Source organism: Stegostoma tigrinum, chromosome 16 (assembly GCF_030684315.1).
Source record: "Stegostoma tigrinum isolate sSteTig4 chromosome 16, sSteTig4.hap1, whole genome shotgun sequence".
Lineage (NCBI taxonomy): Eukaryota > Metazoa > Chordata > Chondrichthyes > Orectolobiformes > Stegostomatidae > Stegostoma > Stegostoma tigrinum.
In genome coordinates, this window is record NC_081369.1 from 39,924,257 (window position 1) to 40,068,435 (window position 144,179).

The 144,179-nt window shown below is 42.4% G+C and overlaps 2 protein-coding genes across 6 annotated transcripts; one reads left to right on the top strand and one right to left on the bottom strand.

The window, feature by feature from the left end:
* The first annotated feature begins 7,262 nt into the window (after positions 1–7,262).
* On the top strand, positions 7,263–55,330 carry gas8 (growth arrest-specific 8). Of its 2 annotated transcripts, none has more exons than XM_048546843.2 (12): positions 7,263–7,386; positions 8,597–8,689; positions 9,001–9,198; positions 11,658–11,864; positions 12,587–12,641; positions 13,846–14,051; positions 15,868–16,035; positions 19,678–19,764; positions 25,263–25,472; positions 34,350–34,415; positions 40,840–40,989; positions 51,496–55,330. In XM_048546843.2, the coding sequence occupies exons 1-11, from the start codon at positions 7,384–7,386 to the stop codon at positions 40,987–40,989; spliced, it is 1,443 nt and encodes a 480-aa protein (XP_048402800.1). In that variant the 5' UTR covers positions 7,263–7,383; the 3' UTR covers positions 51,496–55,330. The 2 variants fall into 2 exon arrangements, with proteins under 2 accessions (XP_048402800.1, XP_048402799.1); XM_048546842.2 differs by lacking the exon at positions 51,496–55,330 and adding an exon at positions 41,621–44,774.
* uraha (urate (5-hydroxyiso-) hydrolase a) lies at positions 44,233–103,230 on the bottom strand. Of its 4 annotated transcripts, XM_048546846.2 has the most exons (6): positions 72,469–72,526; positions 68,292–68,356; positions 55,618–55,852; positions 49,906–50,045; positions 44,885–45,020; positions 44,233–44,414 (listed from the first exon to the last, which is right to left on the bottom strand). In XM_048546846.2, exons 3-6 carry the CDS (start codon positions 55,666–55,668, stop codon positions 44,325–44,327), a joined length of 417 nt encoding a protein of 138 aa, XP_048402803.1. In that variant the 5' UTR covers positions 55,669–55,852; positions 68,292–68,356; positions 72,469–72,526; the 3' UTR covers positions 44,233–44,324. The 4 variants fall into 4 exon arrangements, with proteins under 4 accessions (XP_048402803.1, XP_048402801.1, XP_048402804.1 ...); XM_048546844.2 differs by lacking the exons at positions 68,292–68,356; positions 72,469–72,526 and adding an exon at positions 56,573–56,677; XM_048546847.2 differs by lacking the exons at positions 68,292–68,356; positions 72,469–72,526 and adding an exon at positions 56,433–56,521.
* Between the last annotated feature and the right edge of the window lie 40,949 nt (positions 103,231–144,179).

Sequence of the window (144,179 nt, forward strand, 5' to 3'; positions counted from 1 at the left end):
ATTGGGGTGCAGGGTTCCCAAGCGGAATATGAGTTGCTGTTCCTGCAACCTTCGGGTGGCATCATTGTGGCACTGCAGGAGGCCCATGATGGACATGTCATCTAAAGAATGGGAGGAGGAGTGGAAATGGTTTGCGACTGGGAGGTGCAGTTGTTTATTGCGAACTGAGCGGAGGTGTTCTGCAAAGCAGTCCCCAAGTCTCCGCTTGGTTTCCCCAATGTAGAGGAAGCCACACTGGGTACAGTGGATGCAGTATACCACATTGGCAGATGTGCAGGTGAACCTCTGCTTAATATGGAAAGTCATCTTGGGGCCTGGGATAGGGGTGAGGGAGGAGGTGTGGGGGCAAGTGTAGCATTTCCTGTGGTTGCAGGGGAAGGTGCCGGGTGTGTTGGGGTTGGAGGGCAGTGTGGAGCGAACAAGGGAGTCACGGAGAGAGTGGTCTCCCCGGAAAGCAGACAAGGGTGGGGATGGAAAAATGTCTTGGGTGGTGGGGTCGGATTGTAGATGGCGGAAGTGTCGGAGGATGATGCGTTGTATCCGGAGGTTGGTGGGGTGGTGTGTGAGAACGAGGGGGATCCTCTTTGGGCGGTTGTGGCGGGGGCGGGGTGTGAGGGATGTGTTGCAGGAAATGCGGGAGACGCGGTCAAGGGCGTTCTCGACCACTGTGGGGGGAAAGTTGCGGTCCTTGAAGAACTTGGACAACTTGGACAAGTATGGTGGACATCCCACCATACACCAGCAAGGTAAATAATATGTTGGCTTGCATTGCAGGCAGAGTTCTGTACAGGAGCAAGGGTGTCTCACTGCAGCAATACAGGGCTTTGTGAGACCGCACAGTTGGCAGTTTTGATCCTCTTCACTTAAGAAAAGATAGATTTTACATAAATAAACTTTACCTAGATGGAGTGCAGTGAAGGTTTACCAGACTGATTTCTGGAAATGGCAGGATTGTCATATAGGGAAACATTTGGTCAAATGGCCAATGAGGTGTGTATTCACCAGAATGTAGAATAATTATGGGGTATCTCATTGAAATGTATAGCATTCTGACATGGCTGGACAGATTGGAAGCAGGGATTGATTTCCCTACCTGGACAAGGTGTTCCAGTCACATGGTCCAGGGACTGAGATGAGGAGGCTTCTTCACTCAGGCAGCGTTGAACCTGTGGAATTCTCAACCATGTAAGGCTTAAAAGTATCATATTAATTAGCAGATGAACCAAATGGTGCTTCTATTTTCTATGTTTCAGAGTTCAGCATATCATCAGAAGACAAAGTAACATGTGAGTCTAATTAATTTTTGAGAGAAAATCAGAGGGCAAGTCATGTTGGACAGTCATTGACAAGCACAGGACTGGACTATCTAGGTACCCAGTTAATAGGGAAGTAATGCATGGCTCAGGGGAACTTAAGTATGAGAAACATGATGAATCTAAAAGGTTAAAAGTTACCTTCTGCACCAACTGCCTTACAAGTCTAACAGCTACACTGATGCAGTTCTTATTTAACAGGTTTGAAGACAGTGTTTTCCGTAAAGTTTAATAACAGTAATGTGCAGTTTTATGTCTATAGGATTGATATTGCAATCTTGCCCAAGGATCTGCCTCTGTAATTGCTATAAATACATACATCAACACTAATAATACAGATATATCGTGTTAAATAATGGTGATGGGTGGGATAAGATATTTTATGACACTGCTTGAGTCTTCCTCCAAGGGCTGGTGATTTTTTTGATACATACCATCTCACTGAAAAAGGTTTCTTTTAAAATGAAATGATAATACAGGTGAAGGAACAATTAAGCCAGCAGTTAAGTGTCTGTGAAAGTATTTAGCCAAAAGAAGCTATCTGTGCTACAACTGATTTTGATGCAAAACCCAACTATTTATTGTTCTATTAATTTCTTTACCCAGCAAGTGGTTAGAATGTGAAACTTGCTAATAGTTGGCAGGACTAGAGTAGATATGTTTATGGGTAAGCTGGATAAATATGTGAGGGGAAAAGAAACAAAAGAATAAGCTGATAAACTGTTTGGCATAGAGAGTATTATCTGCCCGCTTAAAACATTGAGAAGATGCAATTCAAGTCTTCTATAGTAGAAAAAAAACCTGTGGTTATTGAGGGCCTTTGGCACAATACTACCTGCTTCACCATCCCCTCACCTAACTTCCAGGTCAACGAGAGTCTGGTGGAAATTGCAGATATTTTTGGTGCTTTTTAGGGCAAAAGGCTTTGGAACTTCATTTTTCATCTTCTTGGACTCATTGGGCAGAATTTCTCATTTTGAGGTTGTCGACAGGTAGGTTCATAATGCCTGGTCTGCTATGGCTCAGAGTAGCTTTCCTCATGCATTCTTCTGCTCCACCCGCCTCATCAATTGTACATCCTGTCTCTATGGTGCCCTTGTGTGGAATTTTGCAGCAGCAGAAGCTGTTGGGCTCATTGGGACCTATCCTGTAACCATTTGATCTGGGCAAAATGAGCACCAGAGCATTGCAGAGGAACATCTAGAGACAATCACTTTCCTGAAGTAGACTAGTTAACAGCACCAAAAGTGATAAACACATCCAATGTGATTTCAATTATCCAGATATTAGTGCAGGGTGAACAGGGCTGGGAGCTAAATACCCAAGACTATTCAATATTTAGGAAAGACAGGCAATAAGGAAAGGGCGATGAGGAAGTGTTGTAGATGAAGAATTATTCTGGATGAAGCCAAGAAGCAATAAGGGGTAGAAACATGAGTGGATGGTGCTGTCTGTTGATCTCCAAACACTGGAAGCAAGGCAGGATGGGAATGAGGGACCTTGACCTAACTCCAAGTGGCCATTCCCTTTGGAGACAGGCTGATGCCAGGAAACATCCACAGACAGAAGAAACCACAAACTGGACCCCTAGAAGCTTCCTCTCAGGACAGAGACAGGACCAGTCCCTTCACTTCACATGGTATGTGATACCATAGCCTGAATAAGTTCCAGCTGGGGATGGTGAGCCTGCATCCGGGCAAAACATTCTTAGTTAACTTGAGTCCTCTAGACCTAAATGTTGCTGGGGACAAATGCCTGAGTCGTTAGGCCAACAACTAAAAAGCAGCTCCCTCCACCCTAGCTGCAGACATTGGAACTGCACTTAGACATAGTGAGAAAGAGAGAGAAAGAAAAACCTATTGAGGTTACATGGGTGGCCTGGATGACACAGAACTGTAAATAATTTTGCACTTTTGCAAATGTATATTCACTTGCACTCTTAAACCACATGGCTCTATATCTTTGTAATTGTCAGACCTGATGAAGCCATTTGAGAGATGAGCAGTTTCTTCAGAAATCCTAAAGATGAAAGAATTTGTAATGACCAAGCATTGCTGATCTTTCACAAGTAACTGACTCTTGACTGCAAGTAGCATCAAACAGAAGGGATCTTTGAATGCTAAGGTGAAGCACAATGTGCAGGAATAGCCCCAGGGCCTTGATGGCATATTTCATTCCATTCTGCACCCACCTTGTGATTACAAGCATGGAATCCATGATGTCTGATATGTCTGTAGAGGGAAAAGCTCTTCTAAGTTTCAGGTTTTCAAGGGAGTGTATTTCAAGGGAAGGCTGTAAGCTGTACACTTCACTTGTTCATTCTCCCTCATTGGCCTACCAAGAAAAGTTTCATAAAGTACTGCCTTTTACACATTCAACACTGTCCTAAAGATGCTGAAACACTGCAGGGTAACCTAGTGGTTGTTGTGCATTCAGAAATGTTGAATGGTAACCGATGATGGAAGGCTGAAAGGTGAGGCCTCAGGATTCCTCTGAAGCTGCTGCCTATCATTGAGAGACTTCGCAGCACAACACTGGATATCGGACATTGACAGAAGCCTTAAGAGTTACTTAACTTGTAACACCATGATGTTCCTATAAAGTCTGATTGACTGATGCTTTCTGCTCTAAGACACAGTAGGATGTGTAATGTGTAGATACTTTATGCTCTTCCAGCAGATGACACAGTTCAGTGAGGCTGGCCAAAAGGTAGCAAGTGTTCCAAGATGGACAATGAATCATTTATTCAGCAACAATTATGGTCCAGGACTGTCACTGTAACAAAGTCCAACTGTCCTTTACATTAAGCAACCAACAAAACGTTAAACAGTTAAAGGAAGTCCAAGCTCAGCTTATTTATCCTGTGTAAATCTGAGGGTTTTGTAAAGGTGTTGAAAGAAGGTAGCCCTTATGTCCCTTCAAGCATCCACGTATGGCCCAAGGACTTAAGAAGGATGCAGGAACCTGTGAGTTCTCCAATATGTAATACTCATGGAAGTTTTTATGATTATTGTGTAGATCTCCAAAATCCACCATGGTTGGCCATCTATAATTTGAACATTGATGGAATGGAAGCCGTTTCTGTTAATTAAATTCTGCGGACTGGTGGTAGGATGCTCTCAAAGCAACATGGGTGCAGTCTGGGCAAAATCAGTAATGGTGGAAAATCCCACTAACTGGGCTGCCTAACACTTCTTTCCTGGTGAAAGAATATAAACAGTTGTGATCTTGAGAAAATGGCATCAGTGATCTCTAGATCCATGTGTGGGTTGAGGTTTGGGAAATGTCCCACAGGTCCCCAGTTGGTCCTCGAAATCAGCTGCTGCCATTAAAACTCAGAGGATCTGAAACCATGACAGCTACTGGAATGGGGTTTTCATTTATTCCTTTTGAACGCAAATCCTGTTTTAGCAGTTTTCGGATATACTCCCTGCGATCATGCTTCCGAGAGCTCCTGTCCCTGCCTATGCCTTGAGATCCAATCCCACACTATCTCAAAGTGCCCCTTTCACTGTAACCTTTCACTGCTACCCATCCCAACGAAGCCATGAGCGGACTTGTGCTTCCACTTTCCCCAGGACTCCAGGTATAAGGCCAGGGATATCTCCCTGATAACACCACTGATCATTTTGGAACAAACCTTCAGGACTGTCCAAGGTCCTTGCCTTCAACTACCCTGGTAGAACAGCCCCAACAGAGTACAGTCAACCACCTGGACTGATGCCTCTACAACACCCTGATTAAACATACCTGTAACGCCAGACTGGTTCCACTTGGCTGCAAGATTGACCGTGGACTGCAAAGAATCAGATTCCCTGACCCTGACTGACCCTCTGTATTGTAATTGGACAATCCCATTGACCTTTGTGGCATTACCCCTGACTGTAGACCCCTTTGACTTTCGGATATGACCATTTACTTGAAGCATTTGTACTGTTGCCCCACAAGCTGCTAGCATGTGTTGCAGGTCTGACATTGATGTAGCATGGTGCTGTACAGCAACATATCCATCCCCATGACTGTTCAGTGCTTTCATTCGTGACAAGCTGCCTACTACTTGTTCTATACCAAAAAGCAATACGAGAGGCTGGCAGTCTCCAAGTGAGCACTGAAGAACAAATGTGCTAAAACCAACACAAGTCACAGAGGCTGGTAGCCTCCAAGTATATAAGTACAAAGTAAGTAAGCACTAAGAAATGATATTAAGATCTGTAAGCTGAATTTTGTTTAGATTCCTTACATATGTGTGTGCCCTTGCACGGAAGGTGACCTGCAGAATCATGCAAGTTGTAACAGTACCTGTGCTCCAGAATCAAATCCTGGAGGGCTGTAGCATTGTAAGTTGGACTGAAATGAAGTATGGTGATAAGACGGTTGGTTTGCTGATGCTCACTTGTTTGGAAGAAGAGTGGATAGTGTCTGTGGAATGTGCAGGCATGTTGTGGTGAAAACAGAGATGGATGACAGTTGGATAAGCAATCAGCTGCCATCTTTTCCGGCCTTCATGTTGGGAATTCATGGCTGAATTCCCAACATGAAGGTATGTCAGAGAAGAAGTGGAAGTGACATAAAATTAGGTGAGTTTGGCTAATGAGATGTAAATGCATGGAGAAAAGGTAAGTCTCCACTCAGTAACGAGATTCTGAAGTCACCATTTAAAGCATAAGGGGAAAATTGGGAACTTTTTAAATGTCAAATTTACAATTTTTTTCATTCATGCGTACCTTCACAATTTTTTCTCATTGCCCATACTACTTTAGGGAGGTGCTGTACAATGTGTCTAGCGTAAAAGGCATGGAGAAAATTTCTCCCAAGGGACTAAAAGATACCTGCCTGGATTACCTTTCCCTACTTTTCTTCTGGCTCTCAGTGACTCTTCGTTTGACACCACCAAAATATTCTAATCAGCATGTGCTCTTTGTAGCTACAGACTATTAATCTACCCATCTCAGATACATAATGCTGTTGCTCCAACAGGCTGTGGACTATAGAATCCTAACTGTGGGAAACAGGCCCTTTGGTCCAACAAGTCTACACCAAATTTCAAGGCATCCCACCCAAAGCCATCCCCCTATAACCCACCTAATCTACACATCCCTGCATACGACAGACAATTTAGCACAGCCAATCCACCTAACTTGCACATCTTTGGACTATGGGAGGAAACCGGAACACCCAGAGGAAACCCACGCAGACATGGGGAGAATGTGCAAACTCCACACAGTCACCGGAGGGTGAAATCGAACCCTGGCCCCTGGTACTGCTTACCATTGTGTCACCCTTTACTATCACCTTCCTTCACTTTATTTATATGTCAGGACTTCACTTGACAAAAGAACAGCACTCCAAAAACTTGTCATTTCAAATATAACCTGGCGTCGTGTGACTCTTGACTTTGCCCATCCCAGTCCAACACTGGCACCTCCACATCATATTTTATTTATCAATATATGCTGGCCAATGATCACAAGAAACTATGTTTCATTTAAAATATCACCATAAAATAAAAAAGAACTGGAAGTATTACAAATCTGAGACACAATCTACCTTTAAACTTTAGAGCTCTATATCAGTAACTATTACAGGAACCCATATAATCCAATCAGTTATTAGTAGCATGATTATAAATTACTAATTCTGCAGTTATTCTTTTTGCAAATATCCCTACATGACATTTAATGCGATAAAAGTTCTGGATATTTGTTCTAGCCTTCAGGAGATTATTTTCCCGTAATAATGAAGGCTCCCAAACCTCTTCCCAAATTGAGATCCACAGTTTGCACTAGCCTTTTCCACTGGATTCCATCTCCCGAATTCGACTTCCAGACCCACCCACCCCGGGACCAGCCCCGCCTCCCCCAGGCCGAGCTCCGCCCCTCCCTCGGGACACGCCCCCCGCTAGCGTCATGCCCCGCCCATCTGGCCCATCGGCTCCCCCCCTCCCCCAAGACAACCGGTCCAGCCCCGCCGAGCGCACATCGAGTCTCGCGGCATTTGGTTGCCGTTTCCATGGTGCTGGTGGTAAATAGACGGTTCAGGAATAACTGCTCAGAGCAGCGGCATCGTCAAGATGGTGAGTGTCGTTATGGAGCAGAAACGTTCAAACAAGAACCACATAGGCTTATGCGGACAGATTCGCACCTTTCCCTCCCCCCAAACCCGCCTCATATCCCTCCCAAATGCCCCTCGTTTACTCCTCCTTTCCCTCCCAAATCCCCCTCGTCTACTCCTCCTGTCCCTCCCAAATCCCCCTCGTCTACTCCTCCTGTCCCTCTCAAATGCCCCTCGTCTACTCCTCCTGTCCCTCTCAAATGCCCCTCGTCTACTCCTCCTTTCCCTCCCAAATCCCCCTCGTCTACTCCTCCTTTCCCTCCCAAATCCCCCTCGTCTACTCCTCCTGTCCCTCCCAAATCCCCCTCGTCTACTCCTCCTGTCCCTCCCAAATCCCCCTCGTCTACTCCTCCTGTCCCTCCCAAATCCCCCTCGTCTACTCCTCCTTTCCCTCCCAAATCCCCCTCGTCTACTCCTTCTTTCCCTCCCAAATCGCCTTACCCTCCTGCCACCTCCCCACACTTTATCCACCTGCCTCCTACCTGCCTTTCTTTCCATTTCCCCTCTTATCACCTCCATCACCCTATGCCACTGGAGCCAGCACTCACCCAGACATAAAACGTCCATGTCCAACATGGCCCGTCAGACCCAAAACCCAGCGATCCAAGCCCACCACACCATTGCCTGTCCTGACCCATCTGGACTGCCCTACACACTCACCCATTTATGTGATATTCTAATCACATACTTAGCCTTTCACAATAGCCTTCTAAATGTCAGCTGGACATTTAAACTTCAGAATGGGTTTTGATGATCTTCTCTTGCTGCGCTTGAAGGATTCCTGGACAGGTTCATAGCAAGATACCCCTGCTCAGGAAGAACTATTTCCATTTAATCAAAAATGTACAGATTTTTGATTACACTGCAAAATTATCAGTGGCAGTATAAGACAAACCAATATCAGCGATAATAGGAACTGCAGATGCTGGAGAATCCGAGATAACAAAGTGTAGAGCTGGATGAACACAGCAGGCCAAGCAGCAAGTCAAACCAATCTTTTGTTAAAAGTATGAAAAGAAGCAAAAACTGCTCAGCCCCGTAACAGTATGGTCATGGCAAAGTGTATTCTTGGTTTTAGTGTTAACATTACCAACCTTACTAAGAGGCTTCATTACATTTCATTGTGTATTGCAAAAGGAATGTCATATTAACTAAGGTTTTCCATTAAACAGCCACCCAAAAAGAAGAAAGGGAAAGGAGGCAAGAAAGCAAAAACGCCAACGGTGATCGATGGCCTTTCTACAGAGGCAATGTCCAAGGAGCAGGCAAGTACATCTGTTTTGTGAAAGTGAAGACTATGTACAAATGATGTCTGTGGCAGATTGATCAATATGTTCCAAAAGTTGGTTGTTTGAGCTAGTCCAAGGATGTGACTGACCTTTGAATTTTATGTAATCAAGCAAAGAACCAGAGGAAAAATAGAATTGGAGGCGTGTGAGAAAACAGCAATAATTGAATAGCTCTTTTAGGACGAGCTAAGTAACTTGCTGTGTGATAGGATTCTGTATTTATAAAGTTTTCCATGTTTCAGGGGTTTCATTTGAAAAATTAATTATTCTTTATTGACCATACACAGTTGGAGGAACACATTGTTCGGCTGCGTGAAGAACTTGACAGAGAACGAGAAGAACGGAATTACTTTCAACTTGAACGAGACAAAATTCACACATTTTGGGAGATCACTAAGAGGCAACTGGAGGAGAGGAAGTCGGAGTTAAGAAACAAAGATCGAGAAATGGAGGATGCAGAGGAACGACACCAGGTCGAAATTAAAGTAAGGAGCCTAATTCAGTAATATAATTCCTGGTTCAATCTCCCAAACTTATTTCAGTACTCAGTTATATCATCATTGGTCTATATCTTAGGTCTATTTACCTGCCTTTGTTCCACTTCCAGTATGTTTTTCTGCATAGTAACTGTTTTTTCCATTTCCTGCTATTCCCCTTAGCCCTGCAATATTTTGAAAGGCTGTAAACTCTTGGGTTGTGCATTTCTTCTGCCAATCACCTTAAATTGGCATAATCTGATTTTCTTCCAATGGAACTGTTTCTCTGTATCTACTCTAAGTAAGCGCTTACGATTTTAAATGCCTCTACCAAATCCCTCTGTCTTTAAAATGATCAGTTCCAGCTTCTCCAAGCTGTCTAACTGAAGTTTGTCTTCCCTGAAATTATTCATGTCAATCCTTTCTACACCCACTCCAAAGCCTTCACATCCTTCCTAAAGTGTAATAACCAGACTTTGAAATAATGCTCCATTTGAAGCAGACTGAGTATTTTCAAAAAAATGTTCATTGTAATCTCCTTGTTCAATCTCAGTCTTAAATCTTGAAAATGCCAAGTTTACTACAATCTCTTCTTGAATAAGGAGTGGCATTTGTAATTTTCCATTTCAAAAGCACATTTTCTGAATCTAAGTATTATAGTAAAATGATGGCTAATACATGTGCAAGTTCCTCACTGCTACTTCTTATATGCTGGAGTGGACATTTACTTTATGTTTAGTCTAAGTTTCTCCATTACCATTTTGTTTACTTACATTCAATTGATGAAGTTTCTCCCCTTTATTTAGTTTATAGAAACCCTTACAATGTTAGTATTTTGTCCTCTTCCTTCCTTGTATCATTTTCACAAAGTACCGTACCCATTAAAAAAGACCTTTTCGTTATCGTCTGTTATAATCTTGCCAACATGTTTTCAGATGTTCAGATCCCCATTCTTTTTCTCTTGGTATAGTTTTATAGTTTCATATCAATAGACAATAGACAATAGGTGCTGGAGTAGGCCATTCGGCCCTTCAAGCCAGTACCACCATTCATTATGATCATGGCTGATCATCCACAATCAGTATCCTGTTCCTGCCTTATCCCCATAACCCTTGATTCCACTATCTTTAAGAGCTCTATCTATCTCTTTCTTGAAAGTATCCAGAGAGTTGGCCTCCACTGCCTTCTGGGGCAAAGCATTCCATATATCCACCACTCTCTGGGTGAAGAAGTTTTTCCTCAACTCTGTTCTAAATGGCATACCCCTTATTTTTAAACTGTGTCCTCTGGTTCTGGACTCACCCATCAGCGGAAACATGCTTCCTGCCTCCAGAGTGTCCAATCCCTTAATAATCTTATATGCCTCAATCAGATCCCCTCTCATCCTTCTAAACTCAAGTGCATACAAGCCCAGTCGCTCCAATCTTTCAACATATGATAGTCCCGCCATTCTGGGAATTTACCTCGTGAACCTACGATGCACTCCCTCAATAGCAAGAATGTCCTTCCTCAAATTTGGAGACCAAAATGGCGCACAATACTGTGGTCTCACCAGGGCCCTGTACAGCTGCAGAAGGACCTCTTTGCTCCTACACTCAATTCCTCTTGTTATGAAGGCCAGCATGCTATTAGCTTTCTTCACTGCCTGCTGTACCTGCATGCTTGCTTTCATTGACTGATGTACAAGAACACCTAGATCTCGTTGTATCCTTTGCAAGTTTCTTTTTCAAGTTATATTTTGAACCTCTTATTTTCTTCATACCTCTTTTCAGAGTTCTAAAGAGGAACTGGTCATTTGGTTTCCACTTTTCATAGCATTCAAAATTAATTAAAATTCATTTTTGCTACCATTATCAGCATATCTACACACCGGCAGGTGTAGCACTTCTTCCCCATCTACTCACTAATCAGTGTTATCAGGAGGACTGTAAACAGCTCATATCAGAATTTGATATTCCTTGCTGTTCTTTAACTCAGCTCTTGTTGATTTCACAGCCCAATCTCACTTACTAACATTCCTTTATTCAAACCACATTTTTAGTTATAAAAGGTGTAAAATACCATTTAGCCACCGTCCCTGCATTTTGCATAAGTTATCTTGGTTTGGTTGTTGAAAATCTTTTACAAGTCTACCAAATCAATATTCATGCCCACAGGCTCCAGATACAATGCTGAAAGATGATTTAATAGACTAAAATCAAATAGTTTGAGAAAAGTAAATGGTTTATTAGAAGTGTCAATTTTTCCTTTATTTTATATTCAGTCTCACACATTCCAAACACACAAGCAATGTTGGACACTGTCAGTATGCCCGAGGAGGTGCATCAGAAATGAACAAAATACACTTTGTTGAGAAATATTGCCAGTTCATGAGGAGCAAAATTTTTCTACTAAGTAGGATTTTTTTTTTAAATTACAAATTATTTACTTGTTCCCTTACTTTCATTTATATTTTCTTTGTCCCACAGGTCTATAAGCAAAAAGTCAAACATTTATTGTATGAACATCAGAACAACCTTGCTGAGTTGAAGGCAGAAAATACGGTAGCCATGAAACTGGACCAAAAAGAGCATCTTGACCAAGAAAGTGTTATGCAAACTGATATTAGAAACTTAAAGGTGCAGCTGAAGGAACAAGAGCTCTCCAATCAAAACATGGTGAAAACCTTGAAATTGGTATGCTTCAATTAGGTTTGAATTTATCTGACTTTGGAGTTTCTTAGGAGACAATACTGGGGGCTTAAATCTAATGACTTCAAAAGAAAATGAAATTTAAGAAACATTTGATGCTTTAGGAAATTGATAGAATTATAGATTACAGTACCAGTGGGGTGGCAGAATAGAATGCCACGGTAGATTTAAAAATTGACAATGAATTTCTGTTCGTAGTTGAGATTCAGATCTGTTAGTTCTAGAATCACCCAAAGAAAACTAATTGGAGATTGGACAAGTAGGCACAATGGAGCAATGATCTCCTTTCCAAAGCAGTACTCTTTAAGTTGGGAGAGGGGTAAGACATTTCTTCCTTATTTTCATTATTTTAGTGCTAAGTGCAGGGGCTGATATGTATTATTTATTTCAATAACACTCCAGAATGTTGTACTGCTGGTTATTGGACATGGGCAGATCATGTGAAGGAAGTTACACGGGAAAGCTTCTTCTAAATATTGTGACTTGTCAAGAGCAAGGCTTTGTAGGAGAAGGTGAAATATGCTTGCATTGTTCTAAGTCATAGATAAAATGAGAGATTGAAAATTCTGAACATTTGAATTAAAAGAATAAAATGCTGGAAAACTCCCACAAGCAGTTCATTAGTATTTGTAAATCCTTCATGTAAACAGGCCTTGCAAAACTCCAGTGATCTTTTAATTAAGATTTCTTTTCGTATTCACTCACAGAAAAATGATGAAGAGATTACAAGATTGTGGAATGATTTTGAGAAACAATCACAAGGTCAGTCTGGCTTTTGTCAGTTAGAAAATTTTAGAAATCCATTTCGTTATAATCAAAACTTTAATCCTGATTCCCATTGAATACAAAACCTTATTTAAGGAACTTGGGTTTGAGTTTTAAATTATGGATAGCAGCAAGAATTTTGTCAGCATAGTGAAAGTTGCCAAGTTTAAAAGCCAGAGGACACAAAAGGGATACTCAAAAATAGATCAATAGCATTTTAGAACGTCCCAACAGAAACCTTATAAATGCTGGTGTCTAACTGTTCAATTTCCACCAGTTGTGTTGTCAATGCCAGCTTCCTGAATGATAATTGCTAGACAACTGAAGCATTATCTGAGTCAGGTGGACACTGCTTTAGTATACAAATTAAGGTCTGAGGGCAAACACAAGACTCCCATTTCCTTAGAGCATAATTGGGTGACCAAACATAGTGCATGCTGTGCACAGTTTCGGCCGTTGGCTCAGTTGTAAAGTAGCCAGAATGTAAGCTTAAAATATATTTTTTTGTGAATTTGGTAGGAGTGAGAGTGATTCTTCAGGCTGCACAAAACTGTGTGGTATTGCCGGTCGATCATTCCCACCTCAGACCTGACTACCTTAAATCTAAGTTAATCCTATTGTCTCACTTTCTCAATAAAATCCATAGAAAGGATAAGAACATGAAAACTGATGTTAAATTTGTTCTTTCTAACATTTTTAAATTGATATTTGTAAAGCTTTTAGACACACTACTGTTGGAAACTTAGTAGAACAGAAATTTATTCTACCAACATGTCAGGCATTTAATCCTGTCCCCAAATTCCAAGCTTGATGTTGTCAAAATGTGTCTGAGATGTTGAAGGCATTTTCCCTAACGAACAGATGGAAAATTGAAATGACAGCTTTCCCACTAGAGGGAGGTTGGGATTTTCAATTTTTCATTTATCTCTTCAGCCCCTATTTGGTCTTTCCAACAGGAAAGAAGGAAACTAATCATCCTAATTCAGGCAGATTTGTAATCCTCTGAGGAATCCACCCAAATCCATGAAAAACAAGCAATTAGAAGCCACATAGCCAAATTTTTTTTCAACTGAATTTACATTTTCTAAAATGAAAAAACAAGGTATTATTTCCTTTCATTCTAGATAATGCGATGTATGTGTGATTGATTTCTGTTACTTTCTATAAGAAAATCTTCTAACTGGACCTTCACCACTCCCAGATATCGAGGCTAAGTATCAAAAGAAGATGGATGTTTTGCGAGATGAAATGGAATTGAAAAGAAAAACAGAAATTCATGAAATTGAAGAAAGAAAGAATGGTCAGATCAATGCCTTGATGAAAAACCATGAAAAAGCATTCAGTGATATCAAAAATTACTACAATGACATTACTCTTAACAACCTCGCGTTAATTAATTCATTGAAGGTTAGATGTTCCATTTTATTAGATAATTATATTTTCTATTTGTACACAAGTGCACGAAAAATCACACTTTGTTGCATGAATAATACCAAAGTTTTTATGAGGAGACATTTAATCATGGTGGAGTTTCACTGTGTCCTATCAGCTCTGTTATTTAATTTTAAATTAAACTCAGTTGTTTCTTCATCTTGATGGCTTTCAGCATCAATGAGAAACAAATGTAGAGATTCTGGCCTGGCGTGTAAGATTGTCATTTCTAGGCATAAAGCTGCTCATAATTGGTACCATCTTAGGTACAAAGGTGCCTAGGCACAAAGTAGAAAAATAACAAAATAAAGTTACAGTCCTTCTTAAGTACGTAACCATGCTGGGCTCACACTCCCCACAAGGCTTCAATTTCCCCATGCTCCATGGTGCTGCAGATGCCGGGACACCTCTATTGTCACCACCCTGGGCTCACTGTCTTGCTATCCCCCATGCTAGTTTGCTCTTCTCCATATTGGGCTTGCACACTGTCTCCCCTGCGCTTTCCCAATATCCCCCACACTGGCTTGATCTGTCCACAGAATGTAAGTAGGTTAAGTTAGGAAATAAAAAGCTGTGAAGGAAGGAAAAAAAGTAAAAGTGGATAATCTGCTTCGGGCAAGAGCCCATATTCGTGATGTTATTCTGCCTCTGGTCACGCTGCAGGTTGGCCTCTGAATTAGATTTTCTGGAGCACCTAGAATGTTACTGATTGTTTTCAAGTGTTTGAGGCACTTGTTGCAGAGACGGGGCCCCTGGTCAGCTTGCGTTGCGTGGGTATTGAATATGGGTTGCAGAAACATTCCCTGTATATTTCTTTGTCCTATACGGACCTGCAAGATAAACAGCTGAAGAAAATAAACTCAGGTTGGCAGAGAACAGCCTGAAGAGTGGGACTAAATAAGCTGCTCTTGTTGAGGGGCCGCCTGGACATGATGGACCGAATAACCTCATTTATTTCTATTACTGTAATATACTGGATTCACAAATCACTTCCTAGAGTATATCTTATACATTTATTGCATTGTCACCACAAAACTTCCTTTACTGTGCAATGATTGTCCATCTGCCAAACTGAAATATGATACAACAAGCTAGCAAAGCCTTTTAATAGCATGCGCTTTTCTCTAGCTGCATGGATTCCAGAAGTGAAAGTTGTGCAATAGCATGGCAGCTGATGTGCGTGTGGCGGGGAATATGAGCGGGCTGTGAGGTCAGCTGTCAAAGATCCTGCAATTAACCAGTTGTTAGTGATCTGCGTGTTACACTACTAGATGCATTGTGAATATTCCTTATGGGAGGTGAATTGGCTAATAGCTTCATATCTGAAGAAGTTGCTTCTGCAAATCTTTTTGTGTCAATCATGATCTTTGCGTTGGTATTAAGTAAAATGCTCAAGTGATGTCATTTACTGAACAACAGTTTTAGTACATTGGTAGAGACAGGAAAACTGCAGATACTGGAATCCAAGGTGGACAAGCAGGAGACAGGAAGAACACAGCAGGCCAGGCAGCATCTGGAGGAAAGGAACAGTCAACAGTTGAATGTCTTGGAGAAGACTGATATCCAAAACGTTGACTCTGCCTTTCCTCCAGATGCTGCCTGACTTGCTGTATTCTTCCAGCCTCCTGCTTGTCACCTTAGTACATTGGTACTTTGTCACATTGTAGACATTATTAACCATCTTTATATACTCATTAAAGTTTTTATTTCTTGTGGTTACTTACTCTTGATTTTGTAAGCATGGTTTTTTAATGGCTAGCTGTGATCTTCAGATTTTGCTGTAATTCCTTAGGAACAAGTGGAAGATATGAAGTTAAAAGAAGAACGACTAGAAAAGGAAATGTCGGAGGTTCAATTTCAGAATAAGCGACTGACAGAGCCACTGCGGAACGCAAAAGACGAGGTGACAAGACTTACTAAATTATTGGCCAACTACGAACAAGATAAAGGTTTTCTTTCTGTAAGTATCATAATTGCAAGGTGATCTGTATAGCAGTTTACATTTATGTGACCGTTATTGGTTTCCCCACTCTTATGCTGCCAATAATATGTATAGCTTCATATTGATTGTAACTTGCATTTGGTATAAATGCTCACAGTAACATAAATTTATTCAGCTGTTTTGCTAAACTGGAGAATATTTTGTAAAATGCTCACAGGAAGTTCATGTCTGCCAAAACAAAAATATATCATTCTTTTATTTTATGATAATTCTGAGGATGTAGATGATGCCAATGTCAGCAAAGTTGACAGTTATCGTACATTCTTTGTTGGCCAAAGGTATAGTAGCACAATTGAAATGTGGACCTTGTTCAAGGAACAGCTACTGTGTGTCCTTGACAAGTATGTACCTGTCAGGCAGGGAGGAAGTGATCAAGCAAGGGAACCGTGGCTTACTAAAGAAGTTGAATGTATGTTCTATGTTCTATGGACTATCACCTTGAAACATTGCTGACCGCGTGGTGAAGATATTCCCACGAAGGAATTTTGACCACACAACAATGACCGAATTGTAATACATCTCCAATATTAAGTGCGGAGATCATGGATGTTTTTCCATCTGTTCACCCGCTTCAGCCACATCCTTCACTTTCCCTTTGCCAGCAAACCAAGGTAATTCTTAAATACCATCCTGGTTTAACTATAAAGCCCATGTCTGGAATTTTACTATTTTCAATCTATCGTGTCCATCAATCTCACTTTTTGTTTGCTTGATCCACCTAAATTGATCTCTATTTAATGTTACTTCCTGATACTTACTAACTGAATTCTAAATGTTTTCCTTTCTTGGGAACTGTCCATCTAACTTTCAGATCTTCTGTTAATTCCCATTTCCTTTGACCCCTATTCTCTAAACTACTATTTAACTCCAAACTTCCTTTAGACCATATAGTCATTAAATGTGTTGATGCCTGCTATTTTGGTGATCATTGTTCCTATAACTCCATCATTAAATATCTCAAATCAGAGTTCTTCCCAGCTACAGCGCTGAAATGATACTCAATTAGTCTTAAATGACAGTCTGTGACTATGAGTGATAATGGGAATTGCAGGTGCTGGAGAATCCAAGATAACAAAGTGTGGAGCTGGATGAACACAGCAGGCCAAGCAGCATCTCAGGAGCACAAAAGCTGACATTTCGGGCCTAGACCCTTCATCATAGTCTGTGACTATGAGCCTGGTTCACTGTCCTTCATTCTTCTCAATCCGCCTGCAAGTTTTAACATGAATAATTACACCATCTTCCACCAACACCAATCCTCAGTTGTGCAACTAATCTTACCGAGTCTCACTCTTATCTACTTAGTCATGGCCTCCATTCTAGGCCTGCTCTTTTTCCTGTGCTTATTCTTGATCTCCTCAATGTTGTATCTACATGCTGCCACTTAACAGCATTGTCTGAAGTCATACTTCCCCTGTACACTACAGATGAATTGTACATCATTACCACTTCTCCCTACTCCTACTGTTGTGTCCATTTTGAGCTGAACCAAACTGTTCACAACCTGATGAGTTTCTTCGGTACTTTTTTGCAGTTGTTTCAGACTTTCAGCATTCACAGTATTTTTATTTAAGTTTATTCAAACCTTTGATATTTGACCCAAATGTTTTCAGTATGTTAGTTGATAGTCAGAAGATAGTGGATTCAAGTCCTACTCCAGTATTTAGGCCTAAAAGTCAAGGTCACCTTCTGTTGATTGATGCATTCTTGAAGGTGCTGGTTTTCAGTTGAGGTGTTAAACTGCAGCCCCATCTGCTTACTTGGGTGAACAAAAAGATTCCATGTCATTATTCTGAAGAAAAGCAGGAGTAATCCCCTATGTCGTAGCTAATATTTATTATCCCCCAATCAATATCACAAAAACAGACTATCTGGTCATTGTTAGTATCTGAGAAGGTTGCTTTGCATAAGTTAGCTGATGAATTCCTATATTACAATGATGATTGTACTTCATTGGCTAATAAGTACTTTGGGAAACCATTCAGCCATATAAGTCACCGTATAAATGCAAGTCTTTTTCAACTTTTCCTGTTGACCTTTATCTCAAACCGTGTATCATCAACAGCACAAAGATCTTCATCTCACATGAGCTGCTATAGCTATCTTGCTAAAACCATCATTCACGTTATCACCATGTTTTAACTGGCCTAATGCTTTACTCATTGATCTTCCCATCTTCTGTATTCTGCTATCTTGAAATAATTCAAAATTCTACTCCCTATATTCAGACATGCACTGAACTCCCATCACCCACTGCCATTGTGCATGCGGATCTATGTTGGTTCTCAACCCACTAATTTTAAAATTGTTAATCTTGTTTGCAAATTCCTCCATGATTTTCAACCCTTTGTATCTCTAAATCCCTTAAAGTGAACAATTCTTCAACTCTTGTCTCTTGTGCATCTTGGCTGCCTTTGCTGAGAACATGCCATCAGCCACATAGGCCAAGGTCTTGGAACTTTTTCCCTATCCTATCATTTCTTTCATCCTTCAAAAATACTTCTTAAAACCAATCACTGCATTCTGTGGCCATGTGGCTACCTTGGCAAAAAATCCTTCTCCCTGCTTTCCCTGGCCTGCCAACCTGCCTGCCTCCCATATGACTGAAATTTTCCAGGAAATTTGGGAATTTGCCACTCACACACCCACTGCACCCTTCCTCCATCCAGTAGAGACTGGGCATGTGAGCCAAGACATGGGGTGGGCAATTTGGATGCAATTGTATTCTTGTATACTTAATGACTTGGTCCTCCTTGGTACTGGATGTTATTAGATTTGGAGGTTCTGTGGTATGTTTAAAATTGTTGTATGATTAGCTCATTTGGCTGGATGGCTGTTTGCAAGGTAGAGTGACACCAACAGTCTGGATTCAGTTCCCACACCATCTGACACTATCATGAAGGGATGTCCTTCTCAATTGCTCCCTTGCCTAAGGTGTGTGACCCTCAGGTTAAACGTCCATCAGGTGTCTCCCTCTCTCTAATGAGAGAGCAGGCCTATGGTATGGTGGCTTTACCTTTACCTTCAGTGCTGGATGATATTAATTTTACACGACCATTCAATCAAGCATAAAAACCAAAAAGAATAGTGGATGCTGTAAATCAGGAACAAAAACAAAGTTGCTGGAAAAGCTGAGCAGGTCTGGCAACATCTTTGAAGGAGAAAACAGAGTTAACGTTTTTGGCCCGGTGACCCTTCCTCAGAACTCCTATAAATCAAGTATGATGCCAAATCTTTAGTGTTGTTGTTGCTGCAGACAGACAAATGGAGCATATTTGATCACGCTACTAATTGTATTTCTACCAGGCTAGCCGCTTTCCTTTTAAATACTTGACTACTGGAACTATAAGATTATGGTTGGATTGGTAGTTTCAGGCCTAATGGCCTTCATGAAACAACACAGCTCCATCTTGTGGAGGAAAAAGCGGATATGTTGTACAGTTCTGTCAGTGAATCATGAAGATTATGAGAAGTATCTAGTTAATAAAATGCCTGTGGCTTAGGTGGCCCATTCTTTTTGTTAATGGTAACAATAGCCTTTTGAAAATAATTCAAAGGTTACCATTATGGTGACATACCATGTGATTTTTCTTTTCACAGAGAGCTAGAGCAAAGCTTAAACTTATGGACAAAGAAATGAAGCAGTTCAGGTGGGAGCATGAAGTGTTAGAACAGCGTTTTTGCAAGGTAGGTTACAATAACAATATTCACTAAATGGCTGCTTTTCAAATATGCAGGAGTCATCCTGGTTCTAATGCTGTGCTGGGAATTGGAAAGACTGTGGTTGTGTGACAAGTTGTGAACTGAAATAGACCACAGGAACAGAAGTAGCCACCTGTTTGAGAGAGATAATGGGAACTGCAGATGCTGGAGAATCCAAGATAATAAAGTGTGAAGCTGGACGAACACAGCAGGCCAAGCAGCATCTCAGGAGCACAAAAGCTGACGTTTCGGGCCCAGACCCTTCATCAGAGAGGGGGATGGGGTGAGGGTTCTGGAATAAATAGGGAGAGAGGGCGAGGCGGACCGAAGATGGAGAGAAAAGAAGATAGGTGGAGAGGAGAGTATAGGTGGGGAGGTAGGGAGGGGATAGGTCAGTCCAGGGAAGTCGGACAGGTCAAGGAGGTGGGATGAGGTTAGTAGGTAGGAAATGGAGGTGCGGCTTGAGGTGGGAGGAAGGGATGGGTGAGAGGAAGAACAGGTTAGGGAGGCAGAGACAGGCTGGGCTGGTTTTGGGATGCAATGGGGGGAGGGGATGTGCTAAACTGGTTGTGTGATGCAGTGGGGGGAGGGGACGAACTGGGCTGGTTGTGGGATGCGTTGGGGGAAGGGGAGATTTTGAAGATGGTGAAGTCCACATTGATACCATTGGGCTGCAGGGTTTCCAAGCGGAATATGAGTTGCTGTTCCTGCAACCTTCGGGTGGCATCATTGTGGCACTGCAGGAGGCCCATGATGGACATGTCATCTGAAGAATGGGATGGGGAGCACATCCCTCACATCCCGCCCCCACCACAACCGCCCAAAGAAGATCCCCTTCGTTCTCATCACCACCCCACTAACCTCCGGATACAACGCATCATCCTCCAACACTTCCGCCATCTACAATCTGACCCCACCACCCAAGACATTTTTCCATCCCCACCCTTGTCTGGAGAGACCACTCTCTCTGTGACTCCCTTGTTCGCTCCACACTGCCCTCCAACCCCAACACACCCGGCACCTTCCCCTGCAACCGCAGGAAGTGCTACACTTGCCCCCACACCTCCTCCCTCACCCCTATCCCAGGCCTCAAGATGACTTTCCATATTAAGCAGAGGTTCACCTGCACATCTGCCAATGTGGTATACTGCATCCACTGTACCCGGTGTGGCTACCTCTACATTGGGGAAACTAAGCGGAGGCTTAGGGACCGCTTTGCAGAACACCTCCGCTCGGTTCGCAATAAACAACTGCACCTCCCAGTCGCAAACCATTTCCACTCCTCCTCCCATTCTTTAGATAACATGTCCATCATGGGCCTCCTGCACTGCCACAATGATGCCACCCGAAGGTTGCAGGAACAGCAACTCATATTCCGCTTGGAAACCCTGCAGCCCAATGGTATCAATGTGGACTTCACCAGCTTCAAAATCTCCCCTTCCCCCACCGCATCCCAAAACCAGCCCAGTTCGTCCCCTCCACCCACTGCACCACACAACCAGCCCAGCTCTTCCCCTCCACCCATTGCATCCCAAAACCAGTCCAACCTGTCTCTGCCTCCCTAACCTGTTCTTCCTCTCACCCATCCCTTCCTCCCACCTCAAGCTGCACCTCCATTTCCTACCTACTAACCTCATCCCACCTCCTTGACCTGTCCGTCTTCCCTGGACTGACCTATCCCCTCCCTACCTCCCCACCTATACTGTCCTCTCCACCTATCTTCTTTTCTCTCCATCTTCGGTCCGCCTCCCCCTCTCTCCCTATTTATTCCAGAACCCTCACCCCATCCCCCCCTCTGATGAAGGGTCTAGGCCCGAAACATCAGCTTTTGTGCTCCTGAGATGCTGCTTGGCTTGCTGTGTTCATCCAGCTTCACACATTATTATCTCAGCCACCTGTTTGCTCTATTTTGGATGATCTGTACCTCAACTCACATTAGCTGCTTTAACTCAATTCTCTGTGACATGCTTACCTGACGAAATAAAAAAATTCATCTCAGTCTTGAAAGATTAGTTGTTTTTTTCCCAGAATTCATAGCCTTTTGGGAAACTCCTCTAGATTTATTCATAAGTCAGGCAATTTCTGACACTTGCAGAAACATATCGAATCTTAAAGTTAGAGAGGTTAGTATTAATAACATTGAGCAAGAATTTTAATAGTGGAATATACCATAACAGAGATGATGCCATCAATACGTTACAAGGACTTGGACTGTAGATCTGAAGATCTACCTGAAGATCTGGAGTTCAAATCCAATTGTGGCAGTTGTGGAATTTAAATTCAATCAATTCAATAAAAAATGTTAGCAAGTTAATATCAATAATGGTGACCAAGTGGCTACAGAATTGTCATCTGATTCTTTAGTTTGTAGTTTTGTCCTTGTCTGGTCTACCTGGATTTCCATACCCAGAGCAATATGATTATCTGTTAACTGCCCTCTGAAATAGACTAGCAAGCCATTCATTTGTATCAATTCATTGGCATTACACTAATAATAATAATATCGATCCAATATTGTCCTTAGTATTTGATTTGACGACAACAAGGCAAAGGCATACCCAGCCTAGATGAATGTATCAAGTTTGCCTGATGAACATATCAAAATTGGGAGAGCTGTCCAAACACTAGTAAGCAACAGCCTGTCCTTACCATGCTCTGCGTCATGCCTTTCGGAAAATATCTTGAACTCCAATACCATCCCTGTCTCACTGGTGATTTAATAGCATAATGTCAGAAAGGAGTTATCGTGGGAGTCCTTAACATTGATTCCAAGCAGATTATGGCATCAGCTAAATTTGGACAAGCTAACCTCCTACTGATTGTGTTCACTGACTTCCCTCAGCTGATGAGTCAGTATATTCTGGCTGGAGCACTCAAATGTTAGTTTCAAAGATTATTTTGGTTGGGCGACAATTTATACAGTTGGCTGAGTCCTGAATGACGTAGCTATTAAACCTGAGGTTGGAGAGAGAATTGACATGAAGGAGTAACCTATTTGGCCTTGTTCTCCTTACGCTACCTGCCACAGATACCTGTGTCCATGAAAATACATTGGGAGTGATAATCACAGTCTTTGTGGAGATGAAATCCCACTTTTATGTCACATGGGGTAGATTAAGAACAGATCTAGCTGGTCAAAATTGGATATTCATGAGGAGCTGTAGCCCATTAGCAACAACAGAATTAACTGCAGTCTGTAAACTGATGGCCTCCCATATCTCTTACTCTACCATTGCATCAAGTTATGCAACCAAAACTCTTCAAATGAGGAATTTAGAAGAACATACTAGGAATAGCAACAGGATTACCTAAGAATAAATTGCCAACCTGGTAAAATGTGCATGCTAAGAACAGGAAGGACAGTGCTAACATCCGAGTCAGTATTTGCACAACCAATAGATCAAGTCCAACCTCCAGTCTTGCCACATTCAGGCATAGATGATGATGGACAATTAAGCAACTAATGGGAGGAGTTGGATCAGTGAACATGTCCAAGCCCGATAATGGTGGGGCACAAAACAACTGTAGAAGTCCAATCTTAGGAACAGGTGCATTGAGTATAGGAGTTGGGAGAACATGTTGTGGTTATATAGGACATTGGTTAGGCCATTTTTGGAATACTGCATGCAAATCTGGTCTGTCTGGTTTAGGAAAGATGTTACGAAACTTGAAAGGGTTCAGAAAGGATTTACAGGGATGTTGCAGGGGTTGGAGGGGTTTGAGTTACAGGGAGAGGCTGAATAGAGTGCGGCTATTTTCCCTGGAGTGTCAGAGGCTGGGGTGGGATGTAATAGAGGCTTATAAAATCATGAGGGCATGGATAGAGTAAATAGACAAGGTCTTTTCCCCAGGGTGGGGAGCCCAAAAAAGAGGGCATAGGTTTAAGGTGAGACAGGAAAGATTTAAACAGGGCCTAAGGGGCAACATTTTCACACAAAGGCCAGTGTGTGAAGAGGAAGCTGTCAGAGGAAGTGGTACACGTTGGTACAATTAGAACATTTAAAAGGTATCTGGATGGGTGTATGAATAGGAAGGGTTTAGAGGGTTATGGGCCAAATGCTGGCAAGTGGGATTAGATTTATGTAGGACTTCCATGCTGTACATCTCTGTGACTCTAAATGCCACATGGATAATCCGTCCAGACATCGAAGTGAGGTCCCAGTCAAAACAGAACCCTTACTTCAGCGAAATGAATTAGAGCCCCATGATATCTAGAAATGGCTTGTGTGCACTGGATACGGCATAGGCTTGTGCCACAACATGAACAAAAAAAAAGTCATCTTGAAGAGAAACCTCATAGCTAGCTGCATTTTCAGCTAGATAACATGCTAGGTAACCTTAGAAAGTGAAATTTTTTTAAGGTGTATCTTGTCCATGAAAAGGTAAGTCCAATTCAATCAATAACCACACATTATCCTACTCAGGATCGTGAGCAAAGTGTTGGAAGTGTCAGCTTTGTTGCTATCAAGTGATGCAATAATCAATAACCCATTCACTAATTCTTAGTTTGGGTTTTACCAGAACAACTGTCCTATACTTTATTACAGTTTTAGGCCAAAAGTGGACAAAAGAGCTTCACCTCAGAGGTAGGAATGAATGCTTTTCCTTGATATCAAGACAGCATTTGATTGAGCGTGGTTTTGGGTATAGTAAAATTGGAGTCAGCGGGAATGACAGGAAAGATCTCCACCTGCTGGAATTATTTTATTTATGGGATGTGCTAAATCAGTTAACCCCCTGCTGTCCAGTTCTGAGCCATCTTATCCCACCTCACTCACTGCTTGAAAGAAAACGTCTAAGCACAACTTACAATAAGTTCCGATAATATATATTTAAGAAGTGCAGCAATTCCTTATCCAGCCCTTTTCACTTTTAGTTTGCAATTAAAAATGAGGAAAAATTAAAAATATGCAGTCTTCACCTTGCCAGCACCACCTACAAAAAGCTGTACCTGATTTTGTAAAGCAAATCAACAAGCAGCATTTTCATAATGATGGTAATGGGAAATCAAAATAAACTAAGGAGTGAAAGAAATAGCAAGATGATTGCAAATTATAAATTTTAATATCATGCATGGGGTTAAGATAGATGAAGTATGTGTAATAATAATTACAGAGACTAAAAACAATTCGAAGAATGACTGCTGCCAGTTGTATGTAATTTTTAAAAATTTAGTTCTTCTGAAACTATGACCAGCCGCACAGCCATCTTTGGCTAGTAAATATGCCAGTTCCCATGAATTTTACAAAATGTATAGATAACAGGTGAGTTGGTATTTGTATACACAATATGATAATTTTACAAAAAGAATTATATTCAGAATTGTGAGAAAAGTAAGATTTTGTTGGCATAATTTGAAATAATGCCTTCCAATATCCACAAACTTATCAACATATGAATGAGTCTTAATATAATCGACATGGTTTATTTGTTTTTGCCTAACTTTACATATATCTAATAAAATAGGTTTTCTTGTTATTGAGGTTCAAGAAGAACGGGATGATCTATATAACAAGTTTGACAAAGCCATTCAAGAGGTTCAGCAGAAAACTGGTTTGAAGAATGTTATCCTTGAGCAGAAACTTAGTGTCCTGTCTGAGTGCCTGGAGAAGAAAGAAGCACAGCTAAATGAGGTCCTTGCTGCTTCTAACCTTGACCCCACTGCACTCAGTATGATCAGTCGCAAACTGGAGGTATTGCTAGAACGCTCTGTCTTTCTATTTCCCTCTCCTTATCATAGTGCATTGACTTCTTGTTGTTTGAAGGTTGGGCTACAATTGGGAAACTTCAAAATGAGGTTACAGAGATGGTTTGGTGGTTTTGTTTTGGGCAGGATGCTCTTAGAGGGTTGGTGCAGACCCAGTGGGCTGAATAGCCTCTTTCTGCATTGTCAGGATTCTATGATTCATTCTTTAAGGAGCTATAAATACAACACTTTTCAAAAGGATGAACAAAATATTTTGAGACGACAGCAAATAAAATAATGTCATAGCGAGTTTTGAGAAGATTTGTAGCTCAGGTTGATGTTCTGGATGCGAGTTTGCTCGCTGAGCTGGAAGGTTAGTTTTCAGACGTTTCGTCACTTTTTTTTATTTGAAAAAATATACGTTATTCATAGAATGTACAAAAAATAAAACATTTATACACCTACCCAGTCATGCAAGCCACTCCGGGTTACCCGGGGGTACGTACACCAACTAAAGGAAAAAAAACAAAACAGAGAAAAAAAAACAAGGTAAAGAAACCGCCCCGGCAGTCGTCACCCCGCACAGTCCCAGTTGGCCCCCTGACCAGTTGGGGAAGGCGCCAGCTGGGCCCAGTTACCAGATAGGATTCTTTTCCCTTTTCTGGACGAGGGGGCTCATACGGTGGTCTTTCCCCACCGCGCCTTGGCGGCGGCTGCCCCAAGCTTTAGCGCGTCCCTCAGCACGTAGCCGTGGACCTTGGAGTGCGCCAGTCTGCAACACTCGGTCGGGGTCAGTTCTTTCAGCTGGCAGACCATCAAGTTGCGGGCAGACCAAAGAGCGTCTTTCACCGCATTGATGGTCCTCCAGGCGCAGTTGATGTTGGTCTCGGTGTGCGTCCCCGGAAACAGCCCGTAGAGCACGGAGTCCCGCGTCACGGAGCTGCTCAGGACGAACCTCGACAAATACCACTGCATCCCCCTCCAGACCTCCTGCGCATAGGCACACTCCAGAAGGAGGTGATCAACAGTCTCGTCCCCCCCGCAGCCACCTCGAGGGCAGCGTGCAGTGGTGCAGAGATTCCGGGCATGCATAAAGGATCTCACTGGCAGAGCCCCTCTCACCGCCAGCCAAGCAATGCCCTTGTGCTTGTTTGAAAGTTCTGGCGATGAGGCATTCTGCCAAACGACTTTGGCAGTCTGTGTGGGGAACCACACGACGGGATCCACCCTCTCCTTTTCCCGAAGGGTCCTGAGGATACTACGTGCTGACCACTGCCTGACGGCCTTGTGGTCAAAGGTGTTTCCTTTCAAAAATTTCTCCACGAAGGACAGGTGGTACGGAACCTTCCAACTACTCAGAGCGTTCCGCGGCAACGAGGCCAGGCCCATCCTTCGCAACACCGGGGACAGGTAGAACCTCAGTAAGTAGTGACACTTGGTGTTTGCATACTGAGGATCTACGCACAGCTTGATGCAGCCACACACAAAGGTAGCCGTCAGGGCGAGGGTGGCGTTCGGTACGCCCTTTCCCCCATTTCCCAGGTCTTTGTACATGGTGTCTCTGCGGACCCGGTCCATCGTCGACCCCCAAATGAAGTGGAAGATGGCCCGGGTGACCGCAGCGGCGCAGGTCCAGGTAATAGACCAGGCCTGCGCCACATACAACAGTACCGAAAGCCCCTCGCACCTGACAACCAGGTTCTTACCCGCAATGGAGAGGGACCGGAGCGTCCACCTGCCCAGCTTCTGCTTAAATTTGGCGATACGCTCCTGCCAAATAGTGCATGCCCCAGCTCCACCAAACCAAACACCCAGCACCTTCAGGTAGTCTGTCCTGACGGTGAAGGGGATGAAGGAGCGGTCGTCCCAGTTCCCGAAGAACATGACCTTGCTCTTACCCCTATTGACTTTGGCACCCGAGGCCAGTTCAAACTGGCCGCAGATGTCCAACAGCCTACTCACCGACCGACGATCGGTGCAGAAGACGGCGACATTGTCCATGTACAGGGAGGTCTTGACCTGAAGGCCTCCGCTGCCTGGGATAGTCACGCCCTTCAGGCTCACGTCCTTCCTGATGGAGGCGGCGAAGGGCTCCACACAGCACACGAACAAGGCAGGAGAGAGCAGGCAGCCCTGTCTGATTCCCACCCGTTGATCGAGACTGCGCTAACGATGTTAGCGTAGAGCAGCCGGATCCAATTGCGGATGCCCTCCCCGAACCCCAATTTGGAGAGGACGTCCCTCATGTAAGCATGAGAGACCCTGTCGAAGGCCTTTTCCTGGTCCAGGCTGACGAGGCAGATGTCCACCCGCCTGTCCTGTACGTAGGCGATCGTATCCCTGATGAGCGCGAGGCTCTCAGCGATCTTCCTGCCCGGCACAGCACAGGTTTGGTCAGGGTGAATCACTGACTCCAGGACAGACCTGACCCGGTTGGCAATGACCTTGGCCAGGATTTTGTAGTCCACGTTCAAAAGTGAAATGGGACGCCAATTCTTAATTTCTTCCCTCTCCCCCTTCCTCTTGTAAATGAGGGTGATGATGCCTTTCCTCATGGACTTGCACATTTCCCCTGCCCGAAGCGCACTATCGTACACCTCCAGCAGGTCCTGGCTGACCAGGCCCCACAGAGCGGAATACAGCTCGACTGGTAAGCCGTCGCTTCCAGGAGTCCTATTCCTCTGCAAGGACTTGAGGGCTCTGGCCAGCTCGTCCAGGGATATCGGCCGGTCCAGCCACTCCCTCGTGTCGTCGTCTAAGACCTCTGTGATAGACGACAGGAACGACTCGGGGGCCGTGCTGTCCGTGGGCTTCGTGTCGTACAGTCCGGCATAGAAGGATCTGCTGATCCTCAAAACGTCGGGCCGAGACGACGTCACCGAGCCGTCTTCCTCCTTCAGCCGGCTAAGCACAGAGCTCTCTTTGTGCACCTTCTGAAAGAAGAAACGCGAGCACGTCTCGTCCTGCTCCACGGAGCGGACCCTGGACCGGAAGATTATCCTGGAGGCCTCCGCGGCGAAGAGCGAGGCTTGCTGGCCCCTCACCTCGCGGAGGTCCTCCGTGACATCGACCCCCATCAACTGCAGAAGGAGCAGGTTCTGCACCCTTTTCTGGAGTCGCGACAGCTTTCCCCGCCTCTCTCTTGCCTTCTGAACACCCTTGAGGACAAAGAACCTCTTGATGTTCTCCTTCACCATCTCCCACCAGTCGCCTGGAGACTCAAAGAGGGGTTTCACGGTTCTCCAACTGACGTACTCCCTCTTAAGCTCCTCGACGTTCTCTGGGGTCAACAGAGTCGTGTTGAGCTTCCACGTCCCCTTGCCGGCCGGCTGGTCGTCCTGTAAGTGACAGTCGGCCAACAGGAGGCAGTTGTCAGAGAAGAACACCGGCTCGACACCGGTGGACCTGACCGAGAACGTCCGTGACACAAACAGGAAGTCTATCCTTGAGCGGATAGACCCGTCTGGCCGCGACCAGGTGTACCTCTGCTGCGCTCCGTCTGCAGGGGTGCTGAAGACGTCAAGCAGCTTGGCGTCCTTCACCGTGCCCATCAGGAATCTGGACGTGACGTCCAGTTGAATCCCCCCACCCGCTGTCCCCACGCTGGATCTTCCATCTGCATCGATGATGCAGTTGAAGTCTCCGCCTAGGATGACCGGCCTGGACGTAGCCAGCAGGGGTGGAAGCCGCTGCAGGACGGCCAACCGCTCACTCCGTACCGCTGGGGCGTACACGTTGATCAGCCTCAGGGGAGCATTCCTGTCGGGGATGTCAGCCACTAGGAGGCGCCCCCCCACCACCTCCTGAACTTGAGAGATGGTGAAGTTGCGCCCCCGCAGCAGAATAGCCAGGCCCAAGGAGCGACAGTCGTTACCCCCCGACCAGATCGAAGGCCCACAGGTCCAGGCGCCGGACCATTTCCCGTACCTGCCGAGGTGCAGTATCCCGCACTCCTGCAGAAACAGGAGGTCCGCCTTGATGGTGGTCAGGTAGGCCAACGTGGACACACATCTCGCGGTTGACTTGACGCTGCGCACATTAATGCTCGCAATTCGTACCCCCATTGTGGGCAGTGACCGCAGTACCCTCCCCAAGTCCAAGGTCCAGCCCCTCCATCTGTCCCTTCATGCCCATTGCCCGGGCTAACTGCTGGACGCTCTCCGGGCTCAGGAAACCGTCCGTGCTGCCTTCCGGGTGGCATCCCCCCGTCAGGGGTGCGGAGGCAGGAGGGTCCGGCTCCGGGTCAGGCTGGGGACGCGCTGTTTCCTCCTTCCCGCCTGGAAGTTCCGGGGGGCCCTCCAGTGCTCCAGCGGCACTTGACTGGGTGTCGGAGTGAGCCTCAGGACGCCTCCCATCACCTGGAAGCGGGGTGCTGCTTTCCTTCCCCCTCGAGACCTTTAACTTCTGCTTCGGGTGGGCCCTCTCCGAATCCTCCTCGTCAGAGGAGCTCTTATAGCCCCCCTGTAGCTGCCTCTTCCCGCCTGATTGTTGAGGTTTCTGGGCCCATCGACGCACCTTCCTCCTCGCTTTCCGGACTGTTGTCCACTCCCCTGGGTCGCCTGTCGCCGCCTCCATTGTCTCCGGGTTGTCGGGGGGGATCGGAGCCTGCAGGGGTGCTTTGCTGGCCTCGGGCCCATCCTGCACGGCCTGGCCCTCCTGCACATTAGTGGGGTCCTTGCTGGGCCCTGGTGCCTTCCTCTCCTCCGGGGGGGCTGGTCCCGCATTTCCCCTGCCGGCGACCTGGGCGTAGGTGGCACCCCGCTGCGGGCATGCCCTATAGAAGTGGCCCGCTTCCCCGCAAAGGTTGCAGCTTCTCTCTCGTGGGCAATCCTTTGCAAGGTGTCCCTCCTCCCTGCAGTTCCTGCAGATGGTGGCTTTGCAGTCGGCTGCCATGTGACCTGACCTACCACAGGCATGGCAGACTTTAGGTTGCCCTGCATAGGTCAGGTAGCCCCTGCTCCCGCCGATCGCGAAGCTGGACGGTGGGTGTGCGACATTCCCATCTGCGCCCATCCTCAGCGTCACCTTGACCTGCCTCTTACTCGTCCAGATGCCAAAGGGGTCCACGATGTCAGTTAGGTCCCCTTCCACCTTCACATACCTTCCGAGAAAGGTCAGGACATCAACTGCTGGCACATGCGGGCTGTACATGTGTACAGTCACCATACGGCTCCTCTGTGCTGGCATCACAAACAGTGGGATAACGGTCAATACAGAGAGGGGGCCCTCACCTCCTTTCTCCTTGAAAACCTCCAGGAAGCGCTCGCAAAGCTTGGCACTCCGGAAGGTCACGTCGTAAAAACCTCCTCCGGGGAAATCCTGCAGGCAGTAAATGTCCGCAGCAGCGAACCCACAACAGTCCAACAGGACCCTCTTCACGAAGAAGGTGCGGTCCACAGGTGCACCTTCATCCACCTTCTTTACAGAAACACGGATGGTGTTCCGGACCCCCTGACCTGGGGCACGAGCACTTGCCGCAGCCATCGTTGCAGGTTGGCTGCTCCCCTGAACCAGCGTTAGGCTGAAGCCAGCATTAAGATCCACTGGTCGCAAGGGTGCACAGCCAACCCAACGTCCTCCTTTCACCTCCTAGATAGCACTCTCGTCCTCTCGGTCCACAAGAGAGAGGGTCTTTATTGTGTTCGAGATGTAAGCTAGTTCACTGAGCTTGCCGGTTTGTTCCCAGACGTTTCGTCACCATTCTAGGTAACATCATAAGTGAGCCTCCGATGAAGTGCTGGCGTTATGTCCCGCCTTCTATTTATTGGTTTAGGTTTCCTTGGGTTGGTGATGTCATTTCCTGCATTGGTGATGTCATTTCCTGTTCTTTTTCTCAGAGGATGGTAGATTGGCTCCAAATCAATGTGTTTGTTGATGGAATTCCGGTTGGAATGCCATGCTTCTAGGAATTCTCGTGCATGTCTCTGTTTGGCTTGTCCTAGGATGGATGTGTTGTCCCAATCGAAGTGGTGTCCTTCCTCATCTGTATGTAAGGATACGAGTGATAGTGGGTCATGTCGTTTTGTGGCTAGTTGATGTTCATGTATCCTGGTGGCTAGCTTTCTGCCAGTTTGTCCAATGTAGTGTTTGTCACAGTTCTTGCAAGGTATTTTGTAGATGACGTTTGTTTTGCTTGTTGTCTGTGTAGGGTCTTTTAAGTTCATTAGTTGCTGTTTTTGTGTGTTGGTAGGTTTGTGGGCTACCCTGATGCCAAGAGGTCCGAGTAGTCTGGCAGTCATTTTGATGTAGAGGAGAGTGGTTATGGTTTCTGGGCCCGTTTTGTCAGTTTGTTTGGGTTTATTGCTGAGGGATCTGCGGACTGTGTTCATAGGGTACCCGTTCTTTTTGAATACGCTGTATAAGTGATTTTCTTCTGCTCTTCGTAGTTCCTCTGTGCTGCAGTGTGTGGTGGCTCGTTGGAATAATATTCTAATGCAGCTTTGTTTGTGGGTGTTGGGATGGTTGCTCCTGTAGTTCAAACAAACTAGAGGAAACCTTCAAGACCATCAATACTACCCTTTACTGGCATAACATTCACAAAAGAGGAGGAAAACAACAACAAACTGCCATTCCCAAATGTCACAGTAGAGCGAACAGCCAATGGGGAACTTCAAACCAGCATCTACAGGAAAACAACACATACGGACCAAATACTGAACTACAGGAGCAACCATCCCAACACCCACAAACGAAGCTGCATTAGAACATTATTCCAACGAGCCACCACACACTGCAGCACAGAGGAACTACGAAGAGCAGAAGAAAATCACCTATACAGCATATTCAAAAAGAACGGGTACCCAATGAACACAGTCCGCAGATCCCTCAGCAATAAACCCAAACAAACAGACAAAACGGGCCCAGAAACCATAACCACTCTCCTCTACATCAAAGACATTTCCAAAATGACTGCCAGACTACTCGGACCTCTTGGCATCAGGGTAGCCCACAAACCTACCAACACACTAAAACAGCAACTAATGAACTTAAAAGACCCTACACAGACAATAAGCAAAACGAATGTCATCTACAAAATACCTTGCAAGAACTGTGACAAATACTACATTGGACAAACAGGCAGAAAGCTAGCCACCAGGATACATGAACATCAACTAGCCCCAAAACGACGTGACCCACTTCGATTGGGACAACACATCCATCCTAGGACAAGCCAAACAGAGACATGCACGAGAATTCCTAGAAGCATGGCATTCCAACCGGAACTCCATCAACAAACACATTGATTTGGAGCCAATCTACCATCCTCTGAGAAAAAGAACAGGAAATGACATCACCAATGCAGGAAATGACATCACCAACCCAAGGAAACCTAAACCAATAAATAGAAAGCGGGACATAACACCAGCGCTTTATCGGAGGCTCACTGATGATATTACCTAGAATGGTGACGAAACGTCTGAAAACTAGCCTTCCAGCTCAGTGAGCAAACTCACATTCAAAATAATGTCACATTGGTGTACATTTATCATTCTCATACAAAATTTCAAAAAAGGTGAGATTTATCATTTTAATCCTCAAACATTATTCTGGTTGGCTGGAATATTGGTGACATGGTTAGTAAAAATTGGCATCTATCCATGGCAGAACAATTTGATTTTCCCCCAAACAAGCACCAAGTAGACAGATCAGCTGCAGTGCCTGCCAATTTTACCAATGAGGTCAACAATTTCAGGTTCAGTCCTCATCAGTACTGCCAGAGAGTTCTGGTACCAAATATGCATGATATCAACCTGGTTCTGAAAGGTTAGGATGTCACATTTCTTATCTGTGAAACAGGATGATAGGTCAGTTGGAAGGGAAGGTGATCCCTGGTATAAAATGGGTGTCTTTAGGCATTATAGATGAATGAGAGCCACATGTAATCCTCCTGAGCACGGAAATAAAATCTTGAAATTTCTTGGACTGTTCTTTGAGCAAATTGTCAATGGCCCTTTAAGGCTTCTCAACATCTAACACAACTGGTTTGAATGTGTTGCTGACACTTGTAGCAAATCGTATCAGAATATCTGTGACCATGGGGTGTCACAGGCATCCACCTTCTCCGCTCTCAGACATTCAGTGTAACTCTTCTGCAACCACTGTGCGGTGTCTTTCATCCAACTCCACCCACATTGATTCCTTTTTCTGGAGCGTGCAATACACTTTTTATCGCATGTCATGAAGGCATGGGAAATGTATATGCAAGTTCCACTTACCGAACAAGATGTATGTTGAACAAAGAAATTGTAACTGCCTAAAATATATGGATGATCTTTCCTTCAAGATGAAGTGAAACTGCTTTGAGTATGGTAACTTGGAGGTAATGTTACCGGATTTATGATCCAGAGGCTCTGACAAATGTTCTACTGACATGAGTTCAAATTTGACCATAACTACTAGAGGAACTTAAATTTAATTATTTAAAGCAGGGATGAAATTCCAGTCTCAGTAACGATGACTGTGAAACTGCCAGGTTATCCTAAAAACTCAACTGGTTTACTCATAATACAGTGACAGAAATCAACAATTCTTTCCTGAACTGGCCAACATTTACTGCAGATGCACTGCGATGTGGTTGACTTTTAACAGCCATCTGAAATGGTATTGCAAGCTGTATAGTTGTGTCAAACCACTAGAGAGAAAAAAAACCACTAGATGTAGCTACACGTGAACTATAGAAAGTTGCTCCAGAAACAGCTCACCATCAGCTTCTCAAGGGTAATAATAGTTGAACAAATGCTCGTCTTACTGGCATAATTACATCTCAAGAATGAATTTAAAGAAATTGCTTCTGAAGTTTTAAACTATAAATACAAATTATGTAAAGCTCTGATTACAATATACTGCATGTAGCAGTTGTCTTACGTGTTTGGTTGTTTTTCAGGATGTCCTGGACTCCAAGAACAATGTTATAAAGGACTTGCAGTATGAACTAGCTCGGGTTTGTAAGGTATGAGTGAAATGTGTAATTGTGTTCTACTACTGTATTGTAGTAATATTCCAGTGTCTTTGCATTTTCTCCAGAACTAGTGTGTTTCACTCATTGTGTTGCATAAAAATAACTTTTCCTCACATATTGAATATCTGCTAAGCACCTGAAATTTTTGTGCTCTAGGTATCAACCCTTCAATTATTGGAAGCCATTTCTCTTTATTTACTCTATCTAAACCCTGCATGATTTAAACAACCTCTACTAAGTACAGTATACTCTTAACCTTTCTGCCTGCTATAACAAGAACAACCATGGGCTCTCCAGCAGAGAACAATTTTCTCTAGTCTTTTGGAGGGTTATTTTGATGATGCAGAAATTGTCCAAATATTTCAGAAATTATTCAACTTACTGGGATTCCTGGAGAATAATATTCTTTTCATGTTACTAAAGAACTTTTAGCCTCCTGAGGTAAAAAAAATCATCTTTGTCATTAGGTTGTAAAACCATGTGACATTGTATCATTTCCTGTGCAACAGTCTAATTAACATATCACAGAGTAAAGCTTAATCCCTTTGCTGTCTCCCCTCAGATCTGTGACTTTTTATGGGATGCCTAATGTGGTAGCTTGGCTAGACTGTCTGAACATGTTCTCAACTCCTTTGGAGGAGACTGGAAATTCAAGCTGTAGTGATTGTAATGAGGTTCCTGACTGGGCTGTTAACCTGGTCCAATCAGGGTGCCCTGGCTGACAGATGTATACAAGAGTGTCAGAGGTTCTGTTCACTCTGAGAGTTGGCTCTTGGGAAGCTGGACCATGTCAAGTACCCTGCATGTGTAAATAAAGGGTAATGTGGTGATGGGACACTGGCCCCTGTGGACAGACAGAGAATTGCCTGATGACTCTGGTTCAGCAATTGAATTGTCATTTGGATATCTTGATGAACATATCATCTCTACTCTGTTTGATTGCGTTGATGACTGCTTCAACTATAGAGGAAAGTAGTGCATGTTTATTCTGTGGCAGTGTACCATTTTCGGTTGTATGAGCTAGTACTGTGGATCCTTGAGTTCTACCCCATGTGGCCCATTTAGTTTTATATGCAATTGTAGAAAACGTTTATATTCTCTAACCATGGTCAGTATTGGAAGGATTAAACACTGCTGTCATCCAACATTTGTCCAAGGGAAAGCATCACAATATCATCAATATCCTCTATTTCATAGATCTTGTTGCCTGTTGAAGACTTCTCCTTTTATTCATTCTATACAAACTTGTTGGTGTGATGCACAACCTGAAAGTAACAGCTTTTGCAAAAAATTTACTTTTGTGCTCTTTGGCACAGCAATTTTTATGGCTGTCTTTTCTGCCACATTGATGTCTGTTGGTAGGGGCAGTTGATAAATGCTCTTCCTGTCATCTCTGCTTTTGCACAACCACGTATGTGCTTTTGAATTTTGGCATATCCCATAAATTGGCTTAGTGGAGTATGGCTCTGTCCTTCTCCCAAATCATCAATTTGTTTTGCTTCCTGACTTCAGCTTGTCTGTTCAGTTAAATTGCCTTCGGGGAACATGGATCAAATAAAACTTCATCCAAGATTCTGACAGTAATCTGGTTTCCTTTTACCTGCTATTTTCACAGTTCTGTACAATCCTGTACAGATCATTGCTAGAAGTATCAATGCATTCCCCTTTTCCCTGGGTGTACTTCTTAAAGTAGGCCCACTCAGCAAAAGGTATGTTTCTGTAGATTGAAGTGAATATCAAATGTTAACGTTACTTTTTCATACATAGCTTTTTTTGGTCAATGCCTTTCCTGAGCATGGTGGCTCAGTGGTTAGTACTGCTGCTTCACAGTGCTGAGGATCTGTGTTCGATTTCACCCTCGGATGACTGTCTGTGTGCAGTTTGCACATTCTCCCCGTGTCTCTGTGGGTTTCCACACGGTGCTCTTTTTTTTTCTCTCCCACGGTCCAAAGATGTGCAGATTAGGTGGATTGGCCATGCTAAATTGCCCTTAGTGTTGAGGGATATGTAGATTGAGAAAGTGGGATGGGTCTGGGTGGGATGTTGTTCAGAGAGTCAGTGCGGACTTGATGGGCTGAATGGCCTCTGGAGCTTCTAAAAATATCATTTGCTTGGCCCTCGATTGCATACAATAGTATGCTGATCTATTCATTTCAGCTTCAGAGCAAGAGCAGAATCAGTTCACTAGCTGGTAAATCTTCAACACCAATTTAGCCGCACTTTTGGATTGGGACCTGGGTGAAGCTTCCCAGTAAAGATGGAGGCTTCTCCGTATTATTCTTTCACTCACCGTCGCATATATTTGTGCTCCAGTTGTGCTATGAAAGAACATGTATAGTTTCTGCTGAAGTTAGGGAGACATAACTTAAAAAACACAGCATCTTCTTGCCAGAGATAGTAGGAACTACAGATGCCGGAGAATACAAGATAACAAGGTGTAGAGCTGGGTGAACACAGCAGACCAAGCAGCATCTGAGGAGCAGGAAAGCTGACATTTCGGGCCAAGACCCTTCTTCAGAAACAGGGGTGGAGGGGAAGGGGATTCTGAAATAAATAGGGAGAGAGGGGGAGGCGGATAGAAGATGGATAAAGGAGAAGATGGGTGGAGATGATACAGACAGGCCAAAGAAGCAGGGGTGGAGCCAGTAAAGGTGAGTGTAGGTTGGGAGTTAGGGAGGGGATAGGTCAGTCCAGGGAGGATGGACAGGTTAAGGGGGTGGGATGAGGCTAGTAGGTAGGAGGTGGGAGTGGGGCTTGAGGTGGGAGGAGGGGATAGGTGGGAGGAAGGACAGGTTAAGGAGGCGGGGACGAGCTGGGCTGGTTTTGGGATGCAGTAGGGGAAGGGGAGATTTTGAAGCTTGTGAAGTCCACATTGTTACCATTGGGCTGCAGGGTTCCCAAGTGAAATGTGAGGTGCTGTTCCTGCAACCTTTGGGTGGCATCGTTGTGGCACTGCAGGAGGCCCAGGCTGGACATGTCGTCTACGGAATGGGAGGGGGAGTTGAAATGGTTTGCGGTACAGTTGTTTGTTATGAACCGAGCATAGGTGTTCCGCAGAGCGGTCCCCAAGCCTCCGCTTGGTTTCCCCAATGTAGAAGAGGCCACAGCTGGAACAGCAGATACAGTTTACTACATTATCAGATGTGCAGGTGAAGATCTGCTTGATATGGAAGGTCTTCATGGGGCCTGGGATGGGGGTGAGGGGGAAGGAGTAGGGGCAAGTGTAGTACTTCCTGCGGTTGCAGGGAAAAGTGCCGGGTGTGGTGGGGCTGGAGAGGAGTGTGGAGCTGACAAGGGAGCTACGGAGAGAGTGGTCCATCCGGAAGGCAAATAAGGATGGGGTGAGAAAAATGTCTTTGGTGGTGGGATCGAATTGCAGATGGTGGAAGTGTCAGAGGATGATGCATTGGATCCAGAGATTGGTGGGGTGATACGTGAGGACGAGGGGAATTCTGTTTTGGTTGTTATTGCAGGGAGGGGGTATGAGGGATGAGTTGCGGGAAATGTGGGAGACACAGTAGAGGGCATTCTTGACCACTGTGGGGGATGTTGCGGTCCTTGCCATGAAACTTCAAGGGAGACCAAGACCATATGATACTGCATAATGTGCTGTTATGATGTACACTGTCTGATGAGTATATCACCCAATCAAGCTTAAACCTTACATTGCAAAGACCCACACATACCTTTGGTGGTTGACCATTGTTCTGATTACTCCTCATTGTTTTGAAGTTTGTCCAATTGTCTTTGTGAAGGCGGAGATAATGGGAACTGCAGATGCTGGAGATTCCAAGATAATAAAATGTGAGGCTGGATGAACACAGCAGGCCAAGCAGCATCTCAGGAGCACAAAAGCTGACGTTTCGGGCCTAGACCCTTCATCAGAGGGTCTAGGCCCGAAACGTCAGCTTTTGTGCTCCTGAGATGCTGCTTGGCCTGCTGTGTTCATCCAGCCTCACATTTTATTGTCTTTGTGAAGGCTTCTGGTTAAATGCATACTTGTAGAAGTATTCTTTAAAGGAGGATAGCTGGAAGTGGGTGGAACTTGAAAAGAAATAGTTCCATATTGCAGGCTGAACTAAAATAAACATTGGACAATTCTAATTTAGTTAGGAAGAAACACACCAATGTCATGTCAACAGATTGTCTTTACAACAGATTCAGAATGAATGTTTTGACAAAAGCCATCCTAGCTGTTAATTCTTGAAAATTTATAATAATGGTTATTCTTTGCACAAAGTATAGTTCAAGAGGAAACCTGTCAACGTCCAATGACATCAGATAATGTTTGCCTCTAAGAGAGGTCGACCATTTTCAATATGTACAAAGACGCATTGTCCCAGATTTTTTGCAGGCGAGACAGTAGTTAGAGATAGAAGTTGTACATGTGAACCCTGCGGAATCTCCATTATTGCATAGAGAGGTATTTCCTGTACTCAGGGTCAATCTGAATACACAAGATCAATCTGTACACTCAGATATCTGCAACTAAACCTCCCCCAACCACTTAACCATCGTTCCTCCCCCTCCCCCAACTTTATCTCGACACCATCCTTGGATCTGACATCTCCCATGCTGCCACCTGACTCTACTGGGCCCAACTTGACTGAAACTCATGCCTCTACTGGACCCGACTTGACCTGATTTCCTCACCACTAGACCTGAACTTCTTTGACCCAACACCAGCCTTCACTGGACCCAATTTCTCCACCTATCCTGACCTACCCTATATACTGCACCATTTCCCTTGCCACCTGGCTTGACATCTTGCCCTGTTTCCCACTTGATATCCTACCCATTTGCCACCCTATATCTCCTTACCTGGCACCCTACTCCGTCCCTAACCAGCACTCTACTTTGGTGGCACCTGACCCTGTACCAATTTGGTATCCTACCCTGGCATCCTACTGCTCCCTAACTAGCACCCTGTGCAGATGGTATTCTGCTTACCTGACACTCTACCCAGCTGACATCCTACTAACCTGACACTCTTCCCGCTAATCATCTAGCACCCTACCCTGCCATAGTTGACACTTCCCAGCTGCCATCCTTCTTACTTGATACCCTATTTACCTGGCATCCTATCCCCACCACCCTCCCGGCATCGTACCATCACACTTACCTTGTGTCCTTATGGCTTGACAGCGGCTGTCAGAGTGGCTACCAGGACTTTGACATTTCAGAATACAGCAGCTGAAAAGGAGACATAGTTTGTCTTCCTTTGACATTTCTGCATTTAGAAGAAACTGAGAGAATTCAGGCATGGCTCTGCATTTCCGAGGGAGTCCAGATCAAAATTGTCCCTAACAAATGTGGAGCTCCCTTCTTTTATAAAAAGAAATTATGTGGGATTGCCAGCCCTCAGAAAATCCAGCCCAGAAATTACTGCAAACTTATTGATGGACAATTTTTTTGAAAGAGCCAATGGAATACCTACCTTCTGTGCTGCACTGTGCTTCACTTTGTAACAAGTCTGGTATTGTGATTTCTTTCCTTTCTGTCCCGTTAACCCAGTAGCACCGTTAATTTGTGGCACTGACAACTACCAAACTGCAATGCACTTAAATTTTTAGATACTTGTTCAAAAATAAGTCTTGCTTTAAATAAGTTGTAGGACTTTTGAGTAGAAGTTAATTATTTCTCTAGCTAGTAGGAAACTATTTGCTTTGCATATGCTGCACCATTGTGATTCCTTAATTTCCAGCAAAAACTAATTCGCAATGATGACCCATATCTCAGTGGTTCCTGAATATTTGTTAACGGCCAAACCATAGGGAAAGAAATGTTAGCTTTTTGAAAAGAGATACAGGAATTACACAACTTCTGTCAGATCATATTTAAAAATAAATATCTCAGCTGGAAATAATTTCACCTTGGTGTACATGCCTTAATTCAAGGCCTGAGTATATAAATTCTAGGCCATTAAATGCCAGTAATTAATTACTGAATGTGGACTGTACTGGTGGCAGTGCCAGTTTTCAAATGATTGTAAAATCTATGACATATTCTGACGGTTCAGGTAATTTTTTAAAATTCCATGGTAGTATTTGAAAAACAAGAAGATCTGTGTTGTGTCCAAAATTCTTCTCTCAAAAAACATCATCCAAAATGAATGAATGAGCATTAATTTCACTCCTGTTCGTGAGAATCTGTTATTACATAAGCAATACGGCAGCTGTTTTAATAACAGTTGCTGCATTCAAATTAATTCATTGCATATAGCATGCTTTGAAACATTAATCAGAAATCTGAGGTGGCACCATTTAAATACAGTCTGTCTGTTTGACGCCTTTTCACACAAGTTCTTTGTAGATATATGGTTGCAATATGGAAAAGATAATTTTAATGTAAAAGGTTAAGCACATATTTTCTGTGGGATTATGAAGTAAAAGTTGACACTCTGATTTTTACACAGGCACACAACGATTTGCTGCGAACATATGAAGCAAAACTGACTGCATTTGGAATTCCAGTAGATGAGCTTGGATTCAAACCACTAGAGACTGCCTTTTGTGGACAGAAGATTGGTCAGGGCCCAGCTGGGCTGGTTGCTGCTTCAACATAGGTCTGGTGTATTATTTAGATATCCTAATAATATGTCCAACACTTGGTTACCAATAACTAAGATTGGTAGCGTTTCTAATTATGATGTAATACAAATTGCTCTGAGGAAATCTGTTAGGGGATTTTTTTTTAACACTAGAAATTAATGAAGTGAAGTTTGTAAATACTTCATGGCTTTGAAACTTGCCTTTTTTTTAAAGTAAGAATGAATATTTAAAGTATATTTCCCTCATCATAATAGGATCTGATTGGATTCCTGTACACCAGAATAAATATTCTATTAATTTGAACAACACAGAATACACGTATTTTGCTGGTAATGTCAGGATTTTGCTAATGACTTAACTCCAGTCACTAAATTGTGTCGAGAAATGTGACAATTTCTGGCTATCTTACCTACCTCAGCTTCATTCAATGCAGCTAACATGTTAAAACATTCGAATATTCTATGTCACTAATCATGTTTTTCAAGCATGGCTATAACATTCTACTTTGAGTTACAGATTCTTGAAAATTAAACTCTAGTTAATTTTTGAAATCTCAAGCATGAGTTCCAAACTAAAATCCTCTCACTTCAAACAACCACCTACCTATATTTTGTTAACTATCCTGTACCATTCATTTTTCCATAGGCTGTTCCGTCACTATGGCAACTGTCATCATGAATTGCAGACTCTGGTAATCTGGTGATGTTCTGGAGCAAGCGATTCCATTGTCAAGGTTTTGAAAATAATCATGTTCTACAATTAATCATGCACAGTGCCGTAGGCAATTTACCAATAATAATAAAATTCTTGAACTTCTTTCTATTTCCAATTGCCATGATTTTACTTTAGATAATTGAAAAATTTGGTAGTGCCCATTTCAATTACATTTAAAGTTTATCTCTCATGCTTGATGCCTTCACACCTCAAGGCTGTTTGGAAAGCTACTTGTTCACCTCAGCAATTTTAAATTTGCTAGTTCCAAAGTCAAATGAGTTTAAAAGAAAATATATTACAATAATAAAAAGGATCCCTTTGAATAGTGATCATTTCTGTTTCCTGCCTCCACCACCAAGCCTCAAGATCAGCTTCCATTCTTAGCTGTAATTTTTATTTACAACTTCTAGACTTTATGAGAAACTTCACTGACAACCAATATACTGTCAAACTTTGTCTCCTACATCAAATCTTGTTTTTGTATCTGCAGCATTACATTTTTAGATCCACATTGGACAAACCTAATGGTTGTCAAATCACTGTTTTTGTTTAAATTCCTGCCATCCTCAGGGATGCTTCTCTGCCACCCATCAAATTTACAAACCCTGCTCATTGCCCCAGTTTGATTCAATGTTAGGCCCTGTCCATGTAAACCTGACATTTAAAAATCCTTCAAAAAGTGTAATCTCCAAAATGGGAAATGTCATTTAACATCATATGATATTTGAAGGTATTGCTTTTGATCAGGTTGACCGAAGTTTCATCCGTATAAGTTTATACATGGTGTTAACTATGTCACTGGTGCAGATATTTATTGTGCCTCACTATTAACTTGGAATTAAATTTTAAATTGTGTTTAACATTCCATATTTGCAGTTGCAAATACTTTTGCAAATTCAGAGCTTTTGCTTAAAGCTTTTTTCATAAACCTTTCTGTTGCATTGACGATTTGCCTTAAAGAGAATATCAACAATATTCAACAAGTTTAGAAGGTTTGCAAGGTTCCTTATTTATTTGCCCTACTCTATTCAACCCTCACCTCATCACATTGTATGATTTCTCAACGCCCCCAGCACATCACGCAAGTTATTAATCTTTATGCAGGTCTAATTAGTTGCTTTTTCCCTTGATTTCAGCTACAGAGCTCATAACTCAACTAGACCTTCTTCACAATCCATCAGTTGAATGTTCTGCCCAGAAGCCCAAGCTTTTGTTCATTTAATAATTTGTGTTCACTTACAAACACATACATTAAAATGCAATTATCAGATGATACAGGAAAAATGTAAGAGTATTTTCAATGTTTTTTTCATTATTCAAGAATTTACTGATAAAAGCTGCAGTTTCAACTACATTTTGGCAAAGAATCTAAGCAGACTGAGGTTAGCATCAAAAAGGGATGGGCAGTCAGACATGATTCGTTGAACTCTGATTTCACAAACTGGAAAAGGAACAGATTGTCTTTATAGGTGAAGATTGAAAAAAGTGGTATTGTACAAATGTTTCATGTATAGTAAATAATGTTTGCAATGAATTAGCTAATGTAAAAAAATGCAATGAATTCAACAATGGGTGGTGCTATAAGCATCTGGAATCTACCTAAACGTTATGCCTGTCAATTATAGAAACAAATCAAAACAAACCCTAGAAATTATTTTAACTTTAGAAATACATGGGATTGGGTGGAGTGTTTGTGTTATATCCTGTCAAATATTATTCTCCATTGTCTCCAAATCAACATTGCACGCAGGGTCAGGTAGAAATTACCTCACGATCTGGATCGGTGGAGTTTAGTCATGCTACATTAATCTGAAAATATTAGACGCAGGAATAAACTGTGCAGCCTGAAATCTCTGTTGTCATTCAGTAAAATCATGGCTGACCTGCACTCCTTTTTATTCCACTTTTAGTCCGTATTTGTTAATATTCATTTTCCTCACTCTTGAAATCTTCATTTGTTCTAGCCTTTGTGGGTAAGACAGTTGTGTAAGCTCATGCATAAAAACATGAGCTCTTCTCAATTTTGAAATTTTTCCATTATTTTCATTCATTCTTAAAAAAAAGCTTATTCCCATCTGCCTTATTGAACATTTTTAAACATTTGATGTGCATTGTTCGCCCTTCGGAATACCAGTTAAGTTTATACAATCTGTCCTCAAAATTTAAGCTCAGTATCCCTAACGGTGATTCTGCACTGTATCCACTCTGCAGTCAGCATATTCTTTCCAAAATATGGTACTCAGAACTGAATGCAGATGGGATTTAGGTAAGGTTCCACAGAACTAAAGCAGAACTTATTCCTTTTATTTATTCCACCCACTTGAGGAAAAAGCCAACATTCAGTTAATCTTGGAGCAAATTACCATAGATGCTGGAATCTATACTGAAAACACAAAGTGCTGAAAATCATAGCAGGTCAGGCAGCATTTAGGGAGAGACAGCAAGCTAATGTTTTAAGTCCAGGTGACTCTTCATCAGAGTTGAATCTGTCAATAATTTCTATCTAAAGTTATTATAAACATTAACAAAATAAAACACACTCCTCATTTTCTGAACTTTATTCAAATCTCAACACTGGCATGGTGATGCTTCCATATGGAGTATCTAAGACTTAATATGTAGTTCATGTTAGTGCTTAGGATCCTCTATAGGTACTGTATGAGAAAGGACTCAGGAGAAGAGCAATGTGGTACTTCTGACATGCATCAGAGATGTTGAAGACAACCTGAAAGAACATAATGAGGGAGGTTCAGCTGTAGACTCCAGTCAGACGAATTCCTTGCATTTGGGTAATTTTGACCTGGCACGATAATATAAAATGGAGATATAAATAATCAGGAAAGTTGTAAATGGGCTGTTGATTCACTACCCAATGATTTTATTTTATCAGACAAAGTCAAAATTACCCCTATAAAATTGTCTAAAGCTACATTTGCCTTGAGTAGATGGATGTAGTGCGAGTGAAATACTTGTGTCCTCATTATGCCACACTCATGGTGGTTCTATCAGTCATACAATAGAATCTTATCAAGTTAATTTCATTTATGAACCTTATTTCTAGAAACATTTTTCAATTGTCTTCTAATGTTATTGTTAAATATTAGAAGTAAACATTTTTTATTCCTGTATTGCGTGAGTTCTATTGATATTCTTGGAACATTTCAGCTTGGTTGCAGCATTTTCTGTAGTTGTTACCTCTATGTATGGATAGAAACTGGCCATCTTTAATGATTGCCAATACTCATCTACCGCAAACTTCATCTTGTATATCCCAGGGACAAAGTTTTCTGACGTAAGCAGACCTGGGCACCTGCCATCGGAGTTTGTTACCCTGCAGACACACAAGTGCATAGTGAAATCACAATATTTGCTGTGTCTGAATTACTTATTTCACTGAAGCGACCACTACTTAATAGTATTACATAATGTACATTATTGTGACTTTTTTAAATGACTAAAATGTGGAGAAAACAGTGCACAACAAGCTACAATTTATTTCCTCATTTTTGCCTGGACAAAAGTTGCAATAATACAAATATGATCTTTTATGTTTCCTTTATAAAGCAAACATTTTTTACAAAACTGCGCTAAATTGCCAGGCAATGGCCATGTCCAGTAAGAGATGAGTACAACTTTTTTTGCTGGTAATGCCCCTTGACATTAAATGGTCTTATTGTCACTGAATACTCAATAATCAATATCCTGGGTGGTGGTGGTAGGGTGGGGGGGGCGGAGGGGTTTGGGTATTGGTGAGATATCACTAACTAAGAAATCGACTGGACTCAACACATAACACAATGGCTGCAAGAACAGGTCAGAGGCGAGGAACAGTAACTTACCTCTGGACTCTGCACAGCCTGTCCACCATCTACAATGCACAAGTCAGGAGTTTGATGGAATACTCCCCACTTGCCTGAAGTGTGCAGTTTCAACCACACTGAAGAACCTTGACCAAGGACAAGCCAGAACAAAGCAGCACACATAATTGGCACCAAATCCACAAGCATCCACTCCCTCCACCACCAATGTTCAGTAGTAGCAGTGTGGACAATCTACCAGATACATGCATAAATTTGTGAATGATCCTTAGCATGACCGCTTCAATCTAGAAGGACAAGGGCAGCAGATACATGGGAACATCATTTGCAAGTTCCCCTCCAAGCCACTCACAATCTTGATGTGGAATTATATCATTGTTTCTTCAATGTTGCTGGGTCAAAATCCTGGAAACCCCTCCCTAACGGCATTGTGGGTCAACCTATAGCTCAAGGATTGCAGTGATTCAAGAAGGCAGTTCACCATCACCTTCTCAAGGTCAGCTAGGGATGGGCAATAAATGCCAACCAGCCAGTGATGTCCACATCTCACGAGCGAATAAAAACTAGCTTCCGCTTTAACAAAGGAAAAGATGTTGCACAAAGGTGCAAATTAGAAAAAGAATGCCAACCCAAAAGAAAAATTAGATGACTAAAGGTTAGAACAGAGTTGGGTGATAATGAAGGTCTTAAAAGCTGCATTGTACTACTCTGTGAATCAGGGTTAGTTTACACAGTTGTCTGGATGGCTGTTTTGTGATGTGCTGTGATGCCAACAGCACAGATTCAATTGCCATAACAATTGAGGTTACCATGAAGATCCAACCTTCTTAACTTTGCCTTTTGCTTGAAGTGTGTTGATCCTCAGATTAACCCAGTTGCCTCTGTCTAATGAGAGAGTGATCTTTTAGGGACTATGATGACTTCACCTTTGCTCTGTGATTCTGCAGTCTGAGGGCAACAATTGCAGAATATGGAGCCACCAATAATTGGTTAATGGAGAGCGTGGAGGAGGACTTTGTGATGAATGGTTGTTGAGCTAGAGGAGGTTATGCAGACAAGGAGGCACAAGGCAATTAGTGGGTGTAAGTGTAATGAGAATGTAAGCCATTGGGGACCCAAAAACAAAATAGTTCAATGAGATTAGGGTGAAAGACTTTAGTGCAGGATAAGTTACAGGTAGTCAAGTTTAAATGAGTTGAGATTTATGGAGGTCAGAGACTGTCCTTGAATTTGGAATTAATTAGTTTGGAAGTAACAAAGGCATAATTGAAAGGTAGATGATGAGCTATTAGGCCTAGAAGGAAACAATGCTAGAAGTGGAAGTAATCAGTCTTTGTGACACAAGTGTTTGGAAGCTCTGTCAAATATGATAATAAAATGTGAGGCTGGATGAACACAGCAGGCCGAGCAGCATCTCAGAAGCACAAAAGCTGACGTTCCGGGCCTAGACCCTTCATCAGAGAGGGGGATGGGGTGAGGGTTCTGGAATAAATAGGGAGAGAGGGGGAGGCGGACCGAAGATGGAGAGAAAAGAAGATAGGTGGGGAGGTAGGGAGGGGATAGGTCAGTCCAGGGAAGACGGACAGGTCAAGGAGGAGGGAGGGATGAGGTTAGTAGGTAGATGGGGGTGCGGCTTGGGGTGGGAGGAAGGGATGGGTGAGAGGAAGAACAGATTAGGGAGGCAGAGACAGGTTGGACTGGTTTTGGGATGCAGTGGGGGGAGGGGACGAACTGGGCTGGTTTAGGGATGTGCTCCTGAAATGCTGCTCGGCCTGCTGTGTTCATCCAGCCTCACATTTTATTATCTTGGATTCTCCAGCATCTGCAGTTCCCATTATCTCTGTCAAATATGATGTTGCAATTGCAAGCTAGATCAAGACTGTGGCTCAAAAGGTACATAGATTTGGTGGAATTGGAAGAACTCACAATGGGTGCTGCAGACATGGGTTTTAGATATTTTCTAATCAACCTGTTCAGAGATAGTATTACACATTTTTGACGCAGGAGGAATTTGAGCCCAGGCCTCCTGGCTCAGAGGTAGGGTGCCATAAGAGCCCCAGCGGGATAGTTTTAGACTTCCAATGTTTAATTAGAGTAAATTGAAGCAGATTCTGATAGACATGGAGTTTGCCAAGGCTGTGCAAAGACAGAATTGGGTGTCATTGAGCAAGTGTGACAATGAAATTATTTTCTGGAGTTACTTGGCTACTATTAAATAATTGAGTGTGGAGGCCAGCAGTTACACAGAGTTCAACAATGGAGGAGAGGTGTTGGAGGTGAACAGTTTGGTTCATTGTGCCAAAAGCTGTATCAGTCAAATACTCAGTTTTAAGTGTTCATGGATACAGACTTTGTGTTCAGAAATTGTTTGCTGCAATTCACAATGTGTAAAGTTTAAAGGGCTTCCCAAATTAGCAGCGATGGAAGGAAATTGTTTTCAATTATCTGAATTTGTTTGGTGCTTTTCTTTAAGGAAAAGATAGTAGACCAGTGTCACTACTGTTACTGCCTCTTTCTCAATGAGCTGTTCAAAGTACTGTCTCCTTTTCCTTTGTATTTGGTGGGCTACTTAGGCTCAGTGCTTCTGATTATGGATCCAGTACAAACAGTATTATCCCCAGAGTAAACCTGCGAGATATGATAAGGCTGGCTGAGAAATTTCAGTCTTAACCGAGTCTAGCATGTTCAGACCTCTACATTGGGAGGATGCAGTCTTAGCATCCCAATGAACACAATATATGAAGAAGTTTTCATGTGCCATTCTGGGACACCGGCTTCCCTGATGTTAAGTCTCGAGTTCCAATTAGTTGATCTCTTGATGGCTGTATAATTTTACTTTAAGAATTTGATTTAGTTATTTAAATGCAATGTACAGATACCGATGTATCTGAATAAAATCAAAACAGTCCTGTCATAAATCTTTCTACTTTATCCTTCATCTGGTGTGAGTGCAATATTTCCATGAAGCTGTAAAGCTTTGCTAAGAATGAGATGTCCTCAGCTCACACAACCATCTCATAGAAACATAGAAGATGGGAGTAGGAGGAGGCCATTTGGCCCTTTGAGCCTGCTCCTCCATTCATCATGATCATAGCCTAATCCTGCTTTCTCCCCATAACCTTTGATCCCATTCACTCCAAGTGCTATATCAAGCCACCTCTTGAATACATTCTATGTTTTGTCATCAACTACTTCCTGTAGTAATGAATTCCACAGGCCTCTTTGTGTGAAGAGATGTCTCCTCATCTCCGTCCTAAAGCATCTACCCCGAATCCTCATACTGTGACCCTTGGCTCTGGACACACCCACCTTCAGGAACATCCTCCTTGCATTAATCCTGAATAGCCCTGATAGAGTTTTCAAAGTCTCTATGAGATCCCTGTCATTCATTTGCACTCTAGTGAAAACAATCCTAACCTAGTCAATCTAACCTAGTCAATCTCTCTTCATATGTCAGACCCACTATTCCCAGAATCAGCCTGGTAAGCCTTCACTGCACTCCATCGACAGCAAGAGCATCCTTCCTCAGCAAAGGAGACCAAAACTGCACACAATATTCTAGGTGTGGCCTCACCAAGGCCCTGTATAACTGCAACGACATATTCTTGCTTCTGTACTCGAAACATCTCGCAATGAAGGCCAACATACCATTTGCCTTCTTTACTGCCTGCTGGACCTGCATGCTTACCTTCAGCAAGTGGTGCACCAGGATGCCCAGGTCCTGCTGCACACTCCCCTCTCTCAATTTACAGCCATTTACAGCAATTTAGCATCCCAATAAACACAATTTTTAAAAAAGTGTTTATGTGGCATTCTGGGAGACTGGCTTCCCTGAAGTAAAGTCTTCTTGTTTTTGCTTCCGAAGTGAATAATCTCACCTTTATCCAAATTACCATTGATTTAACCATACACCTAACCTGTCGAGATCATGCTGAAGGATGTCTGCATCCTCGTCACAGTTCACCCTCCCACCCAACTTGGCATCATCTGCAAACTTGGAGATGCTACATTTTGTTTCCACATCCAAATCATTACGGAATTTTTGAATAGCTGGGTCCCAGCACTGAGCCCTGTGGCACAACACTAGTTACTGCCTGCCAATTTAAAAAGGACCCATTAATTCTTACTCTTTGTTTCCTCTCTGCCAACCTGTTTTTCTGTCCATTCTCCTCAGAGAACACATGTAAGCAACAAAGGAACATTTTCCCATTTAGAAAACGGAATTGTGACAGATAATCGTAAGTCTATTGTCATGCCGGTTCATCATTCCACCACGTGAGGGCAAAAGTGGGAGGATCAAATAGCCTAATAAAATCACTTCAATACCAATTGCTTTTACACTTGACTTCCCAACGACTAATGACCTTTTTAAACTATTAATGGTTAGATTTGACTTACCCTGTTGCAATGTCTCTCCATCCCTTGTCCTCCAGTCTGACAACACTGACTGCGACATGTGCAGCAGGGATGCCTTGTGCTGTGTTGAGTACATGGGTAGTTAGAGGACTCTGTGACATTTTGAGGTCTGAAGAATTACCCTGTTACAGAGGAGATGTTCAAAAGTTAATGTCAGACATCTCATAAAACAAATTATATACATTTAAATATACAATATATAAACTTATATATTTAAATCTATTTGTACTTTGTTAATTCTAAATATCTGCCCTGGTTTGACATTTGGAAGTTTTTCTGCAGTTATAAATATGGATATATATTAGCTACCAGCTCAGTTACTTTAACCATCTGTAGTGACCCAGGTACAGATTGTGCAAGTGCTCCAGTCACCCGCATGTGATAGATTAGCCATTGTGTTCCTCTCTATTACAAGAGACAGAATTATGTGATGCCCCTCTCTGATTTGTATAAATGGGGAGAAACTGCAAGTTTTGGAATCTGAGCTTTTCTTCTTCTCAACCAACAATGCATTCTGCCACATATTAAAAGAAGGTGAACATCGACATGTTGAAGAGAATATCTTTCTTGGGATTGGGCATAGCTAGCAAGGCTGATATTTATTGCCCATCCCTAGTAATCTAGAAGGTGTGTAAATCTTGGACATCTGCAGCCCATTAGGTGAAAATTTGTGGCACTTTCAATACGTAGTGAGATCCAGGATTTTGATCAAGCAATGCGGGATGATTGCTGTTATATGTTCAACTTAGGATGGTGTGTGACTTGCAGCAAGAATTTGAGTTTTCATATCCTTAGGTGCCTCCATTGCTCCTGTAGTTGTTGGAGGTGGCAGCATATGGCCCATGCATGCTACCACCACATCACAGAATATAATGCATTACTGTTGTCTCTTACTGTCCTGTAGCTCATCAAGTTGCTTCATCTTTTGACCAGAATCTGGTTTATTCCAGAATGGACAAAAACTTGTTATGTGCTCATAAAACATGACATTATATATAATTTATTAAGGCTGTATTAACGGTTATGTTGTTTTGAAGTAATCTGTATGATTGCTGTGACTTCTTCCTGGTTTCTTCCCAATTAAATCTTGTCAATCAAGCGTGTAACTTCTATCCCATCTGTCTGCCAATGCACACGTCAATGAAGTCATAGAATCACAAAGATATACAGAAAAGAAACAGGCCCTTTGCTCTAACTCATCCATGCCAACCAGATATCCCAAATTATCTAGTTCCATTTGCCAGCATTTGGCCCACATCCCTCTAAACCCTTCCTAATTGTATACCCATCCAGATGCCTTTTAAATGTTGTAATTGTACCAGCCTCCACCACTTCCTCTGGCAGTTCATTCCACGCATGCACCATCCTCTGTGGGAAAATATTGCCCTTTAAGTTCCTTTTAAACCTTTCCCCCTCACCTTAAACTATGCCCTTTAGTTTTGGATTCCCCTACCATGGGGAAAAGACTTTGACTATTTATGCTATCTGTGCCCTCATGACTTTATAAATTCTATGATATTACACCTCAGCCTCTGATGTTCCAGTGAATAACTTGCTTTCTGATTTCCCCAGATACCTCTCTGAGACAGTCAAATGAAGATGATACTTTACAAAACATGATTCAGAGGTGACAGATGTGGTGGATGAGGTAATTGCCGTGGATGTTGTTTAAATGGACTTTCAGATAGCTCTTGACTGTACCATATCAGAGGCTATAGGAGACAATTAAAGGTTGCTGATTAGGATAAAGAGTTAATTCAATGTATATCAATGATCTGGATATAAGGGAGGAGACAATTAAATCCAAATTTTAATATAGCAAAATGGTAAAAATAGTAAATAATTCTGAGAATCAAAAGAAACTGCACCTGATTACTAATAAGATAGTGGAATGGAATAAAAGTGGCAGATCAAATTAAGTGTCACTATGAGATAGTTCAGTTTTGTTTAACGGAATAATAATAAGAGATAACAAATATAAAACATAAATTAAATCGTAAGCTTGTACAAAGACAGTATTAGCTTCCACAATATATGACATTCAACTTTACTTCCTTCATTAATCTAGAAGCTGTCACTAATTTAAGTAAGCTGTATACATGACATTGACTTGAATGAAATAAAAGTCCCTCCCAATAGATTTAGTCATGGAATAAAAGAACAGAATAAAGGGACAGTGATAACTTAGATAAGTAACTGGCTAGAGTATAGGAAGCAGGATGTAACAGTTGCTTTTCCAGCTGGAGATGATGATATCATGGGGACATCCAGGTCAGTATTAGGACCATTATTTGTCTTGACTTAGACTTGAAATTAGAGAGTACAATTGCAAAGTTTCCAGATTATGTAACATTTGCAAATGCAGCAAATAATAAGTATGGTAATGACAAACTTTGGAAGGATGTAGGCAAGCTGATGTAATGGACAGATATAATTTCATGTGGATAAATGTGAAACAATGCACTTTGGGGGAAATAACGTAGAGAGGTAGGATAGCCCAAATGACTTCATTTTGATAGTGTGAAAGTCAGAGACCTGGAAATACAAAGTCAAACATTTTTGAAGATGATGGGCCAAGCTGATAAAATGCTTACGAAAGCATTTGGGATATTTGTATTTATAACTAAGAGAATAGAATACAAAATCAAGGATGTTTTGCTAAATCTCTGCTAACCACGAACTAACCCATTGTGATACTTCTGGGTAACATGGTTAAAGAAGGATATTGTGACCTTCTGAAACAATTAATTACCTCCTGTAGTGGAGGCCTAGTAGGGTGGTGAAATCAGAAATGTTTTCCTTCAAACAGAAAATGTTAAGCCCAGATTTAACAGAGATATTCAAAATTATGAGGGGTTTTGATAGAGCATTTAGAGAGAAATTATTTCCTCTACCAAATGGTTGGTAACCAAAGGTCATAAATTTTAAGAAGAATTAAGAAAAATTATTGAAACTCTTTTCACGCAAAGGATTGTTCAGTTCTGGAGCGCATGCTCTGAAAGGGTGGTGAAAACAAATTCCTTAAGAAATTGTTTGCTTGGTTTGGATATTACATACACCTATTTTTACTTTTCCCACAGTTTAGCAGGTTAATTATCAACTTGTTAATACAGGGACTTTTAAAAAGACATGTACTGGAAGAGAACAAATTTACAAGCACACATTAAAAAGGTAGGGTAAGGAATTAAATTACACAACTCTTTCAAAAGCTGGCACAGACATGATTGGCTGAATTACCTGATTCTAATATGATGTAATTAAAATCAAAACAAAGAAGTTCAGAATCTCAGTGAAATGTTTCGTCCTACCAGAATGTCTTCTCCCTTATTCATTCTGTAAACCAGAGTATTCTCTGTAACCTCTGAAAAATTGTTTCGCTTCAAGCATCCTCTGTATCATTGCAGTACAGTATCTTTTCCATTACCTTTATCACAGTAATGTGCATTTATATAGCACCTTTATTACAAAATATCTGAAGGTGCTTCACAGGAGTTCTATCAAACAAAATTTGACACTGAATCCCATCAAGCAATGTCAGGACAGGTGACTAATTACATACGTCTTAAGAAAATTCTTAAATGGAGAGGCATAACTGGTGAGACAGAGAGGTTTAAGGAACATATTCTAGAGTTTAGTCCATAACCAGTTGAAGATATGGCTGCCGAAAGTGAAATATGTAAAATTAGGAATATCGAAGAGTCCAGAAACGGGGAAGGGTCAAGGACTAGAAACTTAAAATTGAGATTTTGTGAACTGTGTGTCAATATACGCCAGCACAGGAAGAGGAATGAACAGAATTGGCGTAAATTAGGATGGCAATATTGGGATGTGATGTAGTTTATGGAGGTTTTTGAAAGGGAGATAGAAGTGAGAGCTTTGGCACAGTGAGGTCTAAAGGCAACAAAAGCAAAGGTGAGGGTTCTAGCAGCAGGTGAGCTGAGGCAGAGAAATAACAGATGATGGCATGGCAGTGGAAATAGACAACTTTCATGATGGTGCACCTTGAGGTTTAAATTCTTTATTGCTCTCCACCCTGCTCCTATGCTGCACAAAGTGTTTGTTGCAAACATGTCAACTCATGCCTTCACCCACACAAGATTGCACATGTAAATCATTTCCCACTTCTACTAATGGTATTCTTTGAGATTAACTTTGGTTTCCATCCTTATATTCAGATCCCTGCCGTACACAAGCCTTGGTATTTTCCTTTATCTTTTTACACAAGAACAATGTATGGAGCACTTCTACAGGCACTTCACAGAAACATTGTGAAACAAAATCTAACACCAAGCCACAAGAGGAGGAATGAGGTCAGATGACCAAAAGCTTCGTGGTCAAAGAGGCAGGTTTTATGGAAGGTTTTGAAATAGGAAGGTGAACTTGTGAGACTGGTGGATAGGGAAAGAATACAAGTGCCTGGGCCAAGGCAACTGAAGGCACAGTCACCATTGGGAAAGTGATTAAAATTGGGGATGTTCAAGAGGCTAGAATGAGGAGATATCTCAGAGGATTGAGGGATTGGAGGAGGTTACAAAAGCTAGGGAGTGGAGGTGATGCCATGAAGAGACAACAGCATCTTTCATTTATACAATTCATGAACTACAGGCAAGTATCTTGTGGTACTTCACAAAAGCTTACCAGACAAATCACTAAGGATTCTTTGAGAACACAATTCAAATTCACAACTTCCACCATCCAGAAGGGCAATGACAGCAAATACATGGGGGAACACCATCACCTGAAAATTCCCCTCCAAGTCACACACCATCCTGACTTAGAACAATATCACTGTTTCTGACTGCTGTGGAGTCAAAATCTTGTAACTTCCTTGCTAGTAGCACTGTAGATCTATCTACATCAAATGGATTGAAGCAGGTCAAGGAAGCAGCTCACCACCACCTGGGCCATAAAACCTGGCCTAGCTAATGATGCCCAGATCCCAAGAACCAATAAGAAAAGAAGTTGGACGGAGCTAAAGAAGAACTTGGAACCAAAAGCTTTGTAAAAGACTTGCGTTTTAGAGATTGTTTAAAGGACACAATGCATATTAGCAAAGGAAGTAAATACTATATACATTTTTTGTTTCTTTGACCTAATTTAACTTTGTAATCCTTCTTATTGACTTAAGTTTTATGAATACTGGAACGCAAATAAAAATATTTTCCTTGAATCTGTTAAATACAGGGCATTGTGTACAATATTTATCTGTGATAAATGTAAGTGATACGGGTCGAGGGTTTTCAGTAACAGAACCTTGCTCTGCAGCTTCACATGTTGGTTTCATATGGCTTCACATTTGGCAGTGAATGGTGCTTACAACTGCTGGCCCATGCAAAAAAAGAGGCGTTGGATTGTCTCGTGTCATATAATTTTGACTGAGGTGGAGAGTGAATGATACTGAATGTCTTTCATTATTGTGATAATCCTAAAAATAATGGCTGTATTTAATAACTAGAAAAGAACTTTAAAAAATAAAGTCTGGTTAATACCATTAATGCTATAAATACTTTTCAAACATTTAAGCAATGACTGTATTCTTACATTTAACCAGATAACTTACAGTGGAAGTGTTTTCTGTAAGTCTACCCCAAGTTTGTTCAAGAAAACTATATCATTTAAAAGTTTCCAAAGAATCAAATGCAAAATTTTAACTGTTACACACATCTGTTTTCTTGGTAGATCTGAACAACCCACCTTTTTAAATTTGAGATGATCCTGAATTTGCCAAAGGCGCTGTGCACTCATTTAATCTAATGTTCCTTTGAGATATGTGATGCACTCACATATGTGACAGCAGAAAATCTATGCGGTGAATTCCTGGTTTTCAGCTTTGTGGTTGCCTTGAGATTGTCATTCAAATCTGAAGTGTTTGCTTTTTTCGTAATGATGGCTCTGTCAATATCCATGCCCTGATCCAAACCTGCATAACCTGTGTTTTCAGTGAAAAGATAAATCTAGTTAATAATTATTGTTAACATAGTGGAGAGTGGAAAGATCAGTAGGTTTTGGGGGGAGGAGTACTAGATAAATGGGGAGAATGCTGTGTTCATCCAACTCTGGAGACAAGCATTGAAAGGAGGGCAAATAGAGAAATGTCAAAGTTATTTAGTATTAAGCCCTCTGGTTAAGGCAATGCTGATATTTTAAGACTTTTGTGGACAACTTTATTCAATTAAATGAAATGAATTGTAGTTATACAAAAGCCAGCCACCACTCAGCAAAACTTTTACTTCTAGCCTAAAAAATATGTAGCACAAACACAAAACAAGTTGCACAAATGTGGACAAATATTGAAATTACAATGCTATCTGGTAGGTAATTGAAAGATCAGCTTTCTAAAATTTGGATTCATGATGACACTGAGAAATTATTAACATCATTTGCACTAAAGCGTATTTAGTCGGCATCATATGCTCACACTTGCAGTAATCTACACTCAATAGAGATCATTTAGCTTTGCTTTTCTCATTCGTCCTCAGAAGTTAATAATTTACCAAAATGTGACATACCAAGTGATGAAATAGCAACCAATTGACATCATTAGTTATCAATTGATGTCAAATGGAATCACAGAAACAAGATAAATCATAACCATTTAACGGTTTAGTCCCAAAATGTCGACTTTCCTGCTCCTCTGATGCTACCTGACCTGTTGTGTTCCTTCAGCTCCACACTGTATCAACTCTGACTCCAGCTTCTGCAGTTCTTGCTATCTCTAAGGAGTTCAGGGAATGTTTTTGTGATTTTTTCTTAGTACAGCATATTCTGGAACCAACCAGCTAGCTGGCTATACTAGACATGTTGCAACATAACAGGATTAATTAATGATCTCATTGTAATTGCATTTTATATTCAGTTTTAGAGAGAACAGAGTGGGTCCTAGGTTAGGGTTTATAACATATGCTCATGGATGCAGAAAATCCAATGTGGAAATGATTAACAACAATGACTTCTCATGTTAAATTAAAAGCTGTGAATGAAGAAGAGACTGGGCCCAGGCCTAGCCAGCATTTGTGGTGTTCTCCCCGTTTTCCTGATCACTGTAATGGAAATGAACTTGCCAGGTAAGACAAATTGACCAGCTGGTCATGTACTGCTTACGGACATCATAATATTGCCACTAAATCATGGCAGCGGTTACATCTCATTATCGTCCAAATTCCATTACTCACAGGCCAAGCGGCTCTCAATGAGGCAGTGAAATACTGAGCACATTGTTGTGTCACTGTTTCCAGTGTAAGTGTTAAGACTGTAGGGCTCAGGCTGCTCGGTTCGCAATAACCAACTGCACCTCCCGGTCACGAACCATTTTAACTCCCCCTCCCATTGCTCAGACGACATGTCCATCATGGATCTCCTGCAGTGCCACAATGATGCCATCCGAACGTTGCAAGAACAGCAACTCATATTCCGCTTGGGAACCCTGCAGCCCAATGGTATCAATGTGGACTTCACAAGCTTCAAAATCTTCCCTTCCCCCACTGCATCCCAAAACCAGCCCAGTTCTTCCCCTCCCCCCACCGCATCACAAAACCATACCAGCCTGTCTCCGCTTCCCTAACCTGTTCTTCCTCTCACCTTTCCCTTCCTCCCACCTCAAGCCGCACCTCCATCTCCTACCTACTAACCTCATCCCACCTCCTTGACCTGTCCGTCTTCCCTGGACTGACCTATCCCCTCCCTACCTCCCCACCTATACTCTCCTTCCACCTATCTTCTTTTCTCTCCATCTTTGGACTGCCTCCCCCTCTTCCCTAGAAGAACCCTCTCCCCATCCTTCTCTCTGATGAAGGGTCTAGGCCCGAAACATCAGCTTTTGTGGTCCTGAGATGCTGCTTGGCCTGCTGTGTTCATCCAGCTTCACACTTTGTTATCTATGGAATCACAGCCGTCTTGTTTAGCTGAATTAACAGATGCCTCCTCGCAAGCCCTGTGCTGTATGGCCAACTGCGCTCTGACAGATGTTCAGAATACATGATGCAGCTTGCAGAAACCTGCCTTGGCACTTTCTATAATTCACCATTTTGTTTCTCATGGTGCAATGGAAAGCAGATCTCATTTCTGTCTGTCACAAAATCCTTTTGGTTTCCTTTGGACACATTTCTGTTGTATAAAGTAATGATTCTGAAGGAGTTAATGTTCTTGCTGTATTGAGCTCTACTTCTTCTGATGATATCACATACATCCTGTGGATGGAGACAGAAAACTTTACATTAGCGTCAGAAGGGGGAAGATACAATTCTTACAGCTCCAGAGAGTCCCAGTAATTATGCCTAACTTATAATGTTGTTGTATTTATTGTTTTCAAACAAACATTTTTTAACTAGGAACAGTCCATTTTCTGTGAAGATTCTATAGCTCTATGATAGTGTATCCTGCACCACTGATCATCAGACAGGTTCTGGAAAAAGCATGGACAAAGGGCTATTAGTGGCAATGTATGCCACATACTAACAGATTCTGTGAGATGCCAATAGCAGCAATCAGGCAATGCCATACAATCCAATTCTATTGAACCAGGCAGATTAAATTAATATATACCTCAGATATAACCTAGTACAGGGATGAGAAATTTCCCCCAGAGTCTGAAATTTGTATAATGCGAATTTACCATTTTACATTGTTCCCTCCTTCTGCCTGGCCTGGGAAAAATGTTGGATCAGCCCCTTCTTCTGTAATCATTCACGATTCTGAGCTGGGAGATGGTAGATGGGAGTTGGAGAGGACTCTCTCTCAGTATCTGCTGCTCTCACCCGCAGCCTCTAAAGGTGCTGCGGTGGTCTTCCTTCCTGATGCTGTCAGATGATTGGGTAAAAGGGGGTGAAGGCTGTGAATAGAATTACGGGGAGGGGGAAAGAAGTCCAGACTGGAGCAGTGATGGGGGAAACAGAGAACAGAGCTGTAAGCAGGGCTATATTAGATATGTTAATGGACAGTTTAAAATTAACTACCCAAACAAATCTCCTAGCCCTGGCTGCATTTTGTTTTGATCATTGATCATTTGTCTGGATCTTCATTCAAGTTGGTATTCAGATAGCTTGAAATCAAGGCTACACTTTGACTGGAGTGCACTGTAAAACCCAGCTCCTAATCCCATGATCTTCAGTCTTGATGCTTGTATTTTAAACTAATTTTGACAATTGAAAGCCCACCCTTAACAATGGATGTTACCTGCTGAGATTTTAATGCCTCTCCTTCTGTTTTTCAGCTTTAGCAACTGTGTGGTTACTAACTGGAACTTTCCCAAATTGTGTCCTATATCTGCACCACCTTTCACTCTTATGGTGACTTCCAGTTTTGCTACTGTTCTTCAGTGCCATGATTAATCTTACATGTTTTCAGAATCTTAATTCCCATTGACAGTTTTCCACCAGTGTGTCCTGTCTTGATAATCTACCTTTAAATAGACTCTTGCTTTTATTCTACTCAACATCTTATTTCAGAATCTGGACAGCATTTTGTTGAAGTTCCAACCTGCCTACACCATAGTCCTGAACTCAGAACTCTGTCCAGTTGCCTCCCCTCTCTACTCCTTATTTATTCCCAAACCATAGCTATCCTAATCTTGCTGTGTAACCACTATGTGACTTCAGTTTCCCAGAGCTTTGCATGCATATCTCAACTGTTTTTCCAGACCAGAAATCATCACTTCTATCAATCCCACTTTTCCTTTAGATTCATCTCACCCGAACCCCTCTCACCTGTCATCATGCCACCTTGCATTTCTCCTCTTGAATCCCTACCCCAATTCATCAGCTTTCCTCAGCCTTCTTTATTGTTGTTTTCAGACCTATCCATAGATTGGTCCCTGTCTATTCTGAAATCTCCTCTAATAGCCATATAAATGTTATTATTTCAAAAGCAGATCAAAGTCTAGGAATTATGTAGTGAGTAACTCACCTCCTGTCTCTCCAAAGCCTGTCCACCATCTACAAGGCATAAATTGGGAATATACTCTTTATTGCCTGAATTACTGCGCCAACAACACTGCAGTAACTCACCAAGGCTCCTCCAACAGCACCTTACAAACCTGTGACTTCTACCATTTAGAAGATCAAGGGCAGAAGACATTAAGGAACATGGAAACACAGCAGATAGGAGCAGGAGTAGGCCATTTGACCCCGCGAGCTTGTTCTACCCTTCATTCTGTTAATGATGGCAAATCATCAAGCTCAACACCCTAGCCCTGCCCTCCCCTCTTATCCCTTGATCCCTTTAGCCACAGGAGCTATATCTACATCCTACTTGAAAACATCATTATATTTTGGCCTTAATCACTTCCTGTGGTAGTAAATTCCACAAGCTCACAACTCACTGGGTGAAAATATTTCTCCAAATCTCTGACCTAAAAAGGTTTACCCCTTGTCCTGAATCACTGACCCTTGGTTCTGGATGCTCCCACCATCGGGAACATCCTTCCTGCATCTATCATGTCCTGTCCTGTTAGAATTTTATTGACTTTTATGAGATACCCTTTCATTCTTTTAAACTCCAATGAATTCAATCCTAACTGGCTCAACCTCTCCATATAAGTTAGTCCTGCCATCCCAGGAATCAATCTGGTAAACCTTCATTGCACTCTCTCCATAGCAAGATCATCCTTCCTCAGAGAAAGCAGATCAAAACTGCTCACAATATTCCAGGTGTGGTCCCACCAATACCTTGCATAATTGCAGCCAAGACATCTTTATTTCTGTACTCTAACTCAGTCACTCCGAAGGCCAACATATAGTTTGTCTTCTTTACTGCCTGCTCAGTGGTTTATACACAAGAACACTCATTGAACATTCCCCTCTCCCAATTTAATGCTATTCGAATAATAAAATGCCATCTTATTTTTGCTGCCAAAGTGGATAACCTCACATTTATTCACATTATACAGCATGTGTTGTGCACTTGCCTATTCACTCAGCCAGTCCAAATCACACGGCAATACCTCTGTATCCTCATCACAGCTCATCCTTCCATCCAGCTTTGTGTCATCTGCATAATTTGAGACATTACATTTAGTTCCCTCATCTAAATCATTAACATGTATTGCAAATAGTCAGGTTCTGGTACCAATTTCTCAGGCACCCTATTAGTCACTGCCTGCCAATCAGAAAAAGATTCAACTGTTTCCTGTCTGCTGACCAATTTTCTATGCATCTCAATAGACTATCCCCTATCCCATGTGGTTTAATGTTACACATTAATCTTTTATGTGGAACTTTGTCAAAAGCCTACTGAAAGCCCAAATAAACCACATCTACTAGCTCCCCTTGATCAACTGTACTAGTTACTTCGTTGAAAAATTCTGATAGATTTAACAAGCATGATTTCCCTTTTGTAAATCCATACTGGCTGTGTCTCATTCTACTGCTGTTTTCCAAGTCTTCTGCTATAAAATCCTTGATAATGGACTCTAGTATCTTCTGTACTACTCACATCAGATACATTGGTCTATAATTCATTATTTTCTCTCTTCTTCACTTTTTAAATAATGGGATTGCAGTAGTTACCTCCAATCTTTATGAGCTGTTCCAGAGATGAAAGAATCTTGGAAGATGACCACCAATGCAGCCAGTTTTTCCAGGGCCACTTCCATAAGTATTCTGGAATGTAGATTATCAGGCCCTGGGAATTTATCAGCCTTCAATTCCATCAATTCCTCCAACACCATTTCTCTACTAATACAGATTTGGTAAACCATGTGTTCCCTGACACCTGAAAGATTCCCCCACATCACACACCAGCCTTAGGTAGAACTATATCACTGTTCACTGTCACTGGGTCAAAATCCTGGAATCCCCTTCCTGAATACACACTGGGTGCCTCCACACACCAAAAACTGCAACTCTAGAAGGCAGCTCACCATTCCCTTCCCCAATGATGGACAATGATTATTGGCTTAACCAGCAACATCAACATTCCTTGAATGAATGAAAAGGTCCTACTAGATCGGCTCTCCAAATGTGTACATCTGATTTTCTTTCCTTACCGTTGGTGGTCCCATGTCTCACTGCCTCTTCCCTCAGCTCTGGAATTTTATTGCTAAACATCCTTGCTTTTGTTTCCTTAAGACACTCCTCAAAGTCATTTTTTTTTATTAAGCTTTTAGTCATCTGTCCTATTACCAGCTCAAGTGACTTTGTGTCAAACTGTGTTTGTTAACATTCCTTAGAAGCATCTTGGGATATTTTATTATGTACTAGGTGCTGTACAAATGCAAGTTGTAGGTTTTTTTTAGGTGGGGGGGCAAGGTTCCTATATGGACAACAATAATGGCTAGTGTATGTGACACTCATTGTGCATAATGTTCTGATCAGCAACTGGTAAACCATAACTGGCTATGACTCACCAATGAGAGTGGAAGGCAAATAGAACTTTAATAAAAGCAAATAGAATAAACTAAAGATTTACCAATGGAATTATTTTTTCTGGTTTAATTTGATACAGAGAACCTGCTATTGCACTGTAAAGGTGCCCAGTAGTCTAAGGCATTCATTCAACAGCTTTGGTCACTTCCCTATTAAAAAATGTGTATCTCAAAATTGGCAGCTGCTTGGCTTTAACTTCCTTCATGGACAGGGTCTGCACTATGAGGCATAATCCTTCAGGTCCCCAAAATGTTTCATCTTGCTGTTGCATTCTAATTATCACCCCTGTGTGTGAAGTTGCCTACTTTCTTCAGTGTACAATTTTCCATTTAAACAGAGGCAGATTTTATACCTGCATCAAATTTTCAGATCCTTTATGTTCAAAGGACTGGAGAAAAGAAACTTACTAAATTTACTTGAAGGCATACGATGCCCAAGTAATTGTTTACTGAATGTCGTCCTGACAAAGCCCCAGTAGAAAGGCAGCACAATTAATATTAGCCGCAGGCATTGTCTTAGATTTCTACCTTTTAACAAAACCACAGGTGAGTGCAGGAATAGGGGCTTAGTAATACTTTCAAGAGACTTATGAGCCACTTCCCTTCCAACCAGTCTCAGATAACTGGAATAAGATAACAAAATGTGGAGCTGGATGAACACAGCAGGCCAAGCAGCATCTCAGGAGCGCAAAAGCTGACGTTTCGGGTCTAGACCTTTCATCCGATGAAGGGTCTAGGCCCGAAATGTCAGCTTTTGTGCTCCTGAGATGCTGCTTGGCCTGCTGTGTTCATCCAGCCCCACACTTTGCTATCTTGGATTCTCCAGCATCTGCAGTTCCCATTATCTCAGATAGCTGGAAACCTATTTGTAAATATTTTCTCAATAATCTCAGCCACCTAGTCAAAAAAATCTCATAACACTGCCCAGTAGAAGAATTCAGCAATTTGAAATTCAAATATGTTTTAATGTCTCCAAACTCAGCACCCAGCTTAAAATAAATTGCTTCTTTTTGTAAGTAGTTGTCTGATCTTAAGAGGGATTATTAGTAACCAAGAGCCACTGAAATAAACATTGCATTGATTTTGGATTTGCACAGACACTAACTTTTTTCTGACTCACACAGTACCTATACCTGGTTCAGAAAAGGTGCTATTTGGTGCAGTCTTGTGAGTCATGCAGAGGAATAATTTAGATACTGACGCCATACAGACAGACATATATATCCAGCACATATTTCAGGCGACTTAAATGTTGGACTTGGCTTCTTAACACAGAGGAAGCAAATGGCATTATAAAATGAACAGAGCCGCATTAGTGAAACACTTCCATTAAAAATTAAGAAATGTGGTTAGATGTCCTTTCCTTCTTAATGATTTCTTCTGTATATTGAATGGCTTACAGTTTAGGAGACTGGAAATGACCACAATAACATTCTTTGGTATTTCAATGTGCTTCAGGCACAAGGAAATACATTTTTGCTAAACCAAAGGACAGGCTATCAAGAGAGGTGACAAATGTCTTCATTATAAGAAGGAGTTTTATGAAATATCTAAAGGATAAAGAGGGGTATAGGGAAAGATGTCTATGAGAATCAGGAGAAATAACTGCATGGAGGCTGGTGTCCCATCACCAAGTCACCCTTCCTTTACATGTGGAGTGTCCTTGACGTTGATCCAGCTCCCAGAGTGGACAGGATGTTTGAAATGCCTGTTCTTCTCTACCAGCCAGAGTTCTCTGATTGGATAACCAAAATCAGGGAACTCATTTTCTATGTGTTCCATCTGGTTGACCTCATTACAATCACTTCATCTACATGTCTGCATGTATAGTCTCCAATGAAGGGTAGAGGGAGGCGGTGAAGTGATTACATGCAGCATTGCAGAAGATTATAGCAATAATTCCATAGATGGCTATAAAAATAAGGATTTTAGTAAAAATAAGACAAGGACAAGGATGATGGGTGAACAAGCCTTGGTGCAAGGGAGGACATGGGAAACAGACATTAATTACACAAATAAAATGGATGGAGGATAGCAGACAGGAGAGAAACCAGGCGAGCATCTTAATACCCCAATGTGATGGGGACATGGAGGAGCCTTTCAGCAGCAGCTAAATTGAGATGGGGTGGAGGCTGATGACTTTACCAAGGTTGAAATAAGTTGGGCTAGGACATAACATCGGATGGTTAAATAGGACACAAAAGCTGCCTACAGAATGAATCAGTATAAAAATTTGGAAAGCTTAAGAATTGAGTTTTTGGTATGGAATGTTGGCATCAGTTAAATGAGCAGCTTCAGGGCACGAGGGTGGAGGAGACCTGAGAAGTGGAGGAGAGATAATACTGTACTTGTTGACAATTGGAAACTGACACTGATGTCTGTAAATTATGTTGCTGAGGTGCTGCAAGTAGATAACGTAGAGTAGGCAAGGATGGGAGTCCTTCGGGGGCTTCTCAGGTATACGTTCGGAAGAAATTGGCTTCAATAATAATATCCTAATTGAATAGTATTAGGAACAATTTTAAAAAGAACCCCACTTTTTACATCAGGAGATCTTTTAATTGACTATGATTGGATTTTTAGCCCAAACTAAATGTGGGCAGTCCCTATCACACCAGCAACATTGAAACACATGGGGCAGGATGGAAACAGATACTTGTAAAAGGAACAAAACAACTTATAACAGCTGTAGAGAACTTAGATTTAGGATAAATTTGATGCAGTAGGGGTGGTGAGAAAAGAAATGTATTTGAGTAACTGAAGCATCTCAGAGGCAACAACTCATTTAATGATTTTCAGTCAGTAAATAAATAAATTGCAACTGGACCACCTGAGAAAAAGAAATCTAGCCATAAAGATTTTGGAGCATGGATTATTTCTAATTGGAAAAAGTAAAAAAAAACGCATCTCCTCTGTGACACAGTTTTCTCATTATTAATTTTCTAAGCTTTACAGATGTAATATGCCAAAATGAATGAACATCTAGCCTTCCAGTGAAATTCAAGATGCTTTTCTTTCCTCTTCATCCATATTAGAAAATCTTAGCGAAGTATGTGCACTGCTACATAAAAGGGAGCCCATAGGAAACATTAAAACTTATTTTTCCAAGTTTTCCTTTAATGGCCTAGTCAGGTCAGAGTGTTTTATTAATCTGCACCAATAAACTCCTTTGTTGTCCTTCTCTATCCAAATTTCAACATATTCCATTACTATCTCCTTGCACACTTTGTTATAATGTCAGGGTTGAATTATATTTCCGTTAAAGGGTCAATGCTATTTGCTGTAATTCCATTGCAAATGGCATCAACTTTTACCAGGCAATTCACATCATTAAAATGCTATAAGCTTGCAGACCACTTACGGTCAAATGCTGTGATTAACTGACATTATGATGAGGATTAGTGCGTAAGAATTTTTAAAAGCCATCTGCTATGATTTAAGTAAAACACTTAACTATACACCTATCAATTCTGCACAATCTGCATATTCATTTCTGCTGTAATTGCTTATGTGGACAAAGTCCTTGCAATAGGTCAGTTTTTCATACAGTGTACTTTAACAATACCAGGTGCTAACTTAAACATTAATGAATTTGATTTCCTCATTCCCACCCAACTATAGAAAGAGGATCAATTAATGTTACCATGGTGGAAAACAAGTATAACCAGCCTTTGTCTTTGTTAAAGCAAATATTCAACTTAACTTGTTCTATGTCAAGTTTAAACCACATTTTCTCTAAAAAGATTAGTCTTTGAGCATTGGAGGGGATTTGAAAGTATAACAGACTGGAGGATCAAGTTCTTATGCCCTTTTATTCTCAGAAAAGCCTTGTTTCATTTTGACCATGCCAGGTGTAATTGAGAAGTTTTTTTAAAGGAACATAACCTTTCTCCTTGTTTTATTTCATCAGCCTGTGACTGACATGCCAGCCCTTTAATTAGAAAAATCCTTGCTACTATATATAAATAAGCTTTGTTCACTATTTGATTTTTTTAAAAAAACGCATAGTAGCTGGAACACTCTTTTCACGCTGGGCTCCTTCACTTTGAAACTTCAAAGTATCACCCTGAGTGAGGGAGAAATTTTCACTTTAGTTTCAAATGGAAAGTGATGTTATCTGAACCATTATAGACCCCCTTGATTTTCCCTTTTAACAAATAAAAGAAAGCTAGACAAGATATATAGTGAGAGATAAGGGAACTGCAGATGCTGGAGAATCCGAGATAACAAAGTATGGGTCTGGATGAACACAGCGGGCCCAGCAGCATCAAGATGTATAGTGGTTGTTGATCCACAACTACAAGATTTTCACTTACTCTCCAAATAAGAATCATGCTCCATACATCACCTAATGATCAAGGCTCTTATTATCAATAACATATAACAATATTTATGCATTGGATTCACCATGTAGTTTTTATAAAAATGTGTGTGTAATCCCATTGGCAGTGTGTTATACACTCATTTTGCTACTTATTTTTTCATTATTCTTCAGGGGATGATACCGTTGCTGGCCAATCCTGGCTGCCCCTCTCTCTGGTTTGCTTGGCAATTTCCTAGGTGGTAGTTAAGAGTCAAATACCTCGCTGTGGAGTCACATGTAGGCCAGACCAGGTAAAGCAGATTTCCTTTGTAAAAGGACATCAATGAAACAAATGGGTTTTCACAGCAATTAACGATAGTTCAATGGTCAACATTACTCAAACTAGCTTTATAGTCCAGATTTTTATGAACTGAATCGAAATGATTTAAATTCATTTAAATTAAATGAATGATGAAATGTGAATCCTTGCCTACTGAACATTACCCCAGGTTTCTGGATAATTACATGTGAACATATGAATCAGGAGCAGGAGTAAACCACTTGTCCTGTTGGTCTGTTTCAACAGTCACTAAGATCATAGGTGATCTGATTACTCTGCATTCCCACAAACTCCTGATAACCTTTCGCCTCATTGCTTATGAACAATTTGTCCACCTCTGCCTTCAAAATATTCAGGGCTCTTTCTCCACTACCTTTTGAGGAAGAGAAATTTGAAACTCATAACCCCAGTGAGAGAAAAAGAATTCTCATTACTTTTTCCTTAAATGGATGATCCCTTGGTTCTAAACAGTGACCCCTAGTTCTAGCTATGACCTGACCAATATACCACCATTTGGAGGATTGGACTTTAATCAGCTGTATGTAAAAGCCAATTTGTCTCTCTTACTGGTTGTTAAGTCTTGTTTGATGGATAAATTAAAATTCTTGGTTCTCAGTAGCACTAAGTTTAAACACAAGTGAGGGTACCTGCATGGATACCTGCTTCCCAAGATGTTAGATACAAATTGGATTAAAGTACATGCACTATTACAGCTGCGTCATCACCATCAGCTTTTCAATTCTCCCATCTGCGCACTGGATGTTAGTGTGAATAGTGTGAATGAAATCAATATAGATGTTTTATCTTCAAAGATGAGCTACAGAATACACATTTGAATCTATCCATGTGGATTTTTAGGCTAGTTAGCCAAGGCAACAGTTTTCTCATAAAAATGGATATTGCTCAAGGATGCTCAATGGCTACTGTTGTAATCTACAGCACTGGAATTGCACAAGGTGGGAAGAGACATGAAAAGGCTACAACCACTGAATTCAGAATGACCAGTAAATATAAATTTGTGGTGGATCAACTTATTTAATTGGGATGCGGATACAATTCCTTCCTTGGTACTTTCAACATAGGTTCAATCTTCACAGGAAATTACAAATCCATGACCTTTGCATCCACTTCCCCTCCACCCCTCACTCCACCCCACCCTATTATTAAACACTGCATTTTCTAAGTAGAAGGTAAATTTTAATGTGGATGTTTGATGAGTTTCCATGGCAATCAAAATTGTCACTAGGGTTCAAAGACACATGTGCCAAAAGAATGGTCACTGCAAAACTCACAGTAAGCCTTTCATTGTGATACCTGGCTACTGAGAGTAACTTCCAATGTATATAGAAATACTGCACTGTACTTACCTATTCTACCCACTGAGTGATGCAATGCACGAGAAGCAATGCTATTGAATTCGTGTATGGCAGTTCTGTAAAAGATCCAGGCGAAAAGAAGGAAGTAGCTTTAATGCACCATCAACTCATTTTTCAGGAATCATTAAACAATTCTGAAACCTTTGTACTATTTAAGAATGGAAGGGCAAGTTAATAAAGCTGTTGAAGAAGTGTATGGGATCCTTGTTCTCAATACAATAGAAAGGATGTTATGTTGAACCGTTATAAATCACTCAATAGATGTCAGCTAGGACATTGTGTTCAATTCAGTGCACCACCCTTTCAGTTAGATGTCAAGGTTTTGGAGTTTTACTGGAACGGTAGCAGGGATGGAACTTGAATTGCTCGGAAATAAAGAAAGTTAGATTGTTTGCCTTCTAGCAGAGAATATTAACAGGATATTTAAGAGCGGTATGTGAACATGCTGAGAGATTTTGATAGAATATGTAAGGAATGACTATTTCTACTGGTGGGTAAAGCTGACAAAAGAACCAGATGGGAGATGAGAAGTTTTTTTTTGTAATGCCAATTACAATCTGAGGTGCATGGCCTGAAAAGTTGTTGGAAGCAGACTTGCTGGCAACTCTCAAAAGGAAGCTGTGACTTGAAAAGGAGAGATTTGCAGGGCTATGGGGAAAGCAAAAGTGGAGATTAATTTGATGCCTATTTCAAATAGGCACAATGAGTGAATAATCTTCTGTAAAACTCAATTAATTTTTAGTTCAAACTAGGGATCTGCGTCATTAGCTTCTTTGGGGTGCTTCTCAGCAGCTATTGTAGGTTAATGTTCCTGAGTAGTAAAAATTGGTTGAGTTGACAAACTATGCAATTTGCATCATTTCCTGTGACAGTTACGGGAGAAACCTGGGACACATTTTGAAACATTCAAGAAAGTTTATCATGATTTTCCTGGAGTGTGCTTACACTGCATAGCAATTTCATGTCGCACCAATGCAACAGGAATATTTTAATATCTGAATCTTAAGGTAACAGGTTGCATTGGAACATATGACTTAGAAGCAGGAGCAAGCCATTTGGCCCCTTGAACCTACTCTACCATTCTATAAGAAGTTGACTGATTTAGTTGTTGTCTCAGTTCCATTTCCTTTCTGTCACCATACCATTTTCTTTTGAAAATCTAACATAACACTGAACAAATTTACAGACTCAGCCACCAATACATTCTGGGAAAAGTATTCCACACTCTAAAGACCCCTTGGAGAGAAAATGTTCTTCCTCATCTCTGCTTTAAATGGGAGAACTCTTAAGTATGTCCCACTGAAAGAAATATCATTCAGATATCTACTCTCTACAGTCTCCACAATATTTTGCAATAAGATTACCTTCCAGTCTTTTAAACTCCAAAGAAGTTTGGAAGAAATGGACACACATTTCACAGTCTAGGGAATTAATCAACATTGTTGTAGCATCTGGTTTATATGTCCCGTACCGAAACATCGATTTTCCTACTCCTCTGATGCTTCCTGGCCTGCTATATTCCTTCAGTTCCACACTGTGTTATCTCAGTTTCCCATAAGTAACTATATGTTACAATGAAATATATTGTTACAGCTGCATCAGCTGTTAAGGCCGTATCTTTCAGACAGCCAAGTGGGGTAAACTTGTACGTTCATAAAATCCCTACACACTGTAGAAGCAGGACATTCAGCCCATACCAACCCTCCAAAGAGCATCCTACCTAGACCCACTCACCCCTTAAACTACCCTTGTAACCCTGCATTTTCCTAGTCTGTATATCCCCAGGCACAGTGGGCAATTTAGCACAGCCAATCCACCTAACTTGCACATTTTTGGACTTTGGGAGGAAACACATACAGACAAAGGGAGAACGTGAAAAATCCACACAGACAATTGCCCAAGGCTGGAATTGAACCTGGGTCCCTGGCACTGCAAGGCAGTAGTGTTAACCATGAGCCATTATGGCAATGACCTGCCTAATAGATTTGGTTTGGTAAGAGGAAAAGAAGAACAGAAGGATTATTTTTCTGGACATCTGCCTCTGTATTTTAGGTGGTGCTTTTTCCAGTGTGATAAGTGTTGTCCATAATTAGAAGTGTACAGTCCAAAGTAATGCTGCCAGTATTATTTGACAGTAGGATATGTTTGTACATGAAAGCATTTTGTTTTGGCATGAAATGTGTATTATAATCCCCTCAAAGTAAAGCCTTTGAGCATGTTTTCCTGTAATAAGATTGTGGGGACATGAGATCTTGGGAGAGGAAGCCCAGTTGGAATACAGAAGGTTTTGTGATGCATTGGCACACATTGCATTTCTGTTTGAATTCATCACGTATATTACTATGTTTTTCTCCTTAAATGTTGCATTTTCCTGCACTATGGTTTCAAGGACATCTGGGACTTAACACAGTCATTCATTATTCGTGCCTTGATCATGAAACTTGTCAGCTTACACTACAGGATATACTTGGGCCAGGAGCATTCTTGAGTCACAGCTAAATTTCTTCCAACACAATTTAATAAATTTAAAAATTAGGATAGGTTAATTTTTTTTCTTATTTACATCTGTGGTTACACCTCTGTTTTCACCTACTTCTAGATGAAACAATTAGTGATACTCTGTAGTCTTTTTTATATTCACAGGATGTGGGCATCACTGGCTATGTCAGCATTTACTGACCATCACTAATTGCCCAGAGAACAGCTAAGCATCACTCATATTATGGTCGGTCTGGAGTCACATGTAGGCCAGACCAGATAGGTCAACGGTTTCCAACCCTAAAGGACATTAGTGAACTGGTCTGTACATCCAAGTATCTCCTCTCCTAAAGTGGATATGGCATTCCTTCCAAAACATTTACCACAAGTTAACTGCAGATTAATCATTTAAATTAACTGCACTAAAATTCCTCTGCCTGTTCTGGTTTGTTGCCTTCATTTTTTTTGCTGACTTTTTCACTTCTGAAAACAGCCATACAGATTGGTGCATGTTTGCACAAGGAGATCTAGAAAACCTAAAGTAATCGTGCCCCCAAAACGTAATTTTACGAATTACAAGTTAATGTCCCAGGATATTATTAGTTGCACATCCCATGTCTTCTTCTCAAATGCAATGGGGTTAGTTTGACTGTTGCTAATAGCCCATCAGTGCTGCACCCAATTGGCATTTCTTCCTCCATGTGATTTAACAATGAGCATTGATACATTGAAGGTGCAACAGTGGAGACAACTTCTGTCCTCACTGCACACCTGCATATGAACATCTTCAGGTGGGATTGTTGGATTGGGGATCCTGAGCTAAACTCTGAGACACCAGGGCATCTGTTTGGGAAGGTCGGGGGCAATTCTGCTCCAAATCAACTGACTCAGCTCAGTCAGTAATTACTTAATTGGCTGTTCAGGCACTATTAAGTCACTTGTTAGAATTCCCATTTAGTCTGCTTCTAAAGTACTTGTTCCTTTAAAAGACTTAAATTTTTCATTCTTTTTGGTTTGAATAATCTAATCCCCTGAGAACAATAACTATTGGAGTCTGAAGTTGCTGATTGCAATGCTGTAGTTTACACTGCTAGGACCTCCACCCATTTTAAATTACAGCATATCTTGGCATTTTGCAGAATTGACCATTTTCTAAGTGTTGTTAACTGACATGTTAATCAATTCCGTTTGCAGTACATGGTGACCACACCAGTAATTGCTGGTTTTAGTAAATTCTTTATCAGTAGAACCTTGCAGGTGAAATGAAAGGACAGTTGGAACAAATGGAATGAGTTCAGACAGAATGACATACCAAGTAGCAGCCACACCTGTTTTGGGTAATGTGGATTGTCATTTTCACAATAGGAGGTAGCCTGAGGCTCAGAACATTCTTTAGGTTATCTTCAATAATTGTACCGTATCTGTGTAGTATTTAGGAAAATTTTTAAAAGAATTTCCTTTTTCACATCTGCAAAAAAAGTTGCTAAAATGGATTTTTTATACATTTACATTTCTAGTGCTAGTAAAGCAGAAATTGATCCTTTTGACATTATGAAAGTCCCCCATTTAAAAATGAGAAAACGTACTTTGCAAGCTAACTAAATCACTTCCTCTTTCAATATTAACTCTCATTTACTGCAGACTGGAAAGGTTAGAAACAGCTTTGTAGTAACAATATCCCATGACTCACCTGTCAGTTTCGTTCACTGCTCCCACTGTCCCTTTCCGTGCCTCTCTTCCTCCGTGATCCTGTCCAGGGCACCCACTGTCTCTATTAAAAATTAGATCAGTATGTTATAGAATATGCTCAGAGATAATGGGAACTGCAGATGCTGGAGAATTCCAAGATAATAAAATGTGAGGCTGGATGAACACAGCAGGCCCAGCAGCATCTCAGGAGCACAAAAGCTGACGTTTCGTCTAGGCCCAAAACGTCAGCTTTTGTGCTCCTGAGATGCTGCTTGGCCTGCTGTGTTCATCCAGCCTCACATTTTGTTATCTTGTTATAGAATATGCTTCTGCTTTGGGAGATTGTGAGAAAGAACTGGGCGTCCATGAGGTGCAACAAAATTCACAGTCTGTAACTTCACGGCCTGACATACCTCCCACTCTACGATTACCATCAAGTCGAGGGATCAACCCTAGCTCAAATAAAAGGGTTATACAACACAAGTGTTAATCTGGTGAAGCTACATCACACAGGACTATGTGCATTCCAAACAGCATTGTAGCAAGTGATGGACATTGAATCATTTGTTGTCACATGTATTCAATGTAAAAGTACAGTGGAAAGTGTATACATTCACCATTCATACATGGCACTATTCACATTAACTTAAAATAAGACAAGGAAAAAAACATAAAGAGAGTCCAACATTCCTCTCTACTGCCACGGTCCAACTCGGAGTTTTTCAGCCCTCGCCCTGCCTCCACCAGAATCCTGCTCCAGGTTTTCCAGCCCTCGCCCTGCCTCCACCAGAATCCTGCTCTGGCTGCCTCACCGGCCCTCAATCAGATGTCCTACCGGCCCACTGTCAGCTGCCTCACTGGCCCACACTGAGATGCCTCACCGGCCCACTCTTGATTCACCTTCCGTACCTACACCGGCCCTAAACCCCACCTGTTCCTCTGTTACATTGATGACTGTATCGGCACCGCCTCATGCTCCCGCGAAGAGCTTGAACGGTTCATCCACTTCACCAAAACCTTCCACCCCAACCTCAAGTTCACCTGGACCATCTCCAACATCTCCTGGACATCCCTCCCATTCCTGGACCACTCTGTCTCCATCTCAGGCAACCACCTAGAAACTGACATCCATTTCAAGTACACCGACTCCCACAATTATCTGGAATACACCTCCTCCCACCCATCTTCCTGCAAAAACTCCATCCCCTATTCCCGACTTCTTCGTCTCTGCTGCATCTGCCTCAAGGATGAGGCATTCCACTCCCGCATATCCCAGACATCCTCATTCTTCAAGGACTGCAGCTTACCCCCCGCAGTGGTCAAGAACGCCCTCGACTGTGTCTCCCGCATTTCCCGCTACTCATCCCTCATACGCCGTCCCTGCAATAACCGCCCTAAGAGAATCCCCCTCGTCCTCACATACCACCCCACCAACCTCCGGATACAACACATCATCCTCCGAAACTTCCGCCGTCTGCAATCCGACCCACCACCAAAGACATTTTTCCATCCCCACCCTTGTCTACATTCCAGAAAGACCACTCTCTCCAGGACTCCCTTGTCCGCTCCACACTCCCCTCCAATCCCACCACAGCCGGCACTTTCCCCTGCAACCACAGGAAGTGCTACACTTGCCCCCACACCTCCTCCCTCACCCCCATCCCAAGCCCCAAGATGACTTCCCACATCAAGCAGACGTTCACCTGCACATCCGCCAATGTGGTACACAGCATCTGCTGTACCTGTTGTGGCTTCCTCTACATTGGGGAAACCAAGCAGAGGCTTGGGGACCACTTTGCAGAACACCTACGCCCGGTTCGCAACAAACAACTGCACTTCCCAGTCGCGAACATTTCAACTCTCCCTGGCATTCCTTAGTCCATCATGGGCCTCCTGCAGTGCCACAACGATGCCACCCAAAGGTTGCTGGAACAGCAACTCATATTCTGGTTAGGAACCCTGCAGCCCAATGGTATCAATGTGGATTTCACAAGGTTCAAAATCTCCCCTCCCCCACTGCATCCAAAAACCAGCCCAGGTCATCCCCATCTGCCTAACCTGTTCTTCCTCTCACTTATCCCCTCCTCCCACCTCAAGCCGCACCTCCATATCCTACCTACTAAACTCATCCTGCCCCCTTGACCTATCCGTCCTCCCTGGACTGACCTATCCCCTCCCCACCTCCCCACCTATACTCACCTCTACTGGCTCCATCCCTCCCCCTTTAACTTGTCTGTCTCCTCTCCACCCATCTTTTCCTCTATCCACCTTCAATCCGGCTCCCCCTCTCTCCCTGTTTATTTCAGAACCCTCTCCCCATCCCCTTTTTCTGATGAAGGGTCTAGGCACGAAACGTCAGCTTTTGTGCTCCTGAGATGCTGCTTGGCCTGCTGTGTTCATCCAGCTTCACACTTTGTTATCTCTTGATCCACCGCTGTTGTTTTAGCTCATGCTCGATTCACTATCGCTGCAGGACATAACGTGTGTGTTCAGCTCCTGCCATGAGTTTCCCGGTTGCAGCTCGGCTGCTTCCCAACTCATAAGAACATGAGAACTAGGAACAGGAGTAGGCCATCAGGCCCCGCGAGCCTGCCCCGCCATTCAATAAGATCATGGCTAATCTTTGAGACTCAGCTCCACTTTCCCGCCCACTCACCATAACCCTTAATTCCTTTACTGGTCAAAAATTTATTGACCCTTGCCTTTAAAACATTGAGTAAGGTAGCCTCAACGGCTTCACTGGGTAGGGAATTCCACAGATTCACAACCCTTTGGGTGAAGAGATTCCTCCTGACCTCAGTCCTACATCTGCTTCCCTTTATTTTGAGGCAATGCCCTCCAGTCCTAGTTTCACCTGCTAGCGGAAACAACCTCCCTGCCTCCACCCTATCTATTCCCTTCATAATCTTATATGTTTCTATAAGATCTCCCCTCATTCTTCTGAATTCCAATGAGTATAAGCCCAGTCCACTGAGTTTCTCCTCATAATCCAACCCTCTCAACGCTGGAATCAACCAAGTGAATCTCCTCTGCACCCCCTCCAGTGCTAGTATATCTCTTCTCAAGTAAGGAGGCCAAAACTGCACATAGTACTGCAGGGGCGGCCTCACCAGAATCCTGTACAGCTGCAGCATAGCTCCCTGTTTTCAAACTCCATCCCAATGGCAGACAAAATTCCATTTGCCTTTTTAATTACCTGCTGCACCTGCAATCCTACCTTCAGCGATTCATGCAGAAGGACACCCAAGTCCTTTTGCACAGCAGCGTGCTGCAAGTTTTTACCATTTAAAACATAGTCCATCTTGCTCTTATTCCTAGCAAAATAGATGACCTCACACTTACCAACATTATACTCCATCTGCCAGGCTTTTGTCCGCTCACTTGGACTACCTATATCCCGCTACAGACTTTCAGTGTCTTCTGGACAATCTTTAACTTGTTAGTTAAAAAGGGTGTTGGGGAGGGGATAGAAATACTGGAAAGGGAGAGAGAAGAAGGGAGAACAAAAAGGAAGGACAAAGAAAGAAAGAGAAAGAGAACTGTCGAGAAGCATGGAGCTCTGAGCATATGAGCAATTCCACAATCAATGGATCAGAGGTAATCTTTGTAGAAACTGCCTACTCCCATGCATCAGGGCTTCTGTACTTGATGAAACACATTTCAAAAGTGAGACCATTGAATGAAATGTAACTGTCAGCAATCTATGTTTACAGGACCTGGTTGGCAATGCAAATAGCATATTTGAATTTGCATTCTGCAGTTAACCTTCTGGTGATCACAAACATACATTTGCTGAATGCACACTCTTCATTTTCACTGGCACTCTTGTCCAAGTTAAATTGATAAATTTCGGCCAATGGGTGGTTAGGTTGGAATAGGTGAAGATATTGCACAAAGAAATTACACAATTATTTTAATGAAAATCTGAGGCTGGGGCCAGAACTGGGTAACAGAACTGAAAATGGCAAACTGTAGAGAAATAAGACTCTACCTTGAGCTGAGTGATTCTGTCTAAGTGAAGTAGAAGATCAATTGATGGAAGTGTATCAGGTTCATGATGTATTATTGATAACAAATGATTCCAAATATAACCCTGTTGCTGTGAAATATAACAGCTTGATGGATAAAAATCACCATTCTTTTGTGGCCATTTAAGAATCTGAAGACACGTTGCTCCTACATTATTTCTGATCTCATGTGCCTTTCTTATGTTTATAGATAAAGAGGAATTCTTTAAAACCTAAAATGCCTTAGGCAGAAACAAAGGTCCAAGCACTAATTTTAGAAAAGTTGCACTGCTGAGTTGAACCACCAAAACGTAAATGTAGTATTTGATGCTTATTTTAAATATATTTTAAAGTTGACATTCCCCAGAGGGAAAAAAAGAGTCAAATTGGGGAGTGACACATGAGGCTGAATCTTGCCACAGGTTGTCAGTTTCATCAAATTTCATGAAGGGGGTTTTCTGTGAGCTTGAGCAAATTTTCTCACACTGGTCTCTCATTATCTGCCACACTCCAAGGGTGTCCATCTTGTCAGATGCCAGTTTGTTTCTCTCATGCGCCATAACTCAACATATTCACTGCTGCTGGAAAGCCCGGGATCCCAGGCACTAGAACCTTATTTAGGCCGTTGGTCACCCAGTCAAGTGCTGGCAGTCCAGAGCTGCCATGCACAGTTGGACAGAGGGCAGACAAAGGCAAATTAGTACCTGATTTGTGGACAGGGACCTGGGGATCCTATTGGACAGGCGGTACAGATGAGGAACACCTTTTTCCTCCCAAGGCTGACAGAAGAGGCCAAGACACCAGATTTCACTAACATGGTCTATGTTGCTACCCAGATCAGGCCAGTTTCCATGGCCTGGAGAAATGTCATGAATGCCAAAAGAAGGTCAGTGCCCTTCTCCATTTCAACAGGATAAACGCTACTATCTTCTCAATGCAACCTCACACACTCCATCCCTACTATTTCACACCCCTCTCACCAAGGCTCATGCTCTACCAGCCTCAATATTACATACAACATCTTCTCTCAGTCACTGCCCCATCATGCCCCAATGACAACTCCCTACCACCCTACTCTCCCTATGCCCTCTGCACTGCCTCATTGCTTTCTAGAACATCTCACTACCTATTTCCCATCTGCACCTGCACTACCAGCTGTGCCACTTTCATCCTATGCCAGGGGAAATGGGCCATAGTGGAGCTAAGAGAGCCAGGATGGGTGGTGGGGTGCCTGGCATTTGGCTCCTCACCCCCCTGAGGAAAGGTACCTGCCCCAACTGGCAAATGTTCATGTCAGGAATTCAGGGCATCCAGTTTCTATCCAGTGAGAGGGATAATGGGAACCTGCATATTAATGAGCAGAAATTAGGCAATAACAAGGGTGTTAATGAGTGATAATTTATGTTAATAGGCCTTTTAGTGCTCATTAACAAGAACCTCATCTTAATGTCTGGGTTTTAGTTGGAAAATGTGGCAATTTATCCACAACAGTGAGAAGGGCCTCACTCGACATCTCAGCCAATTTTCCCAAAATTCTCACCACAGCCCATGTTGTTCAGGACCTGGAAAGATTCAGCCCGAACTCGTCCAACACATCTCCAAAATGAAGGCTTAGTACAACCAGTACATTCATTTTCAAGTATTCTTCTGTTTTAACGGTCACAGTCTGTTTGCTTAAAAATAAAAACAAGGTGTAACTTTACTTATATGGAGCAGAATGTGATGTCTGTGATGTGTTGGTTAATTTTGACTGGGACCTAACCACCCTGTAATTGACCCATGATACGAGTAGAGAGGGAAAGAAAACAGTAATTGTTCTTTTTCCTGATTTCCTGTTCAGTCACTCTTCGAGGAATGTGTCGTATATGGATATTGCATTGAGTGGATTTTTGTGATGCCTTTTGCGGTCTAATTGCCTGCTGATCATTGATGAGTCTCACAAATGAAGGATAGACAGCGTGTTGATACCTCAAAGGGTGATCAGCACCTATTAGCCTACACCCCAGCATCAGTTAACTCAAGCCCGATCCTCTGCTCATGCAACATTGACAGAAACACTTTTGACTAGAATCACTGCTGTCAAGAGTGAGAACCCTCATTGATATTCAGAGATAATGGGAACTGCAGATGCTGGAGAATCCGAGATAACAAAGTGTGGAGCTGGATGAACACAGCAGGCCAAGCTGCCCTAAGATGCTGTGAGGGCCCTAAAATGCTGCTTGGCCTGCTGTGTTCATCCAGCTCCACACTTTGTTACCCTCATTGATGTTTGCTGGTTTGTTATGATTTTGGGATTTTTGAGCCCAAATGCAGTATCTTTAGTACTCCTGGATTAAAACTGGCTAAAAAAACACTGACCACAAATTGGCCACGAATCTTCCTGATATGTGTTCCAGAGTTAAATTTGAACCTTCATTTCCTATCACAAAGGCACTGACAGAGCCATGTTTAAATATTCCATTGTGGTTGTGGTTGACTGCTACTTTAGTTTGCTTATGATTCTGCTACCATTTTCTAAAGTAACAAGAACCATTGAAATTCCAACACATAATAAAACTGCCAAAATTAATTACACAGTAAACTGTAGTAGATTAGAGCCTGCCAACTGACCTTGGCTCTGGGGGCAGGATTTGACTAACGGCCAAATCTTTATTCTTGAATTGACAATAGGTTTACTGCAATTTGTTATTTGGATATCAAAGAGATTTGTATGCTGTTTATTTTAGTTAAACACCATCAGTTATACCCCAACAATTAAAATATGTGGCAGTCACACTCTTTGATGTTTCATTGGAGCATATTCTGTGATTGATACTGTCTAGAATTAGGTGAACTAAGTAATGTCAGTTACCAAGATAATAAAGTGTGAAGCTGGATGAACACAGCAGGCCAAGTAGCATCTTAGGAGCACAAAAGCTGATGTTTCGGGCCTAGACCCTTCATCAGAAAAGGGGGTTGAGGAGAGGGTTCTGAAATAAATAGGAGGAGACGGGGAGGCGGATCGAAGGTGGATAGAGGAGAAGATAGGTGGAGAGGAGACAGAAAGTTAAAGGGGCAGGGATGAAGCCTGTAGAGGTGAGATTAGGTGGGGAGGTAGGGAGGGGATAGGTCAGTCCGGGGAGGACGGACAGGTCAAGGGGGCGGGATTATCTTAGGAGGTAGGGAATGGAGGTAACCTCATCGCACCCCATTGACCTGTCTGTCCTCCCCGAACTGACCTATCCCCTCCCTACCTCCCCACCTAATCTCACCTCTACAGGCTTCATCCCTGCCCCTTTAACTTACTGTCTCCTCTCCGCCTATCTTCTCCTCTATCCACCTTCGATCCGCCTCCCTGTCTCTCCCTATTTATTTCAGAACCCTCTCCCCAGCCCCCTTTTCTGATGAAGGATCTAGGCCCGAAATGTCAGCTTTTGTGCTCCTAAGATGCTGTTTGGCCTGCTGTGTTCATTCAGCTCCACACTTTGTTATCTCGGATTCTCCAGCATCTGCAATTCCCATTATCTCTGATACAATGTCAGTTACCATCCTGGCAATGCTAAAATTCAGTATAAGCGCTGAATAACATAGCATAAACAGAGAATGCTGTTTGGAGAAAAATAAGAAGGGTTTTGAGTTTGGTGTGGCTCTTGAAATGTTTGCTGTCTTTGTAATATGTCATATTTCCACACTGAATAATGATACGATGCTGGGTTGCAGTGCATGCTGGGGAAAGAGTAGCAACAGCATAGACAGAGTATTTCTAAGGACAAGTAAATTGTAAGGCTTGATGTTGAAACAAAGATAGATGTAGGATGCAAAATCATACATACACTGAAGTATGAGCAAAATCACCTATGTGCTCTGAAGCATTAATTTGTCTCCCTGTTGTGTCTGGTGAAGGCCAGCTGTGGACTGCCACCCTAAACTGGGTGCATGACTGTGGGTAATAACAGCACCAGGGATCCTAGCATATCCCGCAATGGCAAGAACCTCTGCCCACATTGAAGGGAGGATAGTACAAACAGGACACCAATGGGGCATGGTGTACGGTTAATGGGAAGAGTTGGGATGATGGGGTCAGGAAAATCGCTAGGTCTTGCAGAGAAAAGCCTTCCATGATTCTTGACAAAAATGATACTTGGCTGATTTATGGTAAGATTCAGTCTGCTGTTCCAGATGTGGAGTTAAAAAAAGTACACAAACAAGAAACAATGTCCAGCTTAATCCCGCCAATGCAACCTTAGCAAGAAAGTGGAATATTTCCAGAGGATGTGCAAAAATCAGAAACAACCTTTGAACCAGCAAACTAATAGTGCTTACTTGTGTGAAAAGATTAACACCTTACAATAAGCATCTTTGGAAGAAAAACCAGAATGTCAAGCCATCTTCATCAGAACATATATTTCTAAACATTAATATGTCATCTTTGGAAAATGTGAATCAATCTTTTCTTAGGATAATAAGGGGCCATGGAATCAGATGGGTCACCAATTATACGGATTAATGGTAATGCAGCTAAGTTTATGTTTTACATGGGTGCAATTGTTACTATATTACCTGACAAAATCCCAGGTTGAAAGGAATGAAACTACAATCATCTGACAGAGCAATGGATGGTGCAGGCAGAACACTGCTCATAATCAATAGAATGCTGAGCGTAGACTTTAAAAACTGAGGTCAATACTATCAATATTGTACTAAACTAGCGTAGATCATCAGAAAGCAACACTTCGCATTTGTGAGCAGAAAAGCACGGTTTGGTTTTAAAATTCCTAAGACCATAAGGTGTAGGAACAGAAATAGGTCAGTCAGCTCATAGAATCTGCTCCGCCAATTAAGGTCAGGCTGATCTGAGAATCCTCAACTCTATTCTTCTAATTTATTTACATACATCTTGATTCCCTTACTGTATCAAAAGTTGCCTATCTCAGTCTTCAATATAATTAACAAACCAATCTTGACAGCCCTCTGCATAAAGAGTTCAACAGATTGACTACCCATTGAGAGAGAAAAAATCGTGGTCAACTCTGTCATTATGCCCTCTGGTCCAAGTCTGTCTCATGCAAGGTAATGACCTTTCTGCATCTACCCTGTCAAGCCCTCTAATGATTGTTCATGTTTCAATAAGGCCTCGTCTCATTCTACTAAACTCCAATCAGACAAGTTCAACCTGCTTAACCTTTCCTCATAAGAAAATCCCTCCATTCCTGGAATCAGCCTTGTGAACCTTCTCTGGGCTGTCTAAATTAAAAAATATCTTTCCTTAGCTAACGCAACCAAAACTGTTCACAGTATTACAAATGTGATCTGACTAGTGTCTCGCATTGAAGAATCCTGACCAACTCAGAAGCCAACTACTAGGGAGCAGTTTCTAAACAAGAGGAAGACTTCACAGGCACTGAGAACAATGTTTGCTGAACCTAAGTGAAAATACATATCACTCAAGATAAACCACATGGGGATACAATGACTTTTCATGACTGAGAGATCAGATGATATTATTGATTTCACAGATTTATAGAAATTATTCAATTGTCTTTCAACCATACTCAAATCTTCACATTCTGATCATGAGAATATCCTTGACATGGCAGCCACCATGAGATAGTAGCAGACTCTTGGTGCATCTGCTGCTTCAAAGAAAGAGTACCAAAGCAGCAAACAATTTTACTGTCTTTGTCATGAGAAAACAACAATTCATCTAAAAGAATAAATGTGAGATTGGAAGTACGATTTGCAAGTTTACCTCATTTCTCACGTCAAAAAGAGATTACATCTTTCAGAAACACAAATATCTTCCCCAACATGTTTTCAGGATGGATGTTATCCTCCAAGGGAAACAAGTGTTCAACAATGACATTGATGCTGGAGAACCTACTCTTCAAAAAACATTCAGGAACTCAAAGGTCCACAAATGTCCTCTCATAGGAACAAGTTATACCTGAATGTTTCATAACCAGAGAAATTCTAACCAAACAAGTCATTAATCATTTGTGATGTCAGAGTCATGCAGAGAAATAGGATAATGATAAACCTACTTTACTTATTTGAAACAATTGAATAAATAATTTAATAGTTGGAAAAAATGCTTTTTGGGGAGACTTCATGGTAGCTTCCTGGGTTTCTGATATGGATGAATGTGGATCTGTTTGACTCTCGATCTTATGAGAACTGAAAGAACAAACAGTATATCAATTACATCATTGTCTACAATTAAAATAATGAAATTAAACATTTGCCATTTTCTGACACAGGCTTCCTGCATTATTAAAAATATTACCACAAATGTGAATATTACACATAATGGGCAAAAATCGAGGGAAACTGATCTTCTCCCACATTATAGCTCTGCTGTTTCAAAATTAGATCTATTTATAGAGCTTAACACAATCAAGGCACTTTGCTTTATTTGTAAAATTGGCATTCTTTTTAAGAGATGAAATGACAACAGATATTTAATGTAATCTTACAAAATTGCCTCCACTATTTGGAGATGTTTTTGGATAGTTTATTGATAATTCTATGTTCAACGTACAAACCACTGGACAAAATGACATTCCTGAAAGTCATAAATGACGACATGACAAAAGTAACAAAAGCTCACAGTGTGAAATATATTCGCCATTAAACCATTTCATTGACAGATTAAAATATATCTGCATTAAAATGAGTTGCACACAACAAAGAATGCCACGCATCTCTTATCTGTCCTCTGGTTTTAGGTGATCACAATTGGTTGATTGTGATTAGGTTTCTGTTTTCATTGAATTACAGGATATTAGCAGAAGATTAACATGCATCCCATGTTACTTGTTGTAATAATCTTTAATTGAGGAAATGAAAGAAGATATATTAATTTGATTCTGTAGCTGTCAAAACAAGTTGTGGTACTTAGGCACATATATTTACGGCTCTGAAGGGTATCAAATGTCCACTCTACAGCATGGTTCCTATTAATATTGCTCAGAAGCTGCATTAGAAGCAGGTAAACTCAAGAAAGGTGGCTTATCCTACGAAGAAAGACTACTTGCTAATACTATGTCATGGCTTGTAACACTGTCATAGAAAGCTCTGTTGAATGCTTTTAAACTTTTTGACCTTTGAAATCCCAGTTTACTTTTGATTCAGTTGTCATAAGCAATTATATTTGCTAATATACAACATCAGCCTTCAACCTTAATTCTCTGCCCCAGTTTCACTCCATCTCTCAGTTCCAGGCCTCCTCTACAGTTCAAATAGAGCTTTTCGTAAACTCAGGGAATTGCACCTCTTCTTCCAATCAGGCATTTCTCTTTCTTTGAGAATCAAGATTGAGTCAACAACTTTGGATCATAATATTGCCTTCATTGTTTCGGATATGGCTGTTTCCATTGACACAAAAGAACATGAAAGAATTTGTAAACATTACGAGATTAAGGTTTTTGAGGAGGAGGGCGGCACAGTGGCTCAGTGGTTAGCACTGCAGCCTCACAGCGCTAGTGACCCGGGTTCAATTCCAGCCTCGGGCAACTGTCTGTGTGAAGTTTGCACATTCTCCCATTTGTCTGCATGGGTTTCCTCCAGGTGCTCTGGTTTCATCCCACAATCCAAAGATGTGCAGGCTAGGTGGATTGGCCATGCTAAATTGCCCGTGGTGTTCAAGGGTGTGTGAGTTATAGGGGAATGGGTCTGGGTGGCATGCTTCAAGGGGCAGTGTGGACTTGTTGGGCCGAAGGGCCTGTTTCCACACTGTAGGGAATCTAATCTAATCTAATCTACTTCTGCTGCATATGATGTTTAAAAGTGTGCTCAGTTAGCTGATCTCAGATCAGACACAAGAGAATATCCTCAATAATTTGGTTTCAAGTATGAAAGATTGGTTTAGAGTTATTGACAAGGAATTTAGAGTGTTAATTCTCACTAAATGCAGATTGTGCCATGGGGTGGGGGCTTGGCCTCATCATTTTTGGGTACCCTTTGGGTACTCTGTAACATACACTACCACCTAATAATTGTGAACACAGACACCAGATCATCAACAGTCATGTGATTGCAACTACCAAGAAATGCTATCTTTAAAAAAAGGTTCCCATGCCCTTCATTGACCGCTTAAAAAGAAGCAATCCGGAGATCCAAAATCTTTCAAACTCAAATCCATAAAAATGATTAAGTATGAAGAACTCATAATATCATTAACTTTGCATTCTCTCTGTATGGATGCTGTCTGATATGCTAACTTTTTTTCAACATTTTCTGCTTTTATGTGATTAAAAGAAAATTGATTTTGTCATTCACCTAACTTTAACGTTACAATGGGATCAACAATTGAATATAGTTGATAATAACTCCAGATTAATTCTTCTGACATGAAGCCAAGATGTTAAAGGCCCTTGCTGTTTCCCCACCTGAGATTCTCAAACAACTTGCTCTTATTTAGCAATCATGCACATGATATATGTTCCTATCCAGAAAACTTAATCCTTAATGTCACAATTTTCAGTCATTCATTCAGGTTTACGATATAATTCCTACTTACACTTTTGTAATGGGAGTTTATTTGTATAGATTATCTGTCCTTTTGCAATTGTTGACCTCCAACCAACCATACTCATCATTCCTATAGATCTATAATCCTCCTATTAGTGCATCTAACTTACCCTTGGAGACCTCAGAATTTGTACCTCCATTTCCATGTGGGAAGTCAGGTATTGATTGCCCATTTTTGGGTAACATAGTGGTTCAGTGATAATGTCACTCGAGTCATCAGCCAAAGGCCCAGGATGATGCTCTGAGGGCATGAGTTCAAATCTCATCACAGTTGCTAGTGAAATTTGAATTTAACTCATTATTAATACCAGTCTCAGTGATGGTTACTGTGTGAATATTATCAATTGTTATAAGAAACTCATCTGCTTCACTAATGTCGTTTAGGGAAGGAAATCTGCTATCCTTACTGGTCTGGCCTACCTGTGACTCCCAGACTCACAGCAATGTGGTTAACTCTTAACTGCCCTCTGAAATGGTCTAGCAAGCCACTTTGTTAACTTCAGTTAGGAATGGATAACAAATGCTGGCTTTGCCAGTGACACAGACATCCTGTTAAAGAATTAAGAAATTTTGAGCAGAAGTGCTCTTTGACATCAGTCACAAATGTCTTCACTAGTTTGTATCATATGCTGTGGTTGTGGTGAAATGTGACTGTCTTTTTGAACAAAGGAAGACCTCAGGCCTCTTTCAGCACCGGTCAAACAACCATCTCCAGATTTTGCCGTACACTTAGTAAGACAGAGATAGTTGTGTATCGTTTACAGTGAATGACTATTGGCGTTCAGCCAAACGTTCGGTCACATGGTGCCATCAGATTAATAATGAAATATGGGTGAGGCAGAGAAGGGTCACTGTCATCAAACATGGTACAACGTCCCTCACCGCCTGCCCTCAGCTCCAACCTGTTACCTTCCAAACTTTCCTCAAAAACCACAGAAGTTCAGTTAATGAACCTGTATATACATACCATGCACTTAACATCAGAAAAAATTGCAAAGTTTCAATCAAATAAGAAAGATTGATGGAAATTATGGGGACCAACTGACTGTCAGGGCAAGGAAATGAATTTGATGAAATTTTTAAAAGTGGTAACAAATGTTATGGGGTAAAGATGCTTAGATAAAAGCTTCTTGAGTGGAGGTCCAGGACAGCTGGAAACCTTACCTCTGCAGATGGCTTAATGTTTGGAGAATGAAACATTGAGAGAGGACAGAAGATTTAAATAAATGGAAAAGACTAGGTGTGGTAATCTGTCAGTTAGATAGCTAGGCAGAAACATAGATATTAATTGCAATGCATTAGACAACTGAAACCAATGAATATCAGAGAGAAAGGGTGGAATATGTGCAGCAGAGCCTATGAAAGGTGGGTGATGAGATACTACCAAGGAATCATTGGAGTAATCAAGATTAGCCATGATAAAATCATGGGCAAGGGTTACAGAGGCAGAAGAGTAGCAATAGGGCTAGAAACAGGTAGAGGCAGACGGTATCTGGTCCCTGTGTAGGATAAAATAGAGTTTAAAGCTCAGTTCAGGCTTGAATAAGATGCTAAAGTTACAGATGTTATTCATTTCTACCACGATTAGTTTAATATAGACTGTAACCTAATTTGTTGGGGACCATTTTCATCTCACGTTCCACATGCCCCTCTGTCAGTATTGTGATGGTGGGCTTAGACCCTAAAGTTGTCATTAATTGGCTACATAAAGACTCCAATTAATGGCAAGCTGGAATGGAGGATCTGGGAATGGGACTGCCTTGACCATACTTTAATTCTGGCAGAAGCCGACAGGAGGTGAAGTTCAGGCATACCACTATCTAGCCTAATTAAATGCCCTTCCCACCATCAAGCTCACTGCCCATGAGAGTAAGAGGATTTCACCCCTAATGCAAAAACACCCCATCGTATTGAATCAAGCATATTAACAATAGTATTCAGTCATGTTGATTTATATTAAACTATTGTGCAACTGTGTAAGTGGCAAAACTGATTGAATTTAAACAGCTGTTAGCCTTGATATTGTAATTCCAGATTCTGATTGCCTCTTAAGAATTTCATCCCATTCGTCCTCATGGAGGTCCATGTGCCATAAGCCAGTTTGGATTTAGACTCAAATTAAACAGTTGATGTCTTCATCCAGTTGTTAAACCATCTGGTAAAACCAAAAGAAAGAATGGTTGAAATGAATAGGGGGAGGGATGATTGGGATGAACCCTTGTAGTATCAGTAAAACTGTAGGAAATAGAGAAGAGAGAGTAAAATTATACACTTGATATCTTGTAGATAATTGAACTCAACTGTCGGGTCTGCATATGAATGTCAACCTCCCACAATTTAATGTAATTCTTATCTGCAAGTTAAATAGAGCACATCAGTTTGGGAAGTACTACATTGTAATAAAACAAAAACTTTTAAGAAGCTATGCCACTTTGTTTCTGAAAGCCAGGCAGAAGAGTGGCAAAGCTTTGCTGTCAAATGAATATGTAAAAAGTGTTTACTTCTTCGGCTTCTTCTCAGCATTGAAGTTAACATTTTATTTGATTGAAATCCAGTGTTACAGTGTATGGATGGTGGAATTCATCTGCAGAATCATGCACTCTTCATGTGATCTAGATTTGATCAAGAGAGGCATAACATCTCTCATAGCCACGGTCATAAATATCCCCTTATTTAAGAATCACTTCGACTGTTAAAGTTTTCTGTGGGGCTATTGTTTCTCATTGACCTTTCTTTAACAACCCTTTGTATGATATCAAATTTATTTTTACTTTATGTAATGCAATGTGCATAATCTTTCCAGACACTTGGGAGTGAGCTTATAACTGAACATGCATTGCTGGCATTTAATGTATTTATATGTATTGCTCATCTTCAATATTGCTCCTCGCTGTACATTAATTATTTAGAAATCAAGGCCTGGTGGAAACGAGATCAAAAGGTTCCTGACCAAGATGACAACTGTCATGAAATAACAGAAGTGATCAGGAAACATCCCCCTAAATACACAATCCCCTGACAGGCCCCTCCGCACCCCCCCCAACACCCCCCCCCCCCCAAAAGACTGAAACAAGTGCCATCATGGAATTTTACTGTTTATTGCATTTACAGAAGTTAAAATCTTCTGGCCTAATATACTGGGATTGTGGTGGCTCCTGGGATTTTGCAGCAAATAGATTGCAAACTGCATCAAACCTCCACCCCCAACTTGTCAAATCAGTTTGAAGATAATAAAATGTGAGGCTGGATGAACACAGCAGGCCAAGCAGCATCTCAGGAGCACAAAAGCTGATGTTTCGGGCCTAGGCCCTTCATCAGAGAGGGGGATGGGGAGAGGGAACTGGAATAAATAGGGAGAGAGGGGGAGGCGGACCGAAGATGGAGAGTAAAGAAGATAGGTGGAGAGAGTGTAGGTGGGGAGGTAGGGAGGGGATAGGTCAGTCCAGGGAAGACGGACAGGTCAAGGAGGTGGGATGAGGTTAGTAGGTAGCTGGGGGTGCGGCTTGGGGTGGGAGGAAGGGATGGGTGAGAGGAAGAACCGGTTAGGGAGGCAGAGACAGGTTGGACTGGTTTTGGGATGCAGTGGGTGGGGGGGAAGAGCTGGGCTGGTTGTGTGGTGCAGTGGGGGGAGGGGATGAACTGGGCTGGTTTAGGGATGCAGTAGGGGAAGGGGAGATTTTGAAACTGGTGAAGTCCACATTGATACCATATGGCTGCAGGGTTCCCAGGCGGAATATGAGTTGCTGTTCCTGCAACCTTCGGGTGGCATCATTGTGGCAGTGCAGGAGGCCCATGATGGACATGTCATCAAGAGAATGGGAGGGGGAGTGGAAATGGTTTGCGACTGGGAGGTGCAGTTGTTTGTTGCGAACTGAGCGGAGGTGTTCTGCAAAGCGGTCCCCAAGCCTCCGCTTGGTTTCCCCAATGTAGAAGAAGCCGCACCGGGTACAGTGGATGCAGTATACCACATTGGCAGATGTGCAGGTGAACCTCTGCTTAATGTGGAATGTCATCTTGGGGCCTGGGATGGGGGTGAGGGAGGAGGTGTGGGGACAAGTGTAGCATTTCCTGCGGTTGCAGGGGAAGGTGCCGGGTGTGGTGGGGTTGGAGGGCAGTGTGGAGCGAACAAGGGAGTCACGGAGAGAGTGGTCTCTCCGGAAAGCAGACAGGGGAGGGGATGGAAAAATGTCTTGGGTGGTGGGGTCGGATTGTAAATGGCGGAAGTGTCGGAGGATAATGCGTTGTATCCGGAGGTTGGTAGGGTGGTGTGTGAGAACGAGGGGGATCCTCTTGGGGCGGTTGTGGCGGGGGCGGGGTGTGAGGGATGTGTCGCGGGAAATGCGGGAGACGCGGTCAAGGGCGTTCTCAATCACCGTGGGGGGAAAGTTGCGGTCCTTAAAGAACTTGGACATCTGGGATGTGCGGGAGTGGAATGTCTTATCGTGGGAGCAGATGCGGCGGAGGCGGAGGAATTGGGAATAGGGGATGGAATTATTATCTTGGATGTTCATCCAGCCTCACATTTTATTATCTTGGAATCTCCAGCATCTGCAGTTCCCATTATCTCTGATACTATTTTAACCTCACTGCGAAGCCTCTTCCAGGGATGCCTAACCTGAAGAAGTTACCCTCCTCCCTCCGGACCAACCTCAGGGAATCTCTCTCCCATTGCAACTCTCTTGTAATCTCTTCGGCCTTGAAACTGCTCGACCATGTCCTGAAGCAAACCAGGTACCACAGCCACATCACCTTCCTCAGCACCTGCCTACGGAACCAGATCATCCCCAAGGGACTACAGTCCACATTTCAGCCTTCCCAATTTGGCCCCAACCGTGACCACCTCTACACCCAGAACATTCAGACCCTTCAGAAGCGTTTCTCCCTGCGAGTCCTGAAACAGACACTCGCAGCCATGCGCCGGCACCTCCAGGCACTGCAATCCAGCCTGCCCCAGCTCAGAGCCTCCCTCTCCCAGACCTGCAAAGGACCCCTGCTGTTTTTTATCCTCCGCAGGATCCACAGACTGAACACCCAGTTCCACTCAGCTTTACTGGACACCAAAAATCGTAAGTACAACAAACTCACTGGCCCCTGCCACCCACAAGAGGATTCCTGCGCCTCCCAAATCCCGACTCTGTCCCTGCCCCTCCCCCACCATGCACCCACCGCCATTGACCATGAGGACACGGCCGGAGACCCCACCGATGACGTCACATCCGCCTCCGCCGGCCACAGAACTTCCGGAACCGCTGCTGCAGTCACCACCTCCACGTCCAGGTACAACAGCCCACACACCACCCTCACCTCAGCTGCTGCCGCCCACCCCGATCCTCCCACCGCCGACGGAACCCCGCCCACGGTCGACGCCGGCGGAACCCCGCCCACGGCCGGCGCCGGCGGAACCCCGCCCACGGCCGACGGAACCCCGCCCACGGCCAACGACCTCATCGCTCCGCCCACAACCTCCACAGCCTGCAACCCCAGAGGAGACAGCCACACTGAGCCCTGCCGCATCTTCACCATCCCCCCAGACCTCCCACTGACTGAGGACGAACGGTCAGTCCTTAGCAAGGGGCTCACCTTTGTCTCCCTACAACCACACATCAACGAATACCAGTCACGGTCGGACATAGAGCAGTTTTTCCGCCGTCTTCGCCTCCATGCCTACTTCTTCAACCGGGAACCCAACCCTCCTTCCACTGACCCCTTCACCCGCTTCCAACACAAGTCCTCCTCCTGGACACCACCCCCAGGCCTCCTACCCTCCCTCGACCTCTTCATCTCCAACTGCCGTCGATACATTAACCGCCTCAACCTCTCCACCCCTCTCACCCACTCCAACCTCTCCCCCGCAGAACGGGCAGCCCTCCGCTCCCTCCGCTCCAACCCCAACCTCACCATCAAACCCGCAGACAAGGGTGGCGCAGTGGTAGTATGGCGCACTGACCTCTACATCGCCGAGGCCAGACGCCAACTCTCCGACACCACCTCCTACCGCCTCCTCGATCATGACCCCACACCCGAGCACCAAACCATCATCTCCAACACCATTCACGACCTCATCACCTCAGGGGACCTCCCACCCACAGCCTCCAACCTCATTGTTCCCCAACCCTGCACGGCCCGTTTCTATCTCCTTCCCAAAATCCACAAACCTGCCTGCCCTGGTCGACCCATCGTCTCAGCCTGCTCCTGCCCCACCGAACTCATCTCCACCTATCTGGACTCCATTTTCTCCCCTTTGGTCCAGGAACTCCCCACCTACGTCCGTGACACCACCCACGCCCTCCACCTCCTCCAGGACTTCCAATTCCCTGGCCCCCAACACCTCATATTCACCATGGACGTCCAGTCCCTGTACACCTGCATTCCGCATGGAGATGGCCTCAAGGCCCTCCGCTTCTTCCTGTCCCGCAGGCCCGACCAGGCCCCCTCCACCGACACTCTCATCCGCCTAGCTGAACTCGTCCTCACACTCAACAACTTCTCTTTTGACTCCTCCCACTTCCTACAGACTAAGGGGGTGGCCATGGGCACCCGCATGGGCTCCAGCTATGCCTGCCTCTTTGTAGGTTACGTGGAACAGTCCCTCTTCCGCACCTACACAGGCCCCAAACCCCACCTCTTCCTCCGGTACATTGATGACTGTATCGGCGCCGCCTCTTGCTCCCCAGAGGAGCTCGAACAGTTCATCCACTTCACCAACACCTTCCACCCCAACCTTCAGTTCACCTGGGCCATCTCCAGCACATCCCTCACCTTCCTGGACCTCTCAGTCTCCATCTCAGGCAACCAGCTTGTAACTGATGTCCATTTCAAGCCCACCGACTCACACAGCTACCTAGAATACACCTCCTCCCGCCCACCCTCCTGCAAAAATTCCATCCCCTATTCCCAATTCCTCCGCCTCCGCCGCATCTGCTCCCACGATAAGACATTCCACTCCCGCACATCCCAGATGTCCAAGTTCTTTAAGGACCGCAACTTTCCCCCCACGGTGATCGAGAACGCCCTTGACCGCGTCTCCCGCATTTCCCGCGACACATCCCTCACACCCCGCCCCCGCCACAACCGCCCCAAGAGGATCCCCCTCGTTCTCACACACCACCCTACCAACCTCCGGATACAACGCATTATCCTCCGACACTTCCGCCATTTACAATCCGACCCCACCACCCAAGACATTTTTCCATCCCCTCCCCTGTCTGCTTTCCGGAGAGACCACTCTCTCCGTGACTCCCTTGTTCGCTCCACACTGCCCTCCAACCCCACCACACCCGGCACCTTCCCCTGCAACCGCAGGAAAAGCTACACTTGTCCCCACACCTCCTCCCTCAACCCCATCCCAGGCCCCAAGATGACATTCCACATTAAGCAGAGGTTCACCTGCACATCTGCCAATGTGGTATACTGCATCCACTGTACCCGGTGCGGCTTCCTCTACATTGGGGAAACCAAGCGGAGGCTTGGGGACCGCTTTGCAGAACACCTCCGCTCAGTTCGCAACAAACAACTGCACCTCCCAGTCGCAAACCATTTCCACTCCCCCTCCCATTCTCTTGATGACATGTCCATCATGGGCCTCCTGCACTGCCACAATGATGCCACCCGAAGGTTGCAGGAACAGCAACTCATATTCCGCCTGGGAACCCTGCAGCCATATGGTATCAATGTGGACTTCACCAGTTTCAAAATCTCCCCTTCCCCTACTGCATCCCTAAACCAGCCCAGTTCATCCCCTCCCCCCACTGCACCACACAACCAGCCCAGCTCTTCCCCCCCACCCACTGCATCCCAAAACCAGTCCAACCTGTCTCTGCCTCCCTAACCGGTTCTCCCTCTCACCCATCCCTTCCTCCCACCCCAAGCCGCACCCCCAGCTACCTACTCACCTCATCCCACCTCCTTGACCTGTCCGTCTTCCCTGGACCGACCTATCCCCTCCCTACCTCCCCACCTACACTCTCTCCACCTATCTTCTTTACTCTCCATCTTCGGTCCGCCTCCCCCTCTCTCCCTATTTATTCCAGTTCCCTCCCCCCATCCCCCTCTCTGATGAAGGGTCCAGGCCCGAAACGTCAGCTTTTGTGCTCCTGAGATGCTGCTGGGCCTGCTGTGTTCATCCAGCCTCACATTTTATTATCTTGGAATCTCCAGCATCTGCAGTTCCCATTATCTCTGAATCAGTTTGAAGGATTGTTTTATTTTAATCCATTATGTTTAATCGTAGGCAATATAGATAGGAACAATAAGATAAAAATTCCATGTTTGTTGTAGTAGTAGTTTGTGGTAGTCTGGAAAATGGAGGCTTTCTATACCTTTCTGACATTTCTCATATAGAGCACGGTGGCTCAGTGGTTAACACTGCTGCCTCACGGCGCCAGGGACCTGGGTTCGATTCCACCCTCAGGTTACTGTCTGTGCGGAGTTTGCACATTCTCCCTGTGTCTGTGTGGGTTTCCTCCAGGTGCTCTGGTTTCCTCTCACAGTCCAAAGATGTGCAGGCTAGGTGGATTGGCCATGCTAAATTGTCCATAGTGTTCAGAGCTATGTAGCTTGGATGGGTCTGGGTAGGATGCTCCAAGGGTTGGTGTGGACTTGTTGGGCTGAAGGGCCTGTTGCCACATTGTAGGGATTCTATGAATTTCTTTCAATTTCAGTTGTCTAATTTTGAAGTTGAATTTCTGTCTATGTTTTCTTTTCTCCCCTCAAAGAATCCTGTCCACTCAAGGTCAGATTTTACTAGAAATGTACAGGCCCAGCAAACTACATGAATAGTATAATTAGATTTAACTTCTTCATCTTCCCAGATGGCAGCAATGGTCAATACCATCTCAATATGGTAGATGAGACTGTTGACCCTGTTTGTCATTCCTTACTCTTGATGCCGTGGGACTTGCCTTGTCCCAGTACAATACCATTTCAATTCATTGACCAACGGTCCACTTAATGCTAAACATGGTGTAGTTTTAGCTTTACATTTCAAATAAAACCTCATTCCATTAACAGTTCCATCTATATTCTCAATTCACACTTAGGGTTGATTGTAGTTGTCACTGTGGTGGCCCCCACCCCCAGCCAGAAAGCTGATGGCGAGCAGGGTCACATGTTGATGAATAATGAACAGTCAGAGATCCTGTGCCTTGAGAGATGAAGAGCCCACCCAGAGGGGAGTGATAGCTCTTTGATTTTAGTAAAGCCACTGGAAGCAGTGACAGAGAAGTGGCTAAGGAGTTGGACTCAAAATCCAATGGGGTCTCTCCACACAGGTTTGAATCCTGTTCATGACGACATAGTTTTTGTGGGCCGCATGGTGCCTCAGTGCTTAGCAATGCTGCCACACAGCACCAGGGACCTGGGTTCGATTCTAGCCTCTGGTGACTATCTATGTGGATTTTGTACATTCTTCCCCATGTCTGTGTGTCTTTCTTCCAGGTGCTCTGGTTTCCTCCCACAGCCCAAAGATGTGCAGGTTAGGTGGATTGGCAATGCTAAATTGCCTGTAGTGTTCAGGGATGTGTAGATTAGGCTATAGGGGTATGGGTCTGGGTGGGATGTTCTGAAGGTCGGTGTGGACTTGTTTGGCTGAAGGGCCTGTTTCCATACTGTAGGGATTCTGTGATTCTCGAACAAAGGGAATAGATTTGCCTCAGTGTGACAGGCCCTGCTGAAGGGCAAGAGCTTTATTACAGTCAGAGGCAGGCCTTTTCAGCAATGCTGGATTTGTCACTGATAAGTTGTCCATTGGCCATGGCTACAAGACCTAGAGGGCACCTTCAAACCCTGACCCTACAGGGAGGTCACTGGCTTTTTTGAGAGGCTTCCTCACAAGATAGCCCCTTTCAACAGCTGTTAGAATGCAAGCAGTGGTGGGAGAAAAACATTAAGTGGCGAATAAGTGTATCAGAGATAATGGGAACTGCAGATGCTGGAGAATCCAAGATAATAAACTGTGAAGCTGGATGAACACAGCAGGCCAAGCAGCATCTCAGGAGCACAAAAGCTGACGTTTCGAGCCTAGACCCTTCATCAGAGAGGGGGATGGGGAGAGAGTTCTGGAATAAATAGGGAGAGAGGGGGAGGCGGACCGAAGATGGAGAGAAAAGAAGATAGGTGGAGAGGAGAGTATAGGTGGGGAGGTAGGGAGGGGATAGGTCAGTCCAGGGAAGATGGACAGGTCAAGGAGGTGGGATGAGGTTAGTAGGTAGGAAATGGAGGTGCAGCTTGGGGTGGGAGGAAAGGATGGGTGAGAGGAAGAACAGGTTAGGGAGGCAGAGACAGGCTGGGCTAGTTTTGGGATGCAGTGGGGGGAGGGGATGAGCTGGGCTGGTTGTGTGATGAAGTGGGGGGAGGGGAAGAACTGGGCTGGTTTTGGGATGCGGTGGGGGAGGGGGAGATTTTGAAGGTGGTGAAGTCCACATTGATACCAATGGGCTGCAGGGTTCCGAAGCGGAATATGAGTTGCTGTTCCTGCAACCTTCAGGTGGCATCATTGTGGCACTGCAGGAGGCCCAGGATGGACATGTCATCTAAAGAATGGGAGGGGGAGTGGAAATGGTTCGTGACTGGGAGGTGCAGTTGTTTATTGCGAACCGAGCTGAGGTGTTCTGCAAAGCGGCCCCCAGCCTCCGCTTGGTTTCCCCAATGTAGAGGTAGCCACACCGGGTACAATGGATACAGTACTACACATTGGCAGATGTGCAGGTGAACCTCTGCTTAATATGGAAAGTCATCTTGGGACCTGGGATAGGGGTGAGGGAGGGGGTGTGGGGGCAAGTGTAGCACTTCCTGTGGTTGCAGGGGAAGGTGTTGGGTGTGGTGGGGTTGGAGGGCAGTGTGGAGCGAACAAGGGAGTCACGGAGAGAGTGGTCTCTCCGGAAAGCAGGCAAGGGTGGGGATGGAAAAATGGCTTGGGTGGTGGGGTCAGATTGTAGATGGCGGAAGTGTCGGAGGATGATGCAGTCACAGCCTCCACTTCCAGTTGCAACACCACACACACCACCCTCACCGCTGCTGCTGCTGCCCACCCCGCTCCTCCCACCACCGATGGAACCCTGCTGTGTTCATCCAGCTTCACACTTTATCATCTGAAGTGGCGAATACGTGATTAGTTGTGTGCTTCTGTTGGCCTCCAGGTGATAAGGCTGCCCTCAGACTTCCTTCCTGAAACTTATTCAGTCAACAGTTAAGGCTCAACCATATTGCTGTAGGCCTGGAGTTACATGTAGGCCTATCTAAAACAGATTTCTTTCCTTAAAGGACAGTAGGGAACCAGATGGGTTTTTACAACAATTGATGATAGCTTCGTGTACCATTTTTGAATCTCCTAGTCTTATATTCTAAATCTTTTCAATTTTTAAAAAATTCATTCATGGGGCCTGGGTGTCGCTGGCTGGCCAGCATTTATTGCTCATCCTTAGTTGTCCTGGAGAAGGTGATGATGAGCTGCCTTCTTGAACTGCTGCAATCCTTGTGCTGTAGGTTGATTCACAATGCCCTTAGGGAGGCAGTTCCAGGAATTTGACCCAACAACAGTGCAGGAATGGTGATATACTTCCAAGACTGGATGGTGAGCAGATTGAAGGATAATTTGGAGGTTGTGGTGTTCCCACGTATCTGTGGTCCTTGTCCTTCTCGATGGAAATGGCTGTGGTTGGGAGGATGCTGAATAATGGTCTTTACCAAATCATCTTGTAGATGCCTGCTGCTGCAACTGACCACTGGTGGTGAAGGAAGTGGATCTTTATGGATTTGGTGCCAATCAAATGGATGTTTTGTCCTGGATGGTGTCAAACCTCTGGAGCTGCACAATTCACACTCCTGACTGAATAATCCATCACATTCCTGACTTGTGCCTTGTAAATGATGGACAGGCTTTGGGAATTCAGGAGGTGAGTTACTCGCTGCAGTATTCATTGCCTCTTGCTGCTCTTGTAGCCACTGTGTTAATCTTCTGAGTCCAGTGAGTTTCTGGTCAATGGCTACCCCCAGGATGTTGAGTCAGTGATGATAACTCTATTGTATATGAAGGGACAGTAAGTAGGTTGTCTCTTATTGGACATGGTTATAGCCTGGCATTTTATGGTGTGAATGTCACTTTGCATTTGTCAGCCCAGACCTGAATATTGCCCAGATCTTTTTGCCTTTGGATTGCTTCAGCCTGAGTTGTTATAAATGTTGCTGAACGTTGTGCAGTCATCAACGAACATCCCCACTTTGGATCTTATGATGGGGAGAAAGCCAGTAATGAAACAGCTGAAGATTTTTGGGACTAGGACATTACCCTGAGTTACTCCTGAAGAGATGACTGAGATCACTGAGCTACCACACCATGACCATCTTCTTATGTGTCAGGTATGACTCCAACCAGCAGAGAGTTTGCCCCCTGATACTCACTGATACCAGTATTGCTAGGGCTCCTTGATACCACACTTGGTCAATACTGTCTTGGTATCAAGGGCTAACATTCTCAACCCACCTCCGGAATTCAGCTTTTTTATCCATGTTTGAAACAAGGCTGTAATGAGGTCAGGAACTGAGTGGCCCTGGGAGAACCCAAACTGGGCATCACCGAGCAGGTTATTACTGAGCAGGTGCTGCTTGATAACACTGTTGATGACACCTGCCGTCACTTTACTGATGATGGATAGTAGTCTGATGTGGTGGTAATTGGCTGTGTTGGATTTGTGTACATTTCCACTTCTAAATGCCAGTGTTGTAACTGTACTGGAACAGCTAACTAGGGAAGCAGCAAGTTCTGGAGCACAAGTCTTTGGTACTATTGCCAGAATGTTATCAGGGCCCACAGCCTTTGCGGTATCCAGTGCCTCCAACTGTACCTTGGCATCACATGGAGTGAATCACATTTTTTGATGACATGTATCTATAATGCAGGGAGCCACTGGAGAAGGGCAAAATGGATCATCCACTTGGCACTTCTAGCTGAAGATTGCTGCAAAAGCTTCAGCCTTATCTTTTGCACTGATGCATTGGGCCCTTCACTCATGGAGAATAGAGATATCTGTGGAGCTTCCTCCTCCAGTGGGTTGTTTAATTGTTCACCACCAATCATGATTGGTGGTAGAAGGACTGTAGAGCTTAGATCTGATCCATTGGTTGTGGAATCTCTTAGCTCTGTCTATCAATTGCTGCTTATGCAGTTTATTCTACTAGGTGGCTTCACCAGGTTGACACCTCATCTTCAGGTTCGCCTGGTGCTGCTACTGGCATGGCCTCCTGCACTCTCTCCATTGAACTAGGGTTGATCCCCTGGCTTGATGGTAATGGTTAAGTGGGGGATATGCCAGGCCATTAGGTTACAGATTGTGCTGGAGTACAATTCTGCTGCCGTTGATGGCCCACAGTGCCTCATGGATGCCCAGAATTGTTAGATCTGTGTGAAGGCTGTCTCATTTAGCGAGGTGATAGTCGTGTACAACACAATGGCTCTTATTCTGAATAAGAAGATAGGACTTCATCTCCACAGGGTCACTCTTACTGATACTGATATTGACAAATGCATCTGCAGCTGACAGATTGGTAAGGATGAGGCCGAGTTTTCTGTCTTGTTGATTCCCTCACCACCCACCACAGACCCCGTATAATAGTTATGTGCTTTGGGACCCAGGCAGCCCGATCAGCAGTACTGCTCCTGAGCCACTCTTGGTGGTGGATATTGAAATCCCCCCCCACTGACAGTACATTTTGTGCCCTTGCTTCCTCTAAGTGTAGTTCAACATGGAGGAGTACTTATTCATCAGCTGAGGGAGGACGGTATGTGGTAATCAGCAGGAGGCTTTCCTGCCCATGTTTAACCTGAAGCCACAAAACTTCATGGGGTCTGGAGTCAATGTTGAGGACTCCCAGGGCAGTTCACTCCTGACTGAGTACCTCTGTGCTGGTAGTACAGGATATAGGGACGGTGGTGGTAGTGTCTGAGACTTTGTCTGTGAGGGATAATTCCATGAGTATGGCTATGCTGGGTTGTTGCTTGAATAGTCTGTGGGGCAATTCTCTCAAGTTTAGCACTAATCCCCAGCTGTTAGGAAGGAGGATTTGCAGGGTGAACAGGGCCGTTTCTGCTATTGGCTTTTCTGGTGCCCAGGTCAATGCTAGCTCGTCTATCCAATTTTATTTCTTTGTTAAAACTTGTTGTAATTGATACAACCAAGCAGCTTGCTAGGTCATTTCAGAAGGCAGTTGAGATACAACCACAATGCTGTGAGTCTGGAATCACATGGAGGCCAGGCCAGGTGAGGATGGTAGATTTCCTTCCCTGAAGGACATTAGTGAACCAGTTGGGGTTTTATGATTATCGACTGTTATCATGGTCATCAGGAGATTCTTACCTCTTTTTTTTATTGAATTCAAATTCCACCATCTGCCGTTGCAAGATTTGAACCCCTGTCCTTGTTCTTGCGCTCTGCCCTGTGCTACAACACTGGTATCCAATCAGCATGTGGAAGATACCCAGGTGAGTCCTGTACACAAAATGCAGGGAAAATCCTACCTAGTCAATTATTACCCCATCAGTCTACTCTCAACCCTCAGTAAAGTGACGGAAGATGTCACGACAGTGCCACCAAGCAGCATCTGCTCAGCTACAACCTGCTCAGTGATGTCTAGTTAGGGTTCTGCCAGAGCCATTCAACTCCTGACCTCATACAGCTTTGGTTTAAACAGGAGCTGAATTCCAGGAGTGAGGTAAAGGTGACAGCCCTTGACATCAAAGGCACACGTAATCAAGAGTGGCATCAAGGAGCCCTACCAAACCTGGAATCACTGAGTAGCTGGGGAAAACAGTCCGCTAGTTGGAGTCATACATGGTACATGGGAAGTTGGTAAGATGGTTAAGGTTGTTCCATGGAAGTCGTCTCAGCTCCAGGATATCTCTGCAGGAGCTCCTCAAGATAGTGTCCTCAGCCCGACCATCTCCAGCTGCTTCATCAATGAACTTCCCTCCACTATGATGTTAGGAATGGGGCTATTCCCTGATGACTGCTTGATGTTCAGCACCATTTGTGGCTCCCCAGGTACTGGAATAGAATATAAGAGTAATGGAGTCACAAAGATATACAGCACTGAAACAGACCCTTTCGTCCAACTCATCCATGCTGACCACATATCCTAAATTAATTTAGTCCCATTTGCCAGTATTTGGCCCCTATCCCTCTAAACCCACTCTATTCATATACTCACCCAGATGTTTTTTAAATGTTGTACCAGCTTCCACTATTTCCTCTGGCAGCTCATTCCATACATACACCACCCTTTGTGTGAAAATGTTGTCCTTTAGGTCCCTTTTATATCTTTTGCCTCTTATCTTAACCATACACCCTCTAGTTTTGGACTCCCCTTCAACAAGGAAAAGGCATTGCCTATTTAGCCCATCCATGTCCCTCATGATTTTATAAACCTTGCTTAGGTCACCAACACAGCCTCTGATGCTCCAGGGAAAATAGCCCCAGTCTATTCAGCCTCTCCCTGCAGCTTAAAACCTCCAACCCTGGCAACTTGTTCGTAAGCCTTTTCGGAATCCTTTCAAATTTCACTGCTACCTTCCTATAGCAGGGAGACCCAGAATTGCACGCAATACTCCAATGTCCCATGCACAACATGATCTCCCAACTCCTATACTCAATGTACTGACCAGTAAAGGCAAGTATATCTCATGCCTTCTTCAATATTCTATCTAGCTGTGACTCCATTTTCAAGGAACTATAAACATGTACTCCAAAGTCTCTTTGTTCAGCAACACTGCCCAAGACCTAACCATTAAGTGTATAAATCCTGCCCTGATTTGCCTTTCCAAAATGCAGCACCTCACATTTATCTAAATCAAAATCCATTTGCCACTCCTCAACCCATGGGCCTATCTGATCAAGATCCCTTTGTATTCTGAGGTAATGCTCTTCACTGCCTATGACACCTCCAATTTTAGTGTCATCTGCAAACTTACTAACCATACCTGTTATGTTCACATCCAAATCATTAATATAAATGACAAAAAGCAGTGGACCCAGCACTGATCCATGTGACACACCGCTGGTCACAGGCCTCCAGTCCGAAAAGCAACCATCCACCATCACCCTCTGACTTCTACCTTCCAGCCAGTTCTGTATCCAGATGGCTAATTCTCCCTGTAGTCTGTATGACCTAACCTTGCTAACCAGGCTACCATGAGGAACCTTGTTAGGTACCTTACTGAATTCATGCAGATCTATGTACAAAGATATTAATTTTGCTGATGAGTGGCAATTAACATCTGAGCCTCATGAATGCCAGGCAATGGCCATCTCCAACAAGAGAGATCTTATCTTCACCCCCATGATAATCAATGGCCTTTGTATCTCTGAATCAGCCACTTTCAATATTTTGGGATTACTATTGATCAGAAATTGAACTAGGCTAGCTACATAAATACTGTGGCTACAAGAACAGGTCAGAATCTTAGAATACTGCAGCAGGTAACAGTTCTGAGGAAGGGTCACCAAACCCGATATGTTAACTCTAATTTTTGCTCCACAGATGCTGCCAGACCTGCCGAGCTTTTCCAGCAACTTCTGTTTTTGCTCCTGATTTACAGCATCTGCAGTTCTTTCAGGTTTTTTGTTTCAGTTCTGAGGAAGGGTCACCGGACCTGAAATGTTAGCTTTGATTTTTTTCTTCACAGGTGCTGCCAGACCTGTTGGGCTTTTCCAGCAACTTCTGTTTTTGCAGCAGGTAACTCACCTCCTGAATCCCCAAATCGAGCCTACTACCTACCAGGCTCAAATCAGGAGTGTAATGGAATACACTCCATTTGCTCCAAGCACACTCAATAAATTTGACACCATCCAAGACAAAGCAGGCTACTTGATCGGTGCAATATCCACAAGCCTTCAGCTCCTCCTCCACTGATGCCCACTTGCTGCAGTCTGTGCGATCATAAGATGTGTTGTAGATATTCACCAAGAGACCTTAGACAGCACTTTCTAAATTCACAATCTCCACCATCTAGAAGGGCAAGGACTGCAAACATATGGGAACACCACTACCTACAAGTTCTCCTCCAAGCCACTCACCATCCTGACTTGGAAATACATCATTGTTCCTTCGCTGTCAAAATCTCGGCATTCTTTTCCTATCAATGTTGTGGGAAGCTACATCAAATGGACTGCAGTGGTTAAGAGACAGGTCACTATCTCCCTCTCAGAGGCAGCCAGGCTCAGGCAATAAATTCTGACGCAGCCAGTGAAGCCCACATCCACTGAATGAATTTTTAAAAATGAAACCAGAATGAGGGCAAAATCCTGCAGATGCTGGAAATCTGAAACCAGAATCCTGTCTGCCACATCAACTGCTCACTAAACATGTCCTTCCGCCTTTAATAGATTAAATATAGACAGAGCCAGGTGTCCGTGCTCTTGCACTCACTTGCGACACACTTATTTTGTATTGTCTGTCAATGGGCTTTCTATCAAAATTAACAATTTCACACTTATTAAATTTCATCTGCTTCTTGTTTGCCATATATTCTTCCATTTATGTCTGTCTTTGGAAGTTCTACACTATCCTCCTCACAGTCCTAAATTTGCATTGTTTGCAAGTTTTAAAATTGTACTCATTGCTCACAGGTCTAAATCATTAATGTGGGTCAATCCCACAGTAAGTTTTATGATAGTCCTTGATGAATGAGACCCTCCTTTATGACCAGGACCTTATGAAATCAAGGTTTAAAATTGTAGCATTGATGTGCAGCAGGTTCACTTTATAGATACAATTTAAATTGGCTTCAAACATTGCTGCCTCACTGACAATCGTACAAAGTTCAGGCTTTAATACTCAATAAGTGTAAAGCTCTTTAGGCTAATATTAAATATGTCCGCAGGCACATCCTTTGAAAACTGCTGCAGCTGCGCTCTTGTTACTCCATGAAGTCAGAGATTACAGGGAAAAGGCAAATGTATTTCTAAGCCGGAAAATTGGCAGAAATTGCTGCTATATTTACATACATCATCTTTGAGCAAACAATAACTAAGAAGCAGGATGTATGTATTACTTGCTCTTGTTTCCCTTTTGTAGGTGTATTGATATTTTGTATCTTAGCAACATAAATATTGATCTATAGATTAACACAAAATTAAAATCAATACTCACTCAGAGATAGTAGGAACTGCAGATGCTGGAGTCAGAGATAACAGTGTGGAACTGGAGGAACACAGCAGGCCATGCAGCATCAGAGGAGCAGGAAAGCTGACGTTTTGGGTTAGGACCCTTCTTCAGAAATGGAGGAGGGAAGGGGGATCTGAAACAAGTAGGGAGAGTGGAGGAGTGGTGATAGATGGTGGATAGTGGAGTGGATAGTTGGGAGAGAAGACGGACAGGTCAAGGAGACGGGAATGAAGTTAGTAAAGATGAGTGTAGGTAGAAAGGGGGATGAGATTGGTCAGTGAGGTGGGAGGAGCAGACAGGGTGGGAGAGAAGACAGGCAGGTCAAGGAGTTGACTCCCTCTCCCACTCCCTGGACGACATGTCCATCCTGGGCCTCCTCCAGTGTCACAGTGACGCTACCCAGAAACTGAAGGAACAGCACCTCATTTTCTGTCTTGGAAGCCTACAACCCAATGGTCTCAATGTGAACTTTACTAGCTTCAAAATCTCCCCACCCCGACATCATCCGAAGACTAGCCCCGCCCTCTCATCCCCGCTTCCTTGACTTGTCCATCTTCTCTCCCACCTATCCGCTCCTCCCTCCTCACTGACCAATCCCCACCCCCACTTCCAACCTAAACTTACCTTTACTAGCTTCATCCCTGCCTCCTTGACCTGTCCATTTTCCCTCATACCTATCCACCCATCCCTCCTCACTGACCAATCCCCATCCCCACGTCTGACCTAAACTCACCTTTACTAGCTTCATCCCTGCCTCCTTGACCTGTCCGTCTTCTCTCCTAGATATCCGCACATCCCTCCTCACTGACCAACCCCCAATCCCATTTCCTACCCACATTCACCTATACGTGCTTCATCTCCACCTCCTTGACCTGTCCGTCTTCCCTCTGGGGCTGGAAGGGAAGCTGGTGGGATGGTTGGGAAGGTTATTTGTAATTGCAGAGCTCAACGTTGAGTCCTCTGGGCTGTAGGATGCCCAGGTAGAAGATAAGATGGTGTTCTTCAAATTTGGGTTCCGAGTCACTGTGACACTGGAGGAGGCCGAGGACGGACATGTCAGAGAGTGAGTGGGACAGGGAGTTAAATGGACGGAGATCGGGAGTCCATGTTCATGCCTAGCTGACAGTGTTAACTTATTCCGAATTTAAGATCCTAGGTTTGAAGGTTCACTGAAATAGTCTTGTCTGACAATCAGGAGCTATGGCCAGATTCTGTCACAGGTGCTGGTCCCTTCTGAATTTAGATTTCTGAAAAATCAACATGAGCCAATTAATACATTCAGATCACATATGAAACCCACAGCAGTGCTGCTTGATGCCACTCGTTTGAACATGAATGAAATAAATATAATGTGTGCTTCCTAATTCATAACTGATTTCTTTAATATTAACGATGGAAGCTGTTTGGTGATAGAAATATATTTCTTTGAATTTACATCTTGGCAGGCAGCATTTTACTGGCACGGAGTATCTCCAACATCAGGTGTAAAAAGAAAGATTTCTATTCTCCTTTCTCCTATTTATTGAGTGTCTGGAAAGTTACTTGAGCATAGCAACTATTGGAGCACAATTGGGTTTTGTCATCAGCTGATGACGATTGACCTTTTTCAGAAGAGTGGAGTGTGTAGAGTGATTGTAGTTAGGAAACCAATCTAAAAGTTTTCCTCCCACTCCTGAGGCACTGATGCCAATTGTGGAACCCTACTGTATGGGATATCGGTAAGGCTGCTTTTGGAATACTGCATTCAATTCTGGTCTCCCTACAATAGGATAGATTGTTAAACTTGAAAAGATGCAGACGGGATTTACAAGGACGTTGCCAGGGTTGGAAGGTTTGAGCTATTGAGAGAGGTGGAATAAGCTGGGGCTATTTTCCCTGGAATGTCAGAGGCTAAGAGGTGATCTTATAGAGGTTTATAAAATAATGAGGGGCATGGATAGGGTGAATAGCCAAGGTCTTTTTCCCAGGGTAGGGGAGTCCAAAACTAAAGGGCATAGGTTTAAGGTGTGAGGGGAAAGATTTAAAAGGGGCTTGAGGGGCAACATTTTCACACAGAGGGTGGTGCGTGTACAGAATGAGCTGCCAGAGGAAGTGGTGGAGGCTGGTACAATTACAACATTTAAAAGGCATCTGGATGGTTACATGAGTAGGGAGGGTTTAGAAGGATATGGGCCAATACTGGCAAATGGGGCAAGATTAATTTAGGATATCTGGTCAGCATGAATGAGTTGGACGGAAGGCCCTGTTCCGTGCTATACAACTCTATGGCTCTAACTATCATACTAAGTGATAAAAGCTTACTCAGTTCAGACTGCACTGAACCTGGGAGCATGAGAAAAATATAGAGTCGAACACTGGACTGTGAGGAAAGCTGTACACTTAGGTGATCAACACTAATAATTCTGGCTACTGCATTAGGTGCTTAGGCTGGAATATTGTCACTGTAGAATATTGAAAAAGAAGTTGGATGAATGGTCTTTAAGTTTGCTCGTTTTAGTTATTGAGAAGGGTTTTTTTTTGGAATTTCCCCTCAGAAGGTTAACATCCAGGAACATTTCAAATCTCCACAGGTAGATAGGCTCCAAATGCACTGACTGAAACAAGTGTTGAAAATAGTTTAATGTTGTGCAATCCATTGAACATCAGAGAAAAAGTATGTACAGTTCCAAGTGCAGCCTGTCACACAAATCAATAGTCTGTTTCAGTAAATTTGAGACAAATTTACTTATTGAGGAGAAGTGGAAAGAACAGATTTATTTACGATTTAACACTCCCAAATCTCTCAATTCATTAAAAAAAAGTCCTGAGGGACATTCCAAATATATTAGTAGAATCAGCTGGATAAAAAAGCCAGTGAATGAATATAGGTCACTCAGATCGTTTTAAATAATCAAGTGGAAAAGAAACAGGTCACAAGACATTGGTCCCATGGGCAAATTAGAAAGAACCAGACACTCCTCAAATCAACCACCAAACCCCACCCCCACATAAATAACCATAATTAATGCATATAAAGATAATGAGAAATAAGTTAACCAGTTGCTGATAGCTAGAGGCAATTACAGGACTTTTACATATAATATGCAATTCAGGAAGATAACACACATAATTCAATTAACATTCTCAATTCTCTGTTTAAGACTATATATAGAAAATGGCCACAATGATATGTTTCTGCAGGATTAATGATGCCACAGCTTAAAGCTAAAGGTTTTGCAGTAGCACTATTACTGACACCGTCATTGTTCACTGACATAGCTTTCAGTTTCATTGAATGTGATGACTGGAATTTGCACATGAACAAAGTAACATGGAAATCAAAAGTTTCTGTCAGTGATTCCATGCTTCTCCACGGGACACTCAAGTTGAATTCCCCTAGATTGAAATTAATGGAAGTGCAGTTGCAATGATAAGACTTCCCACTCTTACGCGTTAATCTCAGTGTTAAACAATCTGAAAATAGTCGAGCTTTCTGATTGAGACTCAACTGTGTTTTGAATGGCACCACCACCCAAGACATTTTTCCATCCCCACCCCTGTCTTCTTTCCGGAGAGACCACTCTCTCCGTGACTCCCTTGTTCACTCCACACTGCCCTCCAACCCCACCACACCCGGCACCTTCCCCTGCAACCGCAGGAAATGCTACACTTGCCCCCACACCTCCTCCCTCACCCCTATCCTAGGCCCCAAGATGACATTCCACATTAAGCAGAGGTTCACCTGCACATCAGCCAATGTGGTATACTGCATCCACTGTACCCGGTGTGGCTTCCTCTACATTGGAGAAACCAAGCGGAGGCTTGGAGACCGCTTTGCAGAACACCTCCGCTCAGTTCGCAACAAACAACTGCACCTCCCAGTCGCAAACCATTTCCACTCCCCCTCCCATTCTCTAGATGACATGTCCGTCATGGGCCTCCTGCAGTGCCACAATGATGCCACCTGAAGGTTGCAGGAACAGCAACTCATATTCCGCCTGGGAACCCTGCAGCCTAATGGTATCAATGTGGACTTCACCAGTTTCAAAATCTCCCCTTCCCCTACTGCATCCCTAAACCAGCCCAGCTCATCCCCTCCCCCCACTGCACCACACAACCAGCCCAGCTCTTCCCCCCCACCCACTGCATCCCAAAACCAGTCCAACCTGTCTCTGCCTCCCTAACCGGTTCTTCCTCTCACCCATCCCTTCCTCCCACCCCAAGCCGCACCCCCATCTACCTACTAACCTCATCCCACCTCCTTGACCTGTCCGTCTTCCCTGGACTGACCTATCCCCTCCCTACCTCCCCACCTATACTCTCTCCACCTATCTTCTTTTCTCTCCATCTTCGGTCCGCCTCCCCCTCTCTCCCTATTTATTCCAGTTCCCTCTCCCCATCCCCCTCTCTGATGAAGGGTCTAGGCCCGAAACGTCAGCTTTTGTGCTCCTGAGATGCTGCTTGGCCTGCTGTGTTCATCCAGCCTCACATTTTATTATTTTGAATGGCATGCTAGCTTCATAGTTACATTTGAAAACCTTCACTAGCCCTGAAAGTAAGTTCATAATTGTGGCAATCAAATTTGTCCATAACAGTAAAATAAATTCATCTTTTTAAAATCTTTGATTTTAAGTTTTTCATTATTGTAGCTTCAAACTGAGTTCACCTGTGACCATTTATTTTGATATCTATATGTTTTAATTAAAAATAAAAAATGTTAAGTGCTTTGAGCTTCCTTGATGGCTGTGCCTGAATGATTCAATGTGATCGGCTACAAACATCACTGCCCTTCATTTGACTAGGTTTTAAATATCAATTTCTAACGGTGAAATCCACACAATTGAGATTGCCTGCAAAATTCTAGCAAGAACGGAAGCTTCTGTGTATGAATGCGCATAACAGTCACAAAAAGGGTAAAGTGACAGCTCAGACTGAAATAAATACTTAGGATTCAATAGCCATTTCAGAGACATGGCTGCAAGATGTTAAAAGTTGAAACCTGAATATTCATGAGTTCATGGTCATTCAGAAGAAAAGGAAGCTAGGAGAAGATGGAGCAGGTAGCTCAATTATTTAAGGATGTTATCTCTACAATAGAGAGAAATGCCAAGATTTAAAGACCAAGACATAGAATCGGTTTGGGTACGGATAAGAAATAGTTAAACAAATAAATTGCATGTGAGATAACAAGATGTAGAGCTGGATGAACACAGCAGGCCCAGCAGCATCTCAGGAGCACAAATGCTGACGTTTCGGGCCTAGACCCTTCATCAGGAAAGGGGGATGGGGAGAGGGTCCTGAAGGGAGTAGTTTACAGGAGCCCTTTCAGTAAATACTGTATAGGATAAACATGAAGAACTAATGGAGGCTTGTGAGCAAAGTATAGTGATAATCCTGAGTTGTTCAGTGGTTAGAATTGCTGCCTCAAAGCACCAAGGACCCAGGTTTGATTCCAGCCTTGGGCGATTGTCTGTGTGGAGTTTGCACATTGTCCCCATGTTTGCATGGGTTTCCTCCCACAGTCCAAAGATATGCAGGTTATGTGGATTAGCCATGGGAAATGCCAGATTATGGGGATAGTGTGGGTCTGGATGGGATGCTCGTTGGAGGATCAGGGTGGACTTGATGGGCCAAATAGCCTCTTTCTGCACCGTAGGGACTCTATGGTTCTGTATTTTAAATTACATATAGATTGGATGAACCAGATGGGAGAAGATGGAATAGAAGATGAATTCATCGAGTTTCTTAGTGGCAGTTTCTTAGCATAGCACATTGCAGATCCAATATGAGAAAAAGCTATTGGTAAAGTGCATTGGATAAATTAATATTAATTAATATCGCCATAGTTAAGAAACCCCTAAGCAATAATGGCAACCTCATTAAATTTCAGGAACAAGAACAGAAGTTGGTGGAAAAGCTCGGCAGGTTTGGCAGCACCTGAGGTGAAAAATCAGAGTTAATATTTCAGGTCTGGTGTCCCTTCCTCATTAAATTTCATATTCAGCTTGAGAGAAAAGAGCGATAATAGATGTTAAATTGAAAAAGGAGCAATAATTATGGGATGAAGATGGAACTTACCAACATGAATTAGGAAATTAGGTTAACGGATGGGACAATAGAGGTGGCAGATATTTACACTGCTATTTCGTAATACTCGGAAAAAATACATTCCAGAGACGAAGAAAGATTCTAGGGAAGAGATGCACCATCAATGGCTAACTAAGTAAGTTAAAGATGGTATTGCATTGAAAGCAAAATTATGCAGTTCCACAATGATTGGTTGGCAGGTTAAATGATTAAATAGAATGTAAAAGCAAAAAGAATGACAGAAGAGAAGTTAAAGTATGACAGAAAGTTAGCTAGAAAAAGTAAAAAAAGAGGGTTTTTAGTTATTTAAAAAAGAAAAGAATAACTAAAGCTAGTGTTGATCCTCTAGAGAATGAGTCTGCAGAATTAATAACATAAAATACAGAAATGGCAGGTGAATTGAAGAGCTTTTGAAGATACTTCTTTTTAGAGGACACAAAATTGTGGGAAAAAAAGTGAAAGGGAGGAACTTAAAATAATTACAAACATCATAAGAAAGGTTCTGAGAAAATTATTAGGTGTTGATATATTTCATCTTACGGTCTTAGAAGAAGTGGTAGCTTAGACAATTGATACATTGGTTGTAACTTTACAAAACTGCCTATACTTGGGCAAGGTCTCATCAGATTGGAGAATAGTGAATGTGACTCCTTTATTTAAGAAAAGAGGGTAACATATAATAGGAATTTAGGGACCTGTCATAGGGAAGATGCTGGAATCTATTAATAAGGTTATAGTAGAACACTTAGAAAATCCCAATTCGATTGGGCAGAGTCAAGATGTTTTTTGGAAAGCAAAAACATGCTGCTACATTTAATTGAGTTCTTTGAGGATGTACAAAGCAATGTAGAGTATATGGAGCCTGTGCCTATATTGTACTTGGATTTCCAGAAGAATCTTATCAAGCTGCCACATCAAAGGTCGCCGTACAAAATAAGAGCTCCTGCTAAAGGGGATAACATATTAGCATAGGTAGAAGATTAGTCTGCTAACATGATGCAGAGAACAAGCACAAATAGTTCACTTTTGAATTGGTAAGTTATAACAAGTGGAGTGGCAAAAGGATCAGTGCTGGGGCTCAATTATTTACCATTTATGTTAATGACTTGGATGAAGGGACTGAATGTATGGTTGTTAAATCTGCTAACAGAACAAAGAGAGTTTAACAAAAGTAAGTTGTGAAGATATCCTAAGCAAAGGAATATAGATAGATTGGGCACAAGGTTGGTAAATGGACTTTAAAGTGGGAAAATGTTTACTTGTTCACTTTGGTGAATGTATGGAAAAGTTGCGTATTATTTAAATGGAGAGAGACTACAGCACTCTGCATTGCACAGAGATGTGGGTGTCTGGCAAATGAATTACAAAATGTTAATAGGTAAAGCAAGTGACTAGCAAGGCAAATGGAATGCTTTTGTCTATTACAAAAGAGCGGAATATAAAAATGGGGAAGTTTTGCCACAATTGTACATGGTATTGGCGAGAACCCATCTAAGGTGCTGTGTGCCACAAATAGGATTCCAGCTATGATTGGGCAGATTGCACCTGCATTCACTATAGTTTAGAAGAATGAGACATGATCTTATGGAGACGGAACTTGCCTGGGGAGATAATGGCAGGATGTTTCCCTTTGGGAGAGGGACTAGATCTAGGAAACACACCTTGTAAATAAGTTGTCCCTCTTTCAATGGGAATAGGAAGAATTTCTTTCTCTTGGTTGGTTGTGGTTTTATGGAATTCTGTTCCCTTTATCATGGTGGAAACAGGAATGTAGAATATGTTAAGGCAGATGTAGTTAAATTCTTAACCTGCAAGGTTGTCAAATGATGAAGTGGATAACCAAGAATGTGGAGTAAATCTACAGTCACATCAGCCATGATTTGATTGAATGGTAGAATAGGCCCAAGGGGCCGAATGGCTTACTCGTATGCTCATTTGTGTGTTTGGCTGAGTCTACTGGCAAACATTGTCACTTCAACACTAACTGCAAAGTCCCGACCACGTAAATTGTATCCCAACAAAATATAGAACTACCAAAAGATAAGGAGTGAAGGCTTAAAAAAATTGATTTTTGTTACACATGTATTAGGTTACTATCACTCAGTACAGCAAAATAAAACATTTGAACTGGTCTCAGCAGTTCTGAGGTAGGGAGGACAATCAGGGCCAATGCATCTAACTACTATTCAGTGAATCCTGCTGGAAAATGTACTTGTTAACAAGTTGTACAGGAGAAGCTTGTGCTTGGCTGTGATAAAACTATAAAACTATAAATTAAACTTTTATAGCAAACTATAAATTACAATAATGAATTCATCAAATAGGCACAACAAGATTGAATTGTTTTGTTTGCCAAAATGTATAAAGTTGGCATATATAATACTAGCCCTATTGCCATCAACGCAGAGCACATTGATTCTTGGTTTAGTTTTTAGTTTATGGCAACCTGCCTAATAATATTCTTACTATCATTTATTCAAAAAAATGAATCCTAATCTGAGTTTAGCAAACTTTTTATAGGATTCCAGTTAAATTTATAATACTTAATAGCACAGCAATGTTTGTCACAACATTTGTCTATTTAATTTTTTATGTCCATAGTAGCCGAATTGCAAACCTTAAACTCACCATTATATTCGCATACAGATTTTTTTTAAACAGTTGGTGCAATAGCAGAGAATCTGCTAGGAATGACCTGATCACACCATATTTGGAAGACTTGACATTTACAAGTCTGTGTTGAATATTTTCTCGTCAGCATCTTCAGAGTTGTTGTTGCAATTCCATGGGGCAGGTGGGACTTGAACCCAGACTTCTTAGCGCAGAGGTAGGAACATTACCACTGTGACACAAGACCACCATTGAGCTTTATTTGACAATTGGCTTGTATTGACTCCAGGCGTACGGATGGATTGGAGTATCTGGCCTTGTTCTCATCAGAGCAGAGAAGACAGAGAGGATTTGAACAAGGCATTTAAAATCATGAGTAGTATACTGAGAAAATAGAACAAAAACTGTTCCCTTTGATGAAAGGACCAAGAACCATAAGACCCCACTTAAAGTAATTGGAAAATGGAAAAATGAGCTACATTAAGAACAATTTCTAAATCAGTGAATCATTATGGTTTGGAATGCATTGCCTGAAAGGATTGATGGAGACAGGTCAATTTGAGCCTTTCAAAGGGAAGTTCAATAACATTAATGCAGCACAAATGCTAGACAATGACATTTTCCCCAGTACAGTTAGGGATATGTAATAAATGCTGGCTAGCCATTGATGCACATATTCTGTGAAAATATAATAAAGAATGGCATATGAAGAAGTGTTCTGTAACTTTGACAACTTATGCCATCTTTGAACCAAAAGTGGTTCTGCATCATGTCCTAGGCACTTGACATCTGGCATTGTTTCCGTAGTTGTTTGCTTCTATTATCTTTGAAAACATATGTTGGAAAGTCCTCCTGACGCAGATACAGGACACCTCCCTATCTGCTCCAACATTGTCTTCAGTACAATATTGAGAAAACATGGAGGCCACTCTCTCCTATGTTGCACCATAATTTCATGTTTTCCAAGTCAGTTGCATTCTGCACTGCAACTGCTAGCAATGGCTCAAATCTAATGCACCTACCTGTCAAACATTGCAGGTTAGCTTTAAATGGTGCCAGTTAACCTCATCTGATGCTCACGTCTCGCGATACTGTTGGCACTGAGCACTGAAATTGATCAAATCAGCAATTGTCACAAAGTTGGCATGCTGACTTCATTGTAATAAACAGGCACAGGAGTAATCATTGTGGTATCTCATCATCCCTGTTCCAGGGGGTTACCAATTTAGCCTCCTCTGTGGGATTTTGCAAACTGCATTGTCACTTTCTAAAAAAATCGTGTTTGCTGTAATTGGTGGTAAACATTGAAGCATTAAACAAATGTGGATTACTCTCATCTCAGGAGCATTGTTGTGATCTATAATTTAAATGTAAATCGATTTTTCTCAAAATGGAAAGATGTTTTCCAATAAATAAATCATATAACATTAAAAATTAAAGTTCAAGCGAAAAGAACAATGAGTAAGGAGCTTCAAAAACGGTTTTGCATATGGATTTCAATTTAAAATGCTTGCTGGTATAGCTTTGCATTGATGCTTTTACGGCTAGTTAAACATCCAGAATAAAATTTCTTATTTTTACCATGATAGTTTTCCTATGGTTATATTGCAAAAGAATTTATTGTGGAAATCACATGACTGCCATAAAATGAGATATTACGTACCTTGTTGCTACTGAACAGGCTTGTTAAGAAACATTGGTAACTGTTTACCTATAATCTCACAAAACCTGCTTAACATACATGTTTTTTTCTCTCCTTTACAAAATATCTAGGCTGAAAAATTAGGCTCGAAAGTACCTGATGTTTTCATGGTGTGAGTACAGGGTTAGATGCAAAAAGTGCTGATACTGCACCTACCAATACCACTTCATTATTTAAGGCAGTGTTTAATGCACTCCTCAACATTAACCCTTTCAGAGTCATGCATTTTATACAACATTTCTCCCCCACCACCCTTTATCCAATTTTTAAAATTAAAAATTCATATATAAAATTATATTTACCACTACCCACATCTTTCCCCAAGTCTCTGACTTCACAAATTCAAGCAATTTGGAGGCTTTTTCAGAATATGTTTTCTTCAAGTTTGGAAGATAAGGTCAATAGTCCTGAGCCTGATTTCTGTTCCTGAGCGAGTGACATCTGTAAGGCCCCTTCATTATTACATCCCTCAACAGGTTCATCCTAATCAAGTGCTGGTGGACAATGAGTTCACAATGCGTAAACATTCCTGTGATTCCTTCAGACAACTCCCTTAACCACATGAACAATATATAATTGCTGTTTACCTGCTGCCTCTTGAATGAATGTACCTTTCCTGTTGAGGTCCCATCTCCATATTGCCCTAGGCCCAAGAGAACGTCAGCTTTTGTGCTCCTAAACTTCTGCTTGGTCTGCTGTGTTCATCCAGCCCCACACTTTGTTATCAACTGGTTAGAACATTGTTCTATGTTTTTTGTCATGCACAATGATGTCTAATATAGAGGGCAGTAGCTTCCAGAAAGACAGTTCATTCTCCCACATGCACATACTTAATGCTGGAGTGAAACTCTTTGGTAGGATAGGGAGTGACTCTTCAGTTTTCTGCTCCTTAGCAATAACCTTCACTGGAGTGAAATGGACTTGCAAGTCAAGAATGCTGTGTAGAAGTTAGCATTTTTCTTTATAAGTGACTTGACCATCTGGGTCCGACACTCAGCTTTCCCATTCGACAGCAGTGAGCTTGTTACGTATTAAGTCCAGAATTGGTTGCAAATTAGCTAAAGGACTTGTGAACAAGCTGGGGTTTGTTACCTGACACAACAACAACATTATTGGGGCCCACGCCTTTTGTTATATCCAGATGGCTTAGGCCTTTTCTTTTGCATCACATAGAATGGATTGAATTTGCTGAAGACTAGAAGAAAAACAGAAATTGCTGGAGAAACTTAGCAGAGCCAGCAGCATCTGTGGAGAGAAAGCAGAATTAATCTTTCAAGTCCAGGAATCTATATCAGAACTGATAGTAGCTGGAAAAAAGTGGTATTTTGTTGTGAAGACGGGCTTGGGTGTTGGTTGGGGTAGGGAGGACGAAAGGGAAGAGTTTGGGGGTTAAGTAGACACAGTACCTAGAGAGAGAGAGAGAGAGAGAGAGAGGGAGAGGGAGAGATATATGAAAGGGTTCGGCAAATAAGGGTCTTATTGATAGGGAGCTAGGACAGAAGTGATAGTGTGGGCTAAGAACAGGAGAGAATGGGTAGGCTGTGCTAAAAGCAAACCATGCCATAACAAGTCTGGGTGTAGAAGTGTGTAATAAACATGGAAGAATGGAATCAAGCTCTAAAGTTATTGAACCTCTTGTTGTGTCCTGGAGGCAGCAGGGTCTCAAGCAGAAAATGAGATGCTATTCTTTGAGCTTGCCCTGAGGCTGGCTGGAACACAGCAGCAGGCCTGCGACAGAAATATTGGCATGGGAACATAGTGGTGTGTGGACATGGTGGGCAACTGGAAGCTCTGGGTCATTTTATGCACAGAACATAGGTGTTCTGCAAAGCAGTCACCCAGTCTGTGTTTCATCTCCCCAATGTAGAGGAGTCTACAAATGCTGCATTTGTGAGCAGCAAATATGGCGGTTTAAATTGAGTGAAGTGCAGATAAATCACTGCTTCACTTGGAAGGTGTGTTTAGGGCTCTGATGGTGGGGAGAGAGGTAAATGGGCAGGTATTGCACCCTCTGAGATTGCATGGGAAGGTGTTATGGAGATGTGGGGCGCTGTTAGGAAGGAGGAGGCATCATGAAGGCAATGGTTCCTGCAGAATGCTGCCAAAGGAGGGGAGGGAAGGGAAATATGTATCTGGTCATGATATCCTTCTGAAGGTGATGGAAATGATGACTTATGATGCTTTGGAAGTGGATGCTGGTGGTATGGCATGGGAGGAGCAGGGGGATCCTATCGTTGTTGTGGGGTAGAGGGGAAAGGTTGAGGGCAAAAGTGTGGGAGATAGGCCAGGCAAGTCTAAGGGCTATGTGAACATGGTAGCTGGTGGAATAAACAACACAAAAAAGAAGAGAAATAGAATTGAATATAAAATTTGTCTTCTAGAGCTCAGGCTGGAGTATGTTTCAATGATTCAGATGATAAATAAAACTATTAACTTGGCTTCCACACTGTGGACTTTTTTCTGAAATTTGCATCATATTGCTTATTCTATATGCCAGCTGTACATTAGATTCCCTACAGTGTGGAAAGAGGCCCTTTGACCCAACAAGTCCACACCACCCTTTGAAGCATCCCACCCAGACCCATCACCATCCCCACCCACCGTAACCCACACACCCCTGAACACTACAGGAAATTTAGTATGGCCAATCCACCTAGCCCGCACATCTTTGGACTGTGGGAGGAAACCGGAGGAAACCCACGCAGATACAGGGAGAATGTGCAAACTCCATACAGACAGCCGCCTGAGGCTGGAATCGAAACCAGGTCCCTGGCGCTGTGAGGCTGCAGTGCTAACCACTGAGCCACCATGCTTCCCCCCCCACCCCCAGTGCTGTATTTCTCACCTGGGAAGTACCAATGAAATTAAAAGTCGTTGGATGGAATGAATCTGTCCGTCAGAGAAAGATACCAAACAGGTGATATTTGTTGAAAATGGAATGTTTAATGATAAAACATGAACATTTTGTTCAGCCCTTCCCTAAGATCTATGTCACACTAAAAATGGCATAGTGAAGCTCAGTGGAAAGGTTCCTTTGTACCTTTTATGGCTTTCTTTAGGCCAAACAAGGGAGCACTTGTGCTCAATATTATACCAGTGAAGGCAAATCAAAACGTGACTATTTTTACACCAGATAGGGTATTATTGAGCTGAGTCAATGAAAAACATTGAAAGCACAGCCTCGGGCAGATATCTTGTGGTGTTAACAGAGGCATTCTGTTGACCAGCATGGGGCTTGCACATTCTCTAATTAAAGAGGAAAAGGATGTGAAATGTTCATTGATAATTACCAAACTGATGGTCATTCTACTCAACTTCTAAAACCAGCTGCATTTGAATGTGGACATTTCTAAAAGGTAAGATTTATTTCCTATGGAGAGTCTGGACGTATTTGCTCTCCAGCATTTCATAAAGAAAGGCGACTGCCTTCTCTCACTGGTTATGTTGAATTATCGGTCTTTTTCATATTTTTATCAGTCATAGAATCATAAAACGTAGAGGAGGTCCCTTGGCCCATTGATTCTGCACCAACCTATTTATGTTAACCCCACCTTCCAGCACTCAATGCATTGACTTGATCGTTATGATATTTCAAGTGCTCATTCATGCACTTTTGAAAGGTTGTGAGGTTTCTTGCCTTGACTACCCTCCCAGGCTGTTCATTTCAGATTTCCACTGCCCTCTGGGTGAAAAAGGCTTTTCTCAAATCCCCTCTAATCCTCCAGCCCTTCACCATAAAAATCATGTCCTCCTCATTATTGACCCTTTAACTATGGGGAATAGTTGCTTCCCATTCACTTTTCCTGTGCCCATCATAATCTTACACACCTGAATCAGATCTTCCCTAAGCATTTTCTTCTCCAAAGAAAATAACCCGAGCCTCAAAGCAGGAATTAAGGCTTTCCGTAACCATGTCTTTAACTGTAAGGAAATTCTCACCTGCATTAATGTAAACTTTAACCAGGTCTCAGAGTTTTAAAATAATCAGAAAAATACTGGAATTGTTTCACTTTCAATTTCACAGTCAGTAACCTCATCGCCCTCATTCTGTGCTGTTCTTTTGGTTGCTGGCAGGATATAATAGATTGATATGTAAGTCCCATTGTCTTTCAGATGCACAGCATTCTAATGAGCTCATCTTTAATGTTATATAGAAAACACGATGTCCTTGCATGTTTACATTTAAGTTAATCGTATCAATGCTGGCTTTTAATCAGGCCAGTGTTTGGTACATTTTGGGCATTCTATTCTTGACTTCAGCTCACCAAATACTGTGCTGAGGTTGTCTTTGTTCTGGGTTAAGTCTAATGCACACCTGCAAATGCGCTCAAGCAGAAATAATGTCTTTATTAAGAGATTAGCAGCTACACCTCAAGCTTCCTTTACCTATTCTCATGGTATATTTTGTTATCGTCTTGCTTTTCTCAATACTCCATGGTAATACGTTTTGCATGCAGTTTATTATAGTGATGTGGGAAACTTTAGCTGAACATTCAACCCTGATACTGTGGATACCTAAAGTTCACCTTAGCATGCTATGATGTATTCAATGATGCATGTACATTGGCTGGTGTACGTAATCATTATAGAGCAGCCATTTCAAGAACAGCAAAGAAACCAACCTTGGGCTTTTCTTTGCAGTTTAAATGGGGAATGGCTTAAATCAATTGCTTCCTGGAAATCAGGTACTATGCTATGTAATGGTTACAGATCAACTGCACACTGACAGTGCCTGTGGTTCAAGAATGCAATAACATGTATGAATACAGAAGTCCCAACAGTCCAGAGTACAGTCAAAAATGCTTTGGACTTAGGGTAATTACACCATTGGGATGCAGTATCCTCTTGCTCTGTTGCCAGTGGCCATGGAGAGGTTGTAGTTTTGGCAAACATTCATCACTTGTCAGCTTAATATAACAATTTGTTGCTGATCTGCCTTTTGGCTAACAGAAATAAGCCTGAGGTACAACATTTTTAGGCTGAAGTGACTTACCTAACCACTGCTGTGTTTGGCCTGTGCTTACTGCAGGGCTGGTTATAGCATGTTGCATTTCTCACTAATTTTAGCCTGATATGTATTAATACTCTTGACAAGTCCAAGGAGTGCACCTTTTATTATCCTTATTTTTGGAAAGATAATGGCTCATGCTTACTAAACACTAAGAAGTCTCTCAATTATTACACAATTGGTCTTTGGCCATCAAGCATGATTATGGTGTCACCCTAGTTCCATAATTTATGGATATGTAATATTCCCATTGGGCATACATCGAAAAAATGCAAAGTTGCTCCTTCGCAATCCTGACTTATGACATAACCCCTCATGACTGACATCCTAATTTGTTCCACTTCGTCCTCATTTTTCAAAGGATGTAAATAAAATAGGAAACCTTTAGGAATCCTGATTGTAACAAATAGTAAACTGGTAGTAAAAAAAAATCCAAAAATTACCCTCTTGACCTCAGAATTAGCCACAGAAAAAGCAATTGATAACAAGGCCTTTAAAGATTTGTTGTAATTGCATGCTGTCCCTTCAAGAAAATTTGTATTCAAACAAGCATAAACACCCAATTAGTGCAGACACAATGATAATTCAATCTATTTCTGGCCAGGAAATTGTAGGTTTTAATAATATCACTCATGCTACATTAGCATTGAACTTAAATTCCTGTCACATTATGAAAGGAGTTTCCTGTGCTAAACATCCAACCATCACTCCACCCCCGTCCTGTTCCCAGAAGTGCCTAAATCATGCATGATAAACAGACATCCAACACAAGTGATCTTTCTCCACAACGGATCTGTTATAGCCAGATGTCTCCCACTTTTGGAGTGGAGCCATCAAGAAAACCCTCATTACTGAGAATTCTGAGTCACATTTCAATCAGTTTATTGGGCTCTTAACAATTTCTTTCTCGTCAATCCCTCTTTGCTAAAATTTTGGTACAACCAAGCACCAAAGCTGTGGTATGAAGTCTTAAATTCTGAGACTTAAAAGTTCAAATGTAATTTGTCTGATAGCCTGAGACTGTGAAAAAGAAGGGAAGAATTAAAGAGAGATGCTGAAGACAAGCAGTAAAGGAGACAAGGCTATAACACATCAAAGGTAATTAAGAAGGTGATGTTACTTGTTGACACTGCATGTGCAACCTTCCAAGGGAAGGAATCATCAGACATAAGAAAACTTTGTCATTCTTATCAATAATTCAACATTTTTGCCACAAGGATGGGGGAGCATTTCCTGCACAAGAACAATATCAAAGTATCAGCTGGTTGCATTTAAACAAATAAATTTTCTTGACAGAAACCAACAGTAAACTTAAAGGTGCCCATTTTCAAGTCTGTGCGGTACTTACCCAATTGTAAGTTCTTGTAACTAGCTTCTCCGGCATTCATCAACTTTTCGCTTTGTAAAATGTACTTTGATGATTCTGTTAATAATGAAAATATATAATCAAGACATTTTTGTAAATGAGATTTCCAACTTCTAATATGGAGAATTGATAGTTATATTCTTGCTTAAAAAAACCTGGATAAAATGATTAAGAGGGAAAGCATTACCTTGCATAGGACTTGAAACAACAACCCTCAGTTTAAGAACTCAATGATTTTTCAATTCTCATTTGGACCATGTAGCCTCAGCCTGCATAAAGCTTCAGCACACTGGGGAAAATGACATTAAAAATGCAAACTATTTTGTTTAGTACCATGGTCTGATTTAATGTGGCTTGTGGTAAGTTCTTTCATAGTCTGTTTGTGAGCGTGTGCTTGAGCTGTGGAGAGTTTAATCCATATGTAGATGTGGTCATTAAAATTCCTCACTCAGTTGAAATGGTTCTACTTTCTTTCTAAATGGTGAATTGTTGCAGTCAATTTGTGCTATTTCTTTAGTTGTACCTATTATGGGCCCTTGTGTTGCAATTGTAGATAGCCAGGCTACAAGTCCTGCCTGTTCCAGAGGCTTGCTATAGTAGCTTCGAACAGGTTGATTATGAAAATATCTACTTAATACCTGTTCATGTGTTAATGGGTCTGTTTCTGGTTGGAAAGATTGGAATGAGTGGTGTACCACAGGGAGCTGTGCTGGGACCTCAACTGTTGATAATGTCTATACATGTGAGTGATTTAGATGAAGACACTATTGCCAAATTTGCTGACAACGTAAAGCTAGGCAAGAAAAGGTGGGGAGGGGAGGGAGGACACAAGGAGGTTACAGAATGATATGGATAGGTTAAGTGTGTGGGCAAAGATCTGGTAACTGTAATATTTTGTGAAACTGTCTATTTTTGCAGGAAGAATAAAAGCAAAACATTATCTAAGAGGTGAGAGATTGCAGAGGTGTGAGATGCAGAGGAATCTGGATGTCCTAACATATGAATCTCAAAACGTTTGTATGCAAGTGCATTAAGTAGTTAGGAAAGCCAATACAGTCGGTTCCGATATCATGCAATAGTTCCGTTCTCATGCGGTCTTGTGTTATAAGAAAATTATACAATAACCACAGCATTTAAAGTGATGGGGTTGAAATCACATTATATGCAGGTATGGAAAGTTTGCATTCTACAATTGCATTCTATAATTTTTCAATCGCATTTAAACAAATTGACATTGAAGAAATGTGCGTTTTATCAGAACTGACTGTAGAATAAAGTGTTATTATTTATTGCAAGGGGAATTGATTAAAATAGGTATAGAAGTTATGTTTCAGTTACACAGCATAATGGTGAGACTATATCTAGAATGTTTATTCAATGCAGGATGGATGTTATTCACAGAAGGTTTACTAAATTAATACCTGAACGGGTGGTTTGTCATAAGAGGAAAGGTACCACAGACTAGGCTTATATCCCTAGAGTTTGGAAGAGAAAGAAGTGACTTGACTGAAATTTATGTGACCCTAAGGATCTGAAGAAGTTGGGTGGGGAGTTGATATTTCTTCTTTCAGAAAAATCAAGAACTAGGGATCACTGTTTAAAAATTCAGGGATACACATTTAAAACAAAGGTAAGATTTCACTCAGAGGGCTGTGAATCTGAAGAACTTTCTTCATGAAATGGCAGAGGAAGCAGAGTCCTTGAATAGTTTACGGAAGAAGTGAATAGATTTGTGTTAAACCAGGGATTGGGTTGAAATATTATAGGAGCAAGCAGGAGTGTGGATTTGAGGTTGCAATCTGATCAGCCATGATTTATTGAATGGTTGAGCAGGCTTGAGGGCTGGATGGCTTACTCCTGCTCCTTGTTCATTGTTCACACATTTCAGCTCACATTTCTTTGGGGACTGTAAAGCTAACAGATCCTTTGCTGCCATAGAACTGTTCTTTCTAACATAAATCTGCACACTCCTAATCTTCTAGATGGTTTTCCCTTTCAAAAGGGACACTTTGTTTCTAGGCGACATCACATTGTTAATGTGCTTATAGCACTGAACTATCTATAAAAAGCTTTTGTTAAAATTGTTGAAGGGTATGTAAACACATTTCCAGGCAAACCTGTAGCATTCACAGTACTTAAAAATGAAACTAAATCCTCTCCATTTTTCAACACAATATAGAAATGCAAATCAAGCTTAAAACTATATATGGTTCTGTCCGTGCTAGAACCCAAATTTCAGATGAATAACAATACCATATCGTGACCCTTCATCACATCTCCCCGTAGGGGAGAAATGGAAAAGTTATCTTTGGGAGGAATTTTGATTTTTCTGTTACTATCTCTTTTTACACCATATCTCTTCTATTTATTCACATTTCGTTTTGATGGTAAAAATGCACGATATTCACAAGGACTTGCCCCGTAAAAATGAATTTCCATATAAGTACATTTTGAGCATGACATTTTGTCTTCTTCCATATTTGCTCTTAATAAAGCATCCAGCAACATGGCGAAGGTTGGAAAGTCTGGAGTGGGACTCTAACTGAGGCGTGGAAAGCCCTAAGTGGGACTACAGCAGTGGAATGGGAAGTTAGACTGTCTTGAGTATCTTTGTCTTATCTTATTGTTATTGTGAAAAGCACCATGTATGAATGACAAAAGTAAACCTATTTCACTGTATTTTTACATTGATTACATGTGACAATAACTGATTCAATTCAATTCCATTCCATTCAATTTACTGACTGATTTTCAAATTGCATAGTTATTGCATTAAATTCCAAGAAAGTCTCCTTTTTTTGTTATGAGATCTTCCTAGAAAATTAATCCAGTTATGGTTAGTATATACAACAGTCTGCAGTTATATATCAGGATTTCAATATTTTATAGAGCCAACACTAAATTCAAACAACTGAATTTTCCCATATTTTTCCAAATTGCCAACTTTGCAGAGTTTCAAGGAGGATTTTCCTTTCTCAGTCCTGCTGACTCTTCGTGTGCAATACCCTGGTCCTCACTTTGTTAAGTAAGTACTCTGTTCCCATGATGCAACACTAGTTGCTGGTGCCAGGACTATCCAGCATTGACACCACAGGCACATCTTTAAATAAAAAAAATTGAAAGAACTGTGGATGCTTGAAATCAGAAACAAAAAGAGAAATTGCTGGAAAAGCTCATTGGGTCTGGCAGCATCTGTGGAGACAAATCAGAGTTAATGTTTTGGGTCTGGTGTCCCTTCTTCAGAATTTGTGCTGCCTGTCCTGCTGAGTTTTTCCAGCAATTTCTGTTTTTGCGTCAGATTCAAACACAGTAAGACAGGAAAGGCCCTCACTGTGTTTAGCTGTTCATTGCCATATCTGAGAGAGTCAAATTAGCACCCTGCTTTCTCAACCAGAGCCTGGACAACCCACTAGGCAGGGTGATGAAGAATAGAGCTGTCCTCTTGCCCTAGGATCACCAAAGGATAACATGGCATCAGACACTGTCAGCCTGCTCTAAGGTTGCCAGTAAGGTTTGATGGAACACATAACAATGCTGCAAGAAGGTTAATGTCATTCTGCGCTCCCATGCCACCATCTCCTCTCTGCTACTCCACTCACTGCAACTCTGAGCCTATACCCACCTCCTACCAAGGCTCAGGATCTGCTACTCTAACTACTGCATGCAGTGTCTTTCATCAATCGTGCTTGTTTGCCCCACTTCCACCCTCACCCCCTCCAATTACGAACCTTCCTGACGTCTGTGTTTCCTAGTCACATAAACGGAACAATCCACCACCTTTTCTGCTCCTGCAAGAACAGTAAATCCTGTGCCAGCCAGGTGCAGGAGTAAGCTACCACAATCAGGTTGAATCACAAAATCATAGAAGTGCAGGAGGAAGCCACTCAGCCCTTCAAATCTTTATCAGCTCATCAGAGGATCATCATTAATTAATGTTAATCTTGTGCCTTTTCCCCTTGTATTTGTACATTATTTCTATCAAAATAGTCATCCTATGCCCTCTTGAACATTTCTTTCCAAACTGTCACGAAGACATGCTCAGGCAATGCATTTAATACTCTGACTCCTCACTGTGTTAAAAAGGGGATGTTGAGACATCCATGTTCCAGGAACCAGTGAGCTTCATTGTAATCTGCTGACCTGCTCTCCCCACTTAACAGTATTCTTAAGATGCTCAAGTTTCTACCACTATTTGTAAATCATTCTCTCTGTTGTCTTATGCAGGCGCCAGATATGTCCACTCAGCCTCCCCCTACAAAAGGCCAGCTCCTCCGACCACCAGCTGCTCCTCTACCTCAAAGGATGCACCAGCAAAGCTGTGTCCTGCATCTCCACCAGCTCATTTGCTGACACATTTTAGCTAGATTAGACTCCGGAGCACACTTTGATGAGCGTGTCACTGGTACATCTCTGCAGTTGGCTGAAGAAGGAATGGCCCAGCTCCCTGGCATTCAGAGGATTTCAGGACGCCAGACATTTGCTCAACACCAGACAGGACAGGACGTCATTATGTTGGCCATTAATATAATTCAGTAAATGTACAAGCAGATGCAGGAGCTACAGGAAGGTTTATCTGACAGACTTGATGAACTTATCGAATGTTGTAGTCCACCAACATTATCAGCACCAATCTGGTTCTGGCATGTGTGTACCAGGCTCTCTCCATGGACAGGTTGGTACAGCTATGGAGAGCTAGATCCATCCAAACACTTACAGTCTATCACTGTGACCATTGGTGGTTAGTATCAATTGCAAGGAAACAAGATACATTGACTTTGGTCTGGGTGGTCTTTTTTCTCAAGATGACAAAGTGGTGCCTGACAGACATGGCAACACACACTGGTCCCCAATGATCTCCTGCAGGTCACTGCAGAGTTACTCCACTTCTAGACCTCCATCCTGCCTGCCACATATAACCGTGTAGAAGTTGGAATGAAGGAGGGTGAGCCTACCTCTGGGAAAGACACTCTCAACATGTCTGGGCCTCTAGCCACAAATGCCCCTGCATCATCCACCCAAACCTTCGGTAGGCTCCACAATGGGGCAGCTGGAGACACTGGGACTGGACCTGAATGTAGTGGGAAGGCAAGGATAAAGCAAAGCTTCTGAGGGCACATTGGTGGCAATGAGTGACAAATACTTCATTGCAAGCATCGTATCACATTTGTAGAGAAACTGGCACTTTAAATCATTATCTGTCTGATCAACAGTCATTTTAGCTGCAGTTACAAGAATGGACCCACAGAAGCTACATTTTTTATGGCACCCGTCAATGTTAGAAACTTGTCTGGAGGAGTAAATCTAATGTGCATCCTTGTATAACATTTTGTCATTGTTGAATGTGGAAGCATTACAGCTGTTTCTTCACATAGTTACTAACAATCATTTTTGTGAAACAAGAAAAGCTAAGAAAGAACAAACAAAACAGCTGCATTTTCTTCTGGGAATGAACTGTGGCGGCCAGCTTTTGCAGCAAAACAAGTTTACTTTCAATCAATAATGATTTCACCCAACTCAGACCTATTGGAAGCAGGTGTCCATTACATCTTGTCTGGCTTTGCTGTGCTTGAAGCTGGACCTTTCTGCCATGGTGAAGATGATGCACCTACTGCTCAAATATCCTCATCTTCATCCTTGGAAGACTGCTAGCTCTCTACCAGTTCTTTAGCATCCATCACATTCCCACTTGCCTGCTCGAGTTGTGCAGAGCACTGTATGCAAAGATCATGCAGCACATTCTGTCTGGTGTGTACTGCAAGGTTTGTCAGACTGTTGGTCATCAAAGCCTCATCTTCTCCACAATGACCCTGTGGAATAATAAGCTGCCTTGGGTCTGCTCTCAGTCTCAATCATGGGGTTGCAAAATGGAGTCGTCAGACACAGTTGCAGATGGTAGTCTTTGTATCAGTGGCCATCTTTGTAAGACATCTGGCCATTGAAAGGAAGCTGGGATTTGAGAGTTACCAGGGTTTTGGACATTATATCAGTTGCCAATGTAGCCGGCACAGATTTCTGAGATGTAGTAATGATGATTTTCGTAAGTGTCATGTACATTTACCAGATTGAACACTTTACTATTCATGATGTCTGTCACATTATGATACGGTGCACTCAATGCAATATGTGCACAGTCTATGGAGTCCTGCACCTGAGAAACTAGCAATATTGACAAAGTATCCTGCATGAGCTACAGTATTGACCTTGTCACAGAGAAATGAGATGAAGGAGGATGATCTTGCATAAATTGCATTGCTAACAGCCTAGATACATTTGCACTGGGAGGATCAAGAAATCCCATACAGGTCGGTGCTGGATTCTTTGAAGCAGCCAGTTGCAGAAGCATTTAGTGCAGCTGTCTCCTTATAGCCAGTGGGATGGGATGGCCACTCACTCCCTTAGGTCGCAGGTCGTGTTCCAGCAGGTGACACAGTTCTGTGAGAATATCCCAGGAAGTCTACGTTCATCAGCAGTATTGAGTTTCACTCATCCAGAGGAAATAGCATTGGGGATGGTAACATCTGTGTCTCCTATATCTCGTCCGCCTCATGAGGGGAACCTCTGCTGCTGGACATCCTTCCTGTGGAGGCTGTTTGGCCTTCAGGCTCTGAGTTTGTTGATACTTCTGTTCCTCTTCAATTTCTCTGTTCCCTTGTTGTGCAGGAGGCACGGTGATAATACCTGCTGTGGTTGCATCAGTTATTGGTTCCAATGCCCTCTATGGGGAATATCAGAAACAAAACAGCTCCCTCGAATTTTAAGGAAACGGCAGTTGCACTCTCACAAATAAGAGTTTACCATAGTCCACAATACAGTGAGATATGGAGGCCTCTGGTAAGGAGGGCCATGTGACACCCCTTTATGGACTTCTGACATTTTGAACCTTATTCAGATGTATACAGCACAAGCTATGTTAAGCAAATACCATAGGAGATTGTAGGTGTGATGGGAATATCGATAATTTGGCCCCATCCCTATTCCTAACATCACCCATGAAAGGCAGCTTTGCATGTCAGAGCATGATGAGAAATGGTTAGTTTAATAAAAGAAGAAAACAGCTCCATGCCCTTGTGCAACACAAGAATGTGTTTGGGAATTTTGTCAACCACAGGTTGCTGATTAACACTTCTGCTTCACAGAAATTACAAGATTCAATTTGTAATGATCAAAGATGTTTGCCTGTGTTCAGGGTTTGTCATCAACAGAGTTGATTAATGCATGATGTGCACCAGCAGAAGTTGGTGATTGCAGATGTCTATAATCTGGAATCTGTGAGTGCTGGATTAATGTAATTGTCCCTTGAAGAGCCTCACATTGTGCACAAGTGAAGCCCACTCTTGCAGAAAAACAAAACAAGCTTACTGTGCCCACTCTGCATGTTCTGGCAGCCACTTTTGGGCTGTTGATCAATTGAGAAATTGAGAATTGGATAGACACTGAAGGCTTTACACATTGCATTTGAAATAGGGAACTGCAGGGTCTGGCTGTTAATCTAGGTCTCTCCCCAACCTTCATGTACCTTTCTGTATTGCAGTCCCTGTCAAATCCATCAGGTTTGAACCTTCCCAAATTTCCATCCAAAAGTTATGTTTAATGATTCATCTCTCCAGTTTATCTCTTGTGACAAAAGCCTGCCACTCAGTCACACCCAACATCATGATGCACTGTGATCCATTATTGTCAGGGGGGTGGTGGTAACCATTTGGTGATTCACCTCTCTAAGTACCCAAAGTATAATTCTAACCTTGTATGTAGAGTTGTTGCCCTTTGCAGTGATTGTCCTCTCTGCAGCCCACAATGCTTCCTCCAATCCCCACTCTTGACTTCCTCAACACAGCACCACTCCCTGACAAGCCTCCACAGTTTTAATGAATAAGCCCCCAAGGACTGACTACGGCATACACTCCCCAGAGCGAATTGGAAGGATGGCTGAGACTGGTGACCAACCAGACCCCTGACTGACCTCTGTGCAGCTCCCTGACTGATTAATCAGTAGTTTGCAATCAGTTGGACGTGATTTGCAGGACTGACCGTAGCCCAGTCCCCGGGGAATGAGGACGCTTATCTCTGGCCCCTGATCGCACCAAGTGGCTAATTAATTGTGTTCAACCCCCTGCACAGAGTTCAGACGATGACCTCAACTGACAAAGGACCCCCTCAAATGAACTAAGGACAACATAGCTGAGACTTTCAGACAAGACCTTTGGTTGAAGCACATGCAGGTGCGTTTTCTAATAAGCTGTTGGAAAATGGTGTGGTTGTGACACTGATGTAAACATTGCCATACACCAACATAGCCCCACCCCTTGACTTCTCAAAGATAACAAGCTGCCTGGCTTTCTGTGCACACTAAAAGGCAAAGATGCTGTGAACATCCAAGTAAATGCAAAGTGAGTGAGTGGTAAGGAAGCCAGCTAAAAGGCTGTTCTGATGAATGGGATGTGTGTCTTTTCCTGTGTGCAGACAGGCAATTATTTTGCAAGGCAAGGTGTGGGTGAGCTCCACGGGACAGCAATGAAGTGCTGAATGTAGAATGAACTAGTCCAGTACATACCATGATGGTGTGATAAGGCTAGTTGCCAATGCCAACTCCCGTGGATGGACATTGCAGAACCTGCCCTAAGATGTTGAGGCTTGGAAAAGTTGCTGGCATGCGGTAGCTGCCAAATTACTGCTCTGGCTTTTCATTCAGGAATTGGCACTACCTGTTTTCTCTGAGAGGCCAGCAACGAGGAGAGATTAAGTAATTATGAGATGTCAATGCATGCAAATAGGTTCCTTGTCAGTTAATGTCTAGAAATTCTTCAAGACTTTAAAATCTTAAGGGAAAATGTCAAACTTCTTTTCTCAACTTCAAGAATCTCTTTTTTTTTTCATTTTCTCCCTATTTTCCCAAATTTTACACCATTGCATCACATCATTCAGGCAGTGAGGTAACTTCCACCAAAGCCTCTTTCTCCACTGCAGAATATTTCTGCTCACACAAGTTGATTTTGCAAAAGAAATAACTGATTGGCTGTTCTATCCATATCTCATCCTCTTCTAAGAACATTGCACCAATACCAATGACACCAACGACCAATTTAAATGGTGCTGTTGAAACTAGTGAGTAAGCCAGTTCAGATACAGACCACATGCTGTAGGTAGAGCTACAATACCAATAAGGAGGGAGTTTTAAGATTTTAATATTTCCAAGTCAGGGTGGTGAGTGGCTTGGAGGGTACATGCAGGTGGTGGTGTTCCCATGTATCAGCCCCAATCAGGGAAAACATTTTCTATGAGATCCACCACCTGGGTGACCATGTTTCAATCACTACAGTGACCAGTAGGATTCTACCTATCAGAGATAATGGGAACTGCAGATGCTGGAGATTCCAAGATAATAAAATGTGAGGCTGGATGAACACAGCAGGCCAAGCAGCATCTCAGGAGCACCTCATCCCACCTCCTTGACCTGTCCGTCTTCCCTGGACTGACCTATCCCCTCCCTACACCCTCTCCACCTATCTTCTTTACTCTCCATCTTCGGTCCGCCTCCCCCTCTCTCCCTATTTATTCCAGAACTCTCTCCCCATCCCCCTCTCTGATGAAGGGTCTAGGCCCGAAACGTCAGCTTTTGTGCTCCTGAGATGCTGCTTGGCCTGCAGCAAGTTCTAGAGTACAAGTCTTCAGCACTATTGCTGGAATGTTGTCAGTGACCATAGATTTGTCATATCCAGCACCTCCAACCTTTTCCAGATATCATGTGGAGTGAATTGAGTTGGCTGAAGACTGGCATCTATGATGCCGAAGACCTCTGAAAGAAGATGGGATGGATCATCCACTCAGCACTTCTGGCTGAAGGGTTGCTGCAAATGCTTCCAATCTATCTTTTACACAGATGTATTGTGCTCCCCACTTAGTGTGGACGGGGATAACAGTGGAGCTGCCTCCTCCAGTGAGGTGATTAATTGTCCTCCACCAGTTCATGACTGGACATGGCAAGACTGCAGAGCTTAGATCTGATCCATTGGTTGTGGGATCGCTTAATCCTGTCTATCACTTGTTGCTTGAGCTGTTTGGCACAAAAAAGTAGTCCTGTTTTGCAGTTTCACCTGGTTGATACCTCATTTTCAGGCATGCTTGTTTCTGCTCCTGACATACCCTCCTGCACTATTGAACCAAGGTTGATCCCTTGGCTTGCTGATTTTGCCTATGAGGTTGCAGATTGTGTTGGAGTGCAATTCTGCTGCTGTTGATCGCCAATAGAGCCTTCTGTGCAAAGTCTGTCCCATTTAGCACAGCGATAGTGCTGCACCACATGGTGTAAAGCATTATCAATGTGAAGGTGGGATGTCACTCTTACCAATATTGTCATTAATAGTTGTATCTGTGGGATGCCAATTGGTGAGGATGAGGTCAAGTATGTTTCTCCACCTCATTTTGGTTCCCTCACCACTTGCCACAGACCCAGTCTAGCAGCAATGCCCTTTAAGACTATCATGGTGTGTATCCAAGAATTAGAAGGAGGTTGGCAAGGAGATGGTAGAGGTACCAATTATGTACTTCCTCCTTCCCTCTTCAGGCATTGCCGCCTTATTGGCTACACTTCCAGTGAGAGCACCGTTACCTCTGTCAATTGTCACTTTCCCCATTTGAGCTGAGACAGTAATGGCCAGCTGCTTAAACAGTGGGGCCATCAAAGTCAGGTTGGGTGTTACCCTTGTGACTTCCATATGTACCAGAACAATTGTACCATGAATGCTGAATAGCAATGAGCAGTGCAACTCCTAAATGGAACGCTACACCCTTCCCTGACCTGAGGTTTGGGGATTTAATATAACTGTTACATTGTCACTCTGCTTGAGGTATGTATACTCAATATATACATGATCTCAGGTCAATAAAAAATGTTGCACTTATTCAATTAATTATGCAGGTTGTCTTTGCAAAAGGTACTTTTGATCATTAACTACTTGTTAGGTAGTGTATGAAGATTTATCATTGACAAATAACTAACAACAGGGAAATCAATCCTTGTTGCTACGAGCAGCTGAATTAAACAGTGTGGCCTGTCTTCGTGACCTGGAAATTCTTGGCTTTATTACTGGGGTTAAAGTGGAAAAATGTAAAGTTCTGACCTTGGTGACTGCAGATTCACAAATACGAAGAAAAGGTGCGTATTGTAAGATAATTAAACAACACTATTTGTCATAGTACTCATTTAAAATATCACACTTAAAAAAATATATAAAAAGGTGGAATAAAATTCTATGATCTTCAAAGTGAGGATAATTCTCTGTTTCCCTGTTCCAAATTCAGGTCTGTCAAAACAGATTAATTGAGGTTAGTAATATCAGTTACTGTGTAAGAGCCCCAACTACCTGTTTTTTATGGGAACTGACTCTACTGTTCTGTACCTACCAGCAGTACCAAGACTCAGGAACCTTTAACAGTGAAATTCTCTGTGATTTGATCTGAATTTCTGTCACGATGGCCTTTCATCTTTCTGAAGGTAAACCAAGGCAGCACTGGATGAGGATTTCCACTTATAAACCATTTCATCCACAATAAACCAACAACCCTAAACAATGAAAATAACGAAAGTTACTTACTTTCTTCTTCTTCTCATGAACTCCTACAAAAATAAAAGGCACACACCTTCCAACTCTCTCCATTGGATGTCTCCCTCACCTTAAAAGCATGATACCTCTGCCCTGTTACAACACCTGTTGATGCCTTTTGTACTCCATTATTTCTTGCAGAAGATTTTTGAGCTTTCCTCAAAGGTGTGAAAGAGCAGATGATGCTTAAAATGAAAGGGTTCCAGTGACCATGCCATGTTCTATTCCATTCCCTTCAGTCTGTAAATATGGATGCCATTAGCTTTGATTGTGATGTGATTCATGATGAAATGCAAATTCATCAATACCACACATTCAATTCAATGACACCAAGATAATGTGGTACTGGTACAAAGCCAGCATAGTTAAATCAGGTTTTTCTTAAAATTAAAATTAAAATAACTACTTTCACTGAAAGCAAAAGCAAACAATACCAAGGCATAACGTGTATTTTTGAATAGTTTGCAAACTGTCTACGTTTTGGTCTCTGAGAGAACTTGCAACCTCGGATTGCAATTCTCATGTATTCACTTGCTGATCCACAACTCAGCATGGAGTTGTCATGAGAAGATCATTCATTTTAAACAAGTTTCCTGATTTTAAAAACTTCAAATTCCTTCCATAAATGTTGAGAGAATGTAAAACTCTGTTGGTCCCATTTGTATTATTGAAGGAACTTTGGCAACATTCATCAGAATCGTGATCTAAAGCTGATTTAGCAAACTGTTCTGCTAACTTATTACACTTCCTTTGGCTCAAACATTTCTCATGCTATCCATATTTTGATATTACTGTACGTGAAAAGGTATAGATTTGGCTTGTACGTCAACACCAATGAGATGACTGATAATTTTTCCCTATTCTACTGTTTTCTACCCTTCTTTCTTGACTGCTGTTGAAGGTGGGATTCCTCATAAATGGCTACACTCACACCAACTTGCCTGGGAATTCATTCTTTGTGTGTGAGCGCAGACAACAGCAACAATTTGTATTTGTATCACCCTTTAATTTGGATCTGATGCATCAGAGAAGCATAATGATTGAGGTATGAATTGAAATAGCAAGTCAAAGATGAGTGCTCTGTTATTTGGTCAAAGAGACGAGTTTTATAGAAAGTCCTAAAGGAAGAGAAAGAGTAGGGGAAAGTGAAGAAGTTCGGAGAGATTTAGAACGGGAGTTTCCAGAATTAAGAACTAAGAGAGCTGAAAGCACAGTCATCAGTAGTAATCTTAAGGAAGGGGAATGGAGAAGGTCAAAGATGGAGAACGACAGAGGTTTGTAGGGAGAAGTTAACAATTGGAAAGATTTTAGGATTTAACACTGCAATCTTCCTTCAAACTAATATCACAATACATTGTTAGTTAATTTTGATATTCCTTGCTAAAAATTATTTTGTAGAAAATAGAGCCAGAGCTGCTTTTAACAGTCAAATTCAACTGCATTTGGTACTAATTATTCAATCATTCTGTAAGAGTTCACAAAAATGCAGCATGACATAATGGAGTCTCACAACAAGTGCATTAAAGATTTTTAAGAGTTTGTCTGCAATTTGATTAAACAGGTGAAAGGGACATTAAGGCCTTTCACATTATAGGCCAAGTCCGTGAAGACCAGCTTAACAGGGTAACTCTAATAAAATTACTTTCAAATCATGCAATCAGCCTTCACTCTCTCGTGAACTGGTGCCAAACAGAAAGTGCCATGCCAGCAAAAATTGGTTATAACATTTTGACTGATGCACATACATAATCGCAATCATCGAGCTATGTCAGTAAAAAGATAATAAATAAATTTCTACCTAATGAATTTGTGATGCTTTGTAATGTAATGATATTACAGAGACTCGCTTCTGCTACAGTCAGTAATTCTAACAGCCTAATAACAGGCGGAAAGATCTACTGAAAAATGTTTACTGTTGGTGTAAAAATATACAGCTACTTTAACTTGATACATACAATAACAATGAATGACCTTCATTCTGTGACACAGAATGATAAAAATTCATAATCTGCCTCATAAATAAGTTCGCCATTTGTCAGTCCGAACTGGCCAGCCCTATCCTGAGCTTTGACCCGAGTTTTAGACTTTACAGCCAGAGGAAACCATTATGTGGCATTTACCTTATCAAACCCTCAAACAATTCTATACATTTCAGTGAGATCATGTAACATTGTTCCAAACTCCAGAGAGGATGGGTTCACTCTATTCAATGTCTCTTCAAATCCCAGAATTAACCTAGTTACACGCCTTCTACGGAACGTATATCATTTCTTTGATAAGCAGATCAAAACTATCACAGTACTACAGACGAGGTCTCACTAAAATCATGAATAACTGCAACAAGACTTCCTAGCTCATACTCCAGCACCCTTCCATTGAGGGTTAAAATACTGTTTGCACTCCCTTAATTATTTATGTACAAGGATACTCAAGTTTCTCTAACAAATCTCTCATCTTTTAAAATAGTTCTATTTTTCCATGTAGCAAGGTGGATAATTTCATACTTCCCCACATCTTCCCCACCTTCTTATATAATCACTTAGTCGGTCCATATACCTTTGCAGCACAGTGGTGTTCCTTAAAGTGTACTTTTTTCACCTAGCATTGTGTCTTCATAAAACTTTGATATTTTACATTTGGTACTCTTATTGAAGTTATTACTTTGGCTGTAAGTAGCTGAGGCACAGGACTGATCCTTGCTGGCCTCCATCAATCACCTAAAAACTGTAATCTAAAAAACTGAGCTATTTGATCCTACTCTCCGTTTTCTGTCAGTATTATGTTACCTCAATCAATTGGTCCACAGGCACATAGATCCTAAGGTTGTAGACATGCTCGCCGAGCCGGTGTGTTTGGTTGCAAACGTTTCATCACCCTGCTAGGTAACATTGTCAGTGCGCCTCCAGTGAAGCGTTGGTGTTCTGTCCCGCTTGTTATTTATACGCCTTGGTTTGCTGGGGTGGTTGGCATCACTTCTGATTCTGTTTTTCAGTGGATTGTATATCGGGTCCAGTTCAATGTGTTTGTTGATGGAGTTCCGGTTGGAATGCCAGGCCTCCAGGAATTCCCTGGCATGTTTCTCTTTGGCTTGTGCAATTATGGACGTGTTATCCCAGTCAAATTTGTGTCCTTCTTTACCTGTGTGTACTAGACCAGTGAGAATTGGTCGTGTCTCTTGGTGGCTAGTTAGAGTTTGTGTATCCTTATTGTCAGTTTTCTTCCAGTTTGGCCTATGTTTCTCACAGTCCTTGCATAGTATTTTGTAAATTACATTAGTTTTATTGGTTGTGGGTATGGAGTCCTTTAAATTTGTTGGTAGCTCTCGCAGGTTGGTAGTTGGTTTGTGAGCTACTCTGATACCTAGAGGTCTGAGTAGTCTTGTGGTCATCCCTGATGTGTCCCTGATGTACAGTAGGGTGACTAGTGTTGTGCCTTGTTGTGTCTTCTTGTTGTGGTCTGTCTCGGAGGTGATGGTGGATTGTGCTTTTCGGGTATCCATTAATTTAAAGAAACTCCATCTAAGTGCTCCTGTTCTGCTTCGTGCAATTCCGGGTTGCTGCAGTGTGTTGTGGCTCATTTGAATAATGTCCTGATGCAGCTCTGTTTATGGGTGTTGGAGCGGTTGCTGGTGTAATTAAGTATCTGGTGGTCTTTCTGTATACATCAGCCTGGAGTTCCCCGTTATGTTCTACCATTATGTCTAGGAAGGGTAATCGGCTGTTCTTGTCCTCTTTGTGAATTTTATTCCAGTGATGATGCTGTTTACATGTCGGTGGGTTTCTTCCAGTCTTGTGTGTTTGATAAACTTGAAGGTGTCATCTACATAGCCCGCCCAGAGTTTGGGTTGGATAGTTGGGAGTGCTGACAGTTTTTGCTTCTGCAATCAGTCCTGATATTGGGGATCCCACTGGTGTTCCATTGATTTGTTTGAATATAGAATCGTTGAAGGTGAAGTGGGTGTGAGGCACGGATCCAGCAGTTTCAGGGCACTGTCCTTGTTAATATTGTTGGGGTCGTGGGGTGCCTGCCTTCCTGATTCATCCAGCAGAGTGGCAATTGTCTCTCTGGCCAGGTCAATGTTTATGAATGTAAATAGTGCTGTTAAGTCAGAGGATATCATTATCTTGTCTTCTTCTATTCTGGTGTCTTTGATGGTGTTGAGGAATTCTTGGGAGGAGTGGATGGTCTTGTCAACGCCACCACACTAACAGCATCATCAAGGACAGCACCCCAACACTACTGGATCTGTGCCTCACAACAATGCACAAGACTAGAAGAAACCTACTGACACATAGGCAACATCCTCACAGAAATAAAATTCACAAATGAATTTGTGTCTGTAATGTCTTCCACAATCCAAGCTACAAATCTTCTCAAAAACTTTAAAGCACATAGATCCTGATCAGGAGTTTACATCAGACTGAAATATCTTTGTCACAGAAAGTAACAATCACACATCACCTTGAGTACTGCAATTTACATGAGGTTTGGTATGCATAGGGCTTGTCATTTCCCAATTGGGAAACTCATGTTTTTAATAAGTCCCAACATAATTTGATAAACTTAAAATTGACCCAAGAAAGTACGTTCTAATTTTACTCAGATTGCCAATTGGGCTTTTCTGTAAAAAATGTGTTATACCAGCTCCCAAGGGGCCAATTCAGGTATTTCAAAGAGCCTGCCAGCAGTCACTACAAACAACAGGTGTGGACATGTTAGTTGGTCCAGATTTGTAGGCTGGCTGCTGTAGTCTCTGTAAACATAGCCCAGACATTAGGAATGTACATTTCAATTCCATTTTTATTTTAGATTTCACATGATCCTGACCCTATTCTGACGGACCCAGCATTGTTTCTACAGCTGTGAGTTTCATGGAGTTATAACATCTTTCCATGGAGTCATGGAATGTAAACATGTTACATTCAGGATTCTTCAATACCTTTGGAACCCATTTGAAGTTAACTGTTGCTGTATAGAAACTCGGCAATGACGGGAAGGCGAGACCTAATGATTCTACAAGCTAAGCATCTTTTTCATCACTTCAGTTGGGCCATGAAGAGCACATATTCACTTGAAATCTCAAGGAAGGCATTGGGCTCCTGATCAAAATTGCTGAGCTCCCTTCATTACACCAAATTGCCAACCTCATCCCCATTGTCCTCTCTTCTCTCCCTCTAGCCCTTTATCCTAGATTGAGCCCTTTTCTTCATCCTGACATGAAATCCTCTCTTTCTGCCCATCATAATAGCTAGCCTTCCTTCCTTTACCTTTTCCCCAACCCCATTTGTTAGGTTCTGTTCTCCAGGTCTTTTTGCTGATTTCTTCTCCTCGACACTGTGTAGTTCTTGGGAAACAATCAGTAATATTTAGTAAGAAGCGTTCAGAAGCAGAACCATCATTGTTTTGGCACCATGCTTGCATTTTATTCTTCCTGCCAAAATAGATAATTTCATATTTTCCCACATTATACTTCATTTTCAAGATCATTGTCCAATCACTTAAACTATCCAAATCCCTGTTATGAATTCCTTTTGTACTCTTCACAACTTACTTTCTCACCTCTCATTGAGTCATCGGCATAATTAGTAACTATGGTTGAAATCTTAATTTTTATTGGTTGTGTCAGTTTTTTGGCGAGCTTCATGGGGGGTTTCTCATTGCAAGACCTAGTGAGTTCTCCCACCACAACTTACTAAACTCACTACATTTATTACCTACCTCACCCAATGTTGCTCCTCTTGCTTGATACTAGGCTTGCCATTGCTGGGGTATTCCTGAATGGACCATCATCCCTGGTCCATGTGCAATATTTCTATTGAACCAGGGCCTACATCCTTGCAGGGCACTCACTAGTTTTGTGGCAAAGAGTTTAAACTAGCATGATAGGAGGACATAATCCTAAGTGAGGTGACAAGGATGAGGGAGCAAAGATGCAAAGATGGAAGATGAAGATAGAAAAGTGGGACGCGGAAGTAGAAACCAGAAGAAACAAGAGATAACAGCAAATACGGCAATACTACAAAAAGTTTGTTAAAATGTCAAAGAGACAGATCTAAAGTTCTATATCTGAATGCACAGAGTATTCACAGTGAGGTAGAAGAATTCACATTGCAAATAGTCATAAATGGGTTCAATATGATTTCAACTATAGAGACATGACTGTAACATGATTGAAGCTGGTGTGAACATCCAAGGGTATTCAATCTTTAAGGATAAGCAAAAAGAAAAAGGTGCTGGTGTGGTGTTGTTAGTGAATTAGTGCAGTAGTCAGAAAGCTGCAGAAAATCTAGACTCACAATCAGATATTGTTGGAAAAGCTCTGCAGTTAATCCATAGATTCCCCACAGTGTGGAAACAGGTTATTCAGCCCAACAAGTCCTCACTGACTAGCATCCAACCCAGGATCAACCATGCCATCCTATCCCTGTAATACTGCATTTCCCATGGCCAATCCACCTAACCTGCACATCTTTGGATTACGGGAAGAAATTGGAGCACCCGGAAGAATCCCACACAGACACGGCAGAATGTGCAAACTCCACATAGACAGTCACCTAAGGCCCAAATTGAACCCTGGTCTCTGGTACTGCAATACAACAGGGCTAACCACTGAGCCACCATTGCAGTATCTGTGGAGAGAAATCAGAGCTAACATTTCAGGTCAAGTGACCCTTCCTCAGAAAATCTAGTATTGGAGTCAGTCTGGTTGGAGCTAAGAAGCATGAAAACATTAGTGGGAGTTGTCTGCAGTCCTATAAATAGTAAAGGTATGGAGCCTTCCCTCTAATTTTTTTTCTTCTGTGTAGACCTTCTGAGGCCCATGGGCAGCAGTGGCGTCTGACATCAGAAGACAATGTTGCAATTCGCACTGACACCAATTTCTATGTGTGGAATAGCTGCACACACAGTTTATAGGAAACATTGGTAGTGAGGTCGGGGGAGCATTACGCAAGAAATTAGACATAACTCAGGGTGATTCAGTAATCATGGGTGATTTAATCTAGAGACTGGGCAACCCACATTAGAAATGATACTATGATGAATGAATTCTTGGTGCATGACCAAGTGTCTTTTTTAGACAGTGAACTGACGAACCAACTAAACAACAGGCTGTTCCTGATTTGGTTTTGTACAATGAGAAAGAGATAATTAATAATCTTAATGTGAGAGGACCTGTAGGAGAAAATGACAATAACATTATGGAATTATTTATTGGGATATAAAATGAAGTAGTCCAATATAGGGTTAGGGTCCTGAATCTAAACAAAAGGAAACCATGAAGTATGAGAGGCAGGGTGGCAGTGACAGACTGGGTTACTTAATTAAAAGGTATGACAGTGAATTGACAATTGCTAATATTTAAGGAATGAATATATGCATGGCAACAATTATGTATTCCTTTTGAGCAAAAGAATACAACAGAATAAATAGAGATAATGGGAACTGCAGATGCTGGAGAATTCCAAGATAATAAAATGTGAGGCTGGATGAACACAGCAGGCCAAGCAGCATCTCAGGAGCACAAAAACTGAAGTTTCGGGCCTAGCTCTCTGATGAAGGGTCTAGGCCCGAAACGTCAGCTTTTGTGCTCCTGAGATGCTGCTTGGCCTGCTGTGTTCATCCAGCCTCACATTTTATTATCTTACAACAGAATAAATAGCCCGGTGATGGCTAATAAAGAAATAAAGGTTGGTATTAGATACAAAAAGGAATCATATAAAGTTAGGAGAGAAAACAGCAAGTTTGAGTTTTGAGAGCATTTTAGAACTTAGTAAAGGAGGACCAACAGATTGACTAAGACAGGAAAAATGTGAGATCAAATTTGCAAGGAATGTAAAGGTGGACTGTAAGAACTTCAATAAGTACATAAAAAGAAAAAGATTGCTGCAGATAAGTGCAGATCCCTCACTGTTCAAAATGGGACAACAGAAAATGGAGATTAAGGAAGTGGTAGAGCAATTAAATAACTACATTAGTTCTTCACAGAAGAACATATAGGTAATTTCCTAGAAATGCTAACATAAAAACGTAAGAACTAGGGGTAAGAGAAGGCAATTCAGTCCCGTGAGCCCGCTGCATCATTTAATATGATCCTAGCTGAACTCATCTAAACCTCAACTCCACTTATCTGCCCACTCTCCTCAACCCTTCAACACTAATGAAAAATCTGTCTCCATCTCCTCCTTAAATATAATCAATGTCCCAGCATCCACCACACTTCGTGGGAGTGAATTTCACAGATTCACAACCCTTTCAGAGAAGTAATTTCTCCTCCTTTCCATTTTAAATCTGCTACCCCTTATCCTAGAACTATGATCTGTCAGAAGGCAACGTCATGGGTGGCACAGTGGCTCAGTGGTTAGCACTGCAGCCTCACAGCACCAGGGACCTGGGTTCGATTCCAGCCTTGGGCAACTGTCTGTGCAGAGTTTGCACATTCTTCCCGTGTCTGCTTGGGTTTCCTCCCACAGTCCAAAGATGTGTGAGCTAGGTGGATCGGCCATGCTAAATTGCCCGTAGTGTTCATGGTGTGTGGGTTATAGGGGGATGGGTCTGGGTGGGATGCTTCAAGGGGCGGTGTAGACTTGTTGGGCCAAAAGGCCTGTTTCCACACTCTAGGGAATCTAATCTAATCATCCCTACATCTACTTTGGCAATTCCCTTTAGTATCATGTATATGTCCAATGAAATTTTCTCTCATTTTTCTAATTTCAGAAGACATAGGCCTAAGCTGCTCAATCTCTCTTCATAAGACAAACCTTATATCTCTGGAAGCAGGGTTCTACTGGGAAGAAGGTGTATAATATTGGATAAATTGAAGTTGCCAACTTTGATAGGAAAAGCAGAATGGCAGGTATTATTTAAATGCTAATAAATTGGGAGCTGTTAATGTACAAAGGGATCTGGATGTTCTTGTATATCAGTCACTGAAAAAAAACCTGCAGGAATGGCAGGCAAGAAGGCAATGTCCTAGTGGTCTTTGTTGTGAGATGGTTTGAGTACAGAATCAAGGAAGTTTTGCTGCAAGTGTATGGAGCTTTGGTGAGAATACAGCTGGAATATTGTATACATTTTGGCCTCTTTACCTAAGAAATGTACTTGCCCCAGAGGGAATGCAGACTGATTCCTGGAGTGGCAGGTTTATTATATGAGACGAGATTAGGATGGGTGCGTCTATATTCACTGGAATTTAGAGGATGATGGGATCTCATTGAAACATACAAAATTCTGTCAGGATTGGGCAGACTGGATGCAGGGATAATGTTTCTTCTGGTCAGATATGTCCAGGACAGGAGATTGCACCTCAGGCTGACACATAGGCTATTTGGACTGAATTGATGAGACCTTTCTTCATGACCAAGTTGAATGACAGCGGAGAGTCAATAAGCCAAATAGCCTAGTCCTGCTCCTATTATCTATGTTTCTATTTTGGCTTGTACCAGTATATTACCAGTTAAATACTTACTTTATACACAATCCCAATGAAATAACTCTACAGAGTCTGGTATGCCATCATCAAGTTACCCTTTATTTACACATGGAGAGTCCTTGACACTGATCCAGGTCCCTCACAGCCAGCTCTCAGAGTAAACAGGATGTCTGACATAAATAACACAGTGTGGAGCTGGACGAACACAGCAGGCCAGGCAGCATCAAGAGGAGCAGGAAAGTTGACATTTCGGGTCAGGAGGGGTCTCTGACTCCAGCATCAGAAGTTCTTGCTATCTCTGAGGATGTCTGACATTCCTGTTTATACCCATCAGCCAGAACTCCCTGATTGGACCAGAATAACAACCTCAATCAGGGAGTTCTGGCTGTGAGGTCCATCTGGCTGATCTCATTACAATCACCACACCCAGAGTCTCCTGTAAGGATGTTATTCTCTTGTGCTGCTTAAATGCTGATGTTTTTATTGTCAAGAGTATGTTACATGTTCCTTGCTGTTCCTACATTTTGGGATCATTTCAGCTGCTAATTCTGCAGCTTCCACTGCTTAAGGTATTTCATTTTCCATCTGTTCTCCCATGCTAAATTTGACTATAACTATTCACTCTGTCTTAACTGCAAGGATTTGAGATCACTTGTTCAGGAACACATTGTACTTATCCTTTAGCATCTTTCTATCAGCATATGCTATACCATAATCTAGTTCTTAAACTTGTTTTGTTTAACACATGCTCATTATTTCAGCTTTCTCCCATCCAGTCAGTATCCATAATCACATGAAGTAACAATTTTCAACTTTTGCCTGCATTTGGCCCACATCCCTCTAAACCCTTCCTATTCATGTACCTGTCCAAATGTCCTTTAAATGTTGTAACTGTTCCTGTATCTGCCACTTCCTCTGGCAGTTCATTCCACATATGAACCACCCTCTGTGTGAAGAAGTTGCCCCTCAGGTCCTTTTTTTAAATCTTTCTCCTCTCACCTTAAAATTAGGCCCTGTAGTTTTGAAACCCCCACAATTGGGAAAAGAGCTTTGCTATTTGTCTTATCTATGCCCCTCATGATTTTGTAAAGCTTTGCAAGGTAATCCCTCAACCTCCAAGATCCAGCCACTCCTTATAACTCAAACATTCCAGTCCCAGTAGCACCCTTGTAGATCTTCTCTGCACCATTTCAAATATCTATTCTTATTTGGAAAGCGTGTATTAAGAGTTTTAATTTTAAATGTTTTGCTTCCAAGTTTGAGGAAGGATTTCTGCTCATTTGATGGAAATAATGGCGATTTGGTATTTCAGTTCAAATTCAAGTGAAGTCAGATATATTTATCTTGTTAAACTCACTGAAACTGTGATAAAAAACTTGCCTTTATTTAGTATCTTTCATGACCTACAATCTACCAAAGAACTGCCGTTTAAGCACTTTTGAAGTATAATCACTTTTGTCATCTTGGAACTATAATAGACAATTTACACACAGCGAACTCCTGCAGGCATCAATGTGATAACAACCAGATAATCTCCTGTTGTGATTTTTATTAGGTTGGTTGAAGGATAAATTTCTGTCAGGACTCCAAGTAGACTGCTCATGCACTTCTTTGAAATACTGTAACCGGTTTCCTCATGTCAATTGAGATGGGAGATAAAACATAAAACAAATGTTTTATAAAAAGATAACAATGAACAGCTCACCCTTATGTATAGGTCACAATCCATTAATGCTGAAGTTGTGGTTTAAATTATTTAAAAGTTCCCTTCCTTTTCCATATAGTTCCTGAATTGATCTCACCACCAGAGAAAGGGAACGGCCGAGTGCAAAGTGAAATGGAAAACCAACTTGACACCACTGTTATTTATCCGTTAATAACTGGCTCAGATAAACATCCCCCATTCCATACAGAAGTGGATCTGTGCTCTGGAGAAGACCATTGAGATTGAAGGTTAAAATAGAATGACAGAGTTCCTAATCATAAAAATAATACAGATGGAAGATGTAGTCATTTTTATCAGTTTATCCAGTAGTTGACACCACGATCTGAAAGTTGGCTATCAAAATAATGCCGTTATACACCAAATGTGTTCTTGTTGTTCATCTGTAGAAGACAGAATAGAACTGCGGAATATGCCCTGAAGGCTTCATCTGTTGTGAATACGGAAAGACCTATACCCAATCTCTGTATCATTCACTGCTGCAGATCAAATGTGTTGGTGAAATAAGGTAAAGTCACCATAATCTTGCTATCTCATAGAGAGTGGTGACTGGTGGTGGTTGAATCTGAGGAACACCATGCCTCAGGTCAAGGGGAAGGTTGAGATGGCAGGACCTTCATGGTGAACTCAGGGTGCAGGAATTGAACTCATGCCATTGGCGTTACCCTGCATTGCAAACTAGCCATCCGAGCTAACCAACTCCTTGGTGAAGTAACTGAGCTGTAGAAAAGTCTCAACAGCAGTGTCCAACTAGAAACCAATTAGTTAAAATAATTGTAAAAAACTTTGTTATCTTTTTCTACTAAATGTTTTACAAATATTTTAAGGCAAACACCGAATCCTCAGGGTCACAGGTCATAGAGAATTGACTAAGCCTTATATTGAAAAGCAGTTGAAATGCCATAACTGAAGTGATTGCTTTGAAGAATACTAATTTCTGTTCGTTAATGTGATCAAAATTGTTAGTAGGAGTATAAAATGGATATGACCCTTGTTTCTCCATTGCAACACTCAGCCATTTATTCGAGGGCTCTGTAGCACTTCAAAGCCAGCTCTGATGAAATGTCAATGACCTAAAACATTTTTATTCCTATTATCTTGATGGATTCCTCATGATACATTTAGCACAAAGTAAAAATATGTACATGTTAATCACAATTTCTATCTTCCTCGATTATTTAGCTCTGAGTTTCCAAAGTCTGACTAAAAGAAAGCTTTGCATTTATATAATGTTTTTCCCAACATCAGGCCACCCCCAAAGTACTTTACTACCAATGAAATACTAATCACGCTGCTAATGTCCTCTAAAGATATGAGAAATCATTTCCTAGGAAACAACTAGTGGTTCTTTAGTACATCCAACCACCATGATGTGGGCAATTTTTTTAAAGGTTTTGTCCACAAACTTTTAAATCTGTCACTGAAAATTGCATACTCCCATGTGTAAGTCTAAACTTCTCTTATTGGTTTAATGGGCCAGTGGAATTTACACCAACACCGAAAGAAAGGCAGATGCTGTAAATCAGGAACTAAAACGGA

What these genes read in the sequence shown, in the direction of transcription:
- gas8 (XM_048546843.2), top strand. An exon ending in GACACCAGGTCGAAATTAAA is followed by an intron (nt 9,199 to 11,657) that starts GTAAGGAGCCTA and finishes TTTGTCCCACAG; the next exon opens with GTCTATAAGCAAAAAGTCAA. An exon ending in TGGTGAAAACCTTGAAATTG is followed by an intron (nt 11,865 to 12,586) that starts GTATGCTTCAAT and finishes ATTCACTCACAG; the next exon opens with AAAAATGATGAAGAGATTAC.
- uraha (XM_048546846.2), bottom strand. Translation starts at nt 55,668, where the DNA reads ATGAGTGCACAGCGCCTTTGGCAAATTCAGGATCATCTCAAATTTAAA. An exon ending in TGGAGAGACATTGCAACAGG is followed by an intron (nt 45,021 to 49,905) that starts GTAAGTCAAATC and finishes GTGTGTCTGCAG; the next exon opens with GGTAACAAACTCCGATGGCA. An exon ending in GTTTCTATCCATACATAGAG is followed by an intron (nt 44,415 to 44,884) that starts GTAACAACTACA and finishes ATGTTCTTTCAG; the next exon opens with GTTGTCTTCAACATCTCTGA.